A 107,886-nucleotide genomic window follows, 5' to 3' on the forward strand; every position below is an offset into this window, starting at 1 on the left:
GCAACGGTTGCCAACCTTTCGGACCTCACAGACCACCAGTGATCCGTGGACCACCGGTTGGTGACCGCTCCTGTGGAGAAATACAGGAAGCAGTTCCTGTGAGGCCAGATTATGATGATCTCTGAACGCATAATAATCTGGCCACTCAGAGTGTGTGTGTGTGTGTACACACACACACACACATATATATATATGGAGGCCCGGTGCATGAGTGGGGTCCAGCCAGCCTGGTAGGGGGTGGGGGTGGGAGGGGGGATGGGCAGTTGGCTGGCCTGCCTGCTGGTCCAACTCCTGGTAGAGGGGACAATTTGCATATTAGCCATTTATTATATAGGATATTATATAGGATATACACTGAGTGGCCAGATTATTATGCGTTCAGAGATCATAATCTGGCCACTAAGTGTATATCCACTATGCCTTAAAAGCTCATGGAAAATTTTTAAAAATTATATATATTTTTAATATATTTTATTGATTTTTTTACAGAGAGGAAGGGAGAGGGATAGAGTTAGAAACATCGATCAGCTGCCTCCTGCACTCCCTCTACTGGGGATGTGCCTGCAACCAAGGTACATGCCCTTGACTGGAATTGAACCTGGGACCCTTCAGTCTGCAGGCCAACGCTCCAGTAACAGCCAAACCAGTCAGGGCACATGGAAATTTTTTTTTTTAAATATATTTTATTGATTTTTTACAGAGAGGAAGGAAGAGTGATAGATAGTCAGAAACATCGATGAGATAGAAACATCGACCAGCTGCCTCCCGCACACCTCCCACTGGGGATGTGCCCGCAACCAAGTCACATGCCCTTGACCGGAATCGAACCTGGGACCTCCCAGTCCGCAGGCTGACGCTCTATCCACTGAGCCAAACCGGCCAGGGCTACATGGAAATTTTTAATGAAAATTGATTAGAGAAGGAATACATAAGACTGAAAAATGTTTATCTGTGATGCCAAAATGAAAAATCATTGTCACTGATTTTGTCACTGAAACATGGAACCATTTCTCCAGAATTGTTATACTCTGGGAAAACGAATTTAAACATTTACCAAAATCCATTAAAAATCTTGTAATACAACCACTTGATTTTCCTGTATCACAAAAACATTCCTAACAAGCAAGTTGATCACTTAGTAACTCTGGTTTTTAAACATAAAGGTTGTCCCTAGCCCTAGCTATTTGGCTCAATGGATAAGAGTGTTGGCCTACAGACTGAAGAGTCCTGGGTTCAATTACCGTCAAGGGCACATGCCTGGGTTGCAGGCTTGATCCCCAGTAGGGGGCGTGCAAGAGGCAGCCAATCAATGATTCTCTCTCATCATTGATGTAATTATCTCTCTTTCCCTTCCTCTCTTAAAAAAAAATTAAAAAAAAGAGGTTGTCCCTGGCTGGTCTTGTTCAGTGGATAGAGTGTCAGCCTGTAGTCTGAAGAGTCCCAGGTTCAATTCTCATCAAGGGCACATGCCTGGATAGCAGCTTGATCCCCAGTAGAGGGCATCCAGGAGGCAGCCAATCAATGATTCTCATCATTGATACCTCTCTCTCTCCCTCTCTGAAATCAGTAAAAATATATTTTGGAAAATAATAAAGGTTTAAATTTTATCACTACCCAGTATTGTGCTACTACATTGTGGCAATTTTCCTCAAAGGATTCTTCTAGGGAAAGCTAATGAATTACAAGTTCTGTAGTCCCCTCCCATCACCAAATATTTAGTACTTTACTTTCTAATGGATAATGAGCAAAGGGAATACAAAGAACTTGTTATAAGGCACTTTATTAAAATAAAAGTGCTTACATCCCTTTAAAGTATTAATCTATTTCCTGAATAACATATGGAATATTTAACAAATACTGTACACCAATTCTGTCCCTTATAATAGTAGGAAAACAGTATTATTTTAATAAGTTTACTTACTCCCAACTTCCTTTTACATTTTTGCTCACTATGGTACTTCCAAAAGCATTAAAAAAAAAAAAAAAAAAAAGAATTTTTAGCCAGTGTTTTCTAATAGCAATTGCAAAATGCTACAGAAACCATAAAATAAATTCAAATAATGCCAGGTAACTTAAATTACCACCAGTTTTGAGAAAACCATTTTTATTTTCATCACCACCCAGCTTATCTGTGCTGGTATGTACCAAATGGCCAGATCTTCTAAAGAACATCTACATAACATTTCTTTCATGTTTCAAGAGATGAAAATAACTGTACAAGGTTAAGTACAAAAGTACACAAGACAGCGGACACGAAAAAATCCATGTATGCGATTTTTATCCCACCTGCAGTTTTTATATATATATTTTGAAAGTAGAATTCATGAACTAAAAAATATTGTCCTTCTATAGTCCTGTCAAGTTTAATGGAAGTGGGTTTAACCTAATTACAACACTAACACCAGTATCACTGATCTGATATTTACAAAAAATCGTTATTTTTCAATAAATTAAAGTCAATGCAACACCCATGCAAGCTAGAATGCTAGCTGTTTGGTGAACAAGGACCTGACATCAGAACCAGAAGTTTAGAAAGTTCCAAACATTAAGTGATCTTTTTCAAACTGCATCCATTCCTCGCATTGATGATGTAAAACCCAATCCCATTCCTCTTTGTGTATGCGTCTGTGACCTTGCCATTTCATACTGAGCATCTAGATTCCTAAATACTTCTTCCTGTTGCTTCAAAGTCTTGTAACTTTCTTCATCAACTGAGCTACATCCAGCTTCATCTTCACTCTAAACAGACAGAAAAGTATTATTAAAATGAATTCAATAGGAATAAAAAGTGCTTCTCTCACAGGTAAGTTACATTTTTGGGATACATAATTTGACTTCAATTACTTAGCTCCATTCATTCATTCATTCATTCATTCGGCACATGTGTTCCTTCTAGGTACTGGGATGTAACAAAAATCAACTTTTAGTTGATGGGCATGATGAAGAATGTGCAGCACATGCCAGCTCAGTGCAGCTTAATATCCCTCTAATGAAAAACTAATTTCCTTAATAATGACCAATGTCTGAACATTGGGAAACTTTCCATGAAGTCTAACACTGTACCTATGTTACCCTTTAATCAGCAAAAATTCAATTAAAAAAAAAAAGCTTCTTTGAAATTTTAAATATCAAGAGGGTCCTATTCCACCAGGTAGCATTAACCTTAAAATGAGAACTGTTTTTTTCTTTTAAGCAAATCCATTAATTCCTTTTCACAAACAGAAGCTTATGATCTCAATTTTCACCTAAGGTACAAATACACAGTAATAATCAATAAACCTGTTAAAAATTTAAGTAAAATAATCTGTGTTGTCAACCAGTGATAACAATATTTTAGTTAATTCTGTGAAATTAATGTGGAGAACATAAACAAATAAAAAAAGTACCCAGAGCTGATACATCACTGAAATGACTTTGAAGTTGAGAATCAAGGTTACCCTAAAAATATGTATGATTTTAATAGAAAGTGTATATACTCACCTTAATACCCATTAGTTTCCTAAATTTGACGTTTTGGTCCTTGTTTCCAAAATTCAACTTTTCCCATATTTCAGCAGACTGGGATTTGTCCTGTTAAGAAACAGTGAACTTTTAGAATATGCAAAATTTAAATACCTTTTACTAGGGTATTAAATCTCTCCATAATATAGTATGAAAAGAAACAATAGCATTTATGACATTCTATCAATGGAGTTTGTAATTATACTAGAGGTGCGGTGCACAAATTCATGCATCAGTGGGGTCCCTTGGCCTGACCTGCGAGATTGGGTCAAACCGGCTCTCTGACATCTCCTGAGGAGTCCCGGATTGCGTGAGGGTGCAGGCCAGGCCGAGGGACCCCACCAATGCACGACTGGGACTGGGGAGGGACCGTGGGAAGGCTCCAGGGTGTGTCCAGCCTGTCTCTCTCAGTCCAGATCGGCCCAATCCCAGCAGCAAGCTAACCTACCGGTCGCAGCATCTGCCCCATGGTGGTCAATGCACATCATAGCAAGCAGTTGAGGGCCTTAGCATATCATTAGCATATTAAGCTTTGATTGGTGACCAGTCAGACACTTATCATATTAGGCTTTTATTATATAGGATTAAGATTTCTATTATAGAATGAAGCAAAGAAAAATAAGTACACCATAACGTACTAATACCTTATGAAAAACAAAACAAACAAAAAAAACCTAAGCTATGGAGCCTCTTTTCCCTTAATCCTAATATATAAAAAGCTAGGGGCTGTCACAACCTAAACAACCAGACTGGCGGCAGGAGGGGGCTGTGGGTTCACATCCAAAATGACCAAACAAATGGTCACCAGGAGGTGCATGGAGTTGGGGTGCGTCACGCGTGTGGTGGGAGGCAGAAAGCAGGAGGAGGGAGGTGGGGTGTCAGTCTGGGTAACTTTCTCAGATTTGCTTGGTGCTGGGACTGGATGCATCTGAGCTCATGGCAGGCTCTGTGGAGGTTCCTGGTGGCCGAGGGTGCAGAGCTGGAGTGTTGGCATGTGGGTGTGTGCATGAGCATGGACCTGAGCAACACACCCACACTCACACAGGGCCCTTGGCTGTGCCACCTGTGCCTCCCTGGACTTCACCCTCCAGCCTGGATCCTCCTGGTCCTGTGCCCAGTGGCCTGTCCCCACCTAAGGTTTCTCAGTAACACAGCATGTGGGATTCAGGAGTCAGAACTGGGAGTGATGGCGTGGTCTCCCCACCACATGCTGTCCCCACCCGCCCAGGGAAGGGGACAGGCAAAGTCGCCAGGGGCTCTTACTGCTCAGGGCTGGCGGGGATGCGGCCAGAGGGGGCACGGCCCAGCTGCCCTACCCCACCCCACCCCACCCCAGCCCTGGAGCGCAGGGAGTGTCTGGGTGCACCCTTCCCCTGGCTGTGCTTCCACCTCCTTGGGAAACTTTGCTTTTCCAGCTCTATCCCCACGGGAGAGCTGCAGGGCACCCAATCCCTTTCCTTCCTTCAAAAGTGCCCTGAAAAGCATAGCTATGCTGGGAGGGGGTCACTCAAGTTCAGCAAGAGTTTGCGATTTGCCAAAGGCGTGTTCAACAGTTTTCTCTTACCCCATTTGTAATCTGATTTAAAACCAATGGACTAAACAGCACTTTCTAGAAAGTCAATTTGGAAATGTGGATCAAAATTCAAGTGAATTAGCTTTGGGCCAGGAATTCCATGTCTGTGAATGTGTCCTAAGTAAACAGTCAAATAAGCAAATTATGTTTACTGTAGTTGTTGATGCCAGGGGAAACTGGAAACAGCCTGCGCCACAATAAAGGGTTAGTGAAGTAAACCATAGTAATGTCAAACAGTCAGGGATAACACTGTAGCCATTAAAAATTATATCTGTACATCCAATTCATTGACACGAAAGGAAGGCCATAGCCAAATATTAAGTGGAGGGCAGAGGAAGCTCAGAAGAGGACATGTATAATTATATGTATGTATATTTTATATGTCAGGGAAATAATAGTTTTAAATAGTGATTCTTCCTGAGCTCAACAATTGTGTGTTAGCAAATTGTGTTTCAGGTGTGACAGGTGTCCTTTGGTGTCCCACACACACAGACATCCTTGCCTGTGGGACAGCCTGAAGCTTTGCCATACCTGCCCCTCTCTGCTGTGTCAATGGCCCAATCAGACATTCCCTTTTATAGGGCTGGTTTCCTTTTCTCCGTTGCCCAAACCACGCCTTTCCAACAAAAGAATACTAACCAAGCAATCGTAACAACAAGTTTTGTTGCCAACTGTAGCTTATGCCCTTTTACACAAAGGCTGCTTTCAAGTCTACCAGGTTGTATTTCAAAACTTTTATTTTTCTGCAACTTGACCATTTTTTATTTGCTTAAAATATTCTGGAGTATTTTAAATACATATAGAAAAGTAGAGAATAATACGATAAATACTTATCTATACTAATAAAAGGATAATATGCTAATTAGACCAGACATCTTCCGGATATCCTTCCAGAAAAAGTCACAGTGGCGGGGGCTGAGGCAGAGGCGGTTAGAGGCGACCAGGCTGGCAGTGGAGAGCAGTTAGGGGCGAACAGGCTGGCAGGGGAAGGCAGTTAGGGGCAACCAGGCAGGCAGACAGGTGAGTGGTTAGGAGCCAGCGGTCCCGGATTACGAGAGGGATGTCCTAGATTGGAGAGGGTACAGGCTGGGCAGAAGGACCCCCCTCCCATGCATGAATTTCGTGTACTGGGCCTCTAGTAAATATATAATATTATTGGCTTGTTTGAAAGCCTGACCTAAAGAATGCATTTCCCCCCGCCCCCGCGGTAATAAATAACTATGGCAAGGAAAACCAAGGTGGAAGCATAGGTAAGCACCTAAACTGCTGCCATGCACAACAATTTCAAACTACAACTAAAAGACAAAACGGACATCATCCAGAACCATAGGAAAGCTGGCTGAGTGGAAATTCTACAACTAGAAGGAAAGAGAAAAGCATACGGAGACTCAGAGGAGCTGCAAAAGGCTGAGGTACAGAGACGCACGTGCAGAGAGGACTGGTGGTTGCGTGCGTGGCTGGCTTTCTCAAGCGGGAGGGAGACGTAAGCTCCTGACTGCGCTAAACTCCAGTTCACGGCGAGACCCTGGGGACTCAGACTCATACGGGGGGGGATCTGGACTGCCAGGAAAAGAGAAAAGCACACTGAGACTCAGGGGAACTGCGAAAGGCAGAGGTCCGGGGGCGCGCGCGCACACGGAGATGACTGACTGCTGAGTGCGCGGCTGGCTTTCTCAAGCGGGAGGGAGATGGAAGCTCCCAACTGCGCTGAACTCCAGTTCCGGGCGAGACTCTGGGAACCCAGACTCATTCTGGGAGAAACTGGACTGTCTGGCAGCGGGCGAAACTCGAGGGCGGCTTTCTCTCAGAGGTGCTTGCAGCGATTACTGAGGGACACTGAGACCTAGAGGCCTCATAGGGAAGGGCTGACGGGAAGCCAAGGCTGTCTGCTCTGCCCTGAGACTCCGCCCCATCCACTCTGAGCAGAGAGGCTTTTGTAATTTTGCAAGTCTTGTCTCATAAGTGTGCCTCCAGCACAGAAGTTCTCCCAGCGTAGACACAGCTGATCCTCACAGCCAATTGGCTTGGAGGTCAATTCCTCCCAGTGATACCAACAACAATCAAGACTTAACTACAACAAGGCTGTGCACACAGTCCACAAAGGGGTGCGCCAAGAGTGTCCACCTCAGGTAACTGGGGAGGCTGAGCCACTGGGCCCTATAGGACACCCAGCACACAAAGCTACTCTACCAACTCAGGGAAGCAGCAAAAAATGCGGAGACAAAGAAACAGATCACAAATGAAAGAAATGGAGGAAAACAAACGACTGGATATGGAGTTCAAAACCAGTTATGAGGTTTTTCAAGAATTTTCTAGAAAAAACCAATAAATTTAGTGAGACCCTCGAGGATATGAAAAAAGACCAACTAGCAATTAAACATACACGGACTGAAATAAAAAATATTATACAGAGACCTAACAGCAGACTAGAGGACCACAAGAATCAAGTCAAACATTTGAAATACAAAGAAGCAAAAAACACTCAACTGGAAAAGCAAAAAGAATCCAAAAATTTGAAGATAGTGTAAGAAGCCTCTGGGACAACCTCAAGCGTACCAACATCCGAATTATGGGGGTGTCAGAAGAAGAGAGAGAGCAAGATACTGAAAACCTATTTGAAAAAATAATGACCGAAAACTTCCCCCACCTGGTGAAAGTAATAGACTTACAAGTCCAGGAAGCGCACAGAACCCCAAACAAAAGGAATCCAAAGAGGACCACACCAAGACACATCATAATTAAAATGCCAAGGGCAAAAGACAAAGAGAGAATATTAAAAGCAGCAAGAGAAAAACAGTTAATTACCTACAAGGGAGCACCCATACGAATGTCAGCTGATTTCTCAACAGAAACTATGCAAGCCAGACGGGAGTGGCAAGAAATATTCAAAGTGATGAATAGCAAGAACCTACAACCAAGATTACTCTACCCAGCAAAGCTATCATTCAGAACTGAAGAGCAGATAAAGAGCTTCACAGATAAGAAAAAGCTAAAGGAGTTCATCACCACCAAACCAGTATTATATGAAATGCTGAAAGGTATTCTTTAAGAAGAGGAAGAAGAAGAAAAAGGTAAAGATAAAAATTATGAACAACAAATACATATCTATCAACAAGTGAATCTAAAAATCAAGTGAATAAAAAATTTGATGAACAGAATAAACTGGTGAATAGAATAGAATCGGACATAGAAAGCGAGTGGACGGACAATTCTCAGGGGGGAAAGGGGTGTGGGGGGGTGTGGGAAGAGACTGGACAAAAATCGTACACCTATGGATGAGGACAGTGTGGGGGAGGTAAGGGCAGAGGGTGGGGTGGGAACTGGGTGGAAGGGAGCTATGGGGGGAAAAAAGAGGAACAATTTTAATAATCTGAACAATAAAAATTTATTAAGTTAAAAAAAATAACTATGGCAAATTAAACTATTCTAATCAGGTTCTCAGAAGAAAAACCCAGACTAATTTTTTCCATTTCGTATTTGTTTTCCTAAGCAATTGCTAATTAGGAATAAATGACAAAAGAGGGGAATAGAAGAACTTACCCCTTCTTTCTTGCCTTGCCAAAGCATTTTCCTTTTTTTCTCTTGTTCAGCAAATTTCATTGGATTCACAGCTGCTGGGTTATAATAGCTAGGTACAGCTATTCCGGTTTCTGCCAAAGCTTTAGCCTGCAGGGCTGCCATCTGAGCTGCCATCGCTATCTGAGGAGTTACCTGTGTTCCTGATGCCAACAGGGCAGCCACATTGAGAACAGAACCCCCAGTAGCTGCAGCTGCTGGAAGATGAAAGAAATATGACTGGGCATTAGGTTACAAAACAGAAACATTCACAAACATTCATGGAGTGTATTTATTGCTATATACATATATTTCTATATGATCCTCTATATATACTATAACTTCATTTACTTTTTGAAAATGAAGAGAATTCTTCAAATATTAAAAAGTTCGTTTCAAGGAAATGAACTTCAGTGCTTGTATCCAAACTTATAAACACTATAAAAACTTTTATTTGGCCCTGACCGGTTTGGCTCAGTGGATAGAGCGTCGGCCTGCGGACTCAAGGGTCCCAGGTTCGATTCCGGTCAAGGGCATGTACCTTGGTTGCGGGCACATCCCCAGTAGGGGGCGTGCAGGAGGCAGCTGATCCGTTTCTCTCTCACCTATGTTTCTAACTCTCTATCCTTCTCCCTTCCTCTCTGTAAAAAAACAATAAAATATATTTAAAAAACAAACAAACAAACAACTTTTATTTGTATGGTTCTTTAGTTTACAAAATTATTTCACACATTTCACAAACATTTAAAAATATTAAAACAAGTATTGGCCACATTTAACAGATACTAAACAGAAAGACCTCTAATTACATTTTTTGGTCAGTCCAGAATACAAATTTAAAACGTTCTCTAAATTACTAGCATTATTCCCGCCGAAACCAGTTTGGCTCCGTGGATAGAGCGTCGGCCTGGGGACTCAAGGGTCCCAGGTTCGATTCCGGTCAAGGGCATGTACCTTGGTTGCGGGCACATCCCCAGTAGGGGGTGTGCAGGAGGCAGCTGATCGATGTTTCTCTCTCATCGATGTTTCTAGCTCTCTATCCCTCTCCCTTCCTCTCTGTAAAATATCAATAAAAAAAATATATTTAAAATAAATAAATAAATAAATAAATAAATTACTAGCATTATTCCCACAAATGGCAGTATTAAAAAATTACCTGCAGCTATTTCTTGTTGTTTCTGTTTTTCAACCATTTCCTTTTCTCTTTGTTCTTGTAACTTCTTTGCCCTTTCCAACCTGTCAAAAACCATGTAAAGAAAATTTAAAATAATGATATAAAACCAATTATTTATCTTTGTACTTCTCTGAATGTGCACAAGTAGACACAAAACACTTCTAGAATTTTAAGTTTAACACTTTCCCAAATGGTTATCTGCACGTGGGAAAAAAGAGCAACCAGGCAATCACTGTTAAGATGCTATCAGTCACAGGTTAATAATATTATTTTAAAACTGGTTTTAAAGCTGGAATAATTTTCACACACAATTCCCACAGAGTATGGTTTAAAAATAAAAATTATTCAATTTTTTTCAGTGCTGGTTACAGAAATAAGGACAAAATGGTATCTTACAAATGACATTGAGAGCTGAGTAAGTCTTAGAGTATATTAAGTAGTAAGTAAATAAGGCTTACAGATTTACCAAATGCTTCTTGGGGGAGGCTGATATAGAATAAGGACAATCTACATGCAGACAATGATTTTTGCACTTAAATAGACTTTATTATATAGCCTTCAAATTAATAAAAACAACCCAACCTCCTCCCAATACAGGCAACAAATCCAAACTGCTATCCTCTATAATCTAATAGAGGTGTGTGTGGGGGTAACCTCAGTATAGGAAATGACTTTTAGCAACTGAAAGAATTTATCATTACCAAAGGAACTGGAAACATGAAATGCAAATTCATCCCCCCAAAAAACATATTTCTGGCTCATATTAAATTCACTAATGAATACACACACTAAATGTGCTGCCAAGTCAGTACCTATGCCCTATATGGAAAATCCTAAGTAATATTATCTTCATAAGGAGTTCCTGAAAGAGAAACCCTTTTCTTTGAAGAATTCCTTGATTTACCAATTACAAGTTAAACGCCACCCCTTTTCCCTTTGAGTGTGTTATCAATGGGCAAAGAATGTGGTATTACCAAGTAGTAAAAACAGTGGTTGTTAAGTTGTAGATTATTTTTTAAGTAAAAACCAAAAAACTCCACCTTTTAGAAGGTAGTAAGTTTCAATTTTAATAAAATACAAAAATTAAATAAACGTGTAGTAAATAAATTTTATGACTTAAAAAAGAAAACACCAAAAACCGGTCAGAGTTCATGGACCATTCTTTATAAATTAGTTCAAATATTGTGGTAAATTATTTCCTAATTCTGTTGATCTTAGTTTTGAATGAAAATATGCTTGACTACTATTGGTTGCACATTTAAAATGGCCACTGCAAGTTTGGAATGAATACCATTCACTAAGGTGAATGGAGTGAAGAAGGGGTGAGCTCACACCTTTGCTGCTGCTGCTGCTCAGCTGGAGTTTCTGCCAGGCTGGGTTCACAGGGCAGCAGCCCATCAGGTTACATTTGATAACTGTATTTTTGTAATGGAAAAAAAATACAAACTCAATTTCATAAAGAAAAAAAGTCAAAATCAAAAGAGTCTAGTTTTCAGAATATAGGAAAACCTGCAAACAAGGACTTGGATTTTACTTTAGTTCGTGTCTCTAAGATGGTTTTGCAGATTTCTGTCAGACAGTCCTGCTGTGTGTGGTCCCAATCACACCTTTGAACCATTAGAAGATGGAAAAATACAGTGGTCTCCCTATGCTCTCAGGAGTAAAATTTACAATATCAAGTTAATTGGTTTATAATAAAGAAACGACTGACAAAATTCTACTTATTGTTTCAGAGATTCTTTTCTTGAAGAAGAAAAACAAACAAAAAAATCTACAAAGCAGTTTGAGGCAAACTCAACCAAGTTCTGAAATAAGATTTAAGATTTTTTTAAAAAAATTTCAATTCCAAACTAAAAATATTTAGGAGTCTAGAGTTGAGAAAAATTAGTTAATCATGAAGGGAAAAAGCGGAACCCTTGTAGAATCTTTCCACAGTTGTGCAGTAAGTAAATGTTTAGAGTAAGAAGTAAACTACTTACTTAGTTCTAGATCACAGAGGTGCAACAGCATTCATGGCTATATTTAACAATTTCCATTATTCTCTGACTGAAAGCATTCATTTTGTCCACACTACTGAGCATCTACTTCAATTTGAAAAGGGGAAAAAATGGATCAAATAAAAGAATATATACACACCTCCTAGCTAAAGCTTCTTGTGCATCCATTGCTGTGTTTCTGCCTCTGAAGGGAGGTGGACTAGGAGTTCCACTTAAACTTCTGCTAAATCTTCTTGGTTTTTCAATTCTCTTCTTTCTATCTCTGTAATAAATCATATTTTACATGTCTCAATATGGCCCAGTAATAACTTTGTTGAATCAAAATCAATTATATTTACATGGTTCAACAAAAATAAAACTGCACAGGAAATATATTTTCAGCCCTTTCCTTTCTGCCTGTCCTATATCTTCCTCAGATATCCTAAGTTCCTTGTGTGTATGGTTAGTTTTCTAAGTTCATTTAACCAGCCCTGTTATAGATGGACATTTAGCTTAATTCCAATCTTGCTGCCGTTACACCCAATGTTGTAAAGACTAGCCATGTACATTAGTCATTTTATACTTGTGTAGGTCAATATATAGAATGCATAATAGTGAGATGGATAGGTTTAATGTTCCTAGCCTTTTACAATGAACGAATTTACAGATGTTTTAAAAAATACAAAACATGAATCACTAAAACAAAAAATTAGACATATAAAAGACAAAAGACAGGTATTGATCAGAATAAAAAGTATCAATAGTCAAAACTAAAAATACCATAAGTAACGATCTGAATTCCCCAAATGGCAATTTAAAATATTAATGATCAAATAACCATGTACCTTAGATTCACTAAATCTTACAATTGTTAAAGCTCAAATGAGTAACCTACTACAAACTGAAACTACTGATTATAAATGGATAAACTGATCAAACAAGTAATAAACCAAGTTATTTTAATAAGCTCAAGTCCACTTTTATCTATATTTCCATCTATTAGACGAATTTAAACAATAAAAAAATTAACAAAGCTCTTCCATTTTAGTAACAGTACCTGTGACTATATAGTACACTGTAATATTCTTTTTTTTTTTTTAAGTATATTTTATTGATTTTTACAGAGAGGAAGGGAGAGAGATAGAGTTAGAAACATCGATGAGAGAGAAACATGGATCAGCTGCCTCCTGCACACTCCCTACTGGGGATGTGCCCGCAACCAAGGTACATGACCTTGACCGGAATCAAACCTGGGACCCTTCAGTCCACAGGCTGACGCTCTATCAAATAGGCTGGGGCCTATTTGAATTTAACCAAGATGGTGAATACCCACCGACTTCTACTCCTTGTCCTACTCCTGCTTCTATCCACTGAGCCAAACCGGTTAGGGCTCTAATATTCTTATGTAAATGAGGATATATTCTCTGAATATTAAGAATTCCCCCCATGCTCTTTATTGTCCTGTCTCAGCAAATTAAAGCCTCCTCTCAATCAAGACAGGTTTGAATTAAGCACATCTTTAAAAAAAAAAGAAAATTTAATTTATTGGGGTTACACTGGTTAATACTGTTACATAAATTTTACGTTTACAATTCTATAAAGCATAACCTACACTTTCTTTTTGGGTATCTGCGATAGTATATACAGTACGGTGGGTTAAGCACATACACTGACTTTGCATTCAGACACATTGGGGAACGGGTCTGGGCTTTATCATTTAGTAACTTTGAGTTTGGTCTACTGGGCAAGTTATTCAACCTCTCTATGTCTGATGAGCCTAGCCCAGTGGTCGGCAAACTGCGGCTCGCGAGCCTCATGCAGCTCTTTGGCCCCTTGAGTGTGGCTCTTCCACAAAATACCACTGCCTGGGCGAGTCTATTTTGAAGAAGTGGCGTTAGAAGAAGTTTAAGTTTAAAAAATTTGGCTCTCAAAAGAAATTTCAATTGTTGTACTATTGGTATTTGGCTCTGTTGATTAATGAGTTTTCTGGCCTAGCCCACAAAACAGTTGTTTTGAGAATCAGATGAGCTAATACACAGAAAGAACTATGCCATAATATATACCACAGAGTAGGGATGCAATAAGCTATTATGATTATAACACAAGCACAATGAATTCAGTGTATCAAACAACTAAAATAATTTTATTCACACCTGCACTTCACAGAAATCCGATCAAATTAGACTATGAAAGAATGCCACATAAATATTTAGGTCTGTTCTTTCTCAGTTAGGATGTGATTACTCTGTAAATAAATTTTGACCTACAATTTAAATATTCTCAGGTTGAGAGAAGACAAACTGAGCCTGCGAGGGGCCTATTTGAATTTAACCAAGATGGTGAATACCCACCGACTTCTACTCCTTGTCCTACTCCTGCTTCTACTCCTATGTCTGTGTCTTGATCTTGAGCGGGAACGAGATCGGATTCGGCGTTTTCTTTCCCTGCTTCTGGATCGTGATTTCTTCCTCTCTCTGCTTCTGGATCTTGACTTCTTCCGCTCCCTACTCCGGGATCGAGACTTCTTCCGTTCCCTGCTTCTACTACGATGACGCCTGAAATTAAAGCACAGAAATTTGTAGTTAGAAGTGTGTCTTTTCAATTTATAGATGTTACAAATTAGTTATCTGTAGTGTATGCAGTCAAGATACAATAAACTACACTGTAATGTGTACAGAAAAGATAATTTGAGGTTTTCAAAGAAAGGAGTTATAATAAAAAATTAACCTTTGTTCTTGATGTCTCTTAGCAAACACAGTAAAACTATAACATGTCAAAAAAAGCAAAGCATCCTACCCCAATTTAAGATTTAATAGTTTAAAACCTATTGCCTTACTAAAGTATTTATAAAATTTAAGAACATAATCATGTTAAATCTACAACTGAAAAATTTTGACTGAATCTACCACATATTCCACACAGAAATCTCCAAACAGGTTAAATACTCGCTTCTTAAAGCAAAAACCAAAAATTCCACAAATTGGAGCCATGACCCAGTATCTCAAAAATCTTTGCATTTTCATCTATACCACAAGAGAAACATATAGATTAGAATTTAGGAGCAAATAAATCCTATATCAGCAATGTAAAAAGACTGTTATATTGTTTAAATTATATAAACATAGTTTAGCAATAGAATTTTTTTCACTGCAAGAGATAGCCCAAAAGATTTTTTAGTGGACACCAGTGAGCACAGGAATAGTCAAGTTAGGGGAAAAAAAAAATCCACGTTCTAATTAAGATTTCTGGGGGTAGTGCTGGGTTAATGAGAAGCTTTATGCAATTTAGGGAGCTCTTTAGAAGGTACTTATAAACACCAGAACTAGTTACCTTTCACGAGACCTAGATCTTGAGTGACTTCTGCCTCTTGATGACTTTCTTTCTTTGCGTTTGTGTCTGTCCTCACCATTTTCAGATGAATTTAGTCGCTCTCTTCCTTTATCAGAAGAGTGTTCTTTGTCATTATGTTCGTCAGACTTGTGTTTCTTAGAGGATTTATCTTTGGATTCATGTCTTCTTGCCTGTTTAAGAAGAAGTTGGTTCTTTCAGGAAAATAGTGCAACAAAGAAAGTTAGTATGGGTATCAGTAGACAAAAATGTTGTGATGCAACATTAGTAACCTTAGGAGTATGTGGCAAATTTTAAAAACCATCTAGTTTCACATCACCCACATGTTGCAGATGTATATTACTAATTTTACCCTTTCTTTATAAACCCCCCAAAGGCAGTTTCCTCCCCCAAATATTTTCAATACCACAATTAAAACAATTTTCAACGCTGAAAATATGAACCCCTAATGTTTTTTTATCTAAAATACGGGAAGTACACATGTATCAAAAATTTTGAAAAATTTCCAACAAACCTTTTAAATGAACAGACCAAATATATACATCAACTTCTAAATCCAGAATACATAATATTATTTGACATTTAAATAGTTAACAATAATAAAGATAATAAGGACACAAAGAAATGCACCAGAAAGTGCATTTCAAATTAGGTAGCTAAGTAAAATTCATTTTACTAAGTATTAATATTTTCTGCAATTTCAAATTACTTTACACAGAGCTGAAGTGTCCTTTTTATAGCTATACTGCAACATCCTTTCTAAAAGACGTCTCTTGATTTTTCTCCCAATGTCTAAACTGTGAGGCAATCACTTTTCATCTTGCAATATCCCAACAGGCTTGGAGTTCTATTACATTTTCATGTACCTAGGATAGAAAATGGCAACCGTATCTGTTTTAATTTCTATGCAATCAAACTAGATATAACAATTAATCCCCATACCATAACACAATATATACTTCTCCCGTATTCTGAAAGATTAAAAACCAAGGCTTTTGTTTTCACAACATATGCATTCAGAGACTGAGCTAAAATAGTATGATCAAGTCTCCATCCTACACTCACATATTTAATCAGAAGTGTAAAACATTAGATTTCCCCACATTAATATTTGTCAAATCCATCTTGTGGCTAAAGTTTAAAATCCTGGACATCTCAGAATCACAATTTTAAAGCTGGAAGGAAACTCAGACCCTCTAATTCCTCTTATTTTATGTATAACAAAACTAAAATCTAGTCACAAAGCTACACAGCAGCAGAGCTGAAACCAGGTCCCATGTTCTCCTGATGCTCAGCCCACTGCTTTTCTACAATAGGACACTTATTTCATGTTTCCCAAAATAGGGTAAAGTTATTTCTTTACACTCAAGATTAACTTGAAAACAAAAACTTGGCCAAACATTTTAGAACATGCATGATGATATATCTGAAAATGATGACAGTATTTATTATTTTGCAGAAAAATAAGAGACCTGGAGACACAGCTAAATTTTAGTTTCATTGCCAGTTCTCTATAATGAGCTTATAAAAAATATTCCCTTGATTTTGCCATACAGCAGCAAACTGTAAAGGTGTTAAGTAGTTAAACTTCCAAAGGTTTTAGAGTTTATTTCAAACCAGTTTTTCACTTGTAACAATACTATTAATTTTTAAAAAAAACCATTAAACCCTTAACTGATTTAAGATATACTTAAGGGAAATAGGAGTTTGAATGACTAATAGTTACCTTATCATGAAGTAGGCTTATTATTTTGCTATCTGAGTCTGCAGCGTCTTCAGTTCAGTCTCTTCGCGCATTAGCACGCTGAGTATGATTTATTATAGAAATGTTATCATGTGAGCTAAACAAAATAGTCATTTTCACAAAAACTCTCCTAAATTAAAAATTTAACAGAGCTTCCATTAGGGGAAGAGGTGAAGTCCCTGCCCATGTTTGTTTTAGGACCCTTGCCCAGCCCCCATAAGACTCTGCACTTTTTGGCTGCTACTTCTGCTATCCCTGTTGGCTTGCTCTGTCTTCTTAGGTGGGTTAACTCCTTTACAATAGAGCTGCTGCCTTTCTTTTTCCTCAAGTTTTGCTGTCACTGATACTTTTCTAGCTGTCCCTCACTGATACTTTTATTTCAAAATTCAATACCACTATTAGAGAAATAGAACTATAGTTAACTAATGAAAAGAGGACTCTTGTTATCTTCCATAAAGAAAAAGTAGCCCACAGATATCTAGTGTATTGCTATTTAAAAATCCTGAATGGTTATCAGGCATAAGGAGACTCGGGACCTCAGATTAATGGAAGCTCTGTGTGACAGGCCTAAAATCCAATTATATTCTTCATATGAAATTTTTATTGTGAATACTTTCACAACATAATAAAATTAATAGTTTTTGAATGAACTTTTCATATAAACAACTATCTTCTTGAAAAACGATGAATCCAAATCATGCTTATTTTATAATTCAATTAAACCTTTTAAATGTCAAGTTTTGGTACTTACCTTGACAATATCACATTTTCACACAGAAACATTTCTACCAGATACTTTACAAGTACTTTAAACTGCCTATTCACTACAAAGTGTTAATTACCTCTTTGCTTCTGCTCCGGCTCCTGTGTTTTCTTCCTTCATTATCTGTGAAGACACACATATATTGACCATAAACAAAGATACAGAAACATCTCAAACACAAATTTCAATACTCATATGAAGAACAATTTCCAGTCCATTTGACTTACTAGTCTCTTCCAGAAACTATTTTTTATAGCAGAGTAGGATTATTCTACTACATTAATACTGTACGTATTTAGGACCTATCAAGCAATATGAACAAACCAGAATATAATCAAGAGACAGAAGCAAAAAATAAAATAAAAAAAGTTCTATGACAAATCAAAAAGACATTGTCTTTTATACTTTTAATATTTTACAAAACAATCTGATTAGCCTACCCGTGATCCATAGCAAAGTCAGAGGCAAACAATTAAGAACAAAAAAAAATAAAGCAAGAAGAAAACAGTTAAAATTATCTTTTACTAGAGGCCTGGTGCAAGAAATTTGTGCATTGGGGGGGCGGAGGAGCGGCAGCGGAGGGGGTCCCTTAGCCCAGTCTGCACCCTCTCCAATCTGGGACCCCTCAAGGGATGTCTGACTCTCGTTTAAGCCCGATCCCACTGGTGGGATCAGGCCTAAACAGGCAGTCGGACATCCCTCTCACAATCCAGGACTGCTGGCTCCCAACTGCTCGCCTGCCTGCCTTCCTGACTGCCCCTAACCGCTTCTGACTGCCAGCCTGATCACCCCCTAACCACTCCCGATAGCCTGATTGATGCCTAACTGCTCCCCTGCCAGCCTGTTTGCCCCTAACTGACCTCCCCTGCAGTCCCAGTTGCCCCCAACTTCCTTCCTCTGCGGGCCTGGTCACCCCTAACTACCCTCCCTTGCAGGCCTGGTCCCTCCCAACTGCTGCCCCCTGCTGGCCATCTTGTGTCCACATGGGGGCAGCCATCTTGTGTTGGAGTGATGGTCAATTTGCATATTACTCTTTTATCAGATAGGACAGAGGCCTGGTGCACAGTTGGGGGCCAGCTGGTTTGCCTTGAAGGGTGTCCCGGATCAGGGTGGGGGTTCCCTTGGGGCCGTGGGGCGGCCTGGGAGAGGGGCCTGTGGTGGTATGCAGGTGGGCCACGCCCCCTGGCGACCCAAGCAGAGACCCTGGTATCTGGGATTTATTTATCTTCTCTAATTGAAACTTTGTAGCCTTGAGTGGAGGCCTGGGCCTGCCAGGGTATGCGGAAAGCTTGGCTTCCTCCATTGCCGGGAAAGCCAAGCCTCCTGCTCACTCCGTGGCTGCAGCCATCTTGGTTGGGTTAATTTGCAAACTTGCTCCTGTTTGCCTGGTGGGTGTGGCTTGTGGGTGTAGTGGAGTGATGGTTAATTTGCATATTACTCTTTTATTAGATAGGATGTTTGGTATAAGTAGTCAAACAGATATTATAGCTTAGAAAAACTTCCAATCAAAATCGTTTATCATATGGACACAAAGGTAAAGAACTAGAGCTCAAGTCTTAAAACTTGTAACTCATTACTATTCTACTTCTCACTTAACCTCTTTATTAAATAGTAATACTTTTTTAAAAATAGCAAAACATCATGCTATCTACAATGCATCAGTCTAGTTTTTTAAATAAATGAATAAGGTGCATTTCTAAATGCCAAACTTGCTTCAGAAATACTCTAACATTAAATTAAAAAAAAAAAAAAAAGTGAAGTCCTGGCTGGGTAGCTCAGTTGGTTAAAGCATCATCCTGATTTGCCAAGGTTGTGGGTTCGATCCCCAGCCAGGGCACATACAAGAATCAAGCCAATGAATGCACAAATGGGTTTCTCTCTCTCCCAAAAAATCAATTAAAGAAAACAAACACACACCAAAAAAACAAAGCCCAAGGCTAAAAATGTTCTTGTAACTTACAACAAAGGATATTAAATAAGTCTAGAATAATATACCTCTGTCCACACTACTACATCTTTCAACATATTGTCATTGTTGAAAGAATGAAATTTAATCATAGTTAAGAAGTAGTCACTATGACACAAATTTAAACATACATTGTAGCCTTTGAACAAGTAAGTAAATTTCTACGTTAGAATATTTGTATTGTTCATAACTGAAAAGGTCTCCAGAAAATTACCAATGGGTTTTCATTATCCATCTCTAAACTGGGAGAACACATTAATTATATCAACAGTTTGTCTTATACATGTTTACAGATTATAACAAAATGCTGGTAGTGTTTATTACCATTTTCAACAATTCATACCTGACTTTCGTTTTCTTTCTCTTGACCTTGATCGTGATCTTGAATAATGATGTTTTGAGGCTCTAGGAGAAACAGATACATCTGCCTGCTCTTTTTTCTTATCGCTATCTGGGGATGTTGTCTTTTCTGGGGCTAGTCCATCTCGCTCTGTATCACTAGCCTAAAAGTTTAAAGGAAAATGATTGTAAGTTCTTAATTACATTTAAAATATCACCAATTTCTTAAGAGAGAGGGTGGGGAGCCCAGTTGGCATGTCTCAGTGGTTAAGCGTCTACCTATGACCAAGAGGTCACAGTCCGATTCCTGGTCAGGGCACATGCCCACGTTTCAGGCTCAATCCCCATTGTGGGGCATGCAGGAGGCACCCAATCAACAATTCTATCATTGATGTTTCTATCTCTTTCCCTCTCCCTTACTCTCTGAGACAAATAATAATAATAAAAAAAGGGTGGGGAGGGAAGGGAAGATAAATAGGCATGAATAAATCGAAATAACTAACCCAATACCAAAGGCATATGCAATTAGACTAATGTATTTTTAACCATTATTTTTATAACTTTCAAAATAAGGGGGAAGAGAAGGGCTCCAACTATTTCCAATGAACATTCAAATAGAGAAAATTTAGTCCATTTAAAATTTGTGAACTCAATTAGCCAACTTTAACAATACCTTTAAATGAGCTGTTCAAGAGACTCCATACCCATACTGTAAAATCTTAAAATAGCAAATAGAATACTCCTAAAAAGAGTAACAGAAAATTAACTTACCTATCTAAGAACCCAATCTTAATTTCATTAACCCTCTTTAATGAAAACAGCCCCTTGGCACAGTGCTGCTGCAAAATATGGTCTGCCTCTCTTCACGTATGCTATGGAAACATTAAGTTTTTTTCTGCTTTAAAGCAGTTTTTTTTTTTACTTTCACGCTTTTTAAAAAAAGTTTTTTTTATTGTTTGAAGTATTACCAGTAATAGTACATGTGTCTCCTTTTTTTTCCCCTTTGACCTCCCCCCGGCCTCCTCTTAAAGCAGTTTTTAAGTTATCACAATATAAAAAGATTTACAACAGTAGTCAAGCTAATTGTACACACTCTTTCCTAGAGACCCCATATACCTCAAACTAGATTTCATCATCTAAATATCACTTTGTTTTCCAGTTTACAGAAGGCAATTTCACCTGCTTTGTACATAACTACATAGTACTCAGCAAAGAAATAAATGTTTGAGGAAGAAATGAATTCTAGTTATTAGTTTTCTGTTAAAAAATATTTCTGGGGCTCTGCTGAACAGTGTGGTCCAAATTACAAATAACCTGAGTACCACAAAGGAAGAAATTGATATAAATGAGTCAGATTAATATGCCTGGGGAGTTGAGTTGATTACTTAGGACAGGGGCTGGCAAAATATGACTCGTGAGCTAAGAATGATTTGTATATTTAAAAAAAATGTTTTTATTGATTTCAGAGAGGGCGCTAGAAACATCAATGATGAAAGAGAATCATTGTTCCGCTGCCTCTCACAAGCCCCTACTGGGGATCGAGCCCACAACCCGGCCGTATGCCCTTGACGGGAATTGAACCCAGGATCCTTCAGTCTGCAGGCAGACACTCTATCCACTGAGCCAAACCTGCTAGTGCGGTTTTCACATTTCTAAAAGGTTTGTCAAAAGGAGTGAACAAGCAAGTCAGCCAGCAAAGAATATGACAGGGACTCTATGTGGCCCACAATGCCTAAAATATTTATGATCTTGCGCTTTACAGAAGAAAGCCGAATTGGATATATAGAGAATCATTATAAATTTCCAGCAAGAATAATCATGTAACAAAATTCTCCCCTTAGGAAGATTAGTTCAGAAAACAAACTCGAAGTAAATCTAGAGGGGGTATTTTAATAAATGAGGTGTGAGAGGTTGCATTAATTTCAACAATTGTTTACTGAGTATAAAGATGTGCCAAACTCCATGCTAGACTCCAGGAATAAAATAATAAATTAAAAAGGAAGGATTTACAGGCTAGTTGGGATTAGACACATAAATTATGTATGAACCCTCTAACAATGGTACCCAAAAAACCCCAGCAAGAAAAAGAAGGACCCTGGTCTGGTAGCTTGGTTGGTTAAGAGCATCATTGTGATATGCCAAGGTTGCGGGTTCCATCTCTGGTCAGGGCACATACAGGAAACAACCAATGAATGCATAAATAAATAAGTGGCACAATAAATCGATATTTCTCTCTAAAAATCAATCAATAAAATAAATAAAAAAATTTTGTGCTGAAAGCTTCCATCCCTTGGAATCGAGTTCAACTTTCTCATTTTAAAAATGAGATCCAGCAACATTAGCTGACTCATCTAAAGATGATACTCTTCACTGTCTACTATTAATAAACGGTGCTGTATCAATTAAGGATTCTGATGTTCACAATATTGATCCTTTTTAAAAAAAAATTCTTGTTCTTCTGGTTATCCTTAAGGACTCTTTTAGATATATCTCTGATATACTAAGCGTTGGTAAAACTTACACTTCGTAAATAAGAAATTGCAAAAACTAGGAGCATTGCTGTCACTTCTCACGGTGCCTGACACACCAAGAGCACATTCCAGAACCACCGGCACAGCTCACTTCTACAGTGACTAGAACTGAAAACCACCTTTCCACCGAAAAGTCAACATCTAGCCAGGCAATGAAAAGTTTTCTTGGTTTATTTAGCAATACATGCTTAACATCACGAAAGACTGGCAAAAAGAAAGTCCAATGCCCTTATACTCAGTTTGGTTCAGTGGATGGAGCTTCAGCCAGCGGACTGGGTCCCAGGTTTGATTCCAACCAAGAGCACAACCTCATTCAGTTGCAGGCTCAATCCCTGGCCCTGGTTGGGGTGCGTAGGGAGGCATACGATGTCTCTCTCTCACTTGGACATTTCTCTCTTGGTCTCTCCCCCTCCCTTCCACTATCTCTAAAGTTCAAGGGAAAAGTATCCTCGGTGAGAATGAAAAAAAAAAAAAAAAACTTTTTAAATTTCTAAGCTTTTAATTTTGTAGGGACTTCTAGATCAACACCTTAAACTCCAACTGCAAAACTGCCCTGTACTCCAGCATTTGCTCTAGTGGAAGGCCACCATTGTTTCTTAAAATTTACATTTGGTTTAAAACCCTAGTAACACTGAAGACATAGCATACACCTATTTTTCCAGTGCAAAGAAGATAGTTGGATTTAATACTAGGCCACTTCTCCAGGAATTATGCCTTTTTATTGAAGGAGGAACTGCAGAAACTCGTTTGAGTTTATTTCATTTTTAAAAACATTTGAGACCATTAAGAGGCCAAAAACACAAAACAAAGGAAAACATTAAATTGATTAGTTGCATAAATACGAAATAGCCTGCCAACTGTTTGAAACCTTATTTTATTTTAAAAAATTTGCAAATTCAAGCAATTCAGTGTGTGTGTGGGGGGACCATCCTTACGAATTACTGATATCCCAACTATTAGGAACAGTAAACTACGTATTTTTCATTACGCTTACCAGTACTATTTATTTTCGAAAATGAGAAAATCTTTTTAGTCACTGGAAAGGAATGCAAAATGCCTGCATTTTTCTTTTAATGGGATCAAGTAAAAATGAAGTAATTACGCATTACTGTAAAATGATCCATCGGGTTCGGGCATCTTAAGCCCAAAGCAGGCTTAATATTCAGATCACTTAAGAGCTTTATTTTTTTAAAATTTAAGGTTAAATAGGACACCTAAAAGTGTTCAATTTAAAGGAACGACCCAAAGATAGGGTTGATTATAATGCTTCAACAAGACTTCAAACTGATTATATCACGAGGCGCTCCGGAAACCATCAATCAGAATTCGTCGTTCCAAAGCCTTTTCTAATGAAGTAGAATTTTTACTCGCTTCCACCAACATCTTCTCCAGTAAGGAATAAACGAAGGTTTACACAGACGAAACGCTAATTGAAATTATGCAACTAGAATCATCTTATTGAACGTAAGCAAAAAAAAAACAAAAACGCTACAAGACTGCTCTTTTCACCTTTCTATCCCTTTCAGACCGTTACTTGACTCAGTATTTTTCAGACGACCCCGATCACATTTCTCTCTGCCCCATCGCGAACGTATTCCCAAGTCCTTAATGAAGCCCCATGTAAATCAATGACCCGAGAAATTAAGCTTAACTGAAATCAGTTCTGCGAGCCGAAAGGAGGAAAAAAAAAAGGAGGAAAGTTCTGGAAAAAGACACTCCTAGCAGCTCCCCACCCCCAGACACCGCGTTAGTCCCCCTCCCTGAGGCCAGCAGCCATGATGGCGGGCGCAGAAGAAGGCCGCGGCGCCATTTTGTCCACACACGCGCGGACAACAGCTCCGGCAGCCGTTCGCGCACTCTTTGAGAGAAGCCGAAAAATATCCCTGGCTTCCAACTCAGATTGGACACCTACCTCCATAGTCAGAGTCCTGGCCGCTAGAGCGGCTCCTCTACTTGCCGCTCTCAACAGTAATAGTCGCCCTGACGCTTCGCCACAGACTGAAAAACTCGGGCAAGAAGACCCGGATGGCACAAAGGGGAAGAGGCCCGGCGTTCCGCACTGCTTGCTGGGAGGAAAGAGGGTGGTGATAAGACTCTCTATAGCAACGCGGCGATCGAGGCAGTGATTGGTTGCTCTTTGGAAGGGGGCGTGGAAAGCCTGGGAGGAGGGCGGAGCCAAGATTACACTAGACAAGGGGGCTCAGCCTGGCGACCGGAAAGGGTGGGGTTTAGGGTGGGGCGACTTCCTATTTCGATTCTACAGCAATCTTGGCCTTGTCCAGCCGCCGTAAGAGGGGTTGGGCTTGGTCTTCTCCCGCCAATTTAAAGTCGGGCTAGAACCTGAAGACATTAAGGCCAGTTAGAGTCCGAAAGAGTGGCGCTGAACCTGAGAACCTGAGTGTTCCGCTTTAGTTTCTCCAATTGCAGGTGAGGGGGGTGGAGTGTTGTCGCGCTGCTGTAGGGACTGGGAGTGGGTCCAGGTCGAAGTAGCAGCGCCCTCAGCACCGGTTGGGGTGTATTTCCTTCCAAACTCTGGTGGGAGAGGTTGGAGTCTGTTCTTGGTGGTCCCAGCGTCCAGCTGATGTTGATGCACGGTGGTCTAATTGATACTGTTTCATTTCGCTTAATTCGCCAATCTGTTCTTCAGCCAGCAGCCAAAGTGCTCCCAAGTCATTAGTTAAATCGTATCACTCAGTCTGCTTAGTGTCTTCTCCCTTGTCCTGAGGATAAACCCAACCTCGAAGTCGAGGATTCGTTTGGCTCCCACAGTTATATTCTCGCCCCAAACTCGTTCCAGCCTTTGAGACTTTGCATAATTGACTTCTTGCTGTTCGAGTCTCAGCTTAGATATCTCCTTCCCTTTCCAAACAGGTCCTCCTTAAGAAACCCTCCCCATTCCTTAGCACCGTTTTGTTTACTTGATACACTTCACCTGTTTGTAATTGTGCGTTTATTTTTTTCGTAGAGAGGGAGTATAACAGGTCATAGCAGGCAGCGATTGGTGTTTTCTTGTCTCACTACATCATTTACTCGCTTTAGGTGAACTTGGCCGTTTATTTAATCTCATCTGTAAAATGGGCTGTTGTGTTAACTAAATGAATAAAGCATTCCAAACTATCTTGTACACTCAATACGTGTTAACTATTTTATTTATGACCTTCCTATAAGAATATATACTTCATGCCTGGCCGGCATGGCTCAGTGGTTGAGCATCAACCAGGTCACTGTTGGATACCTGGTCAGGGCCCATGCCCCGGTTGTGGGCTCGGTCCCCAGCAGGGGGCGTGCAGGAGACAGCTGATCAATGATTCTCATCAATGATGTTTCTTTCCCTCTCTCTCCCTCCCCCTCTCTTCCTCTCTAAAATCAATAAGAACATATTAAAAATAAAAGAATATACACTTCATAATGATAAACCCTTTTCTGCCGTCACTATTTTTACAGATGTGGGACACTGAGACCCATAAAAGTATTCGCTCCATCCTGCCACTCCTGTTTTATTAATCTCCCATATCCCACCAGAACACCAGCCACTAAAACTATGGTCTATTCTGACAAGCTTTCTTTCTGTGCCCTTGCTCGCTCTGTTAGTAAGAACTCTTCTCCTGTATTTAAAAAGCTTCTCTAACAAAAGCTCACTGTTGTCCACCTGAAACTAATATGACTTTGTTAACTCTAATTGAAAAATAGCCCTAGCTGGTTTTGCTCAGTGGATAGTGTCAGCCTGCAGACTGAAGGGTCCCGGGTTCAATTCTGGTCAGGAGCGCATGCCTGGGTTGCCGGCTTGATCCCTGGGACACGCAGAAGACAGCTAATCAATGATTCTCTTTCATCATTGATGTTTCTATCTTTCCCTCTCCCTTCCTCTCTGAAATCAATAAAAATATATTTTAAAAAGTAAAAAACTATGACCTTAAATTACCAGTCCAAATATTACTGCTTCCACCAATAGCAATAATAAATTTGCTGACCCTTAAAATGAAGTGCTTGCCATGAACCAAAAATTATTTTGTGAACATTTAAAACTCATAAGAACCTTTCAGGTAGGTACAACTATATTCCTATTCTATAGGTTAGCAAATTGAGAAACAAAGATTAAGTTGCTTGCTAAAGGACAAGTAAATGTGGAAGAGCACATAGTTTAAATAAAAATTTTCCTTCCCTGTGCTGTACTTTACATAGATTTTAAAACATATTCTGTTAACGTGTATCAAAACTAGTGTAATTAGCCTCACTGGCGTGGCTCAGTGGTTGAGCATCAACCTATGAACCAGGAGGTCACGGTACATGCCCAGGGCACATGCCCAGGTTGCGAGCTTGATCCCCAGGAGGGGGTGTGCAGGAGGCAGCCAATCAATGATTATCTTTTATCATTGATGTTTCTCTCTCCCTCTCCCTTCCTCTCTGAAATCAATAAAAAAATATATTTTTAAAAAAACAACAATTGTAGTTATTTGGTTATTGTTCCCCAGCAGTCTTAAAGTCTTAATCCAGGGATTGTTTTTCATTTTCCATCTTAGTATTCTGCTCTGACTCAGACCCCACACAAAATGACTTATATAAATCTTTGTTGAAATGGTTAAATGACTAAGGTTACAGGTATACTCTTTGATCCAGCCAGAAACCTAATCCAGGTTTTTCTTCTTTCCTAGTATTGCTCATTTTTGTACATTACTGGAAACAAATGGATATTTATTACTATTTTTAAATCTCATCTGTCTTCTATGATATAGATTGCCCCATTTTTAAAAATATATTTTTATTGATTTCAGAGAGGAAGGAAGAGGGAGAGATAGAAACATCAATGATGAGACAAAATCATTGATTAGCTGCCTCCTGCATGCCCCCCACTGAGGATAGAGCCAGCAATCCAGGGATGTGTCCTGACCGGAAATCGAACCCTGACCTTCTGATTCATAAGTCGACGCTCAACCATTGTGCCACACTGGCTGGGATAATGGACATTTTTTTAAAGTTCATCTGGAACCTTACCATCCTAAGATATCCCATTCAATCTGAATTCAGAGCTTTTGTTGTTTTTTGCTATACTGCTTAAAGTTTTATTTCAAATGAAACCTTGTTATAATTTCAAGCCAGGCACACAAAATGCCAGAAACTCTAGGATGACATTGATAAGATTAGAATTGTTATTGTTCCTAAACCAATATGTGCTTATCTGGTGATAATCATAGCCTTTTCATTTACCAGCAAACTGGATCTGTTAAACAATATAAATGGATGTCTAATTTTGCATATTGTCATAGGGCAGGCAGTGGTTCTCGAATCAAAAACAATCTCCGAAACATGTGGAATGAGATTGAGCTGCTAACAAGTGATGATACAGGAAGTGGGTACCTAGGTGTTGGATCAAGAAAAGAACATGGAACTGCTTTATATCAAGTAGATTTGCTAGCCAAGATCTCCTCTGAAAAGGTAATGATTCTGATGCTGTTATTGTTCACAGAATTTTACTGAGTGTTTGATAGGCCAGTAGCTACCTGGTGAATGTTTTGTGAATGAATATAGCACCCTCTCAGGTAATCAAGGTTCAGTTTCAAATTATTGGAAATTTCCATCTGAATTCCCCTTATATCTTAAGATTTGTATTTTCAAACAGAACTTTTCCAATAAGACTGTCTTTGTTCTCACATGACATGATTGTCCATGTTGAAAATCTGAAAGAATCGACAAAGAAAACTGTAATAATAAGTAATTATAGCATGGTTGCAGGATATAAGGTTAATATGCAAAAATCAGCAGCTCTCCTAGATACCAGCAATGAACAAGTGGAATTTGACATTAAAAATACAATCAAATGAAATCTGTGACCTTGGATTAGGCAAAGCCATTTTAGATAAGATGTTAAAAGCACAAGCAATGGAAAAAGAGATAAATGTATATTACTAAGTGAAAGAAGCCAATCTGAAAGGCTACATGCTATGTGATTCTAACTAGAGACTGTATGACATACTGAGTAAGGAGAAGACAGGAAAAAGATCAGTGGTTGCCAGGGATTGGGGTTGGGAAGGAGGGATGAATAGGCAGAGAACAAGATTTTTAGGGCAGTGAAAATACTCTGTATGGCACCATAAGGATCGCTGTCTGTCATTTGTCCAGACACACAGAATGTACAACACCAAGAGTGAACTATAACGTAAACCATGTACTTGTGGGTGATTACGATGTGTCAATGTCGGTTCATCCTTTGTAACAAATGTACCATTCTGGTGGGAGATGCTGATTATGGAGTCTACGGATGTGTGGGAGCTGGGGATATATGGGAAATCCTCAATTTTGCTGTGAACCTAAAATTGCTCTGGAAAAAATAGTCTTAAAAAAGAGTTCAACAGTTCAAGCAGAGAGAACAGCATGGATTCATCCCTAGAAGGTTAAAGCACAGTTCATGTTTGCAGTGCCTTGATGTAACTCTTCACTAGTCGAAGAAGCAAGTAAAAGAGCACAAGGGGTCAGAATGAGGTGGAGTTTTCTAGAATTACACCTGCAGAAGGTGACCAATGAAGTAGGCATAAAATGAACCAATCAGCCTAAAACTTAAGCTATGGAAGAAGAATATAGTTAACGTTTATTAAGCATATGCTATATGCAAGGCTGTCTTCTAAGCCCTTTACATGAAATCATTTAATCTCCAAACAAGCCAGTGTTGTAGATATTATTATTATCCCTATTTTACAGGAGAGTCAGTTGAGACATTTGTCCAGCGTACTCGGCTTTTTCAGTCACCAAACTGTCCGACTGCTTCAGGGTACATATGTAGCAGCTTTAATCAACAGAAGCTGAAAACAGGAGACTCATATTTGGCTTGCATAGTGCTTTTTAAAATGTTGACTTAGCTGCCAATATTTAAAAATCAGAACATTTCCCATAAAGGTGCAGCTTTTCTTCATAAATTGGAAGATGTGGCCATGCCAGGCATCCCAAGGGGCTTTAATCTGGCTGATTTTGCTCTTTTTTTTTTTTCCTCCATTAATGGAACGCTTCACGAATTTGCCTGTCATCCTTGTGCAGGGGCCATGTTAATCTTCTCTGTATCGTTCCAATTTTAGTATGTGTGCTGCCAAAGCAAGCACTGATTTTGCTCTCTTTAAGTTTATGTGGGCATGTACTCTCCGGTTCACAATACGCCACAGTTCCCCTCCCTGCCATATCCCAGACATTGAAACTTTATGCTAATCCTGGTTTGTTTATGTTGATGCCTGCTGGCTCCTATAGGCATGAGATCAACTCGTAGGGAACCAAGACTTGTATTTAGGAAACCTTTGCCCTTTCCTAGCAATCCTGGACTGTTTCCCAATTTTCTAATCTGAGTGGATTCAAGATACACTGTATAAATAAAAAACTTGACCATTAGACACGTGGGATAAAAAAAATGGGCCTGTCAGGATTTAAACTTGGGTACTTGGGACTATGATCAGTATTGTTAAACGTGTATAAAAATATCTTAATTTACTCATGCTTTTCCCTCCCACAGGCCTCATTAAATCCAAAGATACAAGCATGCAGCTTAAGTGATGGGTTTATTATTGTAGCCGACCAGTCAGTGATACTGCTTGACAGTATTTGTAGATCGCTTCAGTTGCACCTTATATTTGGTAAGTTTAACGTACCGTAAAGCAATAAAATAAATTGGAAGTCACGTATTTGCTACCAATTTCTACTGCATTGACTTTTCTTTATTACCTCTAAGACTCGAAATTGGATTAATTTCAAGAAATTAACCTTGAGTGCCTTTTTTGTGCCTTTTATTAGACTCAAAAGATATTGGGGTGAACCCTTCTCAGTAGGTTTAAGGGGAAATATACAGGTAAAGCTACAATTTACTTTACTGGCATGGCTTTTATATTAGAATACAGTAGGAAATAGTTGAGCCCAGTGTGTTCAGGTACCTGAATCTTGTATATAATTTCAGTATCATCAACAGATATTTGAATATTTTTAGAATGTGTAGCACTACAAAAAGCTTTTTGAGTTAAAGAGTTTTAAATATATGCAAATATGGACTTAAGAGTAAATTAAGAGACAAGTGATTGTGCTGGAAATAGGTGAAAATATTGTGAAAACTTTTTTCTGAAAATTTGAGAGGAAGATGATTGTTGAAGTGTTTGCATAAGAACTGAGACGACTGAAAAGAAATCCAGGTACGCTTGTGAGAACGCAGTCTTGATCACACTATGGAGGCAAGATGCTCCTATTTTGTGGGATCTTACCATTTCTACCCTGATGGGACCACAAAAGTCACAGTTTCACCAACGAAGTAATGGGCTGTGTTAATGTCCTATACATTTGTAGAAGGTACTGCTACTGAGCCTGGCTGTTGTCCCTCAGTGGCTGAGGGTCGATCTATAAACCAGGAGGTCACGGTTCAATTCCTGGGCAGGGTTGCAGGCTTGATCCCCCGGTCGGGGGGCGAGCAGGAGGCAGCCTATCAATGATTCATTGATGTTTCTATATCTCTCTCCCTTCCTCTCTGAAATCATTAAAAATATATATTATTTAAAAAGATACTGCTACTGAGTAATTTCTGTTCTTAAGCAGTTTGCATGCTACTGCTTTTATTTCTTCCCCTTCCCCTCTCAGCCTCCATTTCACTTCCCTAGGCCTCTTGCTGTTGCACAAACAATAACTTCACCTCCTTTGAGTCTTTATTCATATCTCACCTGAACACTCTAATTAATACCGCGCTGTGCATGACTCCTCTGAGCTCTTTCCCTGCTCTACTTTTTCCCCCCCAGAGAATTTATCATCTTACATGTCACATAATTTTATTATGCTCATTGTTTTTTGATCTTATTATTGTCTTAAAATTTGAGCTCCATAAAGATGAGACTCACATTCTCAGCTATGTGCAGAAGGCTGAGAACAATGCTTAGCACAGAAGCAGTTCAGTAAATATTTGTTGACTGATGAAGTCAGTAGCATTCTTTTTTACTTTAATCACAAATTTTAAAAAAAAGTATTTAAACAAAGCTTGAATAGTTGACTTGTAATGATAGAATGTATAATTTTTTGTTTTTAAAGTAAACATTTTCAAAGGAAGCTAGTAACTTCAATTTCAAATTTTCAGATACGGAAGTGGATGTAGTTGGCTTATGTCAAGAAGGACAGTTCCTATTGGTTGGGGAGAGGAGTGGCAACTTACATTTTATCCATGTGACATCCAAGCAGACATTGCTCACTGATGTAAGACCCTATTATGTTTTTCATTTCTTTTATCTAAATTCTAAATGATCTCTTAGACAACTAAAAACTTGAGCAAAGCATGACTTAATTTGTGTTTTAAATTAAAAGAATAACGTTGCTCTATATTAAATTTAAGAATCGTACCTTAGAAACATGAAGTAAATGCCAAATTGTAAAACTAAGCTTTGCAAATATTCAGAGTATGCTTGTTCAAAATGGTTTTTCCTTTTAAAACTAAAATGTTTGGCAGAGTTATTGCTAATGATAATTGATAGCTCTGGGATTTTAAAGAATATAATTCTTGATTATATTTCTCTGGGCTTAATCTTATATGAAATTAATTTGCAAATAGGCTTTTGTTCAGAAAGCTAATGATGAAGATCAGCGTACCTACCAAACTCTTGTTATTGAGAAAGATGGTTCAAGTGAAGGTAAGTTTTTTTGAACTTTTTTATGTCTTCTGACTAATACCCAATCAAAAAATCAGATTTATAATAAATGAATTATGTAAATTCATTATTATGCTACCTACACAGTGTTAAATTTTCTAGTGATGTGATCAATATTATTGTAAGAAACAAGTTTTTATTGTAGTTCCTTTCAGAGACTTAAATGTACTTTTCTAAATATAATATTCTAAACTAAGTTTTAAGAGTTCTATAGATCACTAAGAAGACATTATATTTAAAAAAATATTTTTTTTGGTGGGTTCCAGCATATTTGTCATATTCCCATTTCAACAAAAGTTAACTGAACCTTAATTTATTTTTATATATCTGAGGTTTTTTGTTTTTTCTTTCTGGGAAGTGAATTTTGGTTTATAAAAGTTTCACAGGAGCTAACATTGTTTTTGCAGTTCTTTGTAATTAAGTTTTATCTGTATTATTATTATTTGATGATTAGAATTTAAATGATCAAATTGACATATTTTTAAGCTAGGTTCAGATCCTGGCTTAAATTTCATATTCACGTGCTTTTAGAGAAACTAGATTGGTTTTATTTTAATAGGTACCTATTGTATGCTGTTGCTTACAAACAATGGATTTTTTTATATTACAAACATTCAGCTTGTAAAAATTCAGCAAGGTAAGTAATGTATTGTTTTCTTATTATTGATTTGTGGCAATATTTCTTACTAGTCCTCCAGGTAAATTTTTAAATATTCTCTTTAAGAATATTATTTTAGTTCAATTACATTCTATGATACTGAATATACCTTTTAAGTATTTGTAATATACTTACTCTCCAGTGTTAGGGCTGCAACAGAATCTGAAGAAATGTAATTTGTTTATAGCCTCCAAGGAGTGTACAGCTTAGTTGGAGAGACAAGACATACATTAGCATAGTGATAAATGCTTTTTTAATTTTTTTATTACTTATAAGCATTTAATGAACTTTCCTCCCTCCATGTGGCTTTAAACTGCCAGGACATGGACCCCACCAACTTAAAAGTCTTCTGCTGAAGAACGTGGCCTTCACCATGACAGGCTGCTGTGGGAGCCTTCCCTCCCCTTGGCTTTGTAGTAGCTGATCGCATCACTTCATTGATAGGAACAGCTCCTGCCTTGTTTTTGGCAGCATTTTCATGGCTGCTCACTGACCAAGGTCCACAATTTACCAAGCTCTGGGTCCTCTTTAAGTCGTAATGCCTCATACCAACTTTCCCAGAGTAATTTGGGTGATATTTGTTGAAGTTGATCCTGTGTTGATGATGCAAGCCAGCAGCATAACCTGACCTCCCGGGTGCTTCTGGTGCTTGCCAAAGGGGCCATAGCTGTGGCTCACGTGGCCTCGAGGTTTCCAGGTCTTCCTCAGTCTGGATAGCACATTGGTGGCTGAGATGCAAGAGGGAGCGATAAATGCTTTTTGATGGAATGAATGAACCCAGAAAAAGAAATGACTAAATAAATATTTACAATATAGTTAACTAACTTAACAGTAACTTAGTATGTGCTAAGCGAGTGGTGTGGACCATACATCCCTCTGAGCTAAGAGAGATTGAAGAATTGTTTTGGGGCATGTATTCAACAAATACATATTTTAAAGTCTATGTTCCAAAAACATGCAAGGTCTGGGGAATACAACAAGATTTAAGATACATAGCTCTCCAGTTCAACAAAAGAGGAGTCAAATAAAGTAGCTCTTCCAAAACGGCGTGCAAAGTGATGACTTCACAGGTAGGACTTCAGAGCTTGAATAGGAGAGTTGGAGCCTATTTTAATAGAAGACCCTTTTAATAGGAATGGAAAGGAAGGCAATGTGTAGGAACCGGAAGGCAGTCTGGTGGGTGCTCTGAGAACAACAGGTCACAGTCAATATTATTGGTCAAGGGCAAAACTGAAAAGTCACCACTGTCCTATTAATTTCTGACCAGTGTTTTTCTCACTAGACTGCATGTAATTTCACTTTGACCCAGAAGGGGCGACTTGTATGTGCTGTATAGATTAATTCTGTAAGTTTAGCCTGCTTTCTCTTCTTCATACAGCGATTGAAAATGTAGACTTCAATAAAGCAAAAAAGGTAAGAAAATAAAATTGCTTTATCTTCTTAAAACTTAAATTTCATGAAAATTGAGGAGTGTGTTTCTGGATATAATTGTGTACTGGTTGAACTTTTGGGAATTAGCATGAAATAACATATTAATAACATTTCCATTTTTGTAAAAATATAATACATTGGTTTAAAAAGATTTTAATCTTATCAAGGCATTTGGACTGTGGAGCATATGTATAACATTCTTATTTTTTAAATTTTGCAGTTACAAAGACAAATCAAGTCCAGTTTCATTTCTACTGAAAAGTATCATACTCTTGGTTGTCTGGGTCTTGTGGCTGGAGATTTAGCAAGCAAAATCCCTATAATCATTGGGGTAATAATTCTTTTTATAAAATGTTTGTTTTTTGTTTCCAAAATATTTTTTCATTAAAACATTGTTTGGGTTAAGTTACAAATTAATTTGTGATGTGTAACAGAAATCCTATCTAATGAAATAGTAATATGCAAATTGACTGTCACTCCAAGACACAAGATGGCCACCCCCATGTGGACACAAGATGGCCGCCACAAGATGACCTGCAGGGGAGGGCAGTTGTGGGCAGTTAGGGGTGACTAGGCCAGCGGAGGAGGGCAGTTGGGGGTGACCAGGCCTGCAGGGGAGGGCAGTTGGGGGGGACCAGGCCTGCAGGGGAGGGCAGTTGGGGGGTCCAGGCCTGCAGGGGAGGGCAGTTGTGGGCGATCAGGCCAGCAGGGAGGGCAGTTAAGGGTGACTGGGCCAGCAGAGGAGGGAAGTTGGGGAAGACCAGGCCAGCAGGGTAGGGCAGTTGGGGGTACCAGGCCTGCAGGGGAGGGCAGTTGGGGGGGACCTGGCCCACAGGGGAGGACAGTTGGGGGGGACCAGGACAGCAGGGGAGGGCAGTTGGGGGGGACCCGGCCTGCAGGGGAGGGCAGTTGGGGGGAACCAGGCCAGCAGGGGAGGGCAGTTTGGGAGGACCAGGCCTGCAGGGGAGGGCAGTTGGGCGGCACCAGGCCTGAACTGGAGGGCAGTTGCGGGGGGGACCCAGGCCTGCAGGGGAGGGCAGTTGGGGGGACCAGGCCTGCAGGGGAGGACAGTTGGGGCAGTAACCCAGGCCTGCAGGGCAGGGCAGGGCAGTTGGGGGGGACCAGGCCTGCAGGGGAGGGCAGTTAAGGATGACCAGGCCAGCAGGGGAGGGCAGTTAAGGGTGACCGGGCCAGCAGGGGAGGGCAGTTGGGTGCAATGAGGCCTGCAGGGGAGGACAGTTAGGGGTGACCAGACTGGCAGGGGAGGGCAGTTAGGGGTGACCAGGCCAGCAGGGGAGGGCAGTTAGGGGCAATTGGGCCAGCCGGGGAGCAGTTAGGCGGGGAGCAGTTAGGCGTCGATCAGGCTAACAGGGGAGTGGTTAGGGGGTGATCAGGCTGGCAGGCAGAAGCGGTTAGGGGCAATCAGGCAGAGGCAGGTGAGTGGTTGGGAGCCAGCTCTCCTGGATTGTGAGAGGTGGTTGGACATCCCTCAAGGAGTCCCAGATTGGAGAGGGTGCAGGCTGGGCTGAGGGACAACCCCCCCCCAGCCCGTGCTCAAATTTCGTGCACGGGGCCTCTAGTAGGAATTATAAAATTAAGGTCACAAAATTAATAAGTAAACCTAAGTTTCTATATTGGAAAAATACTGCATCTTTATTTTCATAAATCTCTACCTGAAATTTGATTTCTTTCAATTATGAGTGTAGACAAAAACAACAACAAATAAAACCTCTATTATATTTAAGGAGTAGGCAAAGATTCAGAGTAATTACAGCATTTAACAACATTTTTACTGGCCAAATTTACATGCAAAGTTAAAGTTTACCCATGGCCAGCCAGTGTGGTTCAGTGGTTGAGCATCTATGAACTAGAAGTTCACAGTTCGATTCCCGGTCAGGGGATGAGTTGCAGACTCCATCCCCAGTGGGGGGCATGCAGGAGGCAGCCGATCAATGATTCTCTCCCATCACTGATGTTTCTATTTCTCTCTCCCCTTCCCTTCCTCTCTGAAATCAATAAAAACATATTAAAAACATAAAATAAAGTTTACCTCATGTCTTTAGAGTGAGTTGCCTGAATATACCACCTCCTTATTAAGTATTCATGCGAACACAACAGATACCACAGCTCACTGTCCTTTTCATTCTGTTCTGTTGAAAACAAAGAGAGGAACTACAAGATGAAAGCAAGTTGGGTTTGAATATATAAGTATATATTTTGAAATTAGTAATGTGTACAACTTAGGTGTTTCCACTTTGAGGAGAATGCAGCTCTAAGAATGAAATTTGCGACTGATGTACTGTTGTCACTTCTGTAGGGAACTGGTAACTGTGCAATCTCCAAATGGGAGCCGGATCCTCTCAAGAAAGAAATGACAATTAAGAATGTTATTGATACAGAGATTATTAAAGGTAAAATAAGTTAATTAAACTACTTTTGGTAATTCTTAGTGAGTTCTAATGTTCATGTCAATATTCTGAGTCTGGCATTTGAGTCATTGACCAGACCTCTCTGTGAAACAAGGCAGATTAAATTGATAATTTTCCACATACATGACTTTCTTGATATGTTGCCTTTGTAACTCTTTTTTTTTGGAGGTTTTACATTTTGGTGATCATCTAAAAAAATATAGAAACAGGAATAAATGAGAATGGGAACTTTTTGTCCATAAATATTTGTTTGCTATTTAAATATGGCTATATGTAATGCAGAAATATAATCGTTATGCACCTTGCTTTCTCTTTTGTAGGTGCAAAGAAGTTCCAGCTGATAGATAATCTACTTTTTGTTCTTGATGCCGATGTATGTGTTTGACATTTCTCCTTTCATGTTTCCCCTTGGTATTGTGTTTAACACCAAAAACGTTGTCAAACTTACAAAGACACTGACTTTAGCCAGGGTAGATGAAATACTGTCTTGTGTATTATGCTTTATTTCGAGATATATATATCAAAAGAAAAACCCTGAAATGGAAACTTTTAGTCATTAAGAAGACGTGTCAATGAAATGCCTCTCTTGCAGAATGTGCTGAGCTTATGGGATATTTACACTCTAATTCCCATATGGAACTGGCCCTCTCTTCACGTAGAAGAGTTCCTTCTTACCACCGAAGCAGATTCGCCTTCTTCAGTCACACGGTGCGTTGTGATGCTGGTAGTGCTTGCCCTTCTGTTAGGACCGGGTTTCTTACCCAGTTCTGATCTCATCATTCATTATATATCGCATTCTGAGTAACACTGTGAACAGACCAACAGGGTAAAGACCATGTCACTGTTGGCCAAACTTATTGAGAACAGGAAATACGAATCTGTGTCTGTCCAAAATAAATAAGCCAATAGGCAAGCAAAGGAAGTCTGCATCTTGCTTGAGTTATGCATCAGATTAAAAATGACTCATAAAAAAGAAAGAGTGTCAGTCTTCTGAACCATAATTGTGCAGAAATCAAGTTCAATATCTGTGTATAAATTTTAAATTTTATGCAAGAATGTCACTTTGACTTAGCTTACAAATCTTATATGATTCACTTAACCCTTCTTTTCTCTTTTAGGCAAGGGATTACAAATCTCAAATTAGTAGCCCTGACATCTACTAATAAGAAGGTACTAGAAAATTTGTTTCATGTTGTGTTTCCATATTATGTGTTAGAAATAGCATTAATACAAAAGTAGTTGTTAGGTAATGCTCACAACGTATTAGCCCTTAGTTCATACAGACCCCTCACAAATCAGAAATAACCCTGCACAAGTTCTTTTTTTCCTTTTAAAAAATATGGATATAAACCCCAGTTCTACATTTTAGTTGGGGCATTTTAGGAATAAAATGTCCATAAGAGAATGTTTATTAAAGTGACTCCTGCCCAGCCAATGTAGTTCAGTGGTTGAGCATCGACCTATGAGCCAGGAGGTCACAGTTCAATTTCTGGTCAGGGCACATTCCTTGGGTACAGGCTCGATCCCCAGTAGGGGGTGTGCAAGGGGCAGCTGATCCATGATTCTCTCATCATTGATGTTTCTATCTCTCCCTCTCCCTTCCTCTCTGAAATCAATAAAAATATATTTAAAAATAAATAAGGTGACTCTTACATAGTTCTGACACTGAAGAATTACATTCACCTTAAATACAAATTGTAGAATGGACTTGAGCTATGTGGATTTTCATTCTTCAGATTTGGAAGGTGGGATAGAACATAATTTTATATGTAACATTTACGTAATACAGTAACAGACTTACTTATAAAATTAGTTTTCGCATGTTGCTCTGTACCAAGTGTTTTAATCTGTGTCCTTAATTGTGAAGTGCTAACTTGTGCTCGGAGGTTATATTGACCTACTAAATTAATTGCTCTACTTTTTTTTTTTCCCCAGATGAAAAATTTCATGGTCTATTCATTACCTATGATGGAAATACTGTACTCTTTGGAAGTATCTGGTGTTTCTTCTCTGGTCCAAACAGGAATTAGCACAGTAAGTTGATGTACATTTTGAACTACTTTATATTTTAAAAATTAAGAATAACTAAGCTAAGCCTGAGTGGAATTTAATGGAATACCTGAAGAGATCACAGGTTTACAACTATTGTTATCAGATATCCTCAAATACACTTGCCCAAGGTCAGTCTTCATTTAAAAAAAAAAAAAGAAAAGAAAATTAATCAAATAAAATATCATTCAACTGCACATTTCATTTTCTTGTGTCTTCACAAGAAATTTAGATGATAACTGGAGGCAGGGAGATATTGCTTTTATTTATTTAATTTTTAACTGTGATCTTTAAAAACATTTTTAATTGCCCACACCATGACCTATCACCCCTAAGTACTTCAGCAGGTATCTCCTAAGAATAAGGCCATTCTTCTGCAACACAGTTATCACACTTACAAAATTTAACTATTATGAATTATACCATCCACATTCAAATTTTACCAGTTGTGGCAAAGCTATTTTTTTTTTTAAGCTATATTTTTCCTGATCCGGGATCCAACCAAGCATCACATATTGAATTTCGTTGTCATGGTCACATGCTAGTCTACTTAAATCTGAACCCTTCCTTGATTTTTTTTGTCTCCTATGACATTGACATTTTTTGAGTCCTAGGTTGCTATGTTATAGAATATCCCTCTATTTGGATTTGTTTGCTCCATCATGATTAGGTTCATGCTAATCTTTTCTTGGCAAGAATACTGCTTAGATAGCTGCATTACATTAAGGGGCTCATGTCCGTTTGTCCTGCTTTGGTGATGTTACATTTGATGACATCGTTAAGACAGCTATGCCAGCCGAAACCGGTTTGGCTCAGTGGATAGAGCGTTGGCCTGCGGACTGAAGGGTCCCGGGTTCGATTCCAGTCAAGGGCATGTACCTTGGTTGCGGGCACATCCCCAGTGGGAGGTGTGCAGGAGGCAGCTGATCGATGTTTCTCTCTCATCGATGTTTCTAGCTCTCTATCACTCTCCTTTCCTCTCTGTAAAATATCAATAAAATATATTTAAAAAAAAAAAAAAAAGACAGCTATGCCAGACTTCCATTGTGAAGGTACCTTTCGCCCTTCGTATGTAGTAAGTTATTTCTGTGGTATTATTTTGAGACTATGGGAATATTCTTTTCCCCAATAGTTTTCCCAGTGATTTTAGAATTCCATTGATAACTTTTGCCTAAACCAGTTGTTACTCTAGTAACTATAAAATGAATTAATTCTGACCCTACCCGGTTTGGCTCAGTGGATAGAGCATAGGCCTGTGGACCGAATGGTCCTGGGTTCGATTCTAGTCAAGGGCACGTACCTCAGTTGCAGGATCTTCCCCGGCCTTGGTCAGAGCTTGTGCAGGAGGCAACCAATCGATGTGTTCTCTCACATCAATATTTCTGTCTTTCCCTCTCTCTTGCACTCTCTCTAAAAATCAATGGAAAAATATCCTCCGGTGTGAACTAAAAAATAATAAAAGTTAAAAAAGAATGTGAAGACACATGTTACTATTTTAAAAAATGAATTAATTCTGTACATTAATTTTAAATATGTTTTTGTTATTGTTGTAGGATACCATATACCTTCTGGAGGGAATTTGCAAAAATGATCCGGAGTAGGTCATGCTTTGTTTCATCAGATAAGTTGTTAAATAACAGCTAAGTTAAATTTTACTTATTAATATGAAATGACAAATGCACTTAGAGTGAAAACTTTTTTTCAGGGTCTCTGAAGACTCAGTCTCTGTTTTAGTACTCAGATGTCTTACAGAAGCTTTACCAGAAAACAGGTAACTTCTCATTTTCTTTTAAGCCTTATCCCTTAATGAAAAACTTAAATCCCGTGATTAATAAAAATTTTACCAATATTTTTCTCCCCACTTAACAGATTGAGTCGGTTACTTCACAAACACAAATTTGCTGAAGCCGAGAGCTTTGCCATTCAGTTTGGGCTGGATGTTGAGGTAATCACGCGTGAATTTATTTGTTCATTGAAAAACATTTTTTTCATGTACCAGATGCTAGAGAGACAGTATTTTTGGCTTCAAGGTACTTGATGTGGTGTATTTATATTGCAGCTTGTTTACAAGGTAAAATCAAATGATATATTGGAGAAACTCGCGTTGAGTTCTGTGGACACCAGTGAGCAGACGGAATGGCAGAAACTTGTAGATGAGGCTAAGGAGACTCTACATAAAATCCAGGTGTGTTTTCCCTGCCATGTGCAAGGGTGTTTGGGTTGACAGATTGGTCAACGTTAGGTCACCTTCCTATGTCTGGCATTTATGCAACAGGACGATGACTTTGTGGTGAATTACTGCTTGGAGGCTCAGTGGATAACCTATGAAACGACCCAGGAAATGCTAAGTTATGCCAAAAACAGGGTACGTTTTCATAACATTTAAAACATGTTAGTTTGTCTTATGCAAAACAAATAATTTCAAAAATAATTCTTTTTCTATCATAGGCCTTTTAAAAAGTTATTTTTGCTGTTGATTGTTCTCTCAGTGACCTTTGAATACCACTGCTAGTTATATTCCTTAAAATCCAGGTGTAACAGATGTGCAAAATGTTGTGAGCTTTCTTCATAAAATGCATTGTTTTTTAAGATAAATGTAATTTCGTTATTGTTCACTGTTTATTTCAAAGTTTGATGCAATTTTATTATTAAAGAGGATTTTTTCTTTAATTCACAAAAATATTCATCTTTCATGAAAAACCTAACAGTAGATATTCTGTGTTTCTTGTTCATCTTAGCTTTTGAAAAAAGAAGACAGAACTGTTTTTGTCTATTCTTATGGCTTAAAAGAGGTAATTACATTATATTCATGGATTAATTTTCGAGTGAATATACCTTTACAGTATAGTCAGGCACCACTTAATGGTCCTGAGAAATGTGTCATTAGGTGATGTGGTCATTGTGCAGACACCACAGAGTGCACTTACACAAACCTGGATGGTACAGGAGCATTTGAAATCTTGCTCCCTGGCATATGTCATCAGTTTGGCTCAAATAAATTCTTAAAAAATTAAAGACACACCACAAAACCCTCGGTGCGGGACAGTCTACTATATCGCATAGCCTGTTGCTCCTAGACTACAACCTGTGCACATGTTACTGTTCTGAATACTGGAGGCCGTTTTAACAACAACAGTGAGTACTTGCGTGTCTAAACATAGAAAATGTGCAGTAAAAATACTGTATAAAAGGTAAAAACCAGGACCTCTCTAGGGCACTTTCCGTGGGTGGAACCTGCAGGGTTGGGGGTTGCTCTGGATGAGTCAGTAAGTGAATGGTGATGAGTGTGAAAACCTAGGACCTTACTGTCCACTACTGTGGACTTTAGAAACACACCGCACAGTTAGGCTTTACTCAGTGTATAAAACAACACGAGATGAAATCAAGCACAAGAGAAAATGATGCGCTAACCGGTTTGGCTCAGTGGATAGAGCGTCGGCCTGCGGACTGAGGGGTCCCGGGTTCGATTCCGGTCAAGGGCATGTACCTTGGTTGCGGGCACATCCCCAGTTGGGGGTGTGCAGGAGGCAGCTGATCGATGTTTCTCTCTCATCGATGTTTCTAACTACTCTATCCCCTATCCCTTCCTCTCTGTAAAATATATTTTAAAAAAAAGAGAAAATGATGCATTCAAGAGCTGCAGTAAACACAGCATGGATGAGGCTGCTGCTGGCATAATGTGGCATACTGTTTTACAGCAAACTTTTTTTTTCTTTTTATTGAACTTATTGGGGTGACACTGGTTAACAAAATTATACAGGTTTCAGGGGCACAATTCCACATCACATCATCTGTACACTGTATTGTGTATGTGTGCTCAAGTCAAGTCTCCATCGCCATTTATCCCCCCATGCCCTCCTCCAGCTCCCCCCACCTCTCCTTCCCCACACTGTTGTCCATGTCCTTGAGTTTTTCCTCTTTTTTTTTTTCCTCAATGCCTCCACCACCACCCCACTCAGCCTCCCTCACCCCATAGCTGTCAGCCTGCTCTCTATCTATGGTTCTGTCTCTCTTTGGCTTATTAGTTCATTTTGTTCATTAGGTTCTACATATGAGTGAGATCATGTAGTACTTGTCTTTCTCTGACTGGCTTATTTCATTTAACATAATGCTCTTCGGGTCTATCATGCTGTTGCAAAGAGTAAGATTTCCTTCTTTTTATTTTTTTTACAGCCAAGTAGTATTCCATTGTGTAAATGTACCACAACTTTTGATCTACTGATGGGCACTTGGTGCAGCAAACTTTGTTGTTTTAATATGTTTTCATTGATTTTTAGAGAGAGGAAGGGAGAGAGATGGAGAGAGAGAGAAACATCGATGAAAGAGAGGAACATCATTGATTGTCTGCCACTGCACTCCTCCCGCTAGAGATTGAGTCCGCATCCCAGGCATGTGCCCTGACTGGGAATCAAACTGGCAACCTCTTGGTTCCAGGGTTGATGCTCAACCGCTGAGCCACACCAGCTGGGTGCCAGCTGTTTTTTAGATAAGTAGAAAGAGTACACTAAAATAACAATAAAAAGTAAGTATAGTAAATACATAAACTAGAAACATAGTCATGTATTATCATCAAGTATGTATTGTACATAACACATGTACTGTATTCCCATATGACTGGCAGTGCAGTAGATTGCTTTCCACCAGCATCACCACGAACATGTGGGTAATGTGTTGCTCTATGATGTCACTAGGCTATAGGAATTTTCCAGTTCCATTATAATCTTACAGGACCACCATCGTATGTGTGGTCTGTCATTGACTGAAACATGCAGCTCACGACTGTATATTTTTCAATTAGAGATAGGCCTGTAGTATTTTTCAATAGTAACCTACTTTAATACTTGTTTCCTTATCTGCAAAATGGGAATAATAATAATAGTACTTATAGGGTTATTTTGAGGTCAAATGAAATTATTTAGATAAATCATTTTTTGCATAGTGCCTGGCACCTGTTAAGCCCACAAATAAATGTCAACTGTGATGATGATGGTTATGGTACAAAAAGTGTGTGTGTGTGTGTGTGTGTGTGTGTGTGTGTGTGTGTGTACATGTGCATATATATTTTTTAACTCTCAAAGTAAATTTTTGGTATAATCTAGCTAGGTTTTACCATGAGGGCATTTATAAATTAGTAGAAAACTAGTTGATTTTGAAGGCACCCACAATTAATGTGCAAATGGCTTCCGATTTTGCAGTTTTATTGTATTGAATGTGATTGGAAATGTTTCCTTTATTCCAACTCTTTTGTTTTGTGTTAAATAAGGCAGTTATATTTATGGGAATTGACAAGATGAGACTTTGTGTAAGCCCTCTCCAACAGAATGTCTAATTTTTTAATATTACTGCACACAACATGCAGATGATCAGGTTATTCCTTTTTAGGTTCTAAGGGCTCATGAAAAGTTGACTACTTTTTATGGAGCATTTGGACCAGAAAAATTCAGGTGTGTGCATTCCTCCTTTTTAATGTTTAGATTGTGAATTAGATTTAAATTTGGAATGTCATAAGAGATACAATATTGCTATGAATGAATTATGTTTCTGAGGATGGAAAATATTTGTCCCTGCTAAGCTTTAGGCACTTCCTACATCATGTATGGGAATTGGTACATTGGAAAGGCAAATTTCAATGCATATAGCTTTTGCCTTAGCAATTTTACCTCTGGAAATAGATTTTATTAGATATACTAACATGTGCACCAAGAATACTATTATTTACAAATGTAACTACCTTAAAGATCACACAAATGTGTTTATCAGGATAAATGAAAATGAAGGGAAGATTTATTTTTTTCCTTGTGGCTAGTCATTTATTCCAATACTCTCATTAAATGATGTACATTTTCACTGCCGATTGAAATGTCCCCTTAATTGTGCTAAAAATCTCACGTGTATTAAAGTCTATCTCTGGACTTTAATTGTATTCAGTTGATCTCATCTCCCTATTCACTCACAAGTATCAAATAGTTTTAACTTAGATAGTTTTTTTTAATTTTTCAGGATTTGGAAGGCTATTTTCTCATGGTTGTATTTTTTTTTCTTCTGTATGACATTTTTTTAAAAAAATATATTTTATTTTTTTTTTTTACAGAGAGGAAGGGAGAGGGAGAGCGAGTTAGAAACATCAATGAGAGAGAAACATCAATCAGCTGCCTCCTGCACACCCACTACTGGGGATGTGCCCTCAAGCAAGGTACATGCCCTTGACCGGAATCGAACCTGGGACCCTTGAGCTCGCAGGCCGACGCTCTATCCACTGAGCCAAACCGATTAGGTGACATTTTTTTTTTTTAAATATATTTTATTGATTTTTTACAGAGAGGAAGAGAGAGGGATAGAAAGTTAGAAACATCGATGAGAGAGACATGGATCAGCTGCCTCCTGCATGCCCCCTACTGGGGATGTGCCCGCAACCCAGGTACATGCCCTTGACCGGAATTGAACCTGGGACCCTTCAGTCCGCAGGCCGACGCTCTATCCACTGAGCCAAACCGGTTAGGGCCTTCTGTATGACATTTGACATCAGAATCAGCTTACACAGTTTACAGAAATCTTATTTTTGTTTTAATTGGGAATGTGCTGAACCTAACATCAATTTGGGGAGAACCGGCATCTTTACAATATTTAATCTTCCTAGTTAAGGACAGTATGTGTCTTTCTACTCATTCTCTCCTGCTTTTTTATGTTCCTAAGTGGTATCGATTCACTCGTCTTTATATAAATTTTGTACATTTTTTGTTTAAATTTTATTTTATCTTTTTTTCTCTACTGTTACAATGGGACTTTTTCCCCTCATATTTTCAAAATAACATGGAGAAGTATTAAAATTAATTTTTACCCAGCTGCCTTACTGAATTTATTATTCATGGTAATATTTCAATTGCTCTGTTCTTTCCAAGTATATAATTATACATTTGAATAATGATAATTTTGCCTCATTTCCCCCTTGCCTAAGTTGATTGACTGATACTTATAAAATAATAAAGAACCGTGGTTAATAGGTATCCTGCTCTTGTTCCTGACATTAATGGAAATACCTGTATGAATTTTTTTTTAAGTACAGATAGTATATAAAGAACCCTCTCATTCCTTTAAAAATTGAAAATGGTGGCTTGTGTATTTAGTCATTATCTCAGGAAGGACCTGCAAGAAGAGGCATGACTTCCAGGGACGATACAGGAGGCTCATAGGTCAGAGATAAGAAGGAAATTTACTTTTCACTGTTTAGTCTTTGGAACTTTTTAATAACTTTTTTTGGGGAAACTAGTTAAAATGCATAGTGATATCCATTTGTACAAATAACCTTAATATATTTTTTTAACTAGTAACTTTTTTCCTCTGACTTTGCAGTGGTAGTTCTTGGATCGAATTTCTGAATAATGAAGATGACCTCAAGGATATTTTTTTGCAGCTAAGAGAAGGAAACCTTGTTTGTGCACAGTACCTTTGGCTTAGACATCGGGTAATACGTTTTGCTTTTTTTTTTTTTTCTTAATGGCTTCATAACGCCTAAGATAGGTGATTGAATCAGTGCTGGGAACTAACAGGGTGGCAAATGCGACTTGGCAATGGGATGTTTCTTAGGAAATATTATAAAGATACTAGAGGCCCGGTACATGAATTCGTGCACAGGTGGGGTCCCTCGGCCTGGCCGGTGATCGCTGCCCATCAGGGCCGGCCAGCTGTGGGGAGGGACCGCGGGAAGTTGGATGGCTACGGGAGATTGGCTGTGGGAGCACAATGACCACAAGGGGGCAGCTCCTGCATTGAGTGTCTGCCCCCTGGTGGTCAGTGCACATCATAGTGACTGGTCAACAGATCGTAATGGTCGCTTAGGCTTTTATATATATAGATAGATAATTGGAGCTTACTTTATCTCATCAGTTCAGAGTCTAATTAACTCCTAAACTTAGCTCAAAAGCAACATTTTATTAAGTGATTTATTGATGGGCTTTTTAAAAAAATTTATCTTTATTGTTGAAGGTATTACAGATGTCCCCTTTTTCCTCCACTGCCCCCCGACCCTGGGCTTCCTTATGTAGCACTGGTGGAGAAGGTATTCCTATCGCAGTCCAGATTGTGATAATTGGAAAATTGTTGGCATATAAAGTTAGGTCCAAAAAGGAGTTATCTGGGTGTGATGTCATCAGTGGACACAATTCTAGGATCTGTATTGTCACCTCCAATTACGTTTTCCTTGGAAGGCCACCCATACCAGTTCCTCTGCCACTTAATTTGTTATTTGGAATTTTCTGTCATGAGATTCGTGGAATTTGTGGCTCCCGGTTCAGATCATTTGTCTATAGTAAATCACCTTTGATGCTCCTCAAAATACTAAAATAATTCTTGAAATGACTTCCTAAGAGGTCTTTCCTCTTTGGGAGGATGTCAGTTTCAATTTGGCAGATAAACCTTAATTTCTTACTCTGTCTGATTTAGGCAAACTTTGAAAGCAGGTTTGACGTGAAAATGCTTGAGAACTTGCTCAACTCGATTTCTACACCAGTCTCTTTGCAAAAGCTCTGTCCCTGGCTTAAGAATGACGTGATCCCGTTTGTAAGAAGGATTGTACCGGATGGACAGGTGAATCGCCTTTAGTATTTCCACTTTTGGTGACTCAGTTTTATTTTTTACATCATATCATTGAACATTAAGTCACATAAAACCAATTAGTTCATGGATGTTTTAAGTTATTTTGGTGATTAAGTAATTGAGTATTATATTTGTAAATGATATATCTTTTCCAGAAAATTCTTGCAAAATGGTTGGAGCAAGCAGCCAGGAACCTTGAATTAACTGATAAGGTAATTTGTATAATTAGCATTGAAAATGCATTTAAGATTCTCCCAATGGCATAAATCATTATTTTTAATGGTTTGTAAAATTTTTTAAAGGCAAACTGGCCAGAAAACGGACTTCAACTGGCAGAGGTATTTTTTACAGCAGAAAAACCGAATGAGATGGTGTCCTCCTGGCATTGGATTTCCTTGGTATGACATGGAAAACAGACTTGGTGATAAAACATTCATTCATGTTAAAGGGTTTGTCTATAAGTACTAGAAATACACCCATTTCTGCAACTTTCTGTTTTCTTTTCTTTGGATGGGTACTTTTAAAATCCACAAAAAAATTTGCTTTCTTTTTCTTCCTGCTTCTTCTGTTATAACTTCAACCTATCTTAATGCACTCTTTTTCTCTATTGAATTAACCAAAAGGGAAACTATATATATTTCACTTCTTATTTATTTTAGAAAGAAGAGAGGGCGAGAGAGTGAAAAACATTGATTTGTTGTTCCACTTATTAATGCATTCATTGGTTGATTCCTGTATGTACCCTGACAGGGGAATCGAACCCACAACCTTAGTGTATCAGGATGATACTCTAACCAATTAAGCTACCCCGCCAGGGCCGGAAACAATAAATAAACTTACTCCTAAGTAGTATCCTGGGGATTTTCTACATTAAAAGCATTTCATATTGCTTTATAAAACAATGCATTAGGATTTGTTTTCAAAGGCTATGTCAATCAGACTTCTTAACTAGTGAGCTACTCCCAGTTCTGAATGCTTATCTTAGACATTTCAGCAGCCATAATGGTTTAAGTACCAATGAATTTTTTAAATGAAAATTGAAAAAAATCTGGGACTTTCCGGCTGTCTGAAAAATAAAGCAATGCTGAAAGGGAACGTAAGATCAGGAATACTGATGTTAATTTGAAGTTAACTGAATTTATTGTTTGGCTTCTACATTTCTTAAGTTCATTTCTTTTCCCCTTCAGGTCTAAAAACTAGAAAGCATACATTATATTGGGGGGGGGGGGAAAGTACATTCTTGTCTTTTAAAAATTTGTTGGTATGCCATAATTTGGTTTATAAACATATGCGACATCTCAGCTTAATTTCAACTCTGAAGTATTAAGTACTTAAGTATCAGAGGTATGACCTTACTTGAGGTTAAAATGTATGTTATGAAACTGAATTTACTCTTTAAATTTCTGGAGCCCAAAAATAATAAATGTCCTCCTACTTTCTGATATAGCAAGTTCTTATTAATTGTACTTATTGATTATATACTGTTAAAAATAAAATGGGAATTTTTTTATATAAGTTTCAAGCAGTGTATTGATGTATATAATCAGTATATATTACTAGTATACATAGTGGTCATTATAATATGTTTTTCTGCAGAAGAGCATTTTCTTTTTGCTATAAAACACTACTTTGTCTTTTCCCTACTAATTGCTTTTTACCAATATTGAAAAGTCTGGTCCTTATACATAACTTTAAAAAATGTCTGGTCACACTAGCTGGTTTGGCTCAGTGTATAGTGCATCGGCCTGCGAACTGAAGGATCCAGGGTTTGATTCTGGTCAAGGACACATGCCTGGGTTGTGGGCTCAATCCCCAGTAGGGGGCGTGCAGGAGGCAGTCGATCAATGATTCTCTCTCATTGATGTTTCTATCTTTCTCTCCCTCTCCCTTCTCTGAAATCAATAAAAAATGTATATTTAAAAGAAAAGTCTGGTCATGATCAATACAGATAGGACATTGAGGGCTGTCTAAATGATGTTTATGTACCTAAGTATATTACACTAATAATTTTCTATATTTTTTAAGAAAGAAAATTTCAGATTTATGTCAGATTCTGATCTGTTAATTTGTACTACTTAATTAGTTAAAATCCTACAATATTTAAAGGCATAATTTGCAGGTTTCCTCTTATGTACATAATCATGGCCATTTCACATTTTGAATAAAATAATTCTGACCTTGCCCCAGCTGGTATGGGTTGGTGGATGGAGCGTCGGCCTGTGGACTGAAGGGTCCCAAGTTCAGTTCCAGTCAAGGGCACATGCCTGGGTTGGGGGCTCGATCCCCAGTGTGGGGCATACAGGAGGCAGCCGATCCATGATTCTCTCTCATTGTTTATGTTTCTCTCTCTCTCTCTCTCTCTCCCCCTTCCTCTCTGAAATCAATAAAAAATATTTAAAAAAGATAATTCTGACCTTTTTGCATATTTCCCTCACATTTTTATTCATATCCTTAACACCTTTGTTTCAGAAGGATTATGAGAACACGGAGGAAGTGTGTCAGTTAAGGACCCTGGTAAATAACTTGCGGGAGTTGATCACATTGCACAGGAAATACAACTGCAACTTGGCCCTCTCTGATTTTGAGAAGGTAAAGGTCTAGGTTTATCAACATTACTTTCTACCATAGCCAGGATGAGTAAAATTTGCATTTATACCGTCTTTTTTGGCATCCAGGAGACTACAACCACCATTGTGTTCCGAATGTTTGATAAAGTGTTGGCGCCAGAGCTTATTCCTTCCATCTTAGAGAAGTTTATAAGAGTTTACATGAGGGAACATGACTTGCAAGAGGAAGAACTCCTTCTCCTGTACATAGAGGTAACTTTTCCTTACATTTAGTCTGTTTTCTTGCATCTATGCAGTGTGTGATTGCATTAAATTTTAATACGATGTATTATTAAGTCCTTTGAGTTAAACATTTAATGCTTTACCATTAGGATTTGTGTAGATTATTGGTTAAGAATGTGGGTTAACTCTGTTATTGATTGACTGGTAATCTTGAACAAAACAGGATACTATTAGGGCTTTCTACAAATGGTTATTGTGAGATAATAGGAGCATGAGCTCTATAAATATTAGCAGTTTTTTTTAAAAAAAAATATGTATTTTTTATTGATTTTTTTTACAGAGAGGAAGAGAGAGGGATAGAGAGTTAGAAATATCGGTGAGAGAGAAACATCGATCACCTGCCTCCTGCACGCCCCTACTGGGGATGTGCCCGCAACCAAGGTACATGCCCTTGATCGGAATCGAACCTGGGACCCTTCTGTCCACAGGCCGATGCTCTATCCACTGAGCCAAACCGGCCAGAGCAGCAGTTACTTTTTGTAGCCATTAATAAGATGCAGTAATCTTACTTATAGATTCTTGAAGAATGTTTCCTTCATAAGTTTTCTATACCATGTAAAACTGAAGGCCAAGGTTTTAGCAATTTTGTATTTTTTTTACATTGCTAAGTAGAAGTTTTTGTTTTTTTCACACATCCATAAAATTTATTTGTATCTATATGTGTGTTTTACTTTTTTGTTGTTGTTTTAGTTAGAGTTTTAAATTTAAAAATATGTGCTTATCCCTCGTTAGGATTTATTGAAGAGATGTAGCTCAAAGTCCATGTCACTCTTTGAGACAGCATGGGAAGCAAAAGCCATGGCAGTCATAGGATGTTTATCTGACACAGACGTGAGTACATGGTGACCATGCAGATTCCTTTTCAGCATTGCACCTTTAACACTTCCTCGTCACAAAAGAATTTGTGTAGAACAGAAAAGGAATAGAAATAATTTAAAAACCACCCATAATTCTATTTTCTTTAATTATGAAAATTAAAAGTGAACATTTTCTTTTTCCCACCCAAGAAGAACCACCATAGACAATTGGATGCATTTGGTTTCTCAAACATAGAGACGTTTGAAAAGTACATTACAATATGCTTTTATTTCTACTTCTCTGTTATTAAGCACTATTATAAAACATGAATAAAAACTCATGAAAAAGTATTTTTAAACACAGTCTGTAGAAAGTAATAGAGTTATATGACTTAATTTCCAGCAAAGAAAATATTTTTTAAAATATTAACATTGCCCTTTATGTGTGAAAATCAGAAGAAAGGTATACTTTTGCAGTCATACAGTAGATGTAGGACCTCTGTTGTATATTAGGCAATGTCATTAATTTGCATGACCTCCCAGGCTACTCACTGCCCTGTGTGTGTCTTTGTAGCTCATATTCGACGCTGTGCTTAAGATGATGTATGCAGCCGTGGTTCCCTGGAATGCGGCGGTGGAGCAGCTGGTGAAACAGCACTTGGAGATGGACCACCCCAAGTAAGATTAAAGCCCAAACAACTTTGTTGGTGTTGGATAAGCCTCGTGTGTTGGATTGACAGTCATTTCTGGTGTTCTGTCCTTTACTGTGTCCCCTGGCATTTCATAAAAGAAGATAATCCATGTTAATACCAATAAATTTACATTTAGGGTCAAGTTATTACAGGAGAGTTACAAACTAATGGAAATGAAAAAACTTTTACGAGGCTACGGAATAAGGGAGGTGAACCTCTTAAACAAGGAAATAATGGTAAGTACAGTGAAGAGTCTTTGAACCCCATTTCTAGGGCAATCTGGGAAATTTAATGAGAATTTCATGTTCTTCAAGGTAATAGAGTTAGGTTCTCCACTAACTTCCTTTTGTCAAACAGAACGTTGATAGGGCACTTAATTGTTTATTAGAGTAGAGAGGACAACAGATGGTAAATTAAGAAACTAAATTAATAAATCATCACATTGTATACCTTAAATATATACTATGTTTGATTTTTCATTTATAGCCCAATAAAGCTGGGGGAGGGGGAGTTGGGCAGGACTGTCATAAAAGTCAGAATGTAAATTATTTTTTAATGTTTCATACAGCTTAGTTTTTTACTGCCTTATTTTAATTTATTAATTTTTATTTTTTAAATATATTGATTTTACAGAGAGGAAGGGAGAGTGATAGAGAGTTAGAAACATCAATGAGAGAGAAACCTATCAGCTGCCTCCCGCACGTCCTCCAGTGGGGATGAGCCCGCAACCATGCTCTTATCCAGAATCAAACCCGGGACCCTTCAGTCCTTGGGCTGATGTTCTATCCACTGAGCCAAACTGGTTAGGGCACTGCCTTAGTTTAATGAATACTTTACCTTTTGAACGGATGATATTTGGGTTCTCTGTGAGATTTTATAACAAAGAAATTAATATATATATTGTATCTATTTCAGAGGGTGGTCAGATATATTCTCAAACAAGATGTCCCATCCTCCTTAGAAGATGCTTTGAAGGTGGCCCAAGCATACATGTTGCCTCCTGATGAAATCTACAGCCTGAGGATTATAGACCTGATAGATAGAGACCAGGTATGAAAGTTTATAGCGTCCTTTCTTTCGTATGGTTACTTTGTTAGCGAAACCATTAAAAACTCAAAACAACCAAATTATCTACATAGATTAACACAAGATAAAGTTATACCAAGATAAAAACGTTGACTGTTAGGTTGACCATGTTTTTCATATCTGTAGGTTCTGTAAAAGTGTTTTGTGAATAGCTAATGGGTTTTCACACTCTTTACTACTTAACAAAACTCAGATTCATGTCTTACATTTTCTGTGGTACCCTTTGATTCCAGAATAGGATATGGGCTTTTTATTTTTCTATAATTCAATAAGCATAGAATTACAAAATACAAAGAGTGGTATTTTAATTTCTTTGTTTGCTATCATCAACAGAATGTTCATATTTTTATCTTATCGTAATCTAGTTTTCAAAATATCTTTTTATCTTTAAATAGAAAATGAGAAGTAAGTCCTAGTTTTTTTTGCACAAAGGTGTCAGCTTTTTTTTTCTTCTTTCAAACACTACTTACAGGGTGAGGACTGTGCCTTTTTGCTGAGGTCTCTGCCTCCAGAGGAAGCTAAGAAGACTGCAGAAAGAGTCATTATATGGGCACGATTGGCAATGCAAGAAGAACCAGATGGTTCTAAAGAGGTGAGGTTTTCACTGAATAAAATGTAAATAAATCCATTTTTTATGGAGAGGAAGCAATAGGGTATAAGTACAAATATGAATATCTGCTCTTCTCACTGCTAGAATGGCCTAATATAAAAATTCCTGCCCTAACCGGTTTGGCTCAGTGGATAGAGCATCGGCCTGCGGACTGAAGGGTCCCAGGTTCAATTCCAGTCAAGGGCATGTACCTTGGTTGCGGGCACATACCCAGTAGGGGGTGTGCAGGAGGCAGCTGATCGATGTTTCTCTCTCATCGATGTTTCTAACTCTCTATCCCTCTCCCTTCCTCTCTGTAAAAAATCAATAAAATAAAATTTAAAAAAAAAATTCCTGTGTCAATGCACTATATAGAAAAAAAGCCAGCTGGCCGGTGTTACCCAGTGGTTGAGCATCAACCCATGAACCAAGAGGTCACCAGTTGGATTCCAGGTCAGGGCACATACATGTCCGGGTTGTGGGCTCAATCCCCAGTAGAGGGCATGCAGGAGTCAGCCGATTGATGTTTCTCATTGATGTTTCTCTCTCTCTCAAAATCAATAAAAATATTTTTTTAAATTAAAAAAAAAAGCCATTTCAATAATAAGTTGGTATAAATTCGAAAAAATTAAAAATTTTAAAAAATAAAGAAAAAAGCCACGTAGGGCTGCTTTGGAGCTTTGGCTTGAGCCCACACTAAATGAATTAGGATTAATTGAAGTCTTTGTTGTACATAGGAGTTTCCCATCATGCCTTGCAGTTTAAACAATTTTCCTCATTGTATGGGACATAGTCATTACTATCAAATGTCAGCCACAGAAACAGCATAAATATAAATTACCTTAGAAGGTTGAAACTTAGAAACCATTTCAAGAGAACCACTTCTTTATAGAGATAAGGAACCAAATACCTAATTTACCCAGGGTAGCTGAGTTTTTTAAACCTTTAGAGATAGATACCTCCTAACCTGTCTCAGCAGTTCATATAATTTTTTTACTTTTTAGGGAAATGAGGTATGTGGGTTTTTTTTGGGGGGAGGGGGGTTGGAGGGGGGGACATTTCTTGGTTCCTCAGCTCCCAGTAACAGAACTCTCAGTTTTTCAGCAATTTTTTTTTCCAAATTATAAGAGAAAGTTTATTTAGAAAGTTACAAAGGCAGTGGAAATAAGCCAGTTGGACTGCGTAGGCTCAGGAAACACATTACAGAAGCAAAAGCAGGGCCTTTGGAGCTTAGGAGAGGGAAAGGCAAAGGTAACTCACGGGGGTGGGGTGGGGTGGAGGGGGCGGTGAAGAGCGAGACCTGAAATACGGAAATGCACTGGGAGTGCTCCTGAGAGGGACTTTCCAGCAATTTTTTACTGTTTTTTCTGATCCCATAGTTTTCATGTATTTGTTATGTGTATGAACTACCAAAGTGGCAAATAAGGAAGTAGATTTCATTTTGCATCTTTCTTTTTAGGACAAGGCCTGGAGAATGTCTGTAGTGAAGACATCAGTAGACATTCTTAAAATACTGTGTGACATTCAGAAAGGTAACATCTACCTCTGTCCCCTCACCTTGGCTTTGTTCTAAAGTTTATCCTTTTCAGAAGGGAGCATCAACGCCAATCTTATCCTGACCCACAGTTGTTCTGGCTCTGATGGTTTTTGGTGATCCCACCCACTTTTCTTCGTGGAAAGTCTTCCTTGCCTTATTCTGTTGATTTGTAGCATAAGAATAGATGCATCTCAAATCAACTTTTCATTCGTTTATGTTTCAGTAAGCTATTTCGTGCTAGACTAGATTTCTGTGGTGCCTTGCACTTTTTGTTCATATTTCTTCTTATCATTTGGTTATGATGCAGGGGGACCTATTTAATCTTGAACTTAAATAAAATGATTAACAAAGTAGCTCTCTTGGGCAGAAAAAAGAGCTACAATTTATTTCAGAAAAATTGCCAGTTTTCTTGTAACCTATAAACTTCTCTTTTGTACCTTCCGAAAGAATAATTAGATTTCTTTTTGAACTTAAGTTGTCTTAAATCAGCATCTCAATAGACCTAGCTGATTAAAATTTTGGCTTTTATAAATTCTGATAATGTGGGAATTTGGATGTCTGCTATAACTAAAAATTTTAATTACAGACAATCTGCAGAAGAAGGATGAGTGTGAAGACATGTTGAATCTATTTAAAACTGTTGCTAGCTTACAGGTAAAGGTACTAAGCTGTATTGAACATTATTACTGGACTAATCAGTGCCTTTGACATAGATGGTCAGCCCCTCCTTAAAGTTTTCTGCACAGGCTTTCAGAGACTGGATATACTATCTACTCTTTCATAGTGTCTTAAATATTTTTTCTACATAGTTTTATTTTAGACAACTCAGCTTTCTTAAAAATTAATATTTGTTACCTTTGATTTGATTAACTGTCGTAAGATTTGAGATTTGAAAATAATTAATTTTATTTTGGCTCCAGGGCCTTCCTAATATAAAAGATTGTATAAATAAAAGGACTTTCAAAGTTAAGGGATAAGTTTTATTAAATAGAAAAAGGTTTTATCAACAGAGGATGTCTTTGTGAAAACTTAAAATTAATGCTGGCAGATTTAATTCTCAAAGTACAGCCCATGGAATTCTAAGAGGGACCCTGAAACCCTCTCCGGGGGTCCATGAGATAAAAACTACATTGACAGCAATAATAAGGAATTGTTTAGGGTTTTTTGTTCATAGACTTTATGAAGTGATAACGTCGTCACTCTGAAGGCACTTTTATAGCCCCTTTTGTTTTAAAAATTTCGCAGTTTAATATTTAATATGGTAAATATTGATAGATATCCCATAAGCAAACTTCTTGGGGTTCCTCAGAGTGTCCAGGGGTGCTGCACCAAAAGTTTGAGACCTACTGTATTAGACAACAGATAGATGTCTCCATGAAAAGCACCTGGGGAGTCAGCATAAGTTAACTTCTTCATGTTCTTAAATTTGAAAGAGAGATTTTAAAGCAATGGTTTTGATCCAGGCAAGGTCATGTGTATTTTTTGTGCTACTGTTTATTGAACATTTATGGCACCAGATCTGGTGGGTGGAGGCCAGGGATGCTGCTACATGTCCTGCTATACACAAGGCAGCCCCATCACAAAGACTCCTCCGGCAAGATTGAGAAACCCTGCCCTGAAGTAAGGCATCCAGATGAAAGGTCTGCCTCACTCCCACTCCCACCACCTCTTGGCGTCTTCACCTGGCCTTCCGTGGGATAGATTTACTGGGTCAGAAAAATCCATTCTCGGTCTGAAGCCAGCAGCCAACCAGGAGTTAGGATAGAAAAGAGCAAAGCTGGGTTCTTCCAGCCTCCAGAGTAGAATCACCCAAATCGAGTACCTATCCCTCCCTCCTTCTGTTCAGGGCTTCCCACAGTTCTGGCCCAAATGTCCATAGCGCTGAAGGTGAGAACACCTGGGTTCAAGTGATGTTTTCCTATTTTCTAAACTTGTCCTGATGTTGTTACTTTCATAACTTGAACTATGAGTATTTTTTGTTTTAACTTTAAAAGATTTTTATTACAGTTGACAGTCAATATTGTACCATTTCAGGTGTACAGCATAGCACTTAGACATTATATGCAGTCTTAAATCCTTAATTTACGTAGTAGTCTCTGAGGGAGGGAGAGGGAAGAAAGAGGTTGGAGACATCCCGATGCTTTTACAACGGACGAACTAAACAGTCTTGGGGCTCTGTCTTGCTTTCCTTGCGGCAGGAGAACTTTGAGGTCTTTCTTGCTTTTGAAGATTATAGCGATCATTCCCTGGTAGCAGAGCTCCGTGAACAGTACATCAAAGCTCAAGAAGTCGCGCAGGCGAAGCACAAACCCAGGGCTACTGCAGAGCTGGCGGCTGCCAAGAAGAGCCTGAGCACCGAGTCCAAGCTGCACCGACAGGCGCTGGCCCTGCAGGTGTCCGAGCAAGAGCTGGAGGCGGAGCTGACCTTGAGGGCCCTGAACAATGGGAATGTGGGAAAGGCACTGAAGAAGTGCAGGTGCGTTCCGGCTCTCCGCACCCCCCAGCTCCTCTGGAGGGAGCATTTGCTTTGTTTACTTCTGTGGTGGTCAGGGTAGGGCCAGTGACACTTTCCTTTTCCACCACAGTGATTCTTGGTTTCTCACCCTGCGGGCCTATTTTGGGCTTCTGGGTGCGAAGGTGGTAACATAGAAGACAGCTAATACTGTAGTTACCTAGAGTTAGGTAACCTAACCATTGTGTTTAGGTCACCTTGCATCTGACAGTTAACAGTATCCTAAACAAGTTGAAAAACAAAACCAACTAGAGACCATGAAGTCATTTTAAAAGTTGTTGGTGGTTGTATATTGATCCAAGAAAGGCAAGGGCATTTACCTTCAATAAGAGTTTTCTAACTTCCAACTCTTTCTTTCTTCCAAAGAGACTTGTTTAAGTATCACTGCAACATGGACACTGGGAAACTGCTCTTTCTGACGTGTCAGAAGCTTTGTCAGATGTTGGCTAATGACGTTCCGATGACAGCACCTGTGGGACTAAGCCTTCCTTCTGAAATACATGACCTCGCATGCCAAGCTGCCACCACCTGCAGTCCAGGTGACAAGATTTGTCCTATACAGAGTTTGATTTTCTGTGGTTCATGTCATACTTAGCTCCCAAATACTGCCCCTTTACAATCGGACGTTGCAGTCACAAGAGAAGAGGTCGGTTGTATCTCCATTTTACAAAGGGATGATTATGATCCATTCTCTATGGGGATTATTAAAACGTTACCAAATAGTAACGATGTCGTTTCGGACCGTGATGATGTTCACTTTCGTAGGACTGTGAAATTCCTTGCCCCACCCCCATACATGGTCTTGCTTTCCAGCCAAGCTCAAGAAAACCTTTGACTTGCATTTCTTAGGGTTATGTGGAAACCTCTCTGCTTTGTGGCCTTCCTTAGAATTTTGAATCGTGATTATTAAGAGGTTGTCAGTATTCTAAATAAGTTAACTATTAGTTTAATGATGTTTATTGATTGTCTTTCAGATTTTCTCCTAGATGCTCTAGAACTATGTAAGTATACTCTCATGGCAGTAGAGCTTTCCAGACAGTGCCAGATGGACGACGGGGGAATCCTAATGAAAGTAAATTGCTTTTGAATTTTTTCCTTAAGCAAAAGCTCTGCTACTCCATACGCACCACTTTTAAGTCACATTCATAGTCTACACAAATACTGACTTACCTCTTGTAGTTTCTTATTCTGGACCAGTGGGCATGAAGCCACTTCTTTTCCAGTCACATTTATTGCCTCTAATTTGCACAGTCTTAGGAAATATTGGGCCTCAAACAAGGCACCTCTGAGCATTGTCCTTATCTTAGGCTAACAGTTTAATTTAAAATGCCATTATTGCCCTAGCCGGTCTGGCTCAGTGGATAGAGCATCAGCCTGCAGACCGAAAGGTCCTGGGTTCAATTCCAGGTCAAGGGCACATACCTCAATTGCAGGCTTCTTCCTGGCCGGGGTCCTGGTCAGGCATGTGCAGGAAGTAACCAATCAATGTGTTTTTCTCACATCAATATTTCTTTCTGTCTTTCCTTCTTTCTTCCACTCTCTCTGAAAATCAGTGGAAAAATATCCTCGGGTGAGAATTTTAAAATAAAATAAATAACATAAAATGGCATTGTTAGCCTGGGCAGTGTGGCTCAGTGGTTGAGCATCAACCTATGAACCAGGAGGTCACATGCTCGTGTTGCAGGTCAGATCCCCAGTGTGGGGCATGCAGGAAGCAGCTGATCAGTGATTCTCATCATTGATGTTTCTATCTCTCTCCTTCTCCCTTTCTCTCTGAAATTAGTAAAAATATATTTTAAATAGATAGTAAAATAAAATGGCATTGTTATAAGCCATCGACCAGAAGGAACGTTATATTTGACCATCACATTGCATTTGACTCTAATATCCCTGATTCTGGATTCTGCTTGGTGAGGATAGTGTTGTGTGCTTTGGAGTTTCCTTATGAGTATCTTTTCTGTGCGATTTGGTCTTTAGACTTCCTTTGGAACACATAAAGACCCATATGAAGAGTGGTCCTACAGCGACTTCTTCAGTGAGGATGGAATTGTTCTTGAGTCGCAGATGGTGCTCCCTGTTATTTACGAGCTGATTTCATCACTGGTCCCTCTAGCTGGTAAATCTCATTCGTGGCCTTATTGTCTGTGTATCTGCTTTATTGACAGGAGTTTAAACTATAGAGGTTTGGAACTAGAACTACAACATAGTAACGTAGACGAACCTCCCTGGCATCATGCTGAGCAAAAGAAGCCAGGCACAGAAGAATGTCTCTGTGCTGTGCATATGTGTTCCACGGGAGAGTTATTGTCTTGAGTTTTATTTAATGTATTCTCTTTTGTAGAAAGCAAGAGACATCCCCTGGATTCTACGAGTTTACCATACTGCTCCATTAGTGAAGGTATTTGACATCAGAAATGCACGGCCTTTGTATGATGATTTTGTAAATATACCAATGTAGAAATTCCTTAAAATCCTGACTATGACTCTGACTTAATGTTCTTAATATAGTTATTTATTTACTAGAGGCCCAGCGCACAAAATGCGTGCGCGGGTACGGTTCCTAGGCCTGGCCTGCAATCAGGGCCATCTTCCCAGCAGCTGGCCCCACCCCCCGCTTTCCCCCACCCCTAGTTCCCAGTTCGCCATTGGGCGATTGGAGCCTGCTGGCCGGGGAGGGACCAAGAGGTTGGTTGTTCCCACCTGCTCGCCGGTGGGTCACCCTCTGTGTGAGGGGTGACTGGCGGGGCGGGGGCCTTGGCCTGGCTCCACCCGCGTCCTCTGCCACCCACTCCTGGTTCCCCGTTCGCCATCGGGTGATGGGAGCCTGCCGGCCAGGGAAAGGGCCCAAGAAGTGGTCAGTGCGCCTCAATGACTGGTCGAGTGGTTGTTCCACCACTTGCATATTACCCTTTTGTTATATAGTATTACTGTTACGTTGTTATTCTTTCAAAGGGTCAGAAAACTATGTGATTAGGCTTTATAGCCTTAACTTTTGAAGCTGTTCATAAAATTTGGTCTTCCAAGTGGAGAAATGGTTTTCTCAGGTAATGATTTAAGCATCTCAAAATAGGCAAGTCACAATCAAAATACCTCATAATCTAGTGGACATCAAGATTTTCTGGCTTAAATCAACCTGCATTGTTGACTCATTTACTAACTTGGAGACCATTATCTGCAATGAAAAAGTAATTCTGTCCCTCAAAACAATTTCTAATAATTTGATCTAATTTGTTCAAAAATACCTAAATATTAAAATACTTTTATCATTTCACAGGAGACAGCCTTACTATTTTACCTAGCATAAATTCCATCTCCGCCCTGCTTCAGTGCCTGCAGGAATCGAGCCAGTGGGAGCTGGCCCTGAGATTTGTCGTTCTTTCATTTGGTACCTGTCTTCAGTACTCTGTGTCAAACTTCATGGATGCCAGTTTGAGTGAAAAGGTACAGTTTGAGAACAAATACTTTGGGTGAATACATACACAGAAACACTGCCAAACAGAGGCATTTGGGGTCCACATTTTCCTATTTGGCTCTATAACAAGGAAATCAATAATTCATCATATTTAAGAAACATTTGTTGAGTGTCCCTAAGATTCAGATGGTGTTCAGATCCTTGCACACATTTCATATTCAATCTTTGCCACAACCCCAAGACTCCCCGTTTTCCAAACGAGGAAACCTCCGAGGCCAGGGGTCTCATGAGGCCAAAACTCTCTGTCTGCTGTTTGTTCTGTTGTGGCCCAAATTATACTTACTACCCGACAGCATCAGTGAACAGATTCTAGAAGACAAACTGCCTGTTATAACTTGCCTTTGAAGCTGGTCTCAGGGGATTGCGATCATTGCTACTACTCTGCTGCTATTTATTAAATAACAATTTTTTTAAAATGAACTTCATTGAAGTCTAGCTTTCAAAATTAAAATGCACATGTTTGAAGTTTGTCAACCAATTTATTCACCTTGTCAACAACACCGCAATCAAGATATAGACTCAAAGGTACAGACTGATTTAAAAATCTAGATATTTGAGGCCAGCCAGTGTAGGTTAGTGGTGGAGTGTTGACCTATGAACCAGGAGGTCACAGTTCAATTCTCGGTCAGGGCACATGCCCAGCTTTTGGGCTCTATCCCCTGTGGGGGGCATGTAGGAGGCAGCCGGTCAATGATCCTCTCTCATCATTGATGTTTCTATCTCTCTCTCCCCTCTCCCTTCTGCTCTGAAATAAATAAAAATATTTTTTAAATAAATAAATAATGAAAAATCTAGATATTTGAAAAGGTCCTTTTTGCCCTTTCCCAGTTCTCCCCCAGCCCCAGCTTTCTGTCTATAGATTAATTGTCCATGCCTTTTGCATATATTGATGAAAGTTTTCACAATGATGCATAGAAGTGGACCTAACAGGTTTTTTTGTTCTTTCCTAAAAGCTGTTTGGAGAGGCCATGTTAGTTAACTCAAGGAAAGTCATGGTGGCACTGAAAGAGAAAGCCATTACGTTTGTCAGGGGCAATGCTACAACACTGTTGCACAAAGTGAGTATTTGTTCTTGATAAGCTGTTTTGTTTTGGATGTGGTTTTTTCTCTCTCTTCTGATTGCTTCTGATGTCTCAGGTTAAGAGTGAAGAGGGAGCCCAGCCCACATGGTTCAGTGGTTGAGGTCACAGTTTGATTCCCGGTCAGGGCACATGCCCAGGTTGCAAGCTCGATGCCAGTGTGGGGCATGCAGCAGGCAGCCGATCAATGATTCACTCTCATCATTGATGTTTCTATCTCTCTCTCCCATTCTCCTCCTCTGAAATCAATAAAAATGTATATATTTTTTAAAAAGAGTGAAGAGGGGGAGGGGATTTGAAGAAAGTGATGAGATAGTCATTCAAAAGAAAAGGTAAGGTTACTGTGCCATAAAGAACACAATCATTTTTTTTGTTTTGTTTTTTGTTTGTTAATACTCATCCAAGGATATTTTTCTATTGATTTTAAGAGAGAGTGGAAGGGAGGGAGAGAGACAGAGAAACATCGATGTGAGAGAGACACATCAATTTGGTTGCCTCCTGCATGCACTTTGACCAGGGCCAGGGATCGAGCCTGCAACCAGGTTCATGCCCTTGACCAGAATCAATCCCGGGACCCTTCAGTCTGCAGGCCAATGCTCTATCCCCTGAGCCAAAACTGGCCAGTGCTAGAACACAATTCTTATAGTTGCTTTCCTTAAACTTCTAATATTGATAAAGGAGGGACATTACAACTAAACAAACAAGTTGGAACTGTGTTACAATAACTAACCTTGTGTGAAACGCTTGTTCTTTAATAGGGTCTGTAATTAAATTTAATGACGAACTTTTAGAGCCCATTTTCCGTTTTGATTGTAAAGAATTTGCTTCTCTGGGTGTTTTCTTCCCATAGGTATTCAATTGTCGCCTGGTGGATCTTGACTTGGCATTGAGTTACTGCACTCTCTTACCCCAAAAAGAAGTGTTTGAAAATCTCTGGAAGCTCATCGATAAAGCATGGCAGAATTACGACAAAATTTTGGTATGACCTGGGAGCGCACACCGTTAATACTTAAAATATTGAAGATTAAGCCCAGCTGGCATAGCTCAGTGGTTGGGGATCAATCTATGAACCAGAAGGTCACGGTTCGATTCCCAGTCAGGGCACATGCCCGGTTTGCGGGCTCAATCCCCAGTGTTGGGTGTGCAGGAGGCAGCCAATCAATGATTCTCTCTCCATTGATGTTTCTATCTCTCCCTCTCCCTTCCTCTCTGAAATCAATAAAAATATATTTTAAAAAAATATTGAAGATTTGGGGGAAAAAAGGAAGTTGGCTTTGTCATCAGATCTTAAGATTTCACAGAAGGAATGTCTTACTAACTCACTTGGTTTCTACCAGCTTTTGCTTGACTAGTGGTACTTTGGTGAATGTATGCAGGTCCTAAGCATTGCTCAACCAAAAGAATTACAATGTTTTATTTCTTAAAATCTGTATGCAGCCATAGACCGCATTTCTTATGTTACTCTAGTGTATTTGAATCCTTTGAGCTATGACATTGTTCTTTTTTGTAGGGCAAAGTTTAATTAATGCAAAATTTCTCTTCGATGTGTGTGTTTTAAAATTTGCCCTGGGGGAGGGGGAGTTGCTTTTGCAGGATAACTAAAATTTGGTCTTTTCTTATGAAGGGAAGCCAGGCTAAATTTATGGCATCATGCCAAAAGCTGAATGACCTGAATGTTGTATAAGCAATGACTGTGTACAGAGCAATATATAGCATGTCACATTATTAGCAAAAAGAAAGGTTATGATTTTTATTGTTGGTTTTCATCTAAAAGGTGTTGGAACATATTCTGTGTGCAGCTGAATTTTAATTGTTTTCATTTTTTAGGCAATATCTCTGGTGGGCTCTCAGCTGGCCAGTCTCTATCACGAAACAGAAATGGAGCTCAGATTTCGTGAACTCAGTACTGATGCCCAGTGGGGTATTCGCCTTGGTAAACTTGGTGTAAGTATTCTCTGTGGCACCGAAAATTCCATACATTCTAATATCTTCCCAGTTAGAAAACTTAGAGATCTCGGTCTTTACTTTTGGGGAGAGAAATATATGTATATATGTATATGTATGTATGTATATATTAAGTACACTTATTGGTGCTTTCAAAGAAGTAGAGGCCTTTTGTCTCATTTTCTTTATATTTTTAAGGAAATTAAAAGAGGCTTGACATCATTTTCATCTGTTTACCTTTCTCATTTATAGGAATATGTCTAGCATTAATTGACATTTATACTATTTCAGGCCTAGCCTTTAGCCTCATACTTTTGTGCTGCTATACTTGGTTTAAGATAATATTAAAATGTATGTACAGGTGCACTAAGCTTTAAGAACTCTGACTAGGGAAAAGTAAGTGGCCCTTATTTTTACTTGGCATACACAAACAAAATCCTGTTTTCTTGACTATAAGTGTAAAACATTTTATTTAATTTGCAAATAGTTGACCTACCAAGAATGTAACCACTACAGAAATGGTATGTGTTTTGGGGTGTAACTCCTATGCAGTCATGGGACTGGTTGTTGCTAACAACCAAACTTACCAATGAAGAGGCAAGGGTTAGTGTGACTGAGAGGGATTTTGGACCCATCACAAAATATACCTGAAGTCTCCGAATGGTGGTCAAATTGGGTAGTGTGCTAAAAAAACAAGTTGGGGGAGTCTCAGAAAAATGCTTTTCTATAAAAAAAAGGATAGTAAAAAGGCACAATACGATGGTGCCCTTATTCTAATGCATTTCAGTTTAGTGGGGTTTTTTGTTTTGCTCTTTTTATTTCTAGATTTCTTTTCAGCCGGTTTTCAGGCAACATTTTCTCACCAAGAAAGACCTCATTAAAGCTCTTGTGGAGAATACAGATATGGACACAAGCCTCATTCTGGAATATTGCAGGTAACTCTTAAAACTTGAATGGTATTTTTGCTGTTAGCCATACAAACTGTGGCAATCCTTACCGTGAGAACACAGTAGTAGGGATGATTATTACGTGTGGTCCCCAGACCTCTGATACTTTTTTTTTTTTTTTTTCCCAATTGATTTCAGAGAGAGGAAAGGAGAGGGAGAGACGGATAGAAACATCAATGATTGGAGAGAATCATTAATCAGCTGCCTCCTGCACACCCCCTATTGGGGATCTAGCCCAAAACCCGGGCATGTACCCTGACTGGGAATCAAACCGTGACTTCCTGGTTCATAGGTCAACACTCAACCACTGAGCCACATTGGCTAGGCATGGTGTTTTCTTTTGCTCATCCTCAAACTGAATAAATCCAGGATTAAATTCTCTTAAGATATCACCTTTTTGAGTGTTTTCCCAAACTCCCCTCACAATAAGCATCGCCTAGGACACATGATTAAAAATACAGATTCCTGGGCCCTGCCCTGGTGTTTCTCCGGCAGGTCTGGGCAAAGGCCCAGGAATCTGATCCTTAATAGGAGCTGCAGATGACTCCCTCAGTCAGGGACGTTTGGGAGTATTTTTGTGAGCAATTAAACTTCTAACTCAGATCAATTTAGGAGCAAGGTAATCTTAAATACAAAATCAGTGAAGAGGATTTAGGGAGAATTTTTAAAAATAGTTTACTAAGTGAATAAAAAAATTAAATGTTAAATGTTACTTACAGATACAATTTACTGTGATGAGTAGGAATAGATGATTGGTAATTTATATCTTAGATGATTCTAATAGAATGACCAATTTCCTGGCACATTATTAGTTTCAAAGAGCTTTCACACACATCTCATTTAATTTTTACAGTTTTTATTGCATATTGTCGTCAATTTATATATCTCTTGCCTAGATAGACTTCAGTCTCATCTTGAGCATAAATACCTTCAATTTTAAGAAGAGCTGTGTGCTCTCTCTGGTTCCGGATATCCTGCTAATAGCCGCAAAAGTGATCTTGGACCACAGCCTTCCAGACGTATTGGTCGTTTTAGGGGTCCTGGTGCCAACAGGCCTCCACAGGCTCCAAGGTGGCGGAAGAGCAAGAATAACCTTTGATCTTTTTTTTTAAAGGCAATAGTTAACTCCGGTGACAGATTAGCTGGTTGACTGTAAGACTGGACAACAGGAGGGTTAGATTTCAGCGATAGGAGCAGGGAGTTAAGTTTTCCGAGAAATTTGTGTGGAAACGCATGCATTTGCGGGGATTGGTATGTAACCGAATACTTCTCTTAGCACCTTTCAGCTGAACTGTGATGCAGCTCTTCAGCTGTTCATCGAAACACTGCTCTACAACACGAACGCCAGCCACAGCCAGGGGGACGTGAGCTCGGCCTCCGCAACGCAGCAGCATGCCAGGCTCCTGGCCAAAGCCCTGGAAATGGTGCCTTTACTGACGAGCACCAAAGACTTGGTCATCAGTCTTAGTGGGATACTCCATAAGGTAGAGTTGTGGTGAAGTGAACGTGGTCATCAGCCTGAGTGGCATGCTCTGAGGTAGAGGGGTGGTGGAATGAGCACATTGGGTCATTTTAAATGTCCCTCTCCACTTAATTAATTAGCTATATAGGAACAAATTGGAAATGTAAGCCCTGTGTTATTTTATAAACTTTTACTTTTGAAGTAATTTTAGATTTTTAATATAGCTTAATACAGCAGTTTTTCTTTTTTTAAAAAGTACATACAGCCTTTTCAGATTTTAATAAATAGCACATATTCTTTGAAAAACTAGAGAGAAAGGTATAAACCTAAGAAGTGAAAAATTTTAACTCTACTCCCATAGATAAAAATGTTAATAGTTTGGTGACTGTCTTACACTAAATATATTACCCTGTTCCTCTCTTTTTTCACTTACTATATTATTACATGTCAGTAAATAGCCATCTATCTCATTTTTGACAAATACATATTTGTTATTCCACAATATGGATGAAATCTCGGTTTTATCAGGCCTTTATAGATGAACGTTTAAATTATTTGTAATTTTTTTTTACCATAAATTGTTACAATGAATATCTTCATGCATACATGTTTGCCTTCTTTAATTATTTTTGTTATTTTTTGTTAGGAGATCTGAGAGTTGGAATTTGTAGGTCAAGAGGTAGTTTGGTGGTGGGATGAAGTTAGATGGAAGGAGAAATAAGATTATAAGAAATACTTCAGTTTTATATTTTGCTTGCACTTTGGCCAAAAATTATATATAACTTGCTCAAAATTTTTAGGTACCATAAAGATCATCTTCCCACTTTGTTCAGTGTTATTCATGTGCCTTGGGTTGGCATTTAAAAAATGAAAAAACAAAACAAAAAACTAATGACGTGTAAGTAGAAACAGAACAAAGAGAATACTTCCTTTTTATAAACATATAGATGCCACCCAGTTTTGTTTTGTGTGTTTTTTTTCACATTTTCATTTTATTTTTATTTTTTATTTTTTAATTGTTTGAAGTATTACAAATCGTATAGTACATATGTCTCCTTTTTTTTTCCCCCCATTGACCTCCCCCCGGCCTCCCCTTCCCCCCAGTACATGCTTTTACCTGCCCCCGCCCCAGTGTCTTGTATCCATTAGTTATGCTTATATGCATGTGTACAAGTCCTTCGGTTGATCTCTTACAGCCCCCCCCCGCCCCCCCACCACCCAGTTAATTATTCATGTCTGTATATGATTAGAGCTGGAATGGCAACCTTGGAGAAATTTGCTTAGAGGCCACACTCTTAGTTATGTCATTTCCAAGAAAAGGTCAGTTTCCTTCTATTCTAATTTTCCCATCATAAATGGAAGAAATAGAATTTTAATTTTATAATCTTCCAAAATTATAAAATTTTAATATATTTATCTCTTTTAGGGTTTTAGGACTGTAAGAACCTCTTTCTTTATTAAAACAACATTGCTTTATCCAGCTTTTTAAAAAAGGCATTTTGAGACATTTTAAAGCATGTGTGTTTATCCTAATAGAACTAATTTTAGAAGTGAGAAAGTTTGTTTTTTAAAGAATAATCTAATTTACCATTGCTGTGCACTGAGATTTTGTATTTGTCGTCTCTGTACTATGAACATAACTGAATAAAACCAGCTACCAGCCAGGTACCATCTTCTCAGGTTTTGATATATTTTTGTTTTTATATAGTTGGATCCCTATGACTATGAAATGGTTGAAGTTGTCCTGAAAGTTATTGAAAGAGCCGATGAAAAAATAACCAACATTAATATTAACCAGGTATAACAAATATATTCTTTAATTATCTTTTTATTTTTATTTCGATCCTTAAAAAATTAATTATCCCATGTCTTTCTGGACGGTCCTTTGAGGTTCCTTAAAACTCCACGTTTTATTCTAGTTTCTTTTCTTTAAAAGGGATACAGAAATAGTTTTTTCGTGCTTCCCATATTTTTATCACTTACCTTAATTTAGTTTTTGCTGGAGCGAGGCGTTTTAAATCTAAGAACGAAGTCAGTAACAGACTGATTTGGAAAAATTAAGGCAAAACTATTAGTTATGGCGGGGGGTAGCATGTCATGTACTGTGTTGCCCACATTTGAGTCAGCTTTTCTCTATTAGTAGGTAGGTCTAGGACTCACTCCATTCTATTTCTGTACTTTCAGTAACTTAGTTTTTTTCTGAATTTTGGTCATAGTAGCTTTTATATCTTCTTTTTAAATTGGATTTTAAAAAATTAATGTGAGTTGATTCAAAAGGTAATTTATATAAGCCTGAGAAATATGAGATATAAACCAAAGAGAAGTAAAGGATATAGAGGATTAATTTTAGATCTACTGCCTCTATATTTAAAATGAAATCAAGTGTTTTGGAGATAGCTCTCAAACTATTTGAAGAGAGCATAGGGAACTGCCAAACTCTCCTTTACCAAACATCCCACCAGCAACAGGGTTCCGTTGGATTTACATGGTATAATTTCTTTCATGACCATATTAATTATGGTTTAGAAGAATAACATTAAAGGTAAAACTACAAAAGATTTCCATCATCTTGGTGAAAACAATACCGTCTCAGAAACAGAAATCTATGATGGTATAGAGTTAGGTGATTTTTTTTAATTTCAAAGAGGAAGAAAAAGGGAGAGAGAGAGATAGAAACATCAATGATGAGAGAGAATCATTGATCAGCTGCCTCCTGCATGCCCCTCACTGAGGTCAAGCCCACAATGAAACCAGGACCTCCAAATTCATACATGGGTTGACACTCAACCACTGAGCTGCACCGGCCAGTCAAGAGGTAGATGATTTTAAGACACTTAGAGTTAATTTAATCTCGAAGGAAAATGTTTCTTCTTGTGACACAGGCATTGAGTCTTCTAAAGCATCTGAAGTCCTACAGAAGAATTTCCCCCCCAGTGGACCTCGAGTATCAGTATATGTTGGAGCATGTGATAACATTGCCATCAGCCGCCCAAACCAGACTGCCTTTCCACCTAATATTTTTTGGCACGGCGCAGAACTTCTGGAAAATCCTCTGTATGTTCTTTCACTTCTTACGAATTTTACTAAGTAGCCAACGTTTTCTTCTTAAGCAAATCACACCGCCCTTGCTTCCTTTCCAGCTACGGAGCTCAGTGAAGAATCCTTCCCCACACTGCTCCTCATTTCCAAGCTGATGAAGGTATTGGGCGCCAGCTCTGCAAGACTCTTCCTTATCCTTTCACTCATCGGGTCCTGGGGAGAGGATTTTATGCTGCTTTCTTTCACCTACCAATCAGCCTTAACTTTTCTTTTTTTCTTCTTTGAAGTTTTCTTTGGACACTCTGTATGTGTCTGTCGCCAAGCATGTCTTTGAAAAAAAACTGAAGCCAAAACTAGTGAAGTCACCACCAGCTAAGTCCTCAACATTGATTAACAAGGAAATAACTAAGATCGCTCAGACCATCGAGTCCTACTTACTCTCAATAGTCAACCCGGAGTGGGCTGTGGCTATTGCCTTCAGTCTTGCCCAGGATATCCCAGAAGGTAGGGGTTCTTCCTTTAACTGCCCTTAGGATGGTCAGCTGTGTTGCTTTGTGAACTTTTAGTAAAAAACAACAAACCTACGTTTATAGTTTGAGGAGAAGCAATATGATGATTCAAAAAAGTATGTGCCCTCTCTCTTCGCTTGTTTTACTACTGAATGTTACAATGGCCCCAGCTGAGTAAGGAAGGCTCCTTGCTGCTTGCTCAGGGCGTGTGGATATGGGCTCCACCTTGACGGTGGGAATATAAATTGATGCTCAATTTCCCAATATCCAGTCATACTTCCAATAACGACTCTTAGATAGTCTCACCTAATCAAGCAGGTACACAAACACAGGTACTCGTTGCCATGGTTTTTCTTGTAACAAAAGTTGAAAAAAACTATTTTTTTTTTAAATTTTTTCATTGGTCACAGAGTGGTTTTAAAAATAGAGCATATTGCCCTAACTGGTTTGGCTCAGTGGATAGAGCATCGGCCTGCGGACTGAAGGGTCCCAGGTTCAATTCCGGTCAAGGGCATGTACCTTGATTGCGGGCACATCCCCAGTAGGGGGTGTGCGGGAGGCAGCTGATAGATGTTTCTCTCTCACCGATGTTTCTAACTCTATATCCCTCTCCCTTCTTCTCTGTAAAAAAAAAAAAATTAATAAAATATATTTTTTAAAAGATAGAGCATATTCATAGAATGGAATGCTATGTAGTTGATTTGGAAAGATGTCCAACTGTTATATGTGTATACATATATATTTTCCTTTTTATTGAAGTTATTGGGGTGACACTGGCTAAAATTACACAGATTTCATGTGCACAATTCCACATCACATCATCTGTACACTGTATTGTGTGTTCACCACCCTAAGTCAACTCTCTTTCCATCACCATTAATCCCTCCCACACTCTTCTCCACCTCTCCCTAGCCCCACACTCGAACAATCACCACACTGTTGTCTGTGCCCATAAGTTTTTCCTCTTTTTTTTTTTTTTTTTAATATATTTTATTGATTTTTTACAGAGAGGAAGGGAGAGGGATAGAGAGTTAGAAACATCGATCAGCTGCCTCCTGCACACCCCACACTGGGGAGATGTGCCCGCAACCAAGGTACATGCCCTTGACCGGAATCGAACCTGTGATCCTTGAGTCCTCAGGCTGAGGCTCTAACCACTGAGCCAAAGTGGTCAGGGCTCCTCTTTTTTTTTTTTTTTTTTTTTTTTCTTTTTTACTCAATCCCTCCACCCCCCAACCCTGCGCCCCTCTTTCCCCGCAACCGTTGTCAGCCTGGTCTCTATCTGTGAGTCTATCTCTGTTTTGCATGTTAGTTTATTTTGTTCATTAGATCCCAGAAATGAGTGAGATCATGTGGCACTTGTCTTTCTCTGACTGACTTATTTCACTTAGCATAATGCTTTCCAGGTCCATCCATGCTGTCGCAAAGGGCCAAGATATATATTAAGTGAGAACAGCAAATTGTACTGTGTGTATGATCTTATCCCATTTGGCTTAAAATGTGTGTGCGCACACACAGAAAACTTTGGAGGAATATAAGACTCAGAAATAGAAATAAAAACTAAAGAGGGGGCCTCTGGGTTTACTTCCTAGTTTGTATTTCTCTGTCCTGTTTTGGTTGTTCTTTACTATGAGCATGCATTTTTATAACTAAAAAAAACTTGCTAATTTGACTAAAATACGTTGTTTTGAAAGAATTAGGATTTGCTCTTGTCTTTATCTTTTCAGGTTCCTTCAAGATGTCCTCTTTGAAATTCTGCCTGTATTTAACTGAGAGATGGCTACAGAATATCCCACCTAAGGTGTGTCTGAGCTCTAAAATCGAAGGCTCCTCTTTCTTTTTTATTTAAATTGTGCTCACCTAGCATACCTCCTCATCCTGCCCTGGTGAGCTTTTTTCAGGGTTTTCCCGGGTTGGATGCCTAAAATGGAAAAAGAAGACGAGGCCTTTGTATTGGATCCTTAAGGATGTAACTAAGGCAGTGCCCTCCCTCCCATGATTGATGAAGAAGGATATTCTGTGTCTCCCTTGAGATTTAGAAAGCAAGCGTTTCTCTGTGCTTGGCCATTTTTAAAGGATGAAACACGTGAAAAAGCCGAGGCTTTGTTGAAGAAGCTCCACATTCAGTACCGGCGATCAGGCACAGAGGCTGTGCTCATAGCCCACAAGCTGAACACGGCAGAGCATCTAAGAGTGATTGGAAAACCAGCACATCTCATCGTCAGTCTGTACGAACATCCTAGCATCAATCTCAGAATTCAGAATGCATCTGGCAAAGACTATCCCGGTGAGGACAACACCCTTGCTATTGTTTTGTCCAAGGAGAGGTATCATTTTGATTCTCAGTTCTCTTGCATTGAGAATATGGACTTTTCTTTTTTTAATTCTTCATCTTAAATATTTTAGATATTCACGCAGCAGCTAAAGAAATAGCCGAAGTCAATGAAATTAATTTGGAAAAAGTGTGGGACATGTTGCTGAAAAAATGGCTGTGCCCAACTACAAAACCTGGCGAAGTAAGTTTGTCCTCAAGAGTATCTTTCATATCTGTTGTCTCACACTGGGAGAACTTTCTAATTAGCACAGAATCTTTTTTTTTTTTTTAATAAATATTGTTCAAATTATTACAGTTGTTCCTCTTTTCCTCCCCCCATACCTCCCATCCACCTGGTTCCCACCCCACCCTCTGCCCTTACCGCCCCCCCCCCCCGCACTGTCCTCATCCATAGGTGTACGATTTTTGTCCAGTCTCTTCCCGCACCCCCACACCCTTTTCCCCCCGAGAATTGTCAGTCCACTCCCTTTCTATGCCCCTGATTCTATTATATTCACCAGTTTATTCTATTCATCAGATTTTTTATTCACTTGATTTTTAGATTCATTTGTTGATAGATATGTATTTGTTGTTCATAATTTTTATCTTTACCTTTTTCTTCTTCCTCTTCTTAAAGAATACCTTTCAGCATTTCATATAATACTGGTTTGGTGGTGATGAACTCCTTTAGCTTTTTCTTATCTGTGGAGCTCTTTATCTGCCCTTCAATTCTGATTGATAGCTTTGCTGGGTAGAGTAATCTTAGTTGCTAGGTTCTTGCTATTCATCACTTTGAATATTTCTTGCCACTCCCGTCTGGCCTGCATAGTTTCTGTTGAGAAATCAGCTGACAATCATATGGATACTCCCTTGTAGGTAACTGTTTTTCTCTTGCTGCTTTTAATGTTCTCTCTTTGTTTTTAGCCCTTGGCATTTTAATTATGATGTGTCTTGGTGTGGTCCTCTTTGGTTTCCTTTTGTTTGGGGTTCTCTGCGCTTCCTGGACTTGTAAGTCTATTTTTTCACCAGGTGGGGGAAGTTTTCTGTCATTAATTCTTCAAATAGGTTTTCAGTATCTTGCTCTCCTGTTCTTCTGGCACCCCCATAATTTGGATGTTGGTATGCTTGAAGTTGTCCGAGACGCTCCTTACACTATCTTCATATTTTTTGATTACTTTTTCTTTTTGCTTTTCCGGTTGGGTGTCTTTGCTTCTTTGTATTTCAAATCTTTGACTTGATTCTTGCGATCCTCTAGTCTGCTGTTGGATCTCTATATGTTATTCTTTATTTCAGTCAGTGTATGCTTAATTTCTAGTTGGTCCTTTTTCATATCCTCGAGGGTCTCACTAAATTTATTGGCCTTTTCTAGAAAATTCTTGAAAAACCTTAAAACCGTGGTTTTGAACTCTATATCCAGTCGTTTGCTTTCCTCCATTTCTTTCATTTGTGACCTGTTTCTTTGTCTCCGCATTTTTGTTGCTTCCCTGAGTTGATAGAGTGGCTTTGTGTGGTAGGTGTCCTATAGGGTCCAGTGGCTCAGCCTCCCCAATTACCTGAGGTGGACACTCTTGATACACCCCTTTGTGGGCTGTGTGCACAGTCTTGTTATAGTTAAGCCTTGATTGTTGTTGGTGTCACTGGGAGGAATTGACCTTCAGGCCAATTGGCTGTGAGGATCAGCTGTGTCTATGATGGGAGAATTTCTGTGCTGGAGACACCCTTATGGGGCAGGACTTGCTTCAGTGGGGCTTTGTTGCTCACTGAGTCTGCCCCCTGAGTGTGTCCCTTATGGATCTGAGGAGTTGTAATCTGGATGGTCCCACTCTGACCCCTGGGTACACTGGCTCTTGGATCTCCAAGGAGGTGCAAATTTAGCTCTGCCTGAGGCCACCCAGCAGGAGCTAGGACAGATCTGCAGATTCCTCTTCTTTGTTTGGGTTTTGGAGGTGCCCAGATGAGGCCCAGCTATGAAGCAATGCAAGCTGCTGCGGGGCCTTTGGCCTTCTTTTGGATGTTCTGGGTCTCACTGACTCAGCTGCAGTTTACTAGGTAATTTTAGATTGCAAAGGGCCAGGCCATTCATATGCAAAAGCCTCTGCGCACAGCTGGATGGGGTTGTAAATTGGGTGGGGCGGGGTCTCAGGGAATCAACAGGGTAGAGCAAACAGCAATGGCTTCTTGTCAGCCCTGCCCTAAATGGCCCCTGGGTCTCAGTGTCCCGCAGTAATCACTGCAAGCACCTCAGAAAAAGCAGCCCTCGTGTTCCGGCCCAATGCCAGACAGTCCAGTTTCCCCCATATGAGTCTGGGTCCCCAGAGTCTCACCCAGAGTTCAGAGCAGTCGGGAGCTTGTGTCTCCTTCCCGATTGAGAAAGACAACCGCGTCCTCAGTTGACAGCCCTCTCCGCGCACGCCTTCGTACCTCTGCCTTTACTTCCGCAGCTCCTCTGAGTCTCAGTGTGCTTTTCTCTTCCCTTCTAGTTGTAGAATTTCCACTCAGCCAGCCTTCCTATGGTTCTGGATGATGTCCATTTTGTCTTTTAGTTGTAGTTTTCAAGTGGTTGTGCGAGGCAGCAAGTTCAGGTGTTTACCTATGCTGTCATCTTGGTTTCTCTCCAGGAGCACAGAATCTTAAAAGAAGAAACTTTTGTTCAATTTAGTACCTCCTATTATCTGACGTTTACTTTTTTAAAAATGTGTGTATTTTTAATGATTTCAGAGGTAAAGGGGGAGAGATTAAAAAAACATCAGTGATGAGAGAGAATCATTGATCAGCTGCCTCCTGCTCGCCCCACCTGGGATCGAGCGCACAACCCGAGCATGTGCTCTCGTTGGGAATTGAGCCGTGACCTCCTGGTTCATAGGTGGATGCTCAATCATTGGGCCACACTGGCTGGGCCACTTTTTCTTTTAGCTTAAATATTGTTTTGCAACTATTTTATCTTTTAGTTGGTGATTCCAGGTGAATATAGTTATAAAAGAAATGGCCTGGTTCTTACACTCAGATTCATGGGATTTACTTTATTTTGAAGTAATTTCAATCATACAGGAAAGTTGCAGTAGTATAAAAGAATTCCTATCTATCCCTCACCCAGCTCCATCCGAGTTCAACATTCTGCCATATTTGCTTTATTACTCTCCCTATAATACATACATATATATATATGTATGTATATATATATATTCATAATACTTTTCTGAACCATTTGAGAGTAAATTGCATATGTCATGCTCCTCTACCCTTTAATAGTTACGAGCATATTTCCTAAGATCAAGGCTTTTCTCTTACTTAACCACAGTATAATTATCAAAATCAGATAATTTAATATTGACATAATATTGATACAATACAGACTTGAATCTATAGTCCATGTTACAATTTAACCAATTGTCCCAATAATGTTCTTTATAGCAATTTCTCCCCCTGGGACCAGGATCAAGTTCAGGAATATGTGCAACATTTATTTGTTACATTTGTAATCTCTTTTAATCTAGAATAGTTCCATGACTTTTCCTTGTCCTTGGTGACACTGACATTTTTGAAGAGTAGAATCCAGTTATTTTCTAAGCTGCCCCTCAATTTGGATTTGTATAATGTTTTCTCATAAGATTCCAATTATGCATTTTGGGCCAGAGTACTATGTCCTTCTAATAAACGATAAAGAAGGACTAATAAACGATATTATGTCCTTCTCAGGGTATGACATTTGGAGGCCCGGATGTCTGTTGCCCTAATAGGTGAGGTTAATTTAGATACCTTAGCCCTAGCTGGTTTGGCTCAGTGGATAGAGCGTCGGCCCCTTCCCCAGGCCTTCACCGCACTATTGTCTGTGTCCATGAATTCTCACTTGAACCTATATTAACTCTGACGGACACTGTTTTGGAAGGGTACAGGCCAGTTTGGTTTGTAAAAAGTCTCATTGTGGGTTTGCCCATGTCAGATTTTTTAGAAATAATATCATTAAATCTAAATTTATGGAGGAATTCAGCAATCCAAATGCAGAAATGTCTGTACTGTTTCCTCTGTAAGTATTTACCAAGAACAAAATCTGGGCTTAAGTGGGCACAGAGGAGTCAGAGGCATATCTAGGCCTTTTAGAATTCGTGGTTGACTCAGGAACCAGAATGTTTTAACTTACACGTTTGGAGCTCTAAACCGAAAGTTCCTCCAGGCCAGGAACTTGGTCCGTACACAGCACCTAAAACATTGCTTTGTAAATCCCGTAAAAATATACTGAATTGGTGAACGACTCATTTAAAATTCATAGAGTCCTTTTCTTTTAAAAATTACCCAATGACTGTAAGCTTCAGGAGGACCGGAATGTTGGTTTACTCGGGGAACCCAGGTGCCCAGAACGATGCCTGGCACATAGAGAGTGCTCAGTAAATACCTTCTTGTGTGTGTGTGTGTGTGTGTGTGTGTGTGTGTGTGTGTGTGTGTAATTCTTTATTGTTGAAAGTATTGCACATGTCTCCTTTTCTCTACTGACCCCCTCCAACCCACCCCCGCGCCCCCTGCCCCAGGACCTCACTGCCCCATGGTCTGTGTCCATGGGCCATACATATATGTGTAGATATTTTCTTGACTGAATGAATGTTAGTAAACCCATTTTCTAAGCAAGAGTCTTAAAGTAATGAATCGTACTGAAGTTTCTTGCATGTAGACATTATATATATATATATATATATATATATATATATATATACACTTTTATTGATTTCAGAGAGGAAGGGAGAGAGAGATAGAAACATCAATGATGAGAGAGAATCATTGATGGGCTTGCCTCCTGCACATCCCCTACTGGGGATCGAGCCGGCAACCTGGGCATGTTCCCTTGACCGGAATCGAACCTGGGACCCCTCAGTCCACAGGCTGACGCTCTGTCCACTGAGCCAAACTGGCCAGGGTTAGACATAATTTTTATATTGAGTTTTTCATCTAATAGATTTTACATAATTTTATCTAGCTCAACAAACTTTATTAAGTTTCAACTTTTTTTTCTTCTTTTTTACTTTCTCAAAGAACCCATCAGAAATATTTGAACTTCAAGAAGATGAAGCACTGCGAAGGTATTCTTTCTTTGCTTATATTTATCTATATCCGTTTGCCCAGTAGGAATCTCACTAGTAAATTTGTCAGGGGTCGGTTTTGAAAATCCTTTTATGATAGAGCTTGGGTCAGTCTCTGAGAAGAATCAATTCTTTGATATATGGCTGTGAGCAGGTATAAGTATCTCCAGTGCAATAAATAAGAAGCAGCCGAGATTCAGAATTTCTGAACCTTCAATGAGTTCCTACTAATGTCGAGGCCTCTTAGAACACCTTTCGCAGAGACTGCACCTCAGGCAACGGAACACTTCCAGTTAGCTGAGACCGTGGCCCAAGGCCCCGGTATGTTTTCTCCCTCTGCTGAGCTGGGTTGGCTCAGACGTGGGCCACCAGGATTTCTTCCCCTTCCAACCTGAGACTGAGACCAAAAGAGGCACGTCAGTGTCATCCGGTGTGCTCAGTCTGGTTGGTCACGACCTGCTCTCCTGAGAAGACTATCTGGGCCCGAATCAGAAAGAATGTGGGAACCCATTAGTGATGCCTGGCCTGGGCGTGGGAGAGGGCGTGGTGACACACATGCTAGCTTTCTGCCATTCCTAGTCTAGGCCAGAAGTAGGTCAGGTCAGCCAGGAAGCCCTGTATCAGCTCTGGAGATCTGAGCAAGGACGTGGAAGGACAAACCCAAGGAAAGAATCTCTCCTGGTTTGGACAGAGCTGCCCCCCCCCCACCCCCCATCCCGTGCTGCCCACCGCCTCATGGCCTCCTTTCCTCTGGACTTCGCCATATGCTTGCGCAGTGTTGGGGACAGAGGCACCTTTGGCAAGCACGAGGCAGGTCCTGGGTTGTCTGACTAAATTAGCCACAGGGAAGTCGTGGAAACAACTCAAGAGAGTGAGAGAATCCCAAGAAAGGAATCCCAAAAGGGATTTTTCCCCTCATGCCTGTTTCGTAACTTCCGGCCTTTTCCCACTGAAAGCTCCACACCCCACACCCGCCCAGGACGCACAGTGCCACTAATCCCATCCTGTGAATGAAGACAGAATCGTCCATGCGTAGTAGTCGGTGTATTTTGCAGCTGTGGTTTGTGTTAATTTCTTAAATAGAATTTAAATGATCAGAGATCAACTAGCCATTTTATAGATGAGAAAACTGTTTATTGTGTTATCATCTAGGTCAGTGGTCGGCAAACCGCGGCTCGCAAACCGCGGTTTGCCGCTCTGTTGACTAATGAGTTTGCCGACCACTGATCTAGGCAAAAGGGAAAGCAAAAATGTCCTTGACCCATAACCCTTCAGATCTCTGTTTGGGATGCCTAGTGACTTTCTCTGTGTATCTAAATATAACTTTTAAAAACGTTTTTCAGAGTCCTGTATCTCCTCCAGTCTCGTCCAATTGACTATAGTTCAAGAATGCTGTTTATATTTGCAACATCAGCTACAACTGTAAGTCCTAGGAACTTAGTCAAACCTCATGTCCTGCATCTCAGCTTAATATTTTTCTCTGCATACTTGCCATGCTCAATACCATTAACAGGTGATTAAGATAATGCTCACTTGTGTACTTATTCAAAGTATGCCTTACTTTGTAATATCTGCCAAACTCCATTTATGCTGGCTTCTGTAACATCCTGCTTAGCAAACTGAATGGTGTGCCAGTTCCCACAGGTTATCTACACTCATGGTTGCTAATTCCCTGGTTGGTCAGCATTCCTAATAGCAAGGGGCCAACGAGAGAAAACTCCACCCTGGCCTCGGGGCCCTGCACAACCTGGCTTCCCCTCCAGTCACGCACTGAATTTGAGCGGGACCGAACCATCCCTTTTGTTTCCCCTAAAGGCAGCACGGCCCCTTTGCTTTCAGGCTTGTGCAGGTAGAAATGTGTGGAGGCCATTGGAACCCAGGGAGACAAAGGTGTAGCTAGAAGGATAGGAGGAAGGAGAGGGGGAAAGAGAGAAGCTAAGGGTGTGTCCTGGACAGCAAGAGGGAAATACCCCCTTTTTTTATTTTTTTAATATATTTTATTGATTTTTTACAGAGAGGAAGCGAGAGGGATAGAGAGTTAGAAACATCGATCAGCTGCCTCCTGCACACCTCCTACTGGGGATGTGCCCCCAACCAAGGAACATGCCCTTGACCAGAATCGAACCTGGGACCTTTCAGTCCGAAGGCCGATGCTCTATCCACTGAGCCAAACCGGTTAGGGCAGTGGTCGGCAAAGCGCAGCTCACGAGCCACATGCGGCTCGGGAACTGCGGTTTGCCACTCTGTTGACTAATGAGTTTGCCGACCACTGGGTTAGGGCAAGGAAATACCCCCTTTTTTCAGTTATTATTTCAGGTAAAGATGGCACTCCAGGAAAAGTGGCTCGTTCAGCTCGAGGTACAAGCGCTTTCCCCTGAAAAAACCATCACGCTGCAGCATGCCTTACGCACACTTCCCATTTGTCAGACAGAATATTCATGAGTACATTTTAATTAATTAATATTCAAATGTGCGCTCATATTGATCTATTCAAGAGTTGAGGTTTAATCAAATTGATTTTTACTGCTTCATCGAGAACCTTCTTGAGTGGAGGTCATCACTCATCTTCAGTGCTGCCAGAGCGGGGCCGTGAAGGATGGGTACAGCAGCGTTGCCACAGGGGGGTGTCCCTTCCTTGATTCGAACCAGCAGTGTTACTAGGAAAACAGTTTTGACCGTTCCCTCTTGAATGAGTTCTAGGAACACTCCTCAGGGTTCCATGAACCATACTTTGCCAACTACTGACTCCCTCAGAGTGGAGATTGACTTCAAAATTTTTTTAAAATGATGTTGCTTATGTTACCTGAGCTTTGACTCAAGCACAGCACGCAAACATGCAGCTCCCCAAACCGTGTTGGTTTTACAGACATTAGATATGCGCCAGTTAACCTTTGCCCACCGAACACGGGCTCTTCAGTGTCTCCTGTATTTGGCTGACAAGGAAACCATAGAATCTCTCTTCAAAAAGCCCATTGAAGAAGTCAAGTAAGTAGACTTTTAAAAATTGTGTTAAGAAATAGGTAACAACAAAAAGAAACAGCAGCAGGTTGTTGTTTGGAAAGGTCCCTGGCAGGGCCGTGGTTTGGAAGAGGGCATTAGCGAGGCGTGGAGACGGGCCTTGGATGACCTTGACATGTTGGCAACAGGAAAACAGGCCTGTGAGAAGCTCTCCTTCCCCTCGTTCCTGCGAGACCTTTAGACACTGAGTGTTTTCTTCCTCTTGCTCAAATTGATGTCTTCCTAATATGATATTCAGTGAATCTTTTCAGAAACCTAAAATAGGCATTTAAAAACAAACAGGCCTAATTTATCCAGATGGTGGCTTTTATTTTAAGTGTAAACGTGGCCTAAGAGAATGTTTACTGTGAATGCCTCTGTTTTCCAGATCTTACTTGAAATGTATAACTTTCCTGGCGTCTTTCGAGATGTTGAATATGCCCATCACCTATGAGTCATTTTGCAACAGCCCTAAGGAAGGCATGGTTAAGGGTCTATGGAAAAACCACAGCCACGATGCCATGGTATGTACACCAAGTCGCCCGTCATCTCAGCTTCCTGAAAGACAAAACCAGAGAAACTGTTCCCGAGCAAGTCTGCTGCTGGAGACCTTTTCTTCTGGCCTGTCCCGGCGGGTGACGAGGCGACTTGGGAGTCCCTTACTCTCTTCCTGAAGGCTAAGGCCATGCCTGTCAAGGAGAAATAATCCTTCCCAAGGCCTGTCTCTCCTCGTCTGGATGAGAGAAGAGATGTCCCTGGGTAGGAAGGGGCATAGCTTCACTTCCTCCTCGTTGTTTGTGGGGAGCTGGTCTCCGAGGCAGTGGGAACCCAGGTGGTTGGATGCCTTTTGCAGAGCCGGTTTGATTGTCTGGTGCCGGATAGCAGCACGGTTTTTCTTTCTCCTTTAGGCAGTGAGACTGGTGACTGAGCTTTGCTTAGAATACAAAATCTATGACCTGCAGCTGTGGGACAGACTCTTGCAAAGGCTTCTTGGCTTCAACATGGTAAGACTTGGTACCCTACCCTGCAGTGTCGTTTCCCGCTCTGGCCCAGCAGTGCTTCAGCAGTGGCCGGCGATGCTCGTTACTGAACAGATGCATGCTGCAAACGTTCGCCCTCCCTGGCTCAGGACTTCGTGTGAGGCCAGAGGAAGTGCAGACTCAAAATGAATCAAAGCTCCCGGGAAACAGAGGGAGGGAGGGCTCCCTGGGCTCGTTTGATATTTGTGGATGTGTAAGCGAACTGCTCCGGTGGTTCTCATGGAAGACAGATTTGACTGATATCCTTTGAAAGAATCTGATATGTCATGTGGAGATTTTCTGTTTTGGTGATCTTCGGGACATTTCAGTAGTTGTTTATTTTCCCACAGATTCCATATCTAAGGAAAGTTTTAACAGCCATTTCTAGCATCCATCCTTTGTGGCAGGTATGTAATTTTTTTTTTTAAGTAAGTTTTATAGAATTTAATCTCTGTACGCTCTGGCCTTGTGACTGCTGGGCACTCTGGGTTAGTGATTGTCTCCTTAGTAAAGAACAGAACTGATCTGCTGTGGGATGATGTCCCTGACAGTGGTGCTCACAGTCGGAACACCCAGCTCCGATGCCACCTCCTCCCAGACCTCACTGTCCCCAGTTCTCCAGGCTCCGTGCATCACCCCTCACAGCGCTGACTCATCCGTGATGGTTGGCAGAGCACAGTTTACCTTAATTACATGTTTGACTGCCCCTCACAGACTCTGAAGATCTTTAAAGTCAGAGACCGCGTCATCTTCTAAATTTCCTAAGTTGTGCACCCGCATCATCATTATTACATAAAAATGTATAATGTATTGGTGTCGTCCAGATTGTTACATATCAACACATGTAGATCTCATTTTTTAAAAATTAAGACGTATACACACACACACACACACACACACACACACACACACACTAGCCAGTTTGGCTCAGTGGATAGAGCCTCACTTCACGGGCTGAAGGGTGCTGGGTTCGATTCCAGTCAAGGGCATGTACCTCGGTTGCAGGCTTGATCCCAGGCCCTGGTCAGGGCACATGCGGGAGGCAACCAATCGCTGTGTCTCTCACATTAATGTTGCTCTTCTCTGTCTCTCCCCCTCCCTTCCGCTCTCTAAAAAGCAATGGAAAAATATCTTCGAGTGAGGATCAACAATCAAAAAAATTTATAATTCACGTGTAAAATTCACCTTTTTAAAATGTACAATTAAGTGGGGTGTTTTGGTTTTTTTAATTGAGAGAGAGAAGTGTCGATTTGTTGTAACTGAGCTACCCGGCCAGGGCTGCTGAAAAATTATCCTACAATCTAGTAACCTCAAACACAGAGTGTCAACGGAGGACTTTGGTTGAGCATCCAGCATGTCAGCTCTGGGTGTGCGTGTTGTGACTGTAAAGTAGCTTCTGCTAACCCAGGCGTGCATTCTGACACACTTGTCCCCACAGGTGCCCTACTTCAGCAAGGCCTGGCAGCGTGTGGTCCAGGTCCCACTGCTTTCAGGTATTGTCCCCTCCTCTGGGCCACGGAGGGTAGCATTTTGTGGTTGTGCATGTGTACACATTGTTTTTGTTTGTTCATTTCATTTTCAGCCTCTTGTCCTTTAAGCCCCAGCCAGTTATCAGATTGTTGTGAGAGTCTCATTGCTATTCTCGAGTAAGTGAATCATTTGTTTTCCTACCAAAAAGAAATCCAATTTTTTGCTTGTAAACTTCCTTTTTAATAGATATCTGGTGTGGGTAGTTTCTTTTTCTTGGGAAGGTAAACATACCACTTGTTTTTAAATTAAATATCTCTTATTTTTATAATGTCAACTTCCATGTGTGGTACCACTGGTAAACGATATTCCATTGGTCCCCAAGTGTAATGTGAGGATAGAGTACTGTTTGTGACTACCCTGAGTGACACAGTGTTGTCTCATAGAAAGTTTGTCTTTATGTGGAGGCTTTCAGACATAATCATAGCAACAGCCAGCGGTCTGCATTCCTGTGGGTAGATCCTTTTGCTGCAGGAAGAATGCCATAGCAGACTTGAATTACTCACTGCTAAGCAGGTGTTATGCACCAGCACTTCAGTGTCTAAAATTACAGAAAGCTCAGGCAGGTAATAAGTGTGGGACCCTAGAAATGAGGGATTCGGACAGTGTCATCTCATGACTAATCGTGTGCTCTCTCAAAGATGTCCCGTTTCGGATGATCTCGACATGATTGGAGTCGCCAGGCAGTATGTCCAGTTAGAGCTTCCAGCTTTTGCATTAGCCTGTCTCATGCTCCTGCCCCACTCAGAAAAAAGACACCAGCAGATTAAGGTATCTTGGAAATTACGCCTCTGGGGCTGCCAGAGAAATGCAAGGTCTTAGAATTGCATGTTCCCTGAGAAAGGGTGCGTTCTCTTTTCACCAAACCAGCAAAGCAGGGGTACATCAGTATGGACAGGGCAGGATTGGGGGGTGGTTAGTGGAAGGTAAGACTGGAAGATAGATGGAGGCTAGTCTGAGGGATGCCTTAAGAGTGCATCTTTGTTAGTAGGGAACAGTCAGTTTTCCCAGAAGAGTTAAGTGAAATGATCAGAAATATTTCAGAAGGAGTAATCCACGTCAGCTGGACCAGAGGAAAGAGGGGTCAAGAAATGAAACTCTGGGGAAGCTCTTCTTATCTCACTAAATCCATGCGTAGCAACCTTGTGGAGAGGCCAGGAAAGCGTGAGGGGATCAGTCCCCAAAGTAGGTGGTAGCAATGAATGAAAATGAGCTAGAGGAGAAGACTGCGGAGGGCAGCTTGACTTCGTGGCTGGGGGTGGGAGGTAGAAGAGAGCGGAGAGTCAGGTCTTGTGTGTGGGTGCCACAAAGGGAGCCGCAAGCATTCCAAGGACAAAACTTAAAAAAATAAGTTGCCGTTTGGTTCAGTGGTTAGAGCACCGGCCCTCGGACTGAAGGGTCCCATGTTCGATTCCATCCAAGGGCACGTACTTCAGTTGCAGACTCGATCTCTGGCCCCGTTCGGGGAGTGTGTGACAGACAACCAGTCAGTGTGTCTCTCTCACATCAATGTTTCTCTCTCTGTCTCTCCCCCTCCCTTCCACTCTCTAAAAATCAATGGAAAGCTCTAGCTGGTTTGGCTCAGTGGATAGAGCATTAGCCTGTGGACTGAGGGGTCCCGGGTTCGATTCCCAGTCGGGGCACATGTCCTGGTTGTGGACTTGATCCCCGGTAGGGGGCGTGCAGGAGGCAGCCGATCCATGATTCTCTCTTATCAGTGATGTTTCTATCTCTCTCTCCCTTCCTCTCTGAAATCAATAAAAATCTATTTTTTAAAAAAATCAATGGAAAAATATCCTCAGGTGAGGACAAACAAAACAAACTCATCCCTGTTGTAACACAGAACAAGTAGAACAAAGCGTCTGGAAATGTTTCATTTGTCGTTTGTTCTATCATTTTGTTTTTTTCAAAGCCGTCTGTGCTTATCTTTGATTTGTTCTGACTATTCATAACCTCATCTGTTGCTGCTCTTCAGAGTGTGAGTATTTAAATAGATTCCTTTTGGCACTTAGAATGACAACATGCTTATTATTAAATAGCTCTTACTGTTGGAATGGGCATTTTTGTAAGGTGCTTCTTACCTTATTTCAATAATTTTTGGTTAACAGAGGCATTTTTTTCCTATAATAGAAATCCCTTAGGCCCTGACCGGTTTGGCTCAGTGGATAGAGCGTTGGCCTGCGGACTGAAGGGTCCCAGGTTTGATTCCGGTCAAGGGCATGTACCTTGGTTGCGGGCATATCCCCAGTGGGAGGTGTGCAAGAGGAAACTGATCGATGTTTCTCTCCCATCGATGTTTCTAACTCTCTATCTCTCTCCCTTCCTGTCTGTAAAAAATCAATAAAATATGTTAAAAAAAAGAAAAAAAGAAATCCCTTAGGATATTTCAAATTTAAAAAATGAATACTTTACAGATTTGACAGACATGAGTAGTGATTATGCTTTTCCGTCAACTATGTTTTGATTTGTTTCTCTAGAACTTTCTGAACTCCTGCAGCCCTCAGGTCATTTTACAGCAATTGGAGGAGCATATGAGTACTGGCCAGCTGGCAGGGTTTTCACATCAAGTAAGAGAAAATTTCACCTCCTTTTTTTTTTTTTCACCTCCTTTTTGCTATGAAAAATTAGGTATTAGAATAGGTATTAGAAAGTAATCGTTTTCCCGAAACCTGGATGAAGCAGAAAATTACTATCTCAGTCTTTTTGTTAATACATACAATTCATTTGCTTTTATTAAAACCTATACATTTTGTAACGATGGGGACCCTGGCTGTCTTGTTTATTGCTCTGCTTTATAAAAAGTCCCAAAGTGCTTAACCACAATCACTTCTTACTTATTTACTGTATACAGTACTGAAAGGGGCCAGCACAGTCCCCGTTCCCCCTGCCCATCCCCTCACAAAAGAGAGAGTTACATCACAATAATAACCTCACTCCTGATTGTCAGAAATGTTTCGGAATTAACTAGGACTTGGTATTTAACACATTGTTAATATGACGATACCTGTCATTCTGTAGATTCAAAATCTGGTTCTGAATAATATCAGAAATAAGAAGGAGTTTGGGATTTTGGCAAAGACAAAATACTTTCAAGTGTTGAAACTGCACATGATAAACACCAACAACATCACTGACCTGGTAAACTATTTGGCAAATGAAGTAAGGTAAGTCAATTAAAAAAAAACTTACCATAGAATGTCCTTAAATTGTATCTTTATTTTGGAGGAAAATATCAAACAATTATAGAGCTGTTTGGTTGTAACTCAAGGCTCCAAACGTTACCTTGTAGCATTACTACCAGTACCCAGAGACCAGTTGTCTTGTAGCCCAGTCCCTTGGAACATGCACTTGGAATCAGACAAACAAGCTGCCTGAACCCCCAAAGTAGGTGTCTCACAGCTCTGCTCTCAAACCCTAAATGACAGCTTTAGTTCTTAGCATTGGCTCAGAGAATCGATGGCTTCATGTATCATAATGTTGCCCAAGCTTGGTTATCTAATTTTCCAGCATCCACAAGTTTAGAAACAATAAGCTTCTCTTGGGATAGGGTTGGGAACAGATCTGTAAAGTGAAAAGGAGAAAGAAGAAATGGGGTGACCCTGAAGAAAAGGAAGGGATTAAAATGCCTCTTGGGTCTATCCCTCCGTTCATCTAACTGTGCTGATCACATGGGAGGCGTGGCTCTCTCCTGACCACAGCACAGATCCCTTTCTGCTGCTGTGTCACTGGGGTCTAACCATAATCACTTGCTGTCATTTGTGAATGAGTGTTATTCTTTTTTACGCAAAATCTATGTAAAACCGGCTGCACATATTTCAGACATGCAATCTGATGAGTTTTGACATGTCTATACCGGTGACGCCATCACCACAATCCAGATAGCGAGCATAGTTACCACCCCCAAAAGTTTCCTCATGCCCTTCTTTTTCTTTCTGATGTGTAGTATAGATGAAGCTTCCGTCTTGATAACTGAGTACTCAAAGCACCGTGGGAAACCCGTGCCCGCAGACGCCGAGCCCTGTGAGATTCTGAAGGTAAAGCTGTCTGCAGTTACCTGGACTCTCACCGGCCTGGCGCCATTTCTATTTCCAGGGTCTTGACATTGAGCCAGACTTATTCTGGAGAGCAATGTGTTTTCACATGTGACTGCACATACTTTTTATATTTTACTTTTTATATGAGTCCCAGGCCACAAGTGAAGAGGCCATGGTTCCCCTCTCAGCTCTGCACCCAGCGGCCGCATGGCCTCAGGCCAGTCACTGACCTGACCTGTGCCAGCTCTGCTTTTACACCGGGCCACCTGCTTTCCAGCTTCCTGATTCCTCCTAAAGTCTTGCTTTTCAAACTGAAGCAAGTGAAACACTACATTTCCAAAGGCATTGGTTAATGTGGTGCTTGAGTATCAATTGCTTTTACTTCTCCTTTTTTAGTTACCTAAGACATAAATGTTCACTAAGGAAAAAAAGAGAAATTTGCCAGAGTGAAAAAAACTAAGTTCTTAATCTCTTGAAATCTCACTACCAAGAGAGAGTATCACTGTTAACATTTTGGTATATATTCTTCCAAATGTGTTTGTTTTTTTTTAATAAATCTTCATTGTTCAGATTATTACAATTGTTCCTCTTTTTGCCCCCCATAGCTCTCCTCCACCCGGTTCCCACCCCACCCTCTGCCCTTACCCCCCGACACTGTCCTCATCCATAGGTGTACGATTTTTGTCCAGTCTCTTCCCGTACCCCAAGAATTGTCAGTCCACTCCCTTTCTATGCCCCTGATTCTATTATATTCCCCAGTTTATTCTGTTCATCAGATTTTTTAGTCACTTGATTTTTAGATTCACTTGTTGATAGATATGTATTTGTTGTTCATAATTTTTATCTTTACCCTTTTCTTCTTCTTCCTCTTCTTAAAGAATACCTTTCAGCATTTCATATAATACTGGTTTGGTGGTGATGAACTCCTTTAGCTTTTTCTTATCTGTGAAGCTCTTTATCTGACCTTTAATTCTGAATGATAGCTTTGCTGGGTAGAGTAATCTTGGTTGTAGGTTCTTGCTATTCATCACTTTGAATATTTCTTGCCACTCCCGTCTGGCCTGCATAGTTTCTGTTGAGAAATCAGCTGACAGTCGTATGGGTGCTCCCTTGTAGGTAACTAACTGTTTTTCTCTTGTTGCTTTTAATATTCTCTCTTTGTCTTTTGCTCTTGGCATTTTAATTATGATGTGTCTTGGTGTGGTCCTCTTTGGTTTCCTTTTGTTTGGGGTTCTGTGCGCTTCCTGGACTTTAAGTCTATTTCTTTCACCAGGTGAGGGAAGTTTTCTGTCATTATTTCTTCAAATAGGTTTTCAGTATCTTATTCTCTCTGTTCTTCTGGCACCCCCATAATTTGTATGTTGGTACGCTTGAAGTTGTCCCAGAGGCTCCTTACACGATCTTCATATTTTTGGATTATTTTTTCTTTTTGCTTTTCTGGTTGAGTGTTTTTTGCTTCTTTGTATTTCAAATCTTTGACTTGATTCTTGCGATATTCTAGTCCAGGGGTGGGCAAACTTTTTGACTCGAGGGCCACAATGGGTTCTTAAACTGGACCGGAGGGCTGGAACAAAAGCATGGATGGAGTGTTTGTGTGAACTAATATAAATTCAAAGTAAAGGAGCGGAGGGGAGAGCAAGAGAACCAGATAGAACAGCCGGATCCGGCCCACGGGCCGTAGTTTGCCCACGGCTGCTCTAGTCGTTGGATTTCTGTATATTATTCTTTATTTCAGTCAGTGTATGCTTAATTTCTAGTTGGTCCTTTTTCATATCCTCGAGGGTCTTGCTAAATTTATTGGCCTTTTCTAGAAAATTCTTGAAAAACCTTATAACCGTGGTTTTGAACTCTATATCCAGTCGTTTGCTTTCCTCCATTTCTGTCATTTGTGACCTGTTTCTTTGTCTCTGCATTTTGGCTGCTTCCCTGAGTTGATAGAGTGGCTTTGTGTGCTAGGTGTCCTATAGGGCTCAGTGGCTCAGCCTCCCCAGTTACCTGAGGTGGACACTCTTGGTGCACCCCTTTGTGGGCTGTGTGCACAGTCTTGTTGTAGTTAAGCCTTTATTGTTGTTGGTATCACTGGGAGGAATTGACCTCCAGGCCAATTGGCTGTAAGGATTAGCTGTGTCTACGATGGGAGAACTTCTGTGCTGGAGACTCCCTTATGAGACAAGACTTGCTTCAGTGGGGCTTTGGTGCTCATTGAGTCTGCCCCCTGAGTGTGTCCCTTATGGATCTGAGGAGTTGTAATCTGGATGGTCCTATTCAGACCCCTGGGTACACTGGCTCTTGGATCTCCAAGGAGGTGCTAATTTAGCTCTGCCTGAGGCCACCCAGCAGGAGCTACGGAGAGATCTGCAGGTTCCTATTCTTTGTTTGGGTTTTGGAGGTGCCCAGATGAGGCCCAGCTGTGAAGCAATGCAAGCTGCTGCGGGGCCTTTGGCCTTCTTTTGGATGTTCTGGGTCTCACTGACTCAGCTGCAGTTTGATAGGTAAGTTTAGATTTCAAAGGACCAGGCCATTCATATGCAAAAGCCTCTGCGCTCAGCTTGGATGGGGTGGAGTCTCAGGGCGGAGCAAACAGCAATGGCTTCCGTCAGCCCTACCCTTAGAGGCCCCTGGGTCTCAGTGTCCTGCTGTAATCGCTCCAAACACCTCTGAGAGAAAGCCACCCTCGAGTTTCCCCCGCTGCCAGACAGTCCAGTTTCTCCCCGTATGAGTCTGGGTCCCCAGAGTCTCTCCCGGAACTGGAGTTCAGAGCAGTTGGGAGCTTGTGTCTCCCTCCCGATTGAGAAAGCCAGCCGCGTACTCAGTTGCCAGCCCTCTCCGCGCACGCCTTCGTACCTCTGCCTCCTGCAGCTCCTCTGAGTCTCAGTGTGCTTTTCTCTTTCCTTCTAGTTATAGAATTTCCACTCAGCCAGCCTTCCTGTGGTTCTGGATGATGTCCGTTTTGTCTTTTAGTTGTAGTTTGAAATTGTGCGAGGCAGCAGTTCAGGTGTTTACCTATGCCGCCATCTTGGTTTCTCCACCCAAATGTTTTTATATATTTTTATATATAAAATATGCATAGAAATTACTTCTTCTATTTTGAATTTAAATATAAGGTAAATATTTTTATTTTGATCATGGATTAGTAGCTTTAGTAAACCTAAATATTGTGGGGGTTTTTCTCTCCTTTGGTCCAAAATAGACATATTAAAATAAGCCTACGTGTTGTTAACTTTCATTAATAACTTCCAGTGTTCACTTCCAGTCTGTTGTGCTCAGTGGCATAAAATTGCTTTTTTCAAAAAGGGAGAATATTGATTTAGGAGATGAATTTGTGGCCCTTAAAATTAGGTTTTTCTGCAGTCCTAATCGTCTGAACTGCTCAAAAATGTTATGTGTAGATTTTTAGCAATACAGTTAAACCTTAAGTTCTTTAGTTTATCTGAGCATTTTCTATTAAAAAAAAACAACAACACCTAAATGACACTCATAAAAATACTTCTGTTTTTCTTCCTATTTAGATGTTTCTTAATGGATCATAGTCATCAAACCTTTCTCAGGAACAGCAAGAGGAAGTTTGAAGCCCGCTATTAACTGACCATATTTATTACGGTTTTTAAAATTGTGCAATCTCTGTATTATAGCTGCTGTCAAATGTTATCTGACAAGTGATGCTAAGACACTTGGTAGTTTGTCCCATAAAAAAGTTATATCCTGAGTTAATAAATCTTTTATTTGCCAAGTTACTTGTATAACTTAGACAATTTTTCATACCATATATGAAGAGAACAAAATGCAAAGAAATTTTCTCCCCGCAGAAGAAAAGCAAGTATTTATAGCCTATTTCTTCCACATATAAAAATAAGAATGTCTGTCTTTTTTTTTTTAATATATATTTTTGTTTTTCAGAGAGGAAGAGAGGAGAGAGAGAAACATCAATGATGAGGGAGAATCATCCATCAGCTGCCTCCTGTAGGCCCCCTACGGCGGGGCAAGCCTGCAAACCAGGCATGAGCCCTGACCTGGTTCATAGGTGGACACTCAACCACTGAGCCACACCAGGCAGGCCAGAATGTCATTCTTTTTAATGTTATTCTATAAACATGTATATAATTTTTGCCCTCGCCAGTTTGGCTCATTGAATAGAGCGTCAGCCAGCCGACCAAAGGATCCCAGGTTTGATTCCGTTCAAGGGGTCAGGGGCAGGTACCTCACTTGCAAGCTCCTCCCCAGCCCGGGCCCTGGTCTGGGCATGTGCAGGAGGCAATCAATCGATGTATTTCTCTCACATTGATATTTCTCTCTGTCTTTCCCCCTCTCTTCCAGTCTCTAAAAATCAATGGAAAAATATCCTCGGGTAAGGATTTTTTAAAAAGTATATCATTTTTGCTGCAGATGCAGAGTATGTCAGTTAGTGGCCGGACAGGAAAATAGAAAACACTCCAGATAATTCAAGTGGAGATGGATTGAATGCCAGGAATTGGTTCCAAAGGTGTTAAAAGAACCTTTTAAAAGGCAAAAGGGGGATGGAGGGAGGCACAAGGGAGGGAAAGGGCTATTAGTCTAAGGTCAGGATGCTGCCCCTTCCTGCCCCTCCCTGGGTTGGAGCCTCCAGCCCCCATTCTCCACGGAGCTGCTGGAGCCTGCTGCTCTGCTCGGAGGCCGAGTCTCCTCCCTCCGGTACTGCTGCAGCATCACCACCGCTGCCCGCAGCCGTCCTCGGGCATCCTCTGTCCTCGGGCATCCTCCGCTGTGGCTGCCTCTGCCAAGCCACTACTGAAGGGAAGTACCTCCGTGCTTTCACCAACCTCTGATCCTCGTGCCAGCGCCAAGCAATGACGGGACCGAGCAGGAAGCCATCTAGCCGGGAGTCTGGAGCGCGGCGTGTGCAGGCTGTAAGCCCCAAGTAGGAGGATGGCCCAGAAAGGCAGTGTGGTGCCGAAAGGCAGCAGACACGGCCGGGCACAAGAATAATCGTAGCTCTTATTCCGCCTTCGTAATCTGTTGCTATGCTTGTGAATAACTTGATGATACTAGAATTGGTTGGCCTTTTTTGTACCAGTTGAGAAAATACTTGTTTCTATACCAGCATCATGATTTAAAACATGGGTTTTGGAATAAAACAAGTCTGGATTTGGCCCTGACCAGTTTGGCTCAGTGGATAGAGTGTCGGCCTGTGGACTGAAGGGTCCCAGGATCGATTCCGGTCAAGGGCATGTACCTTGGTTGCGGGCACGTCCCCAGTAGGAGGTGTGCAGGAGGCAGCTGATCGATGTTTCTCTCCCATTGATGTTTCTAGCTCTATCCCTCTCCCTTCCTCTCTGTAAAAAATCAATAAAATATATATTTAAAAAAAGTCTGGATTTGAATATGGTTCTATTCTGTACCAGCTGTGTGAACCCTGGCAAGTTACCGAATTTCCCAAAGCCCGAATTCCCCCACTCGTAAAGCCGCCTAGTTGCTGGCGGTGTAAGTGGTCGTTTCACCTGCTCTCTTCCGGACATGCACAGACTGCACCAGTATTTTCCGCAAAGCTTTTTCCACACTTGCAGTGATTTCCTTAAGATACATTCCTGGGAACAGATTTACCAGATCCAAGGGCATGAAGACCATTTTTAAGGCTCTTAGGTGCAAACTGCCATACTGCGTGCATGTCACCAGGCCTTGGCACATGTCTGCTCCGCTGCACCCGTCCTCTCCACCGCCAAGCAATCTTACTTCTAAAAACCTGCTGCCCAGCCAGTGTGGCTCACTCGCTGAGCATCGACCTATGAACCAGAAGGTCACGGTTCGATTCTTGGTCAGGGCACATGCCCAGGTTGTGGGCTCAGTCCTCTGTGTACAGCATGATCAATGATTTTTCTTTCATCATTGATGTTTCTACTTCTTTCCTTTCCCTTCCTCTCTGAAATCAAAAATTTTTTTGACTTTAAAATCTTTGTTGATTCGCTAGGTAACAATGGTATCTCACTATTTAGGCTTGTATTTCTTTGATGTTTACGTAATAGAACCTTAAGAATAGTAAAAGGCTGACGTTGCAAGCAGAGCCCATGATTGGATCCTTGGACATAAATGTGCAAGGAATAGAAGGGTCAAGGGGTGGCACTAGAACGTCACAAATGGAAATGAGCCGGCCTGCCAAACCGGCTCAAACTCAGCTAAAACAGTTCTTTCCCAGTCCTAACACCCGTGCGCTTGCTCAGAATACAGAGCTCAGGTCAGGGGTGGGGAACCTTTTTTCTGCCAAGGGCCGCTTGGATATAACATCATTTTGGGACCATACAAAATTATCAGCTTAAAAATTAGCCTGCTTGTCAACCAGGCTAATGGACACAGACAATGGGGCAAGTGAGGTCCTGGGATGGGGGGCGGGGTGGGCTAGAAGGGGTCAATGGGGGGAAAAAGGAGATATGTAATACTTTCAACAATAAAGAATTATTTAAAAATAATTACAACTAACAAAAAATTAGCCAGCTCTATTTGGTCAAACATTTAACTCCCAGCTAATGTCTTGGCAGGACCAGACCAAATGATTTCACGGCCTTATATGATCTGCGGGCCGGATGTTCCCCACCCTTGTCATAGGTAAAGGGTAAGGTTTTTTTTTGTTTTTTTTTTAATATATTTTATTGATATTTTACAGAGAGGAAGGGTGAGGGATAGAGAGCTAGAAACATTGATGAGAGAGAAACATCGATCAGCTGCCTCCTGCACACCTCCCACTGGGGATGTGCCCGCAACCAAGGCACATGCCCTTGACCGGAATCGAACCCGGGACCCTTCAGTCTGCAGGCCGATGCTCTATCCACTGAGCCAAACCGGTTTCAGCGGTAAAGGGTAAGTTTTAAAATTGATTTCAGAGAGAAAGGGAGAGGGAAAGAAAAAAAAAAAATCAATGATGAGAATCATCAATCAGCTGCCTCCTGCATGCCCCCCACTGGGGATTGGTCCCACAACCTGAGCATGTGCCCTGACCAGGAATCCATGACCTCTAGGTTCATAGGTCAACACTCAACCACTGAGCCACGCTGGCCGGGCAAGAAGTAATTTTTTGAAAAATAATATATTTGAATTTATTTTAAGATAAGGTCATTTGAAGTTCAAATGTACAATTAGCCAGATCTATTGTTGTTACATTTATTATACCATTTTTATTAGCTTTGATCATTTTTCAAAATTATTTCACTCTTGTCTCCATACTATTGCCCAAATATGTTTTTTAAGACATAAGCCAGCCCTAGCCGGTTTGGTTCAGTGGATAGAGCATCAGCCTGCAGACTGAAGGGTCCCAGGTTTGATTCCAGTGAATGGCACATACCTCGGTTGCAGGCTCAACCCCCAGCCCTGGTCAGGGTGCATGCAGGAGCCAACCAATCAATGTGTCTCTCGCATCATTGATGTTTCTATCTCTCCCTCTTCCTTTCTCTCTGAAATCAATATATATACTAGAGGCCCGATGCACAAAATTCGTGCAAGAGTAGGCCTTCCTTCCCCCGGCTGCTGGCACCAGCTTCCCTCTGGCACCCGGGACCCGGGCTTCATCCAGAAGGACATCCGGTCTAATTAGCATATTATCCTTTTATTATTGTAGATGTAAAAAGAGATAAGCCAAATATCCTCAATGCCTGACCTCACACTTTTCATTGGCTCCCTGTTTCACTTGGCATAAAACCCAAGCTGTCGGCTGAGTCCCATGGGCCCCTTTGTTCAAATTAGAAACAGGATGCATTCTAAGAAGATGGATTATTAAAAAGGCCCTTCTCTCGGTGGCTCTCCATAAAGGTGTTCCCTATGGAGGGTCCCGTTTTTTAAAAGCACTGTGTTTAAAAGCTGGATCTGTTACAACTGTGCTACCTGCCCGTGGCTTAGAATGTCCTGCATGAGCCAGCCCCACCCGTCTCTCTAACCTCAGTGCCTACCGCTCCCCCTTCCCCTGACCAGCCTTCCCAACCAGCCAACCACAGTCACCTCGCCTGCCTGCACCACCACCGCCCCCGCCCCCCACTTGCTATGACATTGACACCCACTTCCTTCGCAATACCACCCAAAGTTATCTTTGTTGACTTGTTTGTTGATTACCTCACTATTCATCATTTTGTCCCCAGTTCCTGGAACAGCATCTCACATAGTAGGCTCTTAACAAATATGTATGAGCTAGGGCAGTGGTCGGCAAACTCATTAGTCAACAGAGACAAATATCAACAGTACAACGATTGAAATTTCTTTTGAGAGCCAAATTTTTTAAACTTAAACTTCTTCTAACGCCACTTCTTCAAAATAGACTCGCCCAGGCCGTGGTATTTTGTGGAAGAGCCACACTCAAGGGGCCAAAGAGCCGCATGTGGCTCGCGAGCTGCAGTTTGCTGACCACGGGGCTAGGGGAATTTTGACCACGCTTTATCAGGGTGAAATTTTTTTCCTTGAATGTGTCATGATCCCATGAACCAATGACAGCACCTCCTTACACACAGACAAAAGGGGAAGTGAGCAACACCGAAATAAGTAAAGGCACTGTATTTAATTGTCATGACTCACGCATTTCATCATCTCTTGTTTTGAATGAGGTGGCTAGATTTCCATGCCTTTGACTACTCGGAGGAGAGAATTGTATTAGTAGGATATGCAGTCTTTTTTGTACGGCTCCTCGGGGGCCCAGAGATTTGGAAGCTATGTTTATTGCAAACACATTGGATCCCTCCCTCGGACAGTTTTTGATGCGTTTTTGAGTAAGAGAAAAAGACTAACTTTGGTGATCGTGTCTATCCGGGTGGGAGACGCCAACTAAGCATGGAGAGGAGCTTGGGGTAACCAACAGGTTCTTTTGTGGTGAATGATGGTGTCACAGGGACCGTAGACCCGCGGTTGCCTTTTGCATGCTTATGCTGCTGGATAATAATAACCCTTATCAAAATCTAGAACATTCTAGGACCCCAGAAGACTTACCTCGTGCCCCTTTTCCGGAGCATACTCTCCCCAAAGGTAACCACTGTTGTGACCTTTATCATCATAGATTATTACATTTTCCATGGTTTTTAACTTTCTATTAATGGGCTGATCTAGAGTCTGAATTCACTATTCAACATGAAAAGATTCATCTATGACTATTCAACTGTTGACTGGTCATCATTTAAAAAGCAATTAAATGAATAATGAGTTGTTTTTCCATTTAAATCAAACACAAATTTGGGAAACAACATAAATGTGGTCAGATTACATAAATAACATTAAAAATCTAAATATAAATAAATAATAAAAGATTCACCTATGCTATTTTGTGTAGCAGTAGTTCATTTTTTAAAATATGTTTTTACTTATTTCTGAGAGGAAGGGAGAGGGAGAGAGAGATAGAAACATCAGTGATGATAGAGAACCATTGATCGACTGCCTCCTGCACGCTCCTCACTGGGAATGGAGTCCCAACCCTGGCATGTGCCCTGACTGGGAATCAAACCATGACCTCCTGGTTCATGGATTGACACTCAACCACTGAGCTACACCAGGCAGGCTGTCAGTTCTTTTAATTCTAGCCATTCTTATGCGAGACCTTACAGTATTCTTTTTTGTTTTTGTTTTTTGGTTAATCCTCACCCGAGGATATTTTTCCCATTGATTTTAGAGAGAGGGAAGGGAGGAAGGGGAAGACAGAGAGAGAGGGAAAAAAACACATTGATGTAAGAGAAACACATTGGTTGGTTGCCTCCTACACCTGCCCCAACTCGGGGCTGGGGATGAAATCTGCAACCCAGGTACATGCCGTTGACCAAGAAGCGAACCTGAGACCCTTTGGTCCACGGGCCAATGTTCTAACCATTGAACAACACAGGCCAGGGCACCCATTCATTCTTTTTTAAAGTTTTTTATTGATTTTTTACATAGAGGAAGGGAGAGGGATAGAGAGTTAGAAACATCGATGAGAGAGAAACATCGATCAGCTGCCTCCTGCACACCGCCTACTGGGGATGTGCCCGCAACCAAGGTACATGCCCTTGACCGGAATCGAACCTGGGACCCTTCAGTCTGCAGGCCAATGCTCTAGCCACTGAGCCAAACTGGTTAGGGCCCATTCATTCTTTATAAAATATTTACTCAGTATCCAAATTCCTTAAACTAAAGAGAATCTCTCATTTATATGGCTATGCATATGCGTATGAAGCATTAGGCTATTCCTTGTATCAAAAGAGATCATGCAATAAACCAGGAGGAATTGCATTATTGCAAAACCAAGATTGTCAACTCATTTTTCCCCAATGTTTTTTATATAGACTTGGTTCTTTTTTAAGTCTCAAAAGGATATATTACTCATAACCCATACTCATAACTCAAAAGGAGAAGTGGTCATTTACAAAATTTCTTCCCCCCCTCAACCCGTAATGTCACAAGTCCTGTAGTTGATGTTTTTGGTCACATGGAGCCAGAATATCTAGGAAAATTTTTCTCATCAAATGATATGAAAGCATATGCTGGTGCTTCTCTCCCTTTATTGATTGATTGATTGACTTTAGAGAGGGGGGTGAAGAGAGAAACATCCGTTTGTTGCTCCACTTATTTTTGCATTCATTGGTTGCTTTTTTTTGAAGGGAGGGAGGGAGCGAGAGAGAAACATCTATGTGAGAGAGACACATTGACTGGTTGCCAAACCTGCCCCGACTGGGAGCTGGGGTACACGCCCTTGACTGGAATCGAACCTGGGACCCTCAGTCCACAGGCCATCACTCTATCCACTGAGCCAAACCAGCTAGGGCCCAATCTTTTGTGTATTTTAATTATCCCCTTGAGTCTATAGAAAAGCTAAGGAAATAACAGATTTCAAAGTACATAAGAGTAACTGGAGGGACAAATCGCAGAGAACAAGGTTTTATTCCTCTTTCCTCTTCCTTTCCTTGCAGCTGGCCCCCAGCAGGGCCCCCGCCCCCCGCCAGGATGTTGGCGTCCTTTAGACTTCGCTCCATGTCCTCATCCCTGCAGCCCTCTGAGAGTCAGCAGGATTCTGTATTTTGTTTCTTCTTTTATTTCAGCCCATTTACTCATTGTTTTGGAAATACCTCACATTCCAGGCGAGTCAAGTCTTCTGGAATAAACAGCTCACCTCTTTCTAGACAAGACCCATTGAGGATCATGAATTCCCAGCTGAGTGGAAAAAACCACCAAGATGTGAAGACAGGGAGGAATGTCATTCCACAGCCCCAGCAGAGTCTCAGAGGAACCAATCTCCATTCATTGTCATCGCGGACAATTCCCTGCCGCCTTTACCTGCCAGCATAGCACCTTAATGAGCTGAGATAAAGGATCTGTTTCCCTTAATCCATCCGCCCTGGAACAGGTTTTTACCGAGGAGACTTAAGCCATTGATTTTCATAGTTTACACATTACACAACGACTTACGACTAACTGCCAGGAAACACAGTGAGAGCAAGATCAAATCCACCCCTTCAAGTATTAATCCCTAACATTAACCTTTACATGTCCTTAAACCGCCCGCGCCCCCCCTCCCCACCCCCCCCCCAGCCGCATCAGCCCTTCCTGAAACCCTTCTATGTGTGTAGAGCAGGAGCCACAGAGGGCCGCCACACCAGGGTTCTCCGGAACCACGAAGAAGTGAGGGACGGGAGAGGTGGAGCGAGAACCACCCTTTCTCTGCTTCCTCCCAGTCACAGCCTAGTGATGCAGGGAAGTCACCCCGACTTTGAAAAGGGAAGCGCTCCCCTTCACCACGAAGAACTGACACCTCGCCCAGAGACAGGGTGGCTTTTCTACAAGGTTTGGTGGCATCTCGGTATTCAACGTGAAGCTCTCGAGTCCCCCGAGAAGCCACACACCTCAGTGGGGTGGCCAGTGGTTCCATCTTGCCTGCAGTTCTCAGAGCCACAAGCCTGTAATTATCCCGGTATTGCACCTACAGCAAGTCCGCCCTGTTTTTGCAATACTAAGACTGGCTACACAGAGGGAGGCTGCGACGGGGCTTCCTTTGCTTATCTCCCTCTCTCTCACACACACTCCATGCCTAACCCTGAGAATTAACTACTACTGAGAATTCTTCATCATTAGCTGTTTATAAACTGAAATGCCTTTGCCTTCCTTTTCCAGAACCTTGAAGTCCGTATCAACTAGGCGACAAGTGACAGAAACCCCACTAGAAAGGGTTGTAAGAAAAGAGGGCATTTACTTACTACCTTGCGTAATCAGAAGTACAGAGATCACATTCCCAGAGCGTGCCAAAGAGCCCAGGTTCTGTCCATCTTTCTGCTCGGCCATCCTTTCGTCTGCTTGCCCCTCACACTGCAAAGGGGTGCAGCTGCTCCAAACATTACATCCTTAGGCAGAAATTTCCCAAGGTCCTTTTTAAAAAAATATATTGAGGTGCAATTTACATGACATCAAACGAACCATTTTTAAAGTGAACAACTCAGTGGCATTTAGTCCATTCACAATGTTTGCAACCACCGCTTCTATCCAGTTCCAAACCGTTTCATCACCCCCAATGGAGCCCCCATACTCACCCAGCAGTTACTCCCCATTCCCTCTTCCCTGATCCTTGGACTAATCTGATTTCTGTCTCTCAGGATTTACCTGTTCTGAACATTTCATATCATTGGAATCATAAAATATGGGGCCTTTCATGTGGCTTTGTTTGCTTAGCATTCTTTCAAGGTCCACCTACATTGCAGGATGTGTCAACCCTTCGTTCCTTTTTCTAATATTCCATTGTATAGATCCACCACATTTAAAAAACCTATTTTTTTCATTGATTTAGAGAGGAAGGGAGAGGGAGAGGGAGAAAGAAACATCAATGATGAGAGAGAATCATTGATTGGCTGCCTCCTGCATGCCCCACACTGGGGATCAAGCCCGCAACCTGGGCATATGCCCTGACCAGGAATTGAATCGTGACCTCCTGGTTCATGGGTCCATGCTCAACCACTGAGCCACGCCTGCTGGGTTCATCGTTAATGTTTCTATCTCTTTCCCTTCCTCTCTGAAATTAATAAAAAATATATATTTTTTAAAATGTGTGTTGGGAGGATATAGCATAATCCATTCCATCTTCCCCTTTTTCTTTAGATGGGCATTTGCTTTGTTGCTCCCCCCCAACACACACACACACACACACACACACACACACACACACACACACGAGCTCCAATAAACATCCTTATCCTTAACTAGTGGTCTTTTTATTTCTTTGGGACAGATTCCCAGAAGTGGGATTAATGAGTCAAAGGGTATGTTTAGTTTCAATTGTAACAGATGTTGCCAGATTGCTTTCCGAAATGGCTGCAAACCTTCACATGTGTGAGCGTGCCCTTTCCTCCATATCCCTGGCAGCATTTGCTGTTACCGCTTGTTTTCGTCTGTGTCAATCCCATGGATGCGTAGGGAGGTCCCGTTGCTTCTTCCATTGGCACTTTTCTGACCTCTGTTGCATTTGAGGGTCCTTTTGTATGTTCACTGGCCATTGGGTTGTGGCTGTCTATCGATGGTCTATTTATAGGCTAAGCCCATTTCTGCGTTGGTTGTTTGTCTTGTTCAGGTCAGTCCGTAAAAGCTCTTTATATAGTCCATTGGCCTTTGGCTGAAGTGCTCAGAAGTGATTGAGAGCACTGGCTCTGGGGCCGGTGGCCAAGGGTCACTCAGAACTCCACCCCGGACCCGCTGTGTGACCTCGGCAAGTCCGTTAACCTGGTTATGCCTCCGTTGGCTCACCTATAGGTCGTCACCGTCACCCTCATCCTCGTCATCCCTACTTCGTAGTGTTGGTTCTGGACATACAGGCCTTGGCACCTGGAAAGTACGGACCATGGTGCCCGGCGCACAGAACGTTTCTCAACAGCAGTTGTGACTATTATTTATGTTACAAATCTTTTTCCAGCTCCACCATTTGAGCTGGCCTTATTTATGGCATCGTTTGTCACAAAAACGTTTTAATGTTGACATAGTCAAATATGTCCATCTTTTCTTCCCCAGCTCCTGGGTTCCCAGGCTGGGTTATGTGATGAATTTCCTCCCTCCCAGCATCAGAGGCGCAGTCCTGCCCGAAAGCGCTCCGTAGTCCCGACTTCTCGGTCCGTTTTTCGTCTTCTCCTTCACCCAGTAAGATGACAACTTTAGAACACTTTTTTATTTTTTAAAAAATTTAAATTGATTTGAGAGAGAGAAAAACATGGATTTCTAAAAGATCAATTTTTGCCAAAACCGGTTTGGCTCAGTGGATAGAGCGTCGGCCTGCGGACTGCAGGGTCCCAGGTTCGATTCTGGTCAAGGGCATGTACCTTGGTTGCGGGCACATCCCCAGTAGGGTGTGTGTGGGAGGCAGCTGATCGATGTTTCTCTCTCATCGATGTTTCTGGCTCTCTGTCCCTCTCCCTTCCTCTCTGTAAAAAATCAATAAAATATATATTTTTAAAAATAAAAATAAATAAATAAAATATTAATTTTTATTGATTTCAGAGAGGAAGCGGGAGTGAGAGATAGAAACATCGGTGATAAGAATCATTCATCAGCTGCCTCCCACACGGCCCCTCCTGGGGATCAAGCCCACAACCCAGGCATGTGGCCTGACGGGGAATCGAACCATGACCTCCTGGTTCTTAAGTCCATGCTCAATCACTGCGCCACACTGGCCGGCTAGGGAAACATGGATTTGTTGTTTCACTTGTGGATGCATTCATTGGTTGACTCTTGGATGTGCCCCAACCAGGGACTGAAACCCGCAGCCTTGGTGCATCCAGACGACGCTCTAACCACCTGAGCTGCCCAGTCAGGGCGGCTAGTCTCTTCTTGGAGTAGTTCCCTCTGATCTCACTCTATAATTTTGCTCTCTGTTTTGAGACACTTCTTGCACTCGATCTAATTTGGATCTCAGTAGAGACCCTACTTTCCTTTATTTTATTTTTTTAATATATTTTATTGATTTTTTACAGAGAGGAAGGGAGACATCAATGGGAGAGAAACATCAATCACAGCTGCCTCCTGCACACCTCCTACTGGGGATGCGCCAGCAACCAAGGTACATGCCCTTGACCGGAATCGAACCTGGGACCCTTCAGTCCGCAGGCCGACGCTCTATCCACTGAGCCAAACCGGTTAGGGCCCCACTCTCCTTTAATTGAAATCCTTAAGTTCAAGAAATCGTGTGCTGTTGCTCGAGAAAGTCCTGCCTGTGCGTTTCTGGCTTCCCTCCCGTGCGCTGGTGTCCGGCGGTTTCAGTTCCAGGGAAGCGCGCCATCCGAGAGCTGCGCCCGGGGCTCTGCCTCTGGGTGCCTGCGCCTCGATCCCGGCTGCTCTCATCCTGGTCGGCTGCCTGGGCTCAGGGTCAGTTGCGGGGCCTTCCTGCAGTGTGGAAGCCACACTCAGCTCCCACCCCTGTGATATGGGGGGTCTGCTTTACTCACAACACTGCTGACCCCAAATGTCAGGGGTGTCCCCCTACACACCAACCGGTTCTCCAGCTCTCTGGTTAAAAACGGGCGTCCTGCTTGGCCGGTGTGGCTCAGTGGTTGAGCGTCGGCCCATGAACCAGGAGATTGTGATTCGATTCCCTGTCAGAGCACATGCCTGTGTTGCGGGCTCGATCCCCAGTGCGGGGCGTGCAGGAGGCAGCCGATCAACGATTCTCTGTCATTGATATTTCTCTCTCCTCTCCCTCTCCCTTTCTCTCTGACATCAAAAAATGTTTTTTTAAAAAGGGCGTCCTGCCCTGGCCGGTATGGCCCAGTGGTTGGAGCATCCGCCGCGGGTTCCATCCTGGTCAAGGGTGCGCACTCCTGTTGCAGATTCAATCCCCGGGCCCAGTTGGCACACAGGCAGGATGCAAACAATCAATGTGTCTGTCTCTTCCCCCTCCCTCTTCTACTCTCTCTAAAAATCAATGAAAAAAAAATCCTTGGGTGAGGATTAAAAAAAAAAGGTGTCCTAAAATTCAGTTTAATTGTAACACTAATTACCCGGAGTTAGCCCCACACCAGTGTCCCCCACCCCCGCTTCAGACGCCAGCTGCAGGCCCCCGGGGTTCCCACCTGCACTCCTCACCCACCGGCTATAATCGGGGGCTTCCCTGTCCGATCACTTGCTAGAACGGCTCCGAGAACTCAGGGACTGCTGTCCTTCTATTACTGATTGATTTGCGGGATGCAAGTGCACAGGTGCGTAGGCGGCGTCTGGGCGGGTCCCCAGCGCGGAAGCCTCTATCCCAGTGGCGCGGGGGAGTTGGGGTGCTGACGCCCATGGCTTTGGGGTTTGTAATGGAGATTTCCTTATGTAAGCACGAGTGATGAAATCATTGGCAAACGGTGATTCAACTCAATGTCCAGCCCCGCTCACCTCTCTGGAGGTCCGGGGTGGGGGCCCAAGTTCCAGCTCTCCATTCGTGCCCTGGTCTTCCTGGCCACCAGGAAGAAAAAGTGCCGTGCCGATGTATTTATACATATACAGCAGCAGCTTAGCAAGGTAGTCCTCCTTCCTCCCTCCCTCCCTTCCTTCCTTCCTTTTTTTTTTTTTTTAAAATATATTTTATTGATTTTTTTACAGAGAGGAAGGGAGAGGGATAGAGAGCTAGAAACATTGATGAGAGAGAAACATCGATCAGCTGCCTTCTGCACACCCCCTACTGGGGATGTGCCCGCAACCAAGGTACATGCCCTTGACCAGAATTGAACCCGGGACCCTTGAGTCCACAGGCCGACGCTCTATCCACTGAGCCAAACCAATCAGGGCCTTCCTTTCTTTCTTTTTCTTTCTTCCTTCCCTCCCTCCTTCCTTCCTTCCTTCCTTCCTTCCTTCCTTCCTTCCTTCCTTCCTTCCTTCCTCCCTCCCTCCCTCCCTCCCTCCCTCCCTCCTTCCTTCCTTCCTTCCTTCCTTCCTCACTCCCTCTCTCTCTCTCTCTCTCTTTTTACTGTTGAGAATTCCCACCCCGGGCCTCCACTGAACTATTGCCTGAGTCCCTGGGTTATGATACATGAATATAAGTTATTTAGTTACGCTCTTCCCACCCCCCTTCCCTCTGAGATCTGGCAGTCTGTTCCCTGCAGCCACGTCTCTGGACCTAATTTGTTCATCCGTTTATTTTGTTCACTAGATTCCACCTATGAGTGAGATCGTATGGTGCTTGCCTTTCTCTGACTGGCTTATTTCACTTAGCATAATGCTCCCCATGTCCATCCATGCGGTCACAAAGGGGAAGAGATTCCTCTTTTTCACTGCTGCATGGTATTCCATGGTGTAAAGGTACCACAGCTTTTTTATCCGCTCATCCACTGATGGGCACTTGGGCTGTTTCCAGATCTCAGCTCTTTGTAAAAAACGCTGCTATGTGTCTGGCACAAGATATCCAATAAAATATGTGGCAAAAAAAAAGGTGAATTTTATAATATGTGAATTATACCTCAAATATGTATCAGGAGCTTCAAAAGCTAGGAGGGCCCAAGCTGGTTTGGCTCAGTGGACAGAGCATCAGCCTGCAGACTGAAGGGTCCCAGGTTCGATTCCGGTCAAGGGTGTGGTTGCGGGCACATCCCCAGTGGGGGGCGTGCAGGAGGCAGCCGATCAATGTTTCTCTCTCATCATTGGTGTTTCTAACCTCTCCCTCTCTCTCCCTTCCTCTCTGAAATCAATAAAAAAATATATTTTTTAAAAAGCTAGCAGGGTCCCTAAGCCTCTTTCACCCCCTCTGTGTCCCTGGCGCCTGGCGGCAGATGTGGTATAGAGCTCACATTCCATCCCAGGAACGTCTGATCCCAAAGTTCATTCTCTTGCCTCTGCCATACCACGTTGGGATCATGTAGCCTGGCGGCAAGCGGCCACACTACGTTGGAACTTCATTCTGTTGATAATTAGAGGTTTTTGAGGTAAGAACAGAGGCATAATTCAATTTTTGTTTTAGAAAGACAATTCTTAGGAGCTTTACGTGAAAATTCTTTGTTAGAAGTAGTAACAGCAGATAAAAAATATCGAGAAAGGTGTTTTTTTCTGGATTGGCTATAATAATTTTAGTTTTGTTAAAATATTTTTGAGCCCTGGCTGGTGTGGCTCAGCTGGTGGGGCATCATCCCATGCACGGAAAGGTGCCGGTTCAATTCCCCATCAGGGCACATGCACGGGTTGCAGGTTTTTCCCCAGGAGGGGGCGTGCAGGAGGCAGCCGATCTATGTTGCGCTCTCACATCGATGTTTCTCTCTCCCCCTCTCTCCCTTCTTCTCTTTCCAAAAATCAACTTAAATACACACACACACACACACACATATTGACTGAATGTCAGCCTCTCTGGGAACCCCAGAGAGCAGTATAATTTTTTCCTCTCATTCCGTTTTTTAAAAAATAGGCACATTAGTGCGATGTTTCTCTCTCTGTGTGTCTCTCCCCGTCTCTCCCTCTCTCTCTAAAAATCAATGGAAAGATACCCTCGGGTGAGGATTTTTTTAAAAAATCAGTTTAATATTGGTCCCTACTTTCTCACATGGTTTATTATTAGAGCAAGGGCGGGTTTATCCAGAGGATGACATGTTAGAGAAAGCTTTTGCCTCAGCTCTGCCTGGAACTCCTCCCTGAGCCAATAGGCAGTGGGTTTGGGGGAGAGGACTTACCTCCCAAGATAAAAGCTCTTCAAGTCTGACAGGTCCAGCCCAGACAAACTTTGTTCCACCACCGAGACACAGGCTGGTCTCTCATTTTCTGCTTTCCAGACACAATCATTTACATTCCCATTCAACATTTTATGTATTTAATTTTATCTTTTAATTACAGTTTACAATACATACATACATACATACGTTTTTTTAAAAAGGCATGTTAGTGAATTCTGAGGTTGGTTTCACCACCGAACAGGGAGATGGGGAGAGAAGGAGCAGTTGGGCAATGTTTGCCGATGGAAAGTCAGCCTGCCCTTCACACTGCTCTTCTCCTTTTTCTGAAGTTGCATTTCTCTGCTGTGCAGCACCGCCGGCCTCCTGCGGAATTCTGTTCAGATTCATGGGTGATAAGTGGCTTTAAATAAACACATACAGCACTCCAGCCAAGCTCTACAACCACTGGCTGACGGAGGTGCACAGGGTGGGACGCAGGGAGGGTTACAGCTGTGAGCATGGGAAGCACAGCGTTTATGCTTGTATTGTTAGTAACCAGTGATTGTATTGTTTTCCATATGAACAATAGTAAACGTACTTTTTTTTTTTTTAATTCTCACCCGAGGATATTTTCCCATTGATTTTTAGAGAGAATGGAAGAGAGAGGGAAAGACAGAGAGAAACATCGATGTGAGAGAAATAAACACATCGATTGGTTGCCTCCTGCACGAGCCCTGACCAGGGCCTGGGCTGGGGAGGAGCCTGCGACTGAGGTACTCGCCCTTGATCAGAATCGAACCCAGGACCCTTCAGTCCACAGGCAGACGCTCCACTGAGCCAAACTGGCCAGGGCAGGAAACTTACTTTTGTCCCACCCTTTATAAGGAAGATGATCAGATACTATTAGTCTTCTTTTAAAAAACTTTTTTTTACTAGTAATCCTCACCCAATGATATTTTTTCCACTGATCTTTAGAGAGAGATCAATTAAAAATACACACACACACACACACACACACACACACACACACTGAGTGGCCAGATTATTATGATCTCTGAATGCATAATAATCTGGCCACTCAGTGTATATCCTATATAATAAAAAGCTAATATGCAAATTGTCCCCTCAACCAGGAGTTCGACCAGCAGGCAGGCCGGCCAACTGCCCATGTCCCCTCCCCCTGGCCAGGCTGGCCGGACCCCACCCATGCACAAATTCATGCACCGGGATATATATATATATATATATGTATATATATATATATATATATATACACTGAGTGGCCAGATTATTATGCGTTCAGAGATCATAATAATCTGGCCACTCAGTATATATATTTTTTAAAGTGTTGAAGCCCCACCTTCTATCCCATTTCCCTCCCTCCTCCAGAAATGATCTGTATCCCGTAGATACTGTGCATCCTTCTCAGCCATAACTTTTATTCTATTACATATTGATGCCTCCAAAAACACCATGGTATCTGGATTAGCATGTCGGAGTCACTTACATAAATGCTGCCATATTGCATGTATCTTTCTGCACCTTGCTTTTTGCTCTAGATGTTAGGCTCAAGATTCAGTCCTATCGATGCAAGCTTACTTTTCTCCATGGCTACAGTATTGCATTGAGTGCCTGTATTACTATGTATCTAATCCCCTGCTGGTGGACACTTAGGTTGTTTTCTCCTTTTCACTATTGCAAACAACTTTGCAATGAACATCCCTAACCTGCCTCCTTGAGAGATGGTAGCTTCTTTAGAAAGACAAGGAGAACCTTCCACAAGGAAGAAAGGGGCCATCACCAGTTAGCGTTGGAGAAGGGAAACAAATATTTACATGATCTCAGCCTGGGCCTGGGAGGTACCTGAGGGTCTAATGGTTGGGCAGCCTGGGAAGTTCCAGAAATAGTGACCACCAGGGGGTCAGGGTACCCACCCTACTTTTTCCAGTTCAGGTTGCCCATCTCTCACTTGGCCTTTTTTCAGAAGTTTAAGGCATAGACGAGAGTCAGAATACTTGTGTTTGTACTCCTGGCACATCACTTACAGGTTGTATAACATTGGGCAGATTATTCCAGCTCTCCGGGCCTCAGTTCCTCGTCTGTGAAATGGAAATAGCACCTTTCAATACCCTTTGAAGTTACCGAAAGGGTGAAATGAGGTCGTCTATGTAAAGCACGCAGCACAGTGACAGCAGATCCAACGACGGTGATGCATGGGGCATCTTTCGGCTGTGAGTCTATCTTTGCATCATGTTGCTTAACCAGAAGCAAAAATGGGCCATCACTACCATTTTCCTACCGAAGCATCATATTCCGAAGTGCGGAAAAGAAACCCACTGTTTCTCAACCTGACGGCATCGTGGGTCCGTTCGTTCTCTCATCTTCTCTCAGTTTATTGGGAATGTCATACTCCCCTCCCAATACCCACTGATGGCCACAAATCCATCCCCCCCGGGTATGGCTACGGTGCTGAGTGTATCAGTATTTGTTAAGATCCCAGGAAAACTAGCCCTTTTTTAAAAAATATATTTTATTGGATTTTTACAGAGAGGAAGGGAGAAGGGTAAAGAGCTAGAAACACTGATGAGAGAGAA

General features: G+C 40.9%; 2 protein-coding genes across 5 annotated transcripts; one reads left to right on the forward strand and one right to left on the reverse strand.

Annotated features, from left to right (window-relative positions):
- Nucleotides 1–674: 674 nt before the first annotated feature.
- RSRC2 (arginine and serine rich coiled-coil 2) lies at nt 675–24,538 on the reverse strand. 4 transcript variants are annotated; one of them, XM_080650397.1, is made up of 10 exons: nt 24,383–24,538; nt 19,944–20,103; nt 17,714–17,757; nt 15,110–15,300; nt 14,131–14,334; nt 11,940–12,062; nt 9,786–9,865; nt 8,615–8,847; nt 3,481–3,570; nt 675–2,739 (listed from the first exon to the last, which is right to left on the reverse strand). In XM_080650397.1, exons 1-10 carry the CDS (start codon nt 24,386–24,388, stop codon nt 2,560–2,562), a joined length of 1,311 nt encoding a protein of 436 aa, XP_080506523.1. In that variant the 5' UTR covers nt 24,389–24,538; the 3' UTR covers nt 675–2,559. The 4 variants fall into 4 exon arrangements, with proteins under 4 accessions (XP_080506523.1, XP_080506521.1, XP_080506524.1 ...); XM_080650395.1 differs by having other exon boundaries at nt 15,110–15,321; XM_080650398.1 differs by having other exon boundaries at nt 682–2,739; nt 8,615–8,844.
- Nucleotides 24,539–27,774: 3,236 nt separating this feature from the next.
- Nucleotides 27,775–90,483, forward strand: KNTC1 (kinetochore associated 1; the record flags this gene model as incomplete). The annotated part of the gene is made up of 63 exons (XM_080650682.1): nt 27,775–27,903; nt 29,960–30,080; nt 31,553–31,668; nt 32,021–32,099; nt 32,677–32,754; nt 34,154–34,188; nt 34,427–34,537; nt 36,524–36,617; nt 36,956–37,008; nt 37,228–37,343; nt 37,754–37,805; nt 38,571–38,669; nt 40,238–40,281; nt 40,390–40,455; nt 40,554–40,629; nt 40,744–40,869; nt 40,960–41,049; nt 41,423–41,476; nt 44,067–44,128; nt 46,035–46,146; nt 47,124–47,267; nt 47,432–47,488; nt 47,579–47,674; nt 49,746–49,865; nt 49,952–50,095; nt 50,858–50,956; nt 51,497–51,600; nt 51,751–51,850; nt 52,530–52,664; nt 53,173–53,292; nt 54,749–54,821; nt 55,413–55,480; nt 57,025–57,302; nt 57,705–57,877; nt 58,313–58,410; nt 59,316–59,454; nt 59,680–59,736; nt 60,613–60,779; nt 61,764–61,868; nt 62,740–62,868; nt 63,717–63,833; nt 64,659–64,768; nt 66,057–66,264; nt 67,951–68,040; nt 69,125–69,296; nt 69,383–69,441; nt 69,569–69,785; nt 71,518–71,591; nt 71,867–72,077; nt 72,197–72,306; nt 77,127–77,173; nt 78,517–78,595; nt 80,040–80,158; nt 80,559–80,694; nt 81,079–81,174; nt 81,540–81,596; nt 82,628–82,682; nt 82,772–82,835; nt 83,358–83,487; nt 85,194–85,283; nt 85,735–85,880; nt 86,660–86,750; nt 90,260–90,483. 63 exons carry the CDS (start codon nt 27,775–27,777, stop codon nt 90,278–90,280), a joined length of 6,618 nt encoding a protein of 2,205 aa, XP_080506808.1. The 3' UTR covers nt 90,281–90,483.
- Between the last annotated feature and the right edge of the window lie 17,403 nt (nt 90,484–107,886).

This window comes from Plecotus auritus (assembly GCF_963455305.1).
Source record: "Plecotus auritus genome assembly, chromosome: 13".
NCBI lineage: Eukaryota > Metazoa > Chordata > Mammalia > Chiroptera > Vespertilionidae > Plecotus > Plecotus auritus.

Bases quoted from the DNA above. Each gene is read 5' to 3' on its own strand.
- RSRC2 (XM_080650395.1), bottom strand. The intron at 15,322-17,713 runs GTAATTAACACT...TTTTCCTGAAAG, and splicing joins GCCGGAGCAGAAGCAAAGAG to AACCAACTTCTTCTTAAACA. The intron at 12,063-14,130 runs GTGGGTATTCAC...GATTTATTACAG, and splicing joins AGGACAAGGAGTAGAAGTCG to AGATAGAAAGAAGAGAATTG.